This window comes from Rosa rugosa, chromosome 5, assembly GCF_958449725.1.
Source record: "Rosa rugosa chromosome 5, drRosRugo1.1, whole genome shotgun sequence".
NCBI lineage: Eukaryota > Viridiplantae > Streptophyta > Magnoliopsida > Rosales > Rosaceae > Rosa > Rosa rugosa.
The window spans coordinates 35,360,027-35,503,756 of NC_084824.1; the positions used below are offsets into that span (position 1 = coordinate 35,360,027).

Below are 143,730 nucleotides of genomic sequence, written 5' to 3' on the forward strand. Positions count from 1 at the left end.
GTTTACTACAGATGAACCTACGAGCATTTATGAGGATAATGCTACTTGCATTGAGCAAATAAAGTAAGGTTACATCAAGGGCGACAACACCAAGCACATATCTTTTAAATTCTTCTACAATCATCAACAACAAACTCTCCTCAAGATCAGAGTGAACCAAGTTCGATTTGAGGACAATGTGGCAAACTTTATTTACTAAATCATTGCTTAAATCCACATTCGAGAAACATATACAAAGTATTCATCTACAGAAATTATCTGAACTCCCATGATCACCATCATCAGGGGGAGACATTGTATTATTTTTCCCCTTCTACCGAGGTTTATTTTTGTCCTACTCGGTTTTTGTTACTTGGCATGATTTTTAATAAGACAGCGTGAGAAGCACCAATGTTTGGACGGCACAAGGGGGAGTGTTGAAGGAAACCCAATTCGTGTGTGCTTGGCCCAAACATGATTGCTTCTTCTAGTTGTAATAGGGTAGAATATTCAAAGTCTCCTAATCTATTTTTAGTTAGGATACCTTATACTCTAAGGAATTATACATGTAATCTTCTATATAAAGAGGCACATATTATTAATGAAAGTATCTCAATATTCTCCAAAATTCTCTTATTCTCAAACAATCAGCGTTTTCTTTATATTTATAAATATTAACTAATCTAGTCTGGTCTTTTGATGGTATGACACAAGTGGGTCCTAAGGGCAACTCCAACAAGGGGGTTCCATACCAGAATTTGTAGAAATATAGGACTTTTCATCTCCAACAGACATTTTTAGGGGGTCTCAAACCTAGAATTATAAGACTTTGTGCTATCTCAAGTCTCAAATATGAGACTTTTTCAGAACCAGCTCCCAGCTACAGTGGGCCAGGACTATTAATTCTGCTAACCCAGCCCAAGCACGGGTCAAACTCACTTTAGAGAGAAATTGCACACAACGCGCTTGAGGGAGAGAAGAGCAGCCAAGCACGCGCGTATGGCGTGCAGGGAGAAAGAAGAAAGTTGGAAAAGTGTTGCTATGGTGGGGCCCATAGGCTCTGTCCTCCCCTACCGACTGTTGGAACCCCCAATGGTCATATTAATTGACGGTTCAGATTTGTCCATTTTGGATATGGATGGCTCTGATGTCGTCCCTTTTTTTATTTTATTTTTTATGCAATAGATATATTTGCAATCAAACAAATCAGATTTTATTGAAAAATTTAATCAACAGCTCCTATTAAATAGTGGGTTATTAATTTCAATTTTATTCAAAAATAAAATAAAATTACCAAAAAATTGTAGAAAAAATCTACCCTTTGGAACAGTAAATTGTAAGAAATTCTATAAATACCAATCCACTCTTTCCTAATTCCTTACACCAAACATTCTCCATCTCCTTCAAAAAATTTCATTTATTCATGCATCTTCTTGTTCAAGGTTCTAAAAAACGCTAGGCGCTAGTCGGGCGGTGACCCGAGGCCTAGCGCCCAGGGGCCTAGGCGAGGACTAGGCGGTTTTTATTTTTATATTTATAACATATAATTATATAAATAAAAATATAAAATATAGATAATGTTTGAAAATAAAAAGAATGGCATGGACCAAGACATTGCTCATTGACAAGTTCGGGCTGGGCCTCCACCTAGTTTCTTTGTTGACATTTTTCTCCTTAAAAGAAAAAAAGTTTAATAAAATAAAATAAAAAAATCCCACCTTGAGTCTTCGGCTTAATTCCAACCTCCCACCAAACCAATTAACTACTTCCGTTCTCTCTCTCTTCCAGTTCTCTATATATATCTCTCTCTCTTCCATTCTCTGCTTCAAAACCCAAGGCAAGGCACCACAAATCTGAGACCTCCATGATCTCCACCAACCTCAACGTAATTTCCAATCTTTAACATGTAAGCTACTAGCCTACTACTCTCTTTCTCTGTTTCGTTGCCCAGAAAATGTGTTGAAGAAAATTGGGGATTATAGTAAAGATTGAAGCTTTTGCTTTTCTTGAACCAAAGTGCAGAATCCCATGTTTTCTCTGCACCCAAATTGATGATTTTGATTTTGAATTGTGATTTGTGTGCTTAGAAAATGGGTTTTTCAGTTCTGGGTTATCGGCGAACTAATAGAATGAGAGAAGAGAATTCGTCGATTTGACGAATAAGGATAAAAAAAAAAATATTCAAGCCGCCCAGGCCGCCTAACCTCCGCCTAGCTTGCCTAGGCGGGCGCCTATGAGGCCAGCGCCTAATACCTTCACCCAGGCCAAAATCGGGACGATACGCCGGCGCCCAAGCGGCCGCCTAGGCCGTTTTTTAGAACCTTGTTCTTGTTCATACATTTTTTTTCTCTCTCTTGGAAAAAAGGGGTCCAAAAAAGAATTCTTGGAGGCACAATGAAGAAGTTGTTCTTTGCCAAGCTTGGATCACCGTTGGTGGTGATGGTTGTATTGAAATTGAGCAAACATTAGATTTATTGTGGAACCGTATTGCGGAGGAGTACAATGCGCACAAACCGGCAGATTGTGTAACTAGAACATCTTCTTATTGTAAGGCTCATTGGAAAAAAAAAAAAAAAAAAAGTCCAGATGTATGAAGTGGCGGCAAGCTCTTAACAAGGTCGAGACTTTTCAACAAGGAAGTTGCAAAAATATGGAGGACGAGGTAATTATATTGAAATATGTTAAGTAGTAATAATTTTTTTATTTGTCATATAGTTGTGAAGTAAAATGTTGTTATATAGTTTATTAATTGATTTATACTGAGCTGTCTTTTTTCTTAATATTCTATTTACTTAATATTGTATGTAGCACATGAATGTTATGTCGACGTACTACGGAAAAATTTGGTCCTACGCCAACAATGGAAAATACCAACCATAGTGTTTCTACTCCTATCGACTTGGATGATTGTGGAACACCCAGAAATGAGGAGGAGATGACTTCATCAAGGAAGGCACGTCCTCAAGGACAGAAAGCTCAAAAGCTAGCTAAGAAAAAAGGCAATAAGCAGGATGCGGATGGCCTACAACTTCAAATGCAGAAATTTCAAGAACAATGCAAGCGCGAGTACCAACAAAGGTGATATGCTTAAAGCAAGCATCCAACTTAACCCTACAAAATATCATCGTTAGTATACGGTAAATAGGGATCGTTCTAATTCTGGGATTGAGGGTACACTTGTCATTTTAAAATAATTAAAGAATTAATATAAATACAAAGTATAATATTTACAAAAATATCTACAAATAACGAAATAAAGGGGGTTTTTAGAATTTGGTTTCGAAAATTAAAATAAACAAAACAAAGAAAATACAAAAAACACAAGTACAAGAATGAAACATAAGAAACAAAGATCAAAACCAATTCCATAATCAAATTCGATTCAAACCCTACAATTGTTCATCTAAGTCATGAGAAAGAAGTTGATCATGTGAAACATTCAAAGCAACTGATTTCCCATATTTTACTTTCCTTTACTAATTAACCTAAGTGAAAGCACCTAGATCAATCCTATCAAACATGCAATCAAAGTCTAGAAAGTTAGCTAATCAAAACATGTTCAACGCAAGAAGCATAGAGAAAGGCTATCAACTTAAGTGCACAACCTAGTATGAATAAGTTCATCTAATTGCAATTCTTTTCAATTAAATTCGACTTTTGTCCAAAGCCTTTACTACTTTTGATTTAAGTTCACAAAACTATTAGGTGAATCATGTACTTAAATCTAGCATCAATTATATGTAAACCCTAGATGTTTCGAACCACATAAGATAGACACATAAAAGATATCAATCAAGCAAATTTAATTGAACAAACTCACATAAGCAACTTTAGAATCACAATCATAGGAATCGAAAACTTTATTTAATCATAAGAATTGGGCTTAAAACCTTGCCCTAATGTTATTATTAACTAGAATAAATCCAACGAAAATCAAACTAGGAAAACCTAAAAGGTTACAAAGAAAGAGAATGAATTACACCGTGAGTTGGAGATGGAGATGGAGGGCTTGACGTTGGATTCTTGAATCTTGGAAGCAAGTCTTCAAGGTGGCTGATGGAGGATAGGTCACACGGCTTCTTCTTCTCTTCTTCTTCCTTGCTTGAAAACAGTGGAGTTGCACTAGAGAATGGAGAGAGAGAGCTTTGACGTTTTATGTGAATTTTCTGAATGGGAGAAGTCTTCTCAACGTCAAAGAATGGAGAGTATATATAGGGGACATTGGCCTTGGTCTCCAAGCTTCATGAATCTTCTACTATTTTCCCAAAGAATTATTTAATAATTTGACATAGCGTCGACCAATCACGTAGAGCCATGTAAGCCCTGGTGTGCCATCCAACCAATCAAAACTCTCCAAAATAAGTCTATATCCCTTTTAATATATTGTTGCCGAAAATATATAAGGATTTTCTGATTTTCTTCATTATTTTCGGCCAAAATTCCTTTAGGGAATGTAGGGATGAACCTAGACTTGTTTTGAGCATTTTCTTGTTGTCCACACTTCTTCTTTCCTTAAAACTCTCCTTAGAATATCTCCAAACGTCTTTTTACTTGATTTTCATGTTGCTTCCTTGTTTCTCTCTTGGCATTTCACGGCAAAACACATATCATCTTCAAAAATATCTCTTTTGCGTCACAAACCCTAATTTGTTGGGCTTTTATCCATTTTGCCGAAATTCACAATAGTCTAGAAGGATCTTGGGCCTTCATGCATCGTTTTCAAGCCCCAAGGTCTCCTAGTGCTTCCAAGAGTCATTTCCCTTCATTATTTTGATCATGCTTCTTGGTTGGCTTAGGAGTCTTGCTTTGTCAAAGTTTCCTCTTCTGAACAGGATTTCCTGGTTGAAACACGAAAACTTCATTTCTTCATTTAAGCTCATTTATGCAGCCCTTTGTGTCTTGTCTTAACTCCCTTCAACGTTTTCTAGCTCCTCTTTCCACTTTTGAGCTCATTTCAGCTCATTTATTCCAAGGACCTGAAAATAGAAACTATTACTAAAAATAGAAACTTTCTAAAAATAGGAAATAAAAACTTTCCTAAACTAAAAGGATTTATTTAAGGAAATAACTAAGTAAATATGAGGAAATAACACTTAAAACGTCGCATTAAAATGCTCCTATCAAAAGGCTACAACAATTCGAGGAAGGTCAACTGATTGAGCAACGTGCTGAGGATACTCGCATGATGATGGTGGATCTGTTACGTCCCGTATCTCAATTTACCAGTTTACTAGTCAGTTGGGGGGTAAACGACAATTACTTTCACTTTTTTACTTTGTTTCAATACTTTCAGTGGACCAAAAGTTGACTTTTTTTTTTAGGTCAGTTTTTGAGAAAATTTCCTTCACGAAAGTTGTAGAGGACGTTAAACCGAGTTTGTGGACATGTGACACGCTTATATCGGAGTTCGTATGCGAAAGTTATGGTCAAAATACTAAAATTACTGTTTATGTTAATTTTTCTATAAAATGAGGAGTTACTGTGGTAAGTTTCCATTTTCAAAAACTTACCCCGAGAGTTTCTCTCTCTTCTCTCTGTCTCTGTCTCTCTCTCTCTTTCCCCTACCTCATCATCTTCTTCGGGCCATATCTCCTCCGTCCGGCAACGGATTTTAACACCACAAGTACCGTTGGAAAGCACTCGTCGTCCTCTTCAATTATAGGGCAGTTTGGTAGCTTGTCTTGAACCATGGAAGGTGAAGCAAGGAGAAGAAGAACGCAGCATCGCCGTTTTCTCAAGTTTTGGTCGAAACTGGAGTTTCTGGCCACCTCCAGCGACAATACTTAACGGGTCTTGGAGGTCTTGGATCATACATCAATCTCTCAAAGTCTCTTGGTCCAATTTGAAGTGTGGAGCACGAATTGAAGGATTGAAGATCTAGGGTTTTAAATTTTCCCTCTTAGCTTTCGAGGTAAATTCCGGACTTTTGGTTTCAAATTAGACTTTGTTGTAGTTATGAAAATTGTTGGGCTTAATGAGAGGAAGATTTTGGCATAGGTGTTGATACCTGGTTCTAATACACTAAAAGCAAGCGCATAATTTAACCCTGAAAATGTCATCGTTAGTATATAGTAAATAGGGATCGTTCTATTCTGGAGATTGAGGGTACACCTGTCATTGTTGAACAAATAAAGAATTAAAATAAAACAAAGTATAATATTTACAAGAATATACAAAAGATATATACAAAAATAACGAAATAAGGGGGGATTAGATAGATTTTCGAAAATAAAAATAAATAAAAGAAAGAAAATATACAAACACATGTACAAGAATGAAACGTAAGAAACAAAGATCAAAACCAATTCCATGTAATCAAATTCGATTCAAACCCTATAATTGTTCTTCCAAGTCATGAGAAAGAAGTTGATCATGTGAAACATTCAAAGCAAATGATTTCCCATATTTTACTTTCCTTACTAATTAACCTAAGTGAAAGCACTTAGATCAATCCTATCAAACATGCAATCAAAGTCTAGAAAGCTAGTTAATCAAAACATGTTCAACGCAATACACATAGAGAAAGGTTATCAACTTAAGCGAACAACTTAGTATGAAAAAGTCCATCTAATTGCAATCATTTTCAATTAAATTCGATTCTTGTCCAGAACCTTTACTACTTTTGATTCAAGTTTACAAAACTATTAGGTGAATCATAAACTTAAACCGAGCACCAATTATATGCAAACCCTAATAGTTTCGAACCAATTAGAATAACCATATAAGAGATATCAATTAATCAAATTTAATTGAACAAACTCACATAAGCAACTTTAGAATCACAACATAGGAATCGAAATCTTATTCAATCATAGAAACTCGGATTTAAACTTTATTCAATGTTATTGTTAACTCGACATAACCAACGAAATCAAACAAGGAATAACCACAAGTGATTACAAAGAAATTACACCGTGGATGGAAGATAGAGATGAAAGCTTGACGTTTGGACTCTTGAATCTTGAAAGCAAGTCTTCAAGGTGGGTGATGGGTGGTGGTGATCACGGCTCCTTCTTCTTCTTCCTTCCTTGCTTGAAACCGTGGAGATGACTAGAGAATGGAGGAGAGAGACTTGGACGTTATGAGAGTAATTTTCTGAATTGTGGAGTGTGGGCACCCTTGACGTCAAGAATAGGGGAGTTTATATAGGGGACTGCAAGAGTGCTCTCCAAGTTCTTGATTCTTCTTTTATTTTCCAAGGATTTATCAGAAAATTCCACATAGCTTCGACGAATCGTAGAATGTCATGTCACCTTTGTTGTGTCATCCAACCAATCATAAAGCTTCAAAATAAGTCCATAATTTTCTGAATATATCTTTGCTGAAATATCTATGAATTAAATCTGATTTATTTCCTTATTTTCGGCCAAAATTCCTTTAGGGAATGTAGGGATGAACCTAGACTTGTTTTGAGCATTCACCCTTCCTTAAAACTCTCCAAACCTTATTTCCAACGTCATCCTTGATTTCCTCTTGAGATTTTCACGTTAACTTCCTCATCTCCACGGAAAAAATCAGTTTTAATTCTCCAAGAATATCTTTTATTTGTTGCACACACTCCTCCTTTCCTAAAAAATCTCCCTTGAATATCTCTTTGCATAATCTTCCTTGTGTGGCGTCAATCCCCTTGCTTTCTCTCTCTCTTTTCACGGCAATCAATCACAATTAACTCCTCCAAGAATATCTCTTTCCTTAAAAATCTCCCTTGAATCCCTCCAATTGAAATCTCCTTTATATTTTCTGACTTTCACATTGGCTCCTTGTTTCTCTCTCTCTTTTCACGGCAACAACACCCCAAAAATATCTCCTTGCATCTCAAAACCCTAATTTCATGGGCCTTTATCATTCTTGCCGAAATCCATATACTCTTGAGAGTTCTTGGGCCTCCATGTGTCATCTTCAATACATATAGTCTCCTAGTGCTTCCAGGAATCTTCTTTTAACGTCACATCTCTTAATCTTCCACTCATGTTTCCTTTTTGGCTCCTGAGTCTTGCTTTGGCAGAGTTTCCTTTTCTGAGCAGGGTTTCCTGGCTGGAGCAGGAAAAATTCATTTCTTCATTTCAGCTCATTTATGCAGGCCTTGAGCTCCCTCCAACGTTGGCTAGCTCTTCTTTCCACTTTTGAGCTCAATTCAGCTCATTTATTCCAAGGACCTGAAAATAGAAACTTTCTAAAATAAGAAAAGGAAACTTTCCTAAACTAAAATGGAAACTTTCTAAAAATGAGAAATAGAAATTGCAAAATGGAAACTTTCTAGAAATAGACACTTTCTTAAACTAAAAGGATCCAATTAAGGAAATAACGAAGTAAATACGAGGAAATAACACTTAAAACGTCGCATTAAAATGCTCCTATCAGGTTCCGAGGTTGGCCGGCAACGTGTTGGTGTTGTGGCGCCTGGGGGCCGATTATGGCTTCCAAAATTTGCAGGTTGTGTTCCTTGTAACGGGTGGAGCATGTTGATGTGTGTTTTATGAAAATTGAAAAAGTTTTAGTATCGATTATGATAATCTGAAGTGTGGGGTTTCGATTGTCGATTTACAAGAATCCGATTGTCGAATTTCTCTCGGTTCTACTCTAGAATGCTTAAATGTCGAATCGATCGTAGTGGTGAAGTTTGGCTTGAATCCGAAGAGAAATGGAGATGTTGGTTTACAAGGGGTTTTCGAGTTTCATTTTAGAATCTTATTTAATTGTTGAATTGTTATTTACCGAATATAATCTTGTACAAGTCGAGGTACTGACCCATCATTCAACGAGGATCCATACGCTTGGGTGACACGTTAGCTGTATACTGTGAGTGAGCTTTTGTTTTAAATGATGATTGATAGGAGCACAAAGTGTGACGTTTTTAATATGTATTTTCCCTCATTTGGAAAAGTTATTCTCTTAAAATTACTAGTTACAACATAATTTCTGTTTTTAGGTACTTGAAGGACGGAAATGCAGAAAAGAGGTGAAAAATAGCAGAAATGAGCGTAAAATAAGGACAAGTCATTTTAGAAACTTTCCTCTTTCATTATAGGAATTATTTCCTATTTTGTTTTAGGGAACTTTCTTTGAACTTTCCTATTAAAGAGAGAATTTAGGAGTCCATCAAATTAAGAATTCTTGAGTGATGAATTCGAGGAAAACTTAAAGGAAAAATCAGAAAGAATTCGAGGAGATAAAATGGAGTGTTTATAGTCAATATTTATTCCTAATTATCTTATTTTCTATTGATTATAACACTAATTAAATTCTGATTTTTCTTGATTGTAGGAGTTCATTATGTGCACAATTGGAAGAAGAAATTAGTGCAATTCAAATGAGAGGAATAAGGGATGTATCTGGTCACTATTCAAGGCGTATACAATGAGTCATTAAGGGGAAAAGAGATCAGAAAAATCAAGACTTTGTCATGAGGAAATCAAGCAAATTTGGAGGAGAAATTACCTCTAGATAATTGGCCATGATTGCATCATAAGAGATGAGAATTCCACTATAAATAGCAGCCATTCTCTACTCCAAAATCATCACTTCTTCATGCAAAATTCAGTTCATTAGCTTAGCTCTCTTCTCTCCAAAACCCTCTCCAAATATTCAGAAAAAGCCTCTTGGCGTGAAGAGCTTTAGGACTTCTCCAAGGCTGTTCGTGTTCTTGAAGGCCAAGCCCTGTGTTCTCTTGACGTTCTCCAAGCTTCCTTGAAGATCAAAAAGTGTAATTCATGGCCCTTATTTCTGTTTTCATACTCTTTAGTATTGAATTTCAGATTTCGTTTATGAACTTTGTTATTGGAGTTGGATTTTTGTTAAGAACGAGTTTATGTTAGTAATTTTCAGATTCATTTCTTTATGTTCTTGAGTTGTTTATGATATCTTTGCAATCTGATTTTGTGCCATCCTTTTATATCTTTAAGCATATGATTTTGGTTGAACAATGATGTTAATCTACAGGTTAATAAAGCCAAATTTGTGTTCTGATTCACCTAATCGTTTTAGGGCATAAATTGAAGTGGTAAAGGCTATGTACAATGGTCGAGATTATATGCTACATGTTTGTGCGTTTGTAACTTCTTATGGATGCATACATGTTTGGATTCAGAATTCTAATTGCACTTAATGATTCATATTTAATGTTGACAGATGCTCTTCAGTATTAACGTGATGTTTTATATGAAATATTTTAAGTTATGGACTTTTCCTAACTTAGGAGATTAAAAAAAAGAATTAAAGTGGTACTCGATCTCTTCAGACTTGTACTTCGAATTCATTTCTGATATTTAGTGTTGGCACGATTTTAGGTTGTATAGATTGAGACAATTCATTGCATGTTGATATGGTTTGCAAAATTCTGATTTGAGTGTGAAGAAGTCGATCATTGTAGATAGTTTTATTTGTTTTATTTTTATTTGAAATAGATTAGAAATCAAATTTCAAAACCCCCCATTTTATTCTTTTATTTGTTAATTGACCTTTTTGTGTAGGTGTACCCTACAATCCCCGGACTGAACGATCTCTGCTTATCCTATACTGACAACTACATTTTGATGATGCATGCATTTATTTCTCGAATTAGTGCTTTACTTAATTATCATATTATTTGTCGAGCATATTAATTAGTTTCGGATATTATTTGGTTTTGAATATTTATTAGAATATTGATTGGATTTTCCGTCATGATTTTCGAACATGAGTTTTCTATGCTCGGATTTGGACTTATGATTTATAATGATATTCGACAAATTATTTTCTGAGGTGATTTCCGAAATTATATACTATATTTTTATTCGTCGACTTTGAAATTTTTGAAAGATTTTCGAAAATTGGATTTTCGATGGAATTATATTTCTTGATTATTTATCGGCTTTTGGTTTTGGCATTGGGAATGCTTTAGCGATGATTTCTGTTTTGGGTTATTGTTTCTAAATCTACTTTAATTCCTACTATTTGGTTATCGATTTGAGAATGCTTTTGACGTGTGGGACACGTAGTTGATTTACTTTATTTTTCTCTTGAGGTTTACCAAGTACGGTTGAGAATTGTACTCGTGTTTTCTATTGCGAGATTTGGGGAAGCTTTATGGATTTGTGGATTTACTAGTTTTCGAATGTTTCCTTCACCATACTTCGATTGCTTTATTTTTAGTTCTCCTCCTCACGTGAGTTGCAGTTGAGTCTCCTCTTCACTTACTTTGTGTTTGTGGGTCGAAGTCGAGGATAGAGCCTGGGAGGCTCATTCGTTGTATGGTGATTTCTTCTACTCCATACTCTACCGTTACTTAACTAGCGGAGCTAGTCCGTCTTGATCTTAACCAGTGGCATTGGTATGTTTTCACGAGATTCTTGGATTAAAAGATAAATGTTTTATCAACTTTGCATGCATTGAGGTTTTTAAAGGAAGAACACGTGGGAAAGTATTAAAGCTTTGCTTCATTTAAACCACCTTATTTATTTATTTTTGTTCACTCATGCTAACGTGTTTTCAATACTTTTCCCTGGGCCCTTTGGTTTCAAATTCCCAGTTTGCAGGCTAGATTAGTTGAGGTCAGGCGTACATGGAGTTGAGGCATAGTTGTCACTGCTTTCGCATTATAGGATCTATCGATCATTTACCCTCTTTTCTTTTTATTCTTGTATATGTTTTGTTTTAGAATTGCTCTGATAACCTGTGGGATTAATGTTATTAAGTTAAGACTTGTGTATTATGAATTGGGAAATGTTGTAATTTGGGGAGCAGGATGGCTCCAGGAGTTGAGGATGGTGTTTGATAGTAAAAGTGTAAATGTCTTTCTACAGGTTTGGGTAGTTCGCCTTTAGGAGAAGTTTTGCTAAATTTCTGGTAAAATTTCTTCTAAGGTGGGCCCTGCAGGGCCACTTCGGATTTCAAGGTGAAATATGGGGTCAGTCCTGTCAGGATCTATCAACGTTCACCCCAATGATAATTGATAAGGAGGCAGGAACCTCAAGCATCCCGGTTGAATCTCAAGATCCTACACCCCTTCAAGGAGACAACTCAAGCTTGGCCACGTATGATCTACTTCATGAGACATCTTGAATGTAATAAATATTGGTTTATTAGTTTGAATTGTTTGTGTTTTAAGTTATGAAAATAAAAATTATCTTCTTCGTAATAAAGCATTGAACTAGTTGGATTTTCATTATTTAATCATTGTAATTAATAATGGACTAGTTGTACGAATTATGAGTATTAAGCTTGATTCGTATATTGTTTGTGATGTGGAATTATTTTCGGTCGAACAATTATTTGAAAAATGTGGATTTAGGGGGGTACGAAGTTTGACTTTTTATACGTTGAGATTCTCTGAAAACTTCCTTCATGAAAGTCGTAGAGCATGTTGATATGAGTTCGTGGACAGGTGGCACGCGTCAATCGGAGTGTGTATGTGAATGTTATGATCTGCGGAAGTCTCAGATATTTTTGGAAACCACGAAAAATAGAAGTTTCCATTTTTGGAAGGTTACTATTTTCATTTTGGCAAGCTTCCCTTTTCGGAAACTCAGAAACCTCTCTTTTCTCTCCTGAACTTCTACTGACCCGACCCGGATCCGCTTTTTCGACCCAGCCGGCAGTCCGTTTTCCGGCGACCTCTACAGGTGAAACAAGCCTAGATCGACTCGTCTCCACTGTGCGCTCCTCCCTGTGGTATTCTCTAGTAGCGATTCTCCCACACGGTGGCGTTGTAAGGCGACGAACCCGAGTGCAGTCGGACCCAGACGGAACCAGCGACGTCACGGCTTCAGGCTTTCTATTTTGAGTTCGTAAGAGCCTCCTCAATCGATCCATGGTGGTAGGTTTGATCGATTCACGTTGAAATCGGATCAACTCAAGGTGAAGAGTGCATGACAGCTTGCGACGGTGATAGGCGGCGATCTAGGCCAAGTCGGCTTGAACCCCAGGTATTAAAGTTGTTCTATTTGGTGTTCTTGACATTTTGGACGGTTGGATTAAGATGGTTTTGAGTTTTGGCCGGTGGTGGTTATGGTGGTTGTTCCACCGGCTGTGGTGGCGATTTGGCAGCCTTCCAGCCATGTAAGGGACAGTTTCTAGTTTTATATAGGACTAAATACTCGTTACTCCTCATACTTTTGCATGAAAAATAGTTTAGTCCAAAATTTTAAAATTAAACAGTTTAGTCCTTATTCTTTTTAATTCTCACACAACAGGTCCTAAAATGACTATTATACCCCTCACTTTTTTTTTTCTCTCTTTTTTTATTTTATTTTTTTTGCCTCTCTCTCTCTCTCTCTCTCTATACACACACACACACACACACACACACACACACACACACACACACACACACTATATATATATATAGTGTGTGTGTGTGTGTATCAATATCTATACATATATATAGATAGAGAGAGAGAAAAAAAAAAAAAAAGAGAAAAAAATAAAAAGTGAGGGGTATAATAGTCATTTTAGGACCTGTTGTGTGAGAACTAGAAAGAATAAGGACTAAACTGTTTAATTTAAAAAATTTGGACTAAACTGTTTTTCATGCAAAAGTATGAGGAGTAACGAGTATTTAATCCTTTTATATATCATCTACTCGTTGATCCGGCGTTTTGATATATAATACGTAATTTTTGGAGATCATATGAATATGTTGTGATTTTTACGGTTTCGGACCGTTCGATTGTTCGATCCGTGAGGATTCAAGCATTCGATCGACTTGTGGTTTTGACATATCGATCGTAGAGCTATTTCGGAGACATTGGGTGGTCTTGGATGTGGTTTTGCCTCGATTGGCTTCACTTTTGAGGATTTTAGTTCAAAACAGGGGTTTTGGACTTAAATCGCTTGTGATTCGTTACTAAGTTGAGACCGTATGTGATTAGATACTTGACGAAGTATTCTTGGATGGATATTTTGTGGTTGTGCTGCTTTGTTTTGTATTGAAGACGCAGCGGGAATTTTGAGGTGAGTAATCTCACAATGTTCATTTACGAACGGAGTTACCTTTATTGTTTTGAGAGTTATTTATTTAACTGCAAACTATAGTTGGTACTAGTAGGCATTCCTGAGTGAATGACTACGTATATATATATTTACGTGAAATATATATGTATTGTTGGATTTTGTTGATTGATGAAAACAATAAGCATGAATGGTGCTTTTTATTGTTTTATGTTGTGGCTTTTCGGAAAACAAATGATTGTGAAATGATGATTTCTATTGTTTTGAAAAGCATTGAGATTCGTGTAACATTTGAGTCATGTGCGACTTCTTTAATGTTTTATTATGAGGCACAGAGAGGTCCGAGGAATTAAGGTTAGATGGTGACCTTAGGCAGTATATCGAGTAATCACGTCTTTGGCCGGACGAGTGGTTACGATTTCAGTTAGAGCTCTAGTCTGTCTGCCAGTGTAATTCATGAGATAACGGAGTGAGCTTATATCTAACTCATGAGTTTATGTTTTAAGGAATCCAGGAGTAAGTTGCTTTCCTTATATACGATTTATAAAAAATCAAGGCGTGAGTTGCTTTCTTTATTTCATATTAATAGAAACCAAGGAGTGAGTTGCTTTCTTTAGTTGTGTTTATGGAATCAAGGAGTGAGTTGTTTTCCTTATTTACGATTTAGAAGAAATCAAGGTGTGAGTTACTTTCTTTGTTACGTATTGATAGAAATCAAGGAGTGAGTTGCTTTCTTTTGTTACATTTTGATAGGAATCAAAGAGTGAGTTGCTTTCTTTTATTACGTGTTAGTAAGGATATCAAGGTGTGAGTTGTTTAGTGGTTGTTTTGAGTTACTCATACAAGCTTTCATAAGCTTACCGGCTTTGTTGTGTGGCAACCCGGTGCACTATTCAATGGTCACTACAAGAATATTGTTTATTCATAGCACAAATTAATAGCGTTTTTCCCTTAAGTGCTATTATTTGTCACTTTTAAGACCAAAAAAAAAAAAAAACAATGTTGAAACGCTATAGTTTCACTAGAAAAGTTACCGCCAATAGAAAAGTGAGAAAAGTGAGGGCGGGATTAAAAATTTTGGTTTTGCGGTTCGGCTTAGCTTATCGAATGAATAAAAAAAACAACGGGAGTTTATGTGCAGTTCTTCTCTATCCGCTGCCGTCATCGCCATTCTCTCTCCTCCTCCTCATCCTCTCACTCCTCTTCATCTCGCCGCTGCTGTCATCGCCATTCTCTTCAATTCTTGTGAGGTCACCAGAAAAAGTGAGTTTTTACTATTCCTTATGTTTTGCTCTTCTAAGCTTCGTGTTCTGGTGGTTTTCTTTTACAAGTGAGATTGGGTATTTGGACTGAGTTTTAATCTATTTGGGTTTTTGTTTCCCTTGATTTCTTTGATGGGTTTTTCTGTCTCTTGAAGATTGGGTGCTTTGATTTCGTGTTTGTACTGGTTTGTGAAAGTTATTTGTTAATTGTTTTTGCAGATCTGATTGAGCGAGGCGATTTGAGGGGACTCTCTGCTCTTTCTCAAACCAGACAGCAGAGCTGCTTGTTGATGCTTCTTAATTATCCGGACAACCAATATCTCCAACTCTCTTTGGAATTTTCTTCGAGGTTCGTTTCCTTTGGTCATGATCGAATTCTGTTCCAACAGCTTTCTCTTGCTTATTTTTGACTTTTGCTTATTCTGTGTGTCGGTATGTCCTCACTGATTTATTGCTTAATTTTAGTGGAACGTTCACTACTATTTAAATCGTTTATAGGAGTAACATTCACTACACCAATTTTATTATCAGACAACACTTTTTGCACCACGAAAAAAAAAAAAGTGTTGTGTGATGAACAAAAGTGAATCACACAACATGTTTAGTAAACTTACGTTGTATAAGGTGGTTAAAATTCTGAAGTTTTTGTTTAGAAGGTCATTGCACAACGGTTACAAGAATAATCTGTTGTCTGAATCATAAAAAAAAATAGCGGCAGATTTCCCTCCCAGATCGACTCAAATTTGGCTCCAAATTGGTCCCTAGATACCACTAAATTGTATAACAGTTTAGTTACTTGTGTTGTAGGAGTATGCTTGCAAATCATCATACAATGGTTTTTAATGTGCCGTTGTGCAAGTGAGTGGCAAAATTTGGAGAAGTCTCCAAATGACATTCATTCTCCCCCCAAAACGAGCAAATTTGGCTTCAATGGTTTATCATGCTTGCAAGTTCCTACAACGTAATAAACTATTTCTGTTGTGTGATTGAGAAATGCTTAGCCTCAGCGCCAAAACTGAAATTTTGATTGCACAGGCGGGAAATTTCCATCTTTGTTCCCTCATCTTTGCTACACTTCAGACAACATATAGAACTCAATATGTTGTCTGAGTAATTAAAAAAAAAAAAAATTAATGCGTGGTGCCTGATACAACTCGAGGGCACCATTACACACACTTAACCATATTAGCCATTTTTCAAGTCTAAGAGCAAAACCCCGAGCCTTTCTTCACTTCGAGCAAAATCCCAAGCCTTCCATCTCTCACTCCCACTTTGGCCTTAGAGAGTTTTCAGCTAAAGAACTTCCACACTTCCCCTCTCTCATTTCACTTCCCTTTCTGCGATTCTCTGAGTTGCAAACCCTAACCCTCTCTTTTCTTCGATTTCCGAACTTCAAGAGGCGTGTAATTCTCCTTTCTCCACTATCTCGACTTGAGATTAGGGTTCTTCATACTGGAAAAAAAAAAAAAAAAGAGGTTCTTTGATTTGCTAGTTCTGGGTATTGGGAAGAAGAAGTTCATCAAGGAATGTGAAGGCTGGGTCTTCGAAACCTCCAATAGATCTCACAAGTTAGTGGCCAGGGCACCGAAGAGTATCAAACGCCGTCGCTAAAAAAAAAAAAAAAACCATTCGCTTCGGGAAAGAAGCAGAACAGATCTCTCTCCCTCTCGCTTTACCATCTACCCTTCTTTTCATCTCGTCGACGACTAACCAAGTATGTGAAGAATCTCTCGTCATCGGTTGTCGCTTCTGTCCGGTAAACACCTCTCCATCTTCATCTCTTTTCTATTTATGTGACTCGAGTGATTCTAGGACTAAGGTCATGAAGTTACAGACTTATAGTTACAATAGGGAGCTTTGGATAATTGATTTCTGTTGCTTTGATTCAATTATAGGGTTGAGACTTCTGGGTAAGTGGGTATTAAGGCTTTGGAGTCGATTAATTTCTATTTGCTTGATAGATTTATATGGTTAATTAGGTTATTTGGCTATTAGCTAGTCGCGACCGTGTCTCCAAGCAGCGAAGAGAAGTGGCTTTTTGGGCTATGGAGCCTCGCCCTCGGGTAGGGGGATGATTCCGAGTCGGCCGGAAGAACAATAGTAGACCTTTGGAAAGATCTACTTAGGTGCGTTGCTCACTTCTTCTTTTTGCTTTGCTTGCTTTTCATTATTGCTAACTCATGTTCTGTTTTGGTATCTTGATCGATCTGTTTTATTTCAACACCTACACTAGTGAAATTTTATTTCAATAGATGATAAACACAAGCAAGCTTGCAACCCCAAAATTTCTCACTCTCCAAATCACCATCACTATGCTGACATGCGCAATTTCCTTTACCCAATAAATTTCCAATCTTTTTCACTTTGTTACTGTATTTAGACACTTCTTGTTTTAATTCTTCCATCTGGGTTTTTGACAGGAGTGCCCAACACATTGAATGTGATCACCAATTTCCCATTCTTGGTTGTTGGGGTTCTGGGTTTTGTTCTCTGTGTCCAAGGAGGCTTTTTCAATATCAGGTTCAGTAACTGTGCACTATCTATCTCTTTATTCATGTCTTATAGTGATGTAATTGGTTGGTTTTGTTTGGTAATGGGTTTGGTTTAGTTTGCCAGGTGAAGTTTGGGGTTGGGCACTGTTCTATGCAGGAATAGCAGGGCTGACTTTTGGCTCTGCTTATTATCATTTGAAGCCTGATGATAGTAGAGTGACTTGGGATACCTTGCCGGCTAGCATTTCAATCCATCGTTCTTCGGAGGTATGAAATTATATGTCAAGAAAGTTCTCTGTGTTCCAGACAATTTCAGTGCTTTCCTCCCTTGTGCGAGTTTACGTGTTAAAACAATTGAAATATGACTTGTTCTCGTTCTTTGGATGTGTACTTTTGTTTTGGTTGCTTTTTCCTGATGATTTTACAAGGTGTGGGAGAGAGCAGAAGAATTTTCACCAGAGAGATTTGATATGGAAGGTCCTATACCCAATGAAACGAATACAGATTTCAGGTACAATTTGTAGTTATGGATCCTTCACACACGTAGCAGCAAATTATGGTTAAACAAACTTATCTATTGCTTTTAGGTTCATTCCATTCAGTGGAGGGCCACGAAAGTGTGTTGGTGATTAGTTTGCTTTGCTGGAAGCTATTGTTGCTCTGGCATGAAATCTTGGAATCTTTTGGAGGTAGCATGAAATCTTTTGCTAACTGTGGTTCTTACTAGTTGGTTGCAGAGCATGCAATGATATTAGATTGTACATGATGTTCCAATTGATTCCATGTATAGCAATTCCACGAATGACATTTGTGTTCCCACCTAAATATACTCACTCAAGATATTGGCTTTGGGCAGCAAGTAGGTCATTCTCATCATTTTTCTCCTAATATATATATATATATATATATATATATATATATATATATATATAAGAGAGTTGTTTACTAGCTGGTGTGCAATAGAAAATGAATGGGGTTAATCAAACAAGGTGGACTTAATTAAAGAAGTTGAGGCCTATGACATGGATACTTGTGAATGATAAAGTTTTATGAAAATGCACAATCATTCTCAGCTAATGGCACTTTTCTCATCTTCCATAGCCAACTATTCGGTACTTGACCATTAGCCTACTAACATGTTTGGATGCAGGAATCCTCTGTCACACCCCGAATTTTGAATAATAAATTCAAATCCGAAACATGAATTAAACCACATAATCAAATATACATCCTGAATTTTTTTCTCAGAACATACACACCACTCGCCACTCAAATATAAAATCTCGAAGACCTCGAGTTTATTATTACAAATTCACTCTCACAAGTAAAATTGTAAAGCTCTAAATGAGCATAACAAACCTCACAATAGAAAATCAGAATAACACACTTGCAGCTACTCTACGCAGCTCGATCACCTTCCTGATTCTCCTGACCTGTAGTAGTACCCGCTACACCGTTTGAATAGTGTACCGGGATTGCAACAACACAAAACCCGGTAAGCTTTTGACAGCTCGTATGAGTAAACAAGAATGAACTGTTGATTTATTAAAATACCTTTCCTTTAACTCAAGTATAGAAATGTAGAAACATCACAATCACAACGACTACCACAAAACCACTTCACTTTCTCACTCTCATATATATAAATATATATATAGACACTTATGAGTTACTCTCAATTTCCCTCATAAGGTCACTCAACGTTTGGCAGACAGACTAGAGCTCTAACTGATCGCAACCACCAGCCCGGCGCGAGAGCGTGGTTCACGATTTAATGCTATTAGTAACCACCAGCCCGGTACAAGAGCGTGGTTCACTGATAGTATGCCATGGTCACCCCGTGACCTATTGATCTCCACAGATCAATACAATTTATTGTTCCTCAACAATAAGACTCAACACCTCTCTCCATATATTGTTTCTCAACAATAAATTCGATACCTCACTCTATATATTGTTTCACAACAATAAATTCAATACCTCACTCAATATGTTGCTTTTCAACAATAAACTCAACACAACTCCAACAGTACATATTATTTCACAATATCAACAATACATATTATTTCACGTAAATAATATATATACATAGACATTCACACAGGAATGCCTATTAATACCAACTATAGTGTAAGCATAGAAATCGTGAAATTCATTTGTATAGTTAAAATCATTTTACTTACCTATGAACCGTAGTTGATCAAGTCCATATGATTTTTAAAACAAATATTTATTCCATAAATATTTTCACACAATTTCGACAAAATAAATTAATTAAATGTCCTTGGTTCGTAACATGAACCACGTGAGGTTTACTCACCCCAAATTCCCGCTGCGTCTTCTAAAAGCCAAATATCAATCTGAATCGTCCACCAGCTCGATTCGTCAATCACCTAATCAGATACTATCTTGACTTAGTAAATCAATCATAAACCACACATATACAGAAATCCAACGGTTGGATTCTAATTTAATGAGGATCCAACGGTCGGATCGAAATTATACGATGATCCAACGGTCGGATCTTAATTTAATGATGATCCAACGGTCGGATCCTCACGGATCGCCCTTAGGATCATCCTCCAATATTATCACGAAGATCCAACGGTCGGATCTTCCTGAATCGTCCTTACTAACATCTTCACAAATTTATACGAAAATCCGACGGACGGATTCTCACGAATCGCCTCCCTAATCACTGTTTTGCATTTATACGAAGATCCAACGGTCGGATCTTCGCCCATGACCACACAAAGCCACTGGGACAGTCATAAGATCATCATATCAAAACTAAAAGTCCATCTGACGGTCCTAACTTCACAGATCACAAATCTAACGATCGAAATCGATCGAAACTTAAAAATTCATAACTTAATCATACGATATCCAAAAATTGCGTATAATATATCAAAGTGATCGTATTGAAATAGAGAATCTGAAAATGTACAGAAACCATATTTTTGATCCCCGGAGGTGGCCGGAAAGGGCCGCCGGAGTTAGTGGCAGAGCCGCCGCCGACCACCGCCAATGGTGTCGGGGCCGGGCTGCCCTTATTCATCTCAACCAGCTTAACAATTTTCATAACTAGCATGAAGTTTGAAAATGAAAGGAAGTGGTCGGAAATTACCTAAACAGTTGGGTTTGGCCGGAAATTTTCCAGAAACCGGCGAGTGCTCCGATCCACGTAAAAACTTCAACAACTCGTTTCGATCCCTTCTGGAGATTTGTTAAGGACCTTAATGCGAACTCACTGGTTCAAGAATCAATCAAAACGATGCTCTACAGCTCGATATATCTTGATCGAAAGTCTCGGTGGCCGGAAAAATTCCAGAATCCGGCGAGCTTGAGTTTCGGCGTAAAAACTTCAATCTCAGGCCTCGATCCCTTCTGGAAAGTTGTTCAGCTCCTCACTCTGAGTTCACCAGTCCAAGAAACACTCAAAAAGACGTCCTGTAGCTCGAGATATTTTAATCCTTTGCTCCGTTACGATCCGATCGGGGTTGACTTGCAGCCACTGCTACGGGCCACGCCGTCGTGTGAGGCTGCTTCTGGGAGCTTCAGATGGTTGAAGCGAAGCTGTGGACGAAGTTTGAGGAGGTTTCGTGATCTGTAGCTCGAGTTATCACACTTGGAAAGAAATCGGGGCTGGACGTACCCGGTCTCTTCGCCGCCGTTTCCGACTGTGCCGTGACCCAAAACCGCTGCAGGTAGCTTCGCAAGGTTGAGATGATGCCACTGGAGGTTGTCCGGCGTTGAATGATGGCCTGTGGAGGAAGAGAGAGCTTGGAGAAATTTTTGCTTTGTTTCGGTATCTTTCGGACGAGAGAGAGTGAGAGAGAGAGGTCGATAGAGAAACGAAAAAAAGAAACAGAATGATGGCTCTCCGACAAGAGGAGGACCGTTACAGCTAAAGGGAGGGGTGAGAAAACTAAAGGAAGGGTGAAATGTTTGTCTTTGATTCTTTCACGAGGTGGTATTATTCCTCTATCGAGGTTCGTATTATTCCTCCGACGAGTTTCGTACAATTCCTCTAACGAGGTTATTACAATCTACCCCCCTTAAAGGAATTTCGTCCCGAAATTCAAGCACCTAATTCCACAAAGAGCTGTGGATACTTCACTCTCATGTCAGACTCTAACTCCCATGATGCATCACCCTCGTCATGATGACTCCACAGCACCTTCACAAGATCAACCTCCTTCCTACGAAGCTTCTTCGTAGACCTATCTAAGATACGAACAGGTTCGACCACAAAGGTTACATCTGTGTTTACCTCGATCGTACCATGATCAATCACATGGGACTCATCTCAGACATACTTCCTGAGCATAGACACATGAAAGACATTGTGTACACCAGACATGCTAACAGGTAAAGCAAGACGATATGCCAAGTCTCCGACCCTTTCTAGAATCTCAAAAGGTCCAACATATCGTGGTGCCAACTTCCCCTTCTTACCAAATCTCACCACACCTTTCATAGGTGAGACTTTCAAGAACACGTAATCACCCGTCTCGAACTCAACTGGTCTTCTCTTCAAGTCTGCATAACTCTTCTGTCTACTTTGTGCTATTCGAATCCTATCCCGAATAGTAGTGATCTTCTCTGTAGTCTCCAGAACAAGTGCAGGACCAAAGAGTCCTTTCTCTCCTACTTCTGTCCAACAGATAGGAGTTCTACATGGCCTACCATAAAGAGCCTCATACGGGGCCATGCCGATGCTGGCATGATAACTGTTGTTGTAGGCAAACTCTACTAATGGTAGATGATCCGCCCAACTTCCTTTAAAGTCCAACACACAAGCTCTAAGCATATCCTCCATCACTTGATTCACTCTCTCAGTTTGCCCATCTGTCTGTGGATGAAATGCGGTGCTCATAGCTAAAGATGTGCCCAATGCCTTATGGAATCTACGCCAAAATTCTGAAGTGAAACGAGCATCCCGATCAGAAACAATTGTAACAGGAACACCATGCAGCCTTACTATCTCATTCACATACAACTTACACAACGCATCCCCTGAGTAAGTTTTTGCCACAGGAAGGAAGTGTGCAGACTTCGTCAATCGGTCCACAATCACCCAAATCGAGTCATAACCTTGCCTGGACCTAGGCAATCCAGTCACAAAGTCCATGGAGATATCTTCCCATTTCCACACAGGAATCGGTAATGGTTGCAACATCCCTGCAGGCCTCTGATGCTCTGCCTTCACTCGTTGACATGTAAGACACTTTGACACATGTTCCGCCACATCCCTCTTCATCCCATACCACCAAAATTGTCTTCGTAGGTCCATATACATTTTAGTACCCCCTGGATGTATCGTGTATCGAGATCTATGAGCTTCCCGCATGACCTCCTCCTTGAGGTTATCAACACTAGGGACATACAATCTCCCTCGAAATCTCAGCCCTCCATCTGCCCTAATAGCCCACTGAGAAGGGCCTTCCACGTTCGGATTAGCAGTCATCTCTGCAATCCTTGCCTGGGCAAACTCATCAAGTGTCTGACCCTGAATGATCCTGGAAATCAAGGTCGACTGTAAGGTCATACTACCGAGAAAGATTTCATGTCCACCTCCTGCCGGCATAAGATCAAACTCGGATGCAGCTTCCAACATGAGCCACTCCTGCACCATAAGCGAAGCCATGATTACTCGGGGCTTCCTACTCAAAGCATCTGCCACTACGTTGGCCTTTCCGGGATGATATTCCAATGTGAAATCATAGTCTTTGATGAGCTCCATCCATCTCCTCTGTCTCATGTTCAACTCTTTCTGGGAGAATAGGTACTTCAAACTCTTATGATCAGAAAAGAGTTCGAATTTCTCACCATATAGATAGTGTCTCCAAATCTTCAAGGCAAACACTACTGCGGCCAACTCTAGATCATGAGTGGGGTAGTTCCGCTCATGAACCTTCAGTTGTCTAGAACCATAAGCTACAACCCCGCCATTCTGCATCAACACGCACCCCAAACCCTGATGAGATGCATCACTGTAGATAACTAGACCACCACCACTAGTAGGAATAGTCAACACTGGAGCCGTAGTTAACCTAGTCTTCAGCTCATTGAAAGCCTTCTCACACTCATCCGTCCATACAAACTGAGTGTCCTTCCTTGTCAATTTAGTCAAAGCCGAAGCAATACCAGAAAACCCTTCAATGAAACGCCTGTAATACCCTGCCAATCCAAGAAAGCTACGGATTTCTGTAACAGTGGTAGGGCGACTCCAACTCATCACCGCTTCAACCTTCGAAGGATCCACCGAAACTCCATCCTTCGAAACTACATGACCAAGGAACTTGACCTCCTTCTGCCAAAATTCACATTTCTCGAACTTGGCATACAATTTCTTCTCTTTCAATGTTTGCAGTACAATCCGCAAATGCTTCTCATGTTCATCGGACGACTTTGAATAAATCAAGATGTCGTCAACGAATACCACTACAAACTGATCTAAGTAGGGACTGAACGTACGGTTCATTAAGTCCATGAATGCCGCTGGTGCATTAGTTAGACCAAAAGGCATGACAAGGAACTCATAATGCCCATACCTAGTCCTAAATGCTGTTTTTGGGATATCCTCATCCTTCACCCTCAACTGGTGATATCCAGATCTCAAATCAATCTTTGAGAACACAGTAGCCTCTCTAAGCTGATCGAACAAGTCATCAATTCTAGGCAAAGGGTACCTGTTCTTGATGGTCACCTTGTTCAACTGCCGATAATCCACACATAAAGGAAGTGAATTATCCTTCTTCTTTACAAACAGTACTGGTGCACCCCAAGGAGATACACTAGCCTGTATGAACCCTTGAGTTAGTAATCCATCAATCTGAACCTTCAACTCCTGAAGTTCGGCTGGAGCCATCCTATAAGGTGCTTTCGATACAGGGGCAGTACCTGGTATCACGTCAATGGAGAAGTCCATTACCCTTTTTGGAGGCAACCCTGGTATCTCCTTAAACACATCAGCATACTCTGAAACTACAGGAATCTCTGTAATCTCAGAAATACTACTCCCTGACTCAATATGAGCCAAAATCCCTGCCCTCATGATAATGTCGGACTTCAGACAACGGTAATGAAACACTGGTTGTCCCGGAATACGAAATGACACAATCATCCTAAAGCAATCAATCAATGCATGGTTCGGGCTCAACCAATCCATACCCAAAATCACATCATATGTGTGATCTGGTATTACAATCAACGATGCAAAGAACTCTCTACCACCTATCTCAATAGGGCAATCATTACAAAACCTATCAAGCTCAAGAGATACACCGAGAGGTGACGTAACACATAATGACCCAGTAAGAGGCATGGAAATCAAACCCAATACATCTACTACAGAACTAGATATAAAGGAATGGGAGGCTCCCGTATCAAACAGTACTCTAGCAAGATAGTTATAGATAGATAAGGTACCTTCCACCCCTGTGCCTCTCTGACCAATGGCGAAGACTCTAGCCTGACCTTGAGGCTGTTGTCTCTGCTGGTTCCTTAGGCCCCTCTCTTGTTGCTGTGGACAATTCCGAGAAATATGTCCTACCTGGCCACACGTATAGCACACCATTTTCTTCGGTTTCAAGCAGTTCCGTGAAACGTGTCCTAACTCCTGGCAGTTGAAACATTTCAGAGGTGCCACCTGTCTAATAGGCATTACCCTAGCAGGTACTGCAACCATGGCCCTAGTTGGTGCCTGCTGGTTAGTCCTTTGTCTCTTCCAGAAGTTACCTCTTTTGCCTGCTGTATGGCTGCTCTCAGCTACTGCTTTTCCCTTCCTCTGAAAATCTCTCTCAGCGGTCTGCTCTTCCAAGAGGATCTGGTTTTCCTGCTCGATGGTTAATGCCTTAGCCACAACGAGTCTTAGTTCCTTTAGTTCCAAAATGGCTACGTCACGTCGAATCGAAGGGTTTAGCCCCAACTGAAACTTCATGGCCAAACTCTCAGGATCTAATTGTCTCACGAACTGATACAACATGTTGAACTCCGACTCATAATCCCTCACACTCAACTTCCCCTGAGTTAGTGAATGGAACTGTCTCTCCAACTGCTGTCTCACGGTAACTGGGAAGTATTTCTTCCTGAAGAGTTCCACGAACCCATCCCAGGTTAGAGTGGTCACGTCCATCATCCTCTCAGTGCCACTCCACCACAACCTTGCATCCTCCTGAAGCATAAACGATGCTATCTTCCTCTTCTCCAACTCATCACAAATCACCATCTGGAAGTAGCCCTTCATATTTTCGATCCATTGATCTGCCAACATGTAGTCCGTGCCACCCTTAAATGGAACTGCTCCCAGGCTATAAATTTCCTTTGTCAATTTTGACAGACGAGTGGCGTCCACCACATTAATCACTGGTGGAACTGGCAGTTCATACTCTGGTGTCTCCACCTCATCCTCATACATCTCGACTGGAGGGGCCCTGCCCCTACCTCTACCTCTGCCTCTACCTCTGCCTCTGCCTCTACCCCTACCTCGACCCCTACCTCTTCCTCCAACCAAGTCCATTACCTGTGCAGTATGGTAACCTATGATTAATACTTGTATAACTCTCAGAACAAGTATATGTTAATCACGTTAGCCAAAATCACCATTCACTTCAGAGAATTCAATTTCATCTTGACTACCTAATCCGGTTGAATTCAAAGGTTCATTTTCCTTAAATAACTCACTCAAGAAGCAATACGAAGTTTCTATACTTCCGTTATCGAGTCTACACCACTCTCACGACACTAACCCTTCCTACATACCCAATGATTATACCAGTACCGAAGAGTATATGATGGGGATCCGCTGCAGACGGGCCATCACTCGGGGAGTACTGATTATCACCAAATATGTACCTTACGCTCTGATACCAAACTATCACGCCCCGAATTTTGAATAATAAATTCAAATCCGAAACATGAATTAAACCACATAATCAAATATACATCCTGAATTTTTTTCTCAGAACATACACACCACTCGCCACTCAAATATAAAATCTCGAAGACCTCGAGTTTATTATTACAAATTCACTCTCACAAGTAAAATTGTAAAGCTCTAAATGAGCATAACAAACCTCACAATAGAAAATCAGAATAACACACTTGCAGCTACTCTACGCAGCTCGATCACCTTCCTGATTCTCCTGACCTGTAGTAGTACCCGCTACACCGTTTGAATAGTGTACCGGGATTGCAACAACACAAAACCCGGTAAGCTTTTGACAGCTCGTATGAGTAAACAAGAATGAACTGTTGATTTATTAAAATACCTTTCCTTTAACTCAAGTATAGAAATGTAGAAACATCACAATCACAACGACTACCACAAAACCACTTCACTTTCTCACTCTCATATATATAAATATATATATAGACACTTATGAGTTACTCTCAATTTCCCTCATAAGGTCACTCAACGTTTGGCAGACAGACTAGAGCTCTAACTGATCGCAACCACCAGCCCGGCGCGAGAGCGTGGTTCACGATTTAATGCTATTAGTAACCACCAGCCCGGTACAAGAGCGTGGTTCACTGATAGTATGCCATGGTCACCCCGTGACCTATTGATCTCCACAGATCAATACAATTTATTGTTCCTCAACAATAAGACTCAACACCTCTCTCCATATATTGTTTCTCAACAATAAATTCGATACCTCACTCTATATATTGTTTCACAACAATAAATTCAATACCTCACTCAATATGTTGCTTTTCAACAATAAACTCAACACAACTCCAACAGTACATATTATTTCACAATATCAACAATACATATTATTTCACGTAAATAATATATATACATAGACATTCACACAGGAATGCCTATTAATACCAACTATAGTGTAAGCATAGAAATCGTGAAATTCATTTGTATAGTTAAAATCATTTTACTTACCTATGAACCGTAGTTGATCAAGTCCATATGATTTTTAAAACAAATATTTATTCCATAAATATTTTCACACAATTTCGACAAAATAAATTAATTAAATGTCCTTGGTTCGTAACATGAACCACGTGAGGTTTACTCACCCCAAATTCCCGCTGCGTCTTCTAAAAGCCAAATATCAATCTGAATCGTCCACCAGCTCGATTCGTCAATCACCTAATCAGATACTATCTTGACTTAGTAAATCAATCATAAACCACACATATACAGAAATCCAACGGTTGGATTCTAATTTAATGAGGATCCAACGGTCGGATCGAAATTATACGATGATCCAACGGTCGGATCTTAATTTAATGATGATCCAACGGTCGGATCCTCACGGATCGCCCTTAGGATCATCCTCCAATATTATCACGAAGATCCAACGGTCGGATCTTCCTGAATCGTCCTTACTAACATCTTCACAAATTTATACGAAAATCCGACGGACGGATTCTCACGAATCGCCTCCCTAATCACTGTTTTGCATTTATACGAAGATCCAACGGTCGGATCTTCGCCCATGACCACACAAAGCCACTGGGACAGTCATAAGATCATCATATCAAAACTAAAAGTCCATCTGACGGTCCTAACTTCACAGATCACAAATCTAACGATCGAAATCGATCGAAACTTAAAAATTCATAACTTAATCATACGATATCCAAAAATTGCGTATAATATATCAAAGTGATCGTATTGAAATAGAGAATCTGAAAATGTACAGAAACCATATTTTTGATCCCCGGAGGTGGCCGGAAAGGGCCGCCGGAGTTAGTGGCAGAGCCGCCGCCGACCACCGCCAATGGTGTCGGGGCCGGGCTGCCCTTATTCATCTCAACCAGCTTAACAATTTTCATAACTAGCATGAAGTTTGAAAATGAAAGGAAGTGGTCGGAAATTACCTAAACAGTTGGGTTTGGCCGGAAATTTTCCAGAAACCGGCGAGTGCTCCGATCCACGTAAAAACTTCAACAACTCGTTTCGATCCCTTCTGGAGATTTGTTAAGGACCTTAATGCGAACTCACTGGTTCAAGAATCAATCAAAACGATGCTCTACAGCTCGATATATCTTGATCGAAAGTCTCGGTGGCCGGAAAAATTCCAGAATCCGGCGAGCTTGAGTTTCGGCGTAAAAACTTCAATCTCAGGCATCGATCCCTTCTGGAAAGTTGTTCAGCTCCTCACTCTGAGTTCACCAGTCCAAGAAACACTCAAAAAGACGTCCTGTAGCTCGAGATATTTTAATCCTTTGCTCCGTTACGATCCGATCGGGGTTGACTTACAGCCACTGCTACGGGCCACGCCGTCGTGTGAGGCTGCTTCTGGGAGCTTCAGATGGTTGAAGCGAAGCTGTGGACGAAGTTTGAGGAGGTTTCGTGATCTGTAGCTCGAGTTATCACACTTGGAAAGAAATCGGGGCTGGACGTACCCGGTCTCTTCGCCGCCGTTTCCGACTGTGCCGTGACCCAAAACCGCTGCAGGTAGCTTCGCAAGGTTGAGATGATGCCACTGGAGGTTGTCCGGCGTTGAATGATGGCCTGTGGAGGAAGAGAGAGCTTGGAGAAATTTTTGCTTTGTTTCGGTATCTTTCGGACGAGAGAGAGTGAGAGAGAGAGGTCGATAGAGAAACGAAAAAAAGAAACAGAATGATGGCTCTCCGACAAGAGGAGGACCGTTACAGCTAAAGGGAGGGGTGAGAAAACTAAAGGAAGGGTGAAATGTTTGTCTTTGATTCTTTCACGAGGTGGTATTATTCCTCTATCGAGGTTCGTATTATTCCTCCGACGAGTTTCGTACAATTCCTCTAACGAGGTTATTACATCCTCGATGGCTACAGTTTCTCTGAGTCTATCCCTCACACTATAGGATCTTGTTGAAGCATCTATATCTGTAAGGATCTCTAAAGCTGCAATATATTTTTTTATTTATTAAAACTATTTTTATTATAACTAGTTTTGGTTTTAATGATGTTATCTCTGGGCCAAAATATGCACTAAAATCTGGAATTTTCTTCATATTTATATATACTACTGTAGACATTTGAATAACAATAGATTGAGTAGGCAAATTCCGCCTTCAATTGGTAGTCTTTCGAATTTTTTCTATCTGGACCTAATTGGCAACAAACTTCAAGGATACATCCCAGTCTATAGTGAGGCTACACCGAGTCTTGATATGTTACTAGTATGCAGCATTTGTATGTCAACTCTTAGTAGTTTAGAGTTGGTTTGTCAACATTTTCCCATCTGATAAGTTGTTTTCTTTAAATGCAGTCATCTAGGAGACAATGCTCTCAGGCGGAATTCAACTCAACTTTTCAGCTCAAAGATGGTTCTAGTGCACTTGTAAGTTTTGTTAAATCGCCTACTTGCTAGAAGGTATTCGCTTTGCTAATTTGTATGGGGAAGTTTATATCTATATGAACTCCTTAGTACACATTTCTTCTTCAAAAAGTATCGCCTTTTCTGCATCTTTTTGTATGGAATACTGGATGATATATTATTGATGTGTAATTGAGTCATGACTCAAGGTAAAACATTAACTTTCTTCCCAATTGTCTTTGTGCTATTTTAATTGTTCATTTATAAATTAGATAGTTCACAATAGTCTTCTAAGTACACCAGAAACTACCTTCTTGAAACTAACAAAAATCAAAAGCACCTAAGGTGGACAATAGGTACAACAGAAAGAAATACACTAAAGAAGTAAACAAGAAATATCAAAATGGCAACAACTCAAACTGTTTGCGCGTGTAAGACACATTAATTATGGCAACTAAAAGACATTTAGTAATACATGTAATGTTGGTGATGAGTTCCATGGCATCTGAAGTCCCACAACTTCTCAATTTGCTCATCATGAATATATCTTCTTTTTCCCTGCAATAAATATGGCTGTTTTGTTTGAATATTATTTATTGGCATAACTGTTGAAGCATGAGTTACAAGTTGTAATTATTTGGCTCTCTGAACAACCATTCATTTGGCAAGTGTTTATTATGTGTGATTTTATTGCAATCTTTATGTGTTTTGGAATCACAAGGTAAATACACTTTGTTTAATCCATTCAGCAGCTGCACTCAACTAATGGAAAGTGTTTTATATAAGATGCCATTGAGTTTGGGATAGTTACATGAACTCTATTTTCATTGAATAACTGAATAGTGCTGCTTTGTCTGAATTATAGGTTTGGTAATTCATATGGTATTGCTGGTAGAAGTGAGAACAGGAGCAAGGGTAGAAGCTTGGGAACTTTGGAAAGATTATGAAGTCTCTGCTCGGAAGAACAGTTAAGAGCACCAGATGGTTTGGCATTTTCATATGTGGAATGAGGGGGCTAAGTTTGTCGTCAATACATATATCCAGGAGATATTTGATAAAGTTTTTGTGTCTTAATGTGTGGATGATTGGGAAATACATCCTTTGTAGTACATTTGATTGTTTAATGTATGAATTAGAGTACTTCAATTGATGAATTGGATTCAAATTTCTTTTCAATATTGATCAGTACAATTATTTAGGTAATAATGGAGCATAAATTTTACCCAATTATGATCACACAATGATCAGGTAACAATCATACCACACTAGTACTCTACAAGCTGTTGTGTGAGGAGTGATGAAACAACATAATAATTCTAACTCATGTTGTTTGACAAGCAATCAAACAACAGACCAGACTAGAACTCAGTTGTCCTAATCTAAATCAGACAACAGACAAAATAAAAAAATGTTGTCTGACATGATTAACATACAACGGTTGCAAACTGGCACTGTTGTCTGAAGACGCCCCTAAACTGCTGCGCAGCTGCGCGCTTGGCATCTGCCGAGCCATCTGCCGAGCTATCAAACAACAGTTATAACACATACCTGTTGTCTGTGTGTTTATCACACAACTGTGTTCCACCGTTGTCTGATTTTTCATCAGACAACGGCTCACTCTACAACGGTTACACTTCAAATCACACAACGGTTTTCTGCCGTTGTCTGATAACAAAATTGGTGTAGTGATTGTGGTTGCTTGTTCAATGGCCGGTGTATTGATTCTGGATGTATTCAAATGTTTTTCGCAGCAGGAGATTAACCATGCTAGCGCTGGTGGGTTGTGGGCTGAGCTTGTAAGCAACAGAGGTACTTCTCAACGCTCAAAACTCCAGATAATACAAAGTGAAAAAGAATGTTTATTTTACTTGTAACTAAACCTCTTTTTTATTTTTATTTTTAAGATAGAATCAAATAAGTACAGGAGGAGGATGGAGCAAGGGATATACTCGTGAAATTGTTAAGGGACAGTTCCTATAAAGCACTTCCTATAAAGCTCTTCCTATCAATCGTAGATCTATGTTTTTATTTCTTTGTTTTTGTTAATTTCAATTGTAATTGGTTAATATTCATGATACTTTTACATAGTGGTGAGCTGCAATGTAAGAGAGCTAAGGGCAATTGTCCGCCCTCTTCATCTTGAATCCACCCTTGGATGTATATGAGATTATAATAATAGATAGTGATTCTCGCCAGTAGTAATCAGGTCTATGGCCATAATTAGATTTAATTTCATGGCTATCATGGCTCTATTAGGGACCGACTGCAGTGGGTATTGCCTTTTAGCCACAACTAAATTGTCCCGTCTGTCCGACGTTGGATACCTTCAAATTGAAAGATCTTTCTATTGCATTCTGGACAAGTAGATCATTATGTGTAGTTTGGCACATTACATACAAAAGAGTGGGATCGCATGTGGACCTACTTCATACATGCTCATTGAATATTGTTAAACTTAGGAGTTTGGGTTTTACCATCAGATAACTGTTCCGTATCAACTTAGAGATGACTGTGCTTCAATTAGTATGGAAGCTGCAACTTCAAAGGTTGTGCTTTTGTGCGAGTATGTGTGTGTTCATAGCTATTTGAGTATCTTTCTACTGTCTCAGTACATTTTTTGAGTTTGGATCTGGTATGTGTGTGTTCATAGCTATTTGAGTATCTTTCTACTGCCTCATCCTATTCTATAAGAAAAGGTTGTAAGATCAATAAAGATAATTTTTAATGAAGTTTGGTGTGGTATAACCAAGGCATGTGTGCCAGGGTTCTCTTCTATCATATTCCTATTTTGTTGTTCACACACCCCTTGAATGTTTTCTTAGTTAGACCTTTTCTTTTTTCTTTCTTTCTTTCTTTCTATAATGCTACTTCTTTCTCAGTCCGATATACGTTCACACACCTTATAATTTCATAACACTTTAGATTTATTATTTGTTACTTAATTAAATCTCAACATTGCTGCTAGGATATTCAAGGACAATAGGTTCGTGTGGCAGAGCTGGTTTGAAATTGTTTTCTCAACACAAGTGGTAAGTTCCACCACCCCCCCCCCCCCTCCCTCTCTATTCCTTTTACGTATCAAGAAACTATGGTACATTAATTGAAAATACAATGAGAACATCATATTGTCTCACTTGCTTCCAGATTCTATATATGCATGATAAATATGCTTATAGATTTTAATTTATGCATGTACCTCAGATGCTATATGTAATTCCACAATGAATAGTTTGCTTAACTTTCAGAAATTGCTTGTTCAAATTTTATGCACTTCCATAACTCATAAATTGTTTTTGTTTGAATTTTAGAATTTGCTTGCTTACGAATTACATGAATATATGATGCTGGATAAAGGTTGGGTGCGTCTTCACAGGTAAAAACTATTGTACTTGGATAATATAGAATCTGAAAACTTGGATTATAGAACAATAGTTTTTTTTTTTTCTGTTCTATTTGATCATAGAGCTTATCCCGAGTACGAGAAAGGAGCATGGAATTTTGTGAAAACAGTAGAGTGTGAACTCCAAATCAAAGAAAGCGTGCAAGTTGTTGGATGTTAGTGGATCGGGACAAATAGTTGCTGAAGGACGTTGGTCCTCAAGTGATCCAAATAAGCTTGTTCATTTTGTTCCCTTGGGTCCTAATGCTATGAGAGTTTGGGTAGATACACTGAAAGTCCCAACTGCATCCCTTTGGAGGCCATCATCTGAGGTGGAAATTATTGAAGATGTTATTGGTACTATAGTAGCATGGCCAGCAGACAAAGTGGTTATGTTTTAGAGCTCTGGTATGTATTTAAACTCCTATGATTATATTTCTTCCCAAATAATTTGTTAACATTGACAAAATTTCTCTAGCTACTTGGTTCTCAGTAAATTGTTGTGGGAAACTAAGTTAATGAATAATGATTACTTGTTTGATTGCCTTTGCTTTTTATTTCTTATTTTGTGACAGTTCAAAGATGCTAAGAGATATATGAAGGTTAGAAGCTAGTAATGGACTGATGTGGACATGAATGCTAGGAGCTGTGCACAAGTACTTTTTGATTGAGACATTGTAGTACCTGTTTATCTTTTCCTTAGATTAGTTATGCAAACTGATCAACTACTAGTTTTGGAGACAATTTTATTGAATTGTATTTGAAATTCATATATGTAGTTTGAGTATTGATGAGACGATTGACATTTATTTTTGTATCTTCTTCATGCTTTATATGAAATTTTGTACCAGCTAGCGATAAAATTAATGTCCAGACAATGACAACGTTTCTTAAATGCTATGAAACAGGATATGTAAATGTGTTATGAATTTTCATTTGATAGCACTAGATAAGTGCTACAGAAAACTGAACATAGCGTTTACTATCACCAAAAGAGGTCAATTGATAGCACTTGAGAAATGCTGTGGAAACCAAGACAATAGCATTTGTTAAATGCTATGATAGGCCAAACAACAGCGCTTAGAAAATGCTATTATTAACTCGACTGTAGCATTTTTTAAACGCTACTAGAGGTCAAGCAATAGCGCTTTAAAAATGCTATCAATATCAAACGTATTATAGCGTTTCTGAAAACGCTATGACTGACCCTGTACCTATTATAGCTCGGGCAGACATAGCGTTTACTAAAACGCTATTGAATCCTACCATAGCGTTTTTCGAACGCTATAGATGAAAATCTATGGTGTAGTGGGTGTAGGGGTTAATCTTGCAGGTTAGGATAATCGTGACTGAACCTGAGATTGTGATGCCCCGGAAATTCGTAATTATTTTTCGAGGATTTCTGAAATTTAATTAGTGGTTATTGGACGATTTCGTGGCTCATGAATGGAGCGGAAGTGTTTCGGACGATTATTTATTCGAAAAGTATGGTTTTAGGGGGGGGTGCGAAGGTTGACTTTTTATACGTTAGGATTCTATGAAAACTTCCTTCACGAAAATCGTAGAGCACGTCGATACGAGTTCGTGGACATGTGGTACGCGAGAATCGGAGTTCGTATGAGAAAGTTATGAATGATTGAAATTTGGGGAAATTTTTATAAATAGAAAAAAATCTGAGATTAATTCATAAATCCCAAAGTTTTCAGATTTTGCATTTTGGCCCCCAAAACTCTCCGTTCTCTCTCCTCCGTGCAACTCTCAGACTCGACGGGTCTCGTCTGACCTGACTCGGTCGTTCCGGCGCCTTCAGGTAACCTCCAGCGATGACCCGGCCCTCCCCGGACTCGCCGTGCCTCGACCAGCCGCCCTGCGTGGCCTCCTTGCCCCGCCGCTGCCCCCAGTCTTGGATCGAAGACACCCCAACCCCGATCGACCCAACCCGGCAGGAGCTCCTCGACGCCGGCATTGCACGGACCGATCCTTCTCGGTTTTGGGTTGTCCTCCTCCTCTTGATCATCCCCATATAGGCCTTGCATCACGATTTGGGGTGTAGAGCGCTAGATCAAGATTTGACTTTTTCTATGGTCCTGATTCGATCTGGAATCTGATCAGACGCACGAGATTAATCCAACTTCCAAGCTTGATCTAGGGCGATCTATACCGAATCTCACTTTGCTCCAGGTATGAAAGTGGCTCACCTCTTCATTTTGAACATGTTTGTAGTTGGTAACTTTGCCATCAGAGGTGGTTTGCCTGCGTTGACCGCCCACTTCCGACGGCGCGTGGCGGCGCGTCCAGCTTCCTTTTTGTGTTCTGTTTTCAGTTATTCATCTACGCATCGATACGGTCGTTTTGATATATTATAAGGTTATTTTGGAGAAAGTTGATGCATGCTAGGGTTTCGGTTTTACGCATTATCTTCGGTTTGCAATCCGTGAGGATTCAACCGTTGGATCTTCGTATAATTTTGATAGGATGATCCCAAGGGCAATCTGTGGGAATCCAACCGTTGGATTGTCGTTTAAGTGTGTTTTGTGATTCGTTTGCTAAGTTGCGATCTTATTTGATTAGGTGATGGACGGATTTGTTTTGGAGGGACGGTTGTGATTGTGATTTTGTGCTTGTCTTGGTTTGTGTGAAGTCGCAGCAGGATTTGGAGGTGAGTAAATCTCACGGTGTTTCGATTGATAAATTAGTTATGTTTAATTTAGTAGATTTAATTGTTAGCATGCAAAATCATATTTATCAAAATAAATTATTTGTTTTTAAATATATGAACTTGATCGACAACGGTTCATAGGTAGGTTAAAACAATGTTTTGATATAAAATGATTTTCGAGTAGTTAATTTATAAAACTATTGTTGGTATTAGTGGTCATTCCTGCGTGAATGACTACGTGTGTGTGTATATATATATATATATATATATGTGTGTGTGTGTGTGGATGGAGTGGCGTTGTGATATGTATATGTTTGATGGTTATATTGTTGAAAGAGTGAATTGAAAGTTTGATGTGACATTGTGGGTCGTGTGGGATTTCCTTAAAAGGTTTTGTTCTGAGGGCCAAGCGGTCCGAAGTCCGAAGGTTACAGTGGTAAACCTGAGTTATGTTCTGAGGGCCGAAAGGTCTGAAGTCCGAAGGTTACAGTGGTAAACCTGGGTGTAATGATATCAGATGCTTGCAGTTGTACTTCTTGGGGGATAACTTCTGTTATGGCACTCATGTCACACCCCGAATTTTGAATAAGTAAATTCAAATCCGAAACGCGAGAACAAACACAAGAAAACACACATAGAAATTTTTTCATTTAAACTAAGTAACAAACAAACTAAACTCACAATGTCAATACCAACTCGTTCTTTAGAGTCACATATTACATTACAATAGTTTACAAATTAAACTGAATATCAATTCAACGTGTAACCACTATCACCAACTCACTACACAGAGAAAGACTACAAGTATAAGCGCCCTTCTACACCCACCTGACGGAAAGTCCACCTCAGCTTCGATAACAATCACCCAATATTCTAACCTGCACAATAACCCCTACACCATAGAATAGTGCACCGGGAATGTAAACAACAAACCCGGTAAGCTTTTCAGCCCGTATGAGTAAACTCAATTAAAGTGACTCACGTCACTCATGCTTATAATTTCTCAGCTCGTGAGATAATTAAAGCAACAATATTTAATTTCACAAAATACATGCTTTCACCATCTTAGCTGAACAAAACAATATGCAATTATCACAACAAAATATCAAGTTCAAATTAATCAATAACATGCTCAACAATTTCAACCCAACTAAAGACCCACATGCTCTGTCTCTCAATTCATTTTACGTCCCCACAATCTATTAGATCACTATTCCTTTGCCTCAACGGCACAATCAGGAAATCATACTCATTTCCCTCAACATAACGCGGTTGCCAAAATCATGCCACCCCAACTCATTTATCAATCACTACAGATCACAACCCACAACTGTACCCACAATAAGAATTAAGCAAAATCAATAATCCCTGCATGGAAACTTAGTTCAGGAGATCACATTAAAAACAAACAATATAAATCATATAAATCCCTGCATAGAGTTTAGTTCAGGAATTTACATTAAAACAAACAATACAAAAAGCGGTAATCCCTGCATATAACTTAGTTCAGGAGATTACATTAAACCAAACAATTCAAAAGACAGTAATCCCTGCATATAACTTAGTTCAGGAGATTACATAAAATTCAACAATTAAAAGGAAAAGGAAAATAAATGAAGAAGTCAACCAACTCACACTAGAGTCGATGATCACCCATCAACACTAAAGCCGATGATCACCCATCAACTCCAAATAAATCATATTAACACAACTCACCCATAATATGAAAATCAAGTCCCTCTTGGACAATAAAAGAAAGAACCCACCCGAACTCTCTTTTAAAAACACGTGTACTCATGGGCCTCAAGTGACCCAACGCGTCACTCCCATGCAGTACGTACTCATGGGCCTCAAGTAACCCAACGCGTCACTCCCATGCAGTACAAGGCAGACAGACTAGAGCTCTAACTGATCGTAACCACTAACCCGGCCAAAGGCGTGGTTCCCGATATAATTGCCTCAGTCACCACTGTGACACCAGATCCGTAGATCCGAAAACAGTCACCACCGTGACACCAGATCCGTAGATCCGAAAACATTTAAAAGTCCCACACGACTCAAAATGTTACACCAACACTCGATTACTCTTTCAACACAATATAATCAACCATTCCATGATATAATGTATTGCCACGAAGAGTAAATACTTGAAATGACAATCCAATCAACTCTTAATCATTTCTTCACCAATGTCACAACACATTTTCAATTCACTCTTTCAACAATATAACCGTCAAACATATACATATCACAAAGCCACTCCATCCATATATATATATATATATATTCCACGTAAATATATATATACGTAATCATTTACGCAGGAATGACTACTAATACCAACTATAGTTTTATAAATTATACTTCTGGAAAATCATTTTATATCAAAACATTGTTTTCACCTACCCATGAACCGTTGTCGATCAAGTTCATATATTTTAAAACAAATAATTTGTTTCGAAAATGATTTAACAATTAAACAAGTAATTACGAGTAATAAATAAATCCGTTTGTAAATGAACCACGTGACATTTACTCACCTCTAAATCCCTCTGCGTCTTCTCTTACAGCCGAGATAAAGTACAGAACACACTCCATCAATCACCTAAGTAAAATGCATCACAACTTAGTATACGGATCGAAAACGATTAAAGTTCAAACCCCCGTTGAACTAAAATCCCCAAAAGTAATGCCAATCCAGGTGAAACTTCATTCGAGACCACCCGAGGCCTCCGAAATACTTACGATCAATATAACAAAACTACAAGTCAATTGGACGGCCGAATCCTCACGGATCGAAAATTGATCGAACCGAAAACCCTAAAACTTGGAAAATTCATAACATGCTCATACGATTTCCAAAAATTACAAACTATATATCGAAATGCTCGTATCGATGAGTAGATCGCACTGAGGAGCAGAAACTGCCCCAGAGGTGGCCTGAAGCTGCCGGAAACCACCACCACAGTGGCGGCACCGCCACCAAACCAAAGTAAAAATTTGACAAAACTTCCAACATCAAAGTTCTTCATCTCAACTCTAATTGAAACATTCATAACTAGCACAAAGCACAAAGTCAGAATCAAAGCCATTTGGCCGGAATTTACCTCGCAAGTTCAGAAATTCGAAGAACCCTAGATTCCCAATCTTCCAAATTCGAGCTCCATAGGTTGAATCGTTGCAAGCCGCTTGGAGGGAAGCAACTACGTCCTCTGGGCTTCAAAAGCCCCCAAAGAACTTGAGCTATAGTGGCCGGAGCTGGGAGAACCAAGGCCGGCGATTTGAGGCGATTTGTAGCTCCACCGTGCAACTTCTCAGCCTTGTAGCGTCGTGCACAGGTCTACCCACACTGTGAAACTTCATGGAGACGAAGTTGGGACTGAGACGAAGAAATAAGGACAAAAATCATGGCCTATGGGGGCCGGACGGAGGAGAACGAAGCCGCCGAAGTTGGCTGGGCGGAACTGAGGTCGGGGGAGAAACTTTCCCTTCTTGAAAATTTTCAGGTTTTCTGAAAATTTTTGGGATTTTTTTGCTATTTAACCAAAATGGAAACTTTTTCCAAAGGTCATAACTTCTTCATACGAACTCCGATTTCCGTGTTCCATATGTCCACTAACTCGTATCGACACGCTCTACGACTTTCGTGAAGGAAGTTCTCACAGAATCTAAACGTATAAAAAGTCAACCTTTGTGAACCCCCCAAAATGTGCACTTCGAATAATTATTCATCCGAAAATAAATCCACTCCACCCTCGAACCACGAAATCGTACAAACGAACACTTAATTAATCCCAGGAAACATTTAGGAATTAATAACAAATTTCCGAGGTCTTAGAACTCAAGGGTATATGTTGTCTGCAGTTGTACTTCTTGGGGGATAACTTTGTGTTATGGCACTCAAGGGTACATGTTTTTAAATGAGAGTTCGGGTGGATTCTTTCCTTTATTGTCCATTGAGGGACTTGGGTTCTTTCTAGATTGTGGAGTTGATTTCGGTTTTATTTGAATTGTTTGTTTTAATGTAATCTCCTGAACTAAACTATATGCAGGAGATTACTATGATTTCTTTGTTTGATTTTTTAGTAATCTCCTGAACTAAGTTTCTATGCAGGGATTACTATGAATTCTTTTGTTTGTTTTCACGTGATCTCCTGAACTAAGTTTATATGCAGGGATTACAAATTTTGCATAATTCTTATTGTGGGTACAGTTGTGAGTTGTGATCTGTAGTGATTGGAAAATGAGTTGGGATGACATGATTTTGGCAACCGCGTTATGTTGAGGGAAATGAGCATGATATGATATGATATGAACTTGATGTTTGGTTGTATTTTGTGGTTTTAAATATTTTTGCTTTGATTCATCTCACGAATTGAGAAATTATAAGCATGCGTGACGTGAGTCACTTTAATTGAGTTTACTCATACGGGCTGAAAAGCTTACCGGGTTTGTTTTGTTCATTCTCGGTGCACTATTCTATGGTGTAGGGGTTTTTGTGCAGGTTTGATTATCGTGTGATCATTATCAAAGCTGAGGTGTACGTTCGATGGCGTGGACATGGAAGGGTGCTCTTAGTTTTAAGTCTTCCGCTGGGTAGTGAGTTGTGGTGGGTGTGTTTACTTATTGAATTGTCATTCAGTTTGATTTGTAAACTATCTGTAATGTAATATGTGACTCTAAAGAACGAGTCGGTATTGACATTGTGAGTTCAGTTTGTTTGTTGCTTAGTTTATTTGAAAAATTTTCTTTATGTGTTTTCTTGTGTTTGTTCTCGTGTTTCGGATTTGAATTTTCTTTATTCAAAATTCGGGGTGTGACAGAGATAGCGTCTTTGCAGCTTTATAGTAGGAAACCATTTTTGTGACTTTACCGTTGATACAGACTTCCATTGTGACTTTACGTTTCATTTTGTTGTGACAATTTAATTCGTAAACTTATGTAATATATGACTCTATGGAGCGGGTCTATATTGACATAGTGGGTTCAGGGCATCAATATGTACTTGGTTTAAAAGGAAAAAAAAATTTCAAGTATTTTGTATTGATGGCTGAACCATCACGCATGTGTAAAATTAAGGGCGTGGCATGATCACACAAAGTAAAAGAACACCACACAAAGTAAAATCACACCACACAACAATACAACCAAACTAGGTCATGACCACTTATCATGACAACATAACCACTTGTTGAAATCAATAAATTTAAAACTCCTCACTGGTGGTTCTGATCAGCTAGTAGCTTCATGGTCCATAGGTGATCGACTAGATCATCTTGGAGGTTTTTATTTATCACTGGGCATCTAACTTCCTTATAACGACGTAAGAATTGATTTAGTTGTTACGGAGTGCGATGAACATCGGTGTCAATTTCTGGTCTGGCATATATCTCTGCTTTCCTTGGTCTAGTTGGAATATCATTTGGATCAAATGACTCTGTTGCATCTTCAACAATCATATTGTGTAAGATAATGCACGTCATCATGGATGCATTGAAGGTTCTCCTTACTCCAACCACGAGCTGGTCCTCTTATGATTGCCCAATGAGCATGAAGAATACCAAATGTTCTCTCCACGTCTTTTCTGTATGCCTCCTGCATCTTTGTGAAATGTTGTGTCTGTGGCGTCCTCGAGTTTCTAATTACTTGTACAAATGCCGCCCATTTAGGATATATGTCATCAACTAGGTAATAACATTGACCATAACGTATATTACCTACCTGATAGCTCACTTGAGGAGTTTGACCAAGAAATACGTCATTGAACAACGGTGAACATCCAAGGACATTAATATATATCATTCAAGGAACCTAGAAGTCCGAAGAAGGCGTGCGAAATTCAAGTATCGTAAGAGGCTACCACCTACAAAATGATTGTTGGTTTCCCCTTGTAGCCAGTATATTGCCCTGCCTATTCGGTGGGATAATTTTTCCATTGCCAGTGCATACAATCAAGGCTCCCGACAATCTCCGGGAATCCCCTTTTTGCAGTTTTGTCGAGCAGCAATCGCAAATCTATAGATGTTGGTTAGCGGAGGTAAGTCTCATAGTACACATTCCAGATTGCTTTCGTGAAGTGCTCTAAAATCTCAATGGCAGTGGACTTCGCAATATCTAGGTAATCATCTTAGAAGTCAGCTGTGATGCCATACGTGAGCATCCTCATGGTGTATGTCAGCTTTTGTTCAATGGATAAGCTGACCCTCCCACTAGCATCTCTTCTCTGAACAAAATATAGGTCGTAGTTGGCAACATCGCGCATCATCCTGTCAAAGACCCAAGGTTGCATTCTATATCACCTACGAAATATGTTTAGTTCATACCTACATGGATCCGTGAAGTATTGAGCTTTGAGTCGAAGATCCATAAGCTCTTGATCCCTGGCCTTATAGTTACGACATTTGAAGAACCACCCCATTGTGAATCCTCATCTTCTAAAGTTTGGATTTGCAAGGCAGTGACAGACATCATCATGGCTCTTCGACGATTTTTTGTGACTGCCTCTTCTTGATCTTTCTGCAACCATTTCGTCAAACGATTCATTGCAGAAACGGTTTGACAAAATCAAAAGGAAAAAAATATGTGATTTGTAGGATTTGGATATGAGAAGTGTTTGTGAATTTGTGAGAGATGAGGATGACAATGACCCCATATTTATGGACGGTTTGACAAAATCAAAAGGAAAATAATATGGAGATTTGTAGGATTTGGATATGAGAAGTGTTTGTGAATTTGTGAGAGATGAGGCTGACAATGACCCCATATTTATGGATAGTTTGAAATGATATCATCAGATAAGATATGACACATGGCGGACAAAGACCCAGCCATAATTTGGATAGCCAATTAGAGATTGACACATAGAGATGAAATCACATACAAATTCAGTTGTTTGTCATATAGGCCAACACAACACAACAAAATATCTTCTAAATAATTTGATTGTTTGTCATATATGCCGACATAACACGACAAAATTTTTTAATATTAATTAAAAAAAATCATTAAATAATAAGAATAATTTTTAAATATTATGATAAAAATTAAAATTAAAATTTTTTCCTTATTTATAAATTAACATATTTTTAATGGGTAAAGCTATGGTATGTTAACATTTCTCATACGTCAACTATTCTTACCACTTTAGGGACTCATGTTACCACTTTAAGGACTAATATTACTATTTTGAGGACTCATATGGTAAACTAAGAAAATTTACCACTTTAAGGACTCATATTACCACTTTGAGGACTAATATTACTATTTTGAGGACTCATGTGGTAACTAAGAAAATTTACCACTTTAAGGACTCATGTTACCACTTTGAGGACTAATATTACTATTTTGAGGACTCATTTTACCACTTTTAAAGCAATTGTATGCATGTCATACGTTAACACATTGTAGAATTTTCCATTTTTAATATAATATTCATAAACATTATACTCATATTATATTTTAACCAAGAATAGTGAAAATAGCACCCCATATAGCACCTCATTGTAGGAGATGAATATTGAGTCATATATGAATAGTGCAACAAGGGGGTGCTAAAATGAGAATAGCACCCCCAAATAGAACTTATTGTTGGAGTTGCCCTAATAATATAACATTGACACGTCATGTTCAATTAGATCAAGTTTGATATTACCTTGGTGGACATATTTTGAATAACGTGGTATGTGTCCACAAATTTTTTTTTTTTTTGAATTTGTTTTGCTAGAAACTGATGAGGTATGAATAGAATCAAAATGCCATGAAATAGTAATACATGATTTGTATACATATTGAGGAGTTGCTGTGGAGCAAGATTTGGCAAACAATCTTTGTTCCACCTTAACTTTGCATGAAAGTTTCCTAATAATTTATAACATTAACTATCAAGATTTCAAGACTTTGTTCTATAGACTCTAAATTGCATCCATGTGTCTCACCAATTTTTTCTTACAAAAGTTTGCCATATGTGCAGATATTGTTTCCATGTACATCTACATATGGATTTGTTTACAAGATTCTGCTTAATTAGTTACTAGTTTACATCTCATTTCAACTCTATAAATTCAACACCCATGGCACATATGACAATCAGAAGTTGGTCTAGAGTTATTTAACCATAAGATTTTCTCCTTTCTCCCAACTAAAGAAGTATAGAAATTTTATCTGAGATGGCCAACAATTTGTCATTGCAAAGCTTTCTGATCATTCTTGTTCTTCTTGGTTCAGGTAATCTCTTTACGCATCCTTTTAAGCGTTTGGGTATGTCAGTTTAATAGCCATATTTTATGATTGATTGTTTAATAATTCGTTACATGTATGTCGAATTCATGAGAAGTAATTTAAAAATTGCTTGCATATTACCCCCAAAAAATGAATATCCAGATATGTCTCACATTAGATTACTACTACATTATGTTTATGAGCTAATGTGTGACCTACACCTTTAGCCAACTCCCTTGTACAGTTTAGAACTTGTTGGTTTTAATAATATAAATGATTGTAATTGCAAACTGAGCAAGTAATGTATAATATTGTCTAAATAATACTTAAATATATTTTTTTTTGTGGCGACTCATATAATTGCTGTACCACCCTGCACCAAAGTGGTGTTGTATGATGTCCACTGCTACCAATTGGGGGCAGATCTAGAATGCAGAAACCAATGTTGGGAGCAAGTTGAAGTCCAAAGTCTAGCAAATTGTGAACACCCCCCAAATGTGCCCGATGCAATTGTCTGCACGTGCATCCCTCCTTGCTAGAAACTCTTGTCGCAGTTCAATTGTTGATGTCTAAATTCGGTGGCCTTATTATCTCGTCGTGGCTTCATCTACTCTCTCCTTATTATTATAAATGAATTTGAATAAATATAAAATAAAATAAAGATGCTAGCACTCGTAAACAGTTATTTTACATTTAAAGTTCAAATACTCAAAAATAAATAAAATAAAAAACCAATTGAATGTGTTATCATTTTATAAACATATCAATAATCTTGTCTCTTTTTGTATGAGTTAGTGATAGCAAAAATACCTATTAGAGATGAACTAATACATTCCAAGTTATTTAGTACAACAATTTACAATATCCTTAAGTCCCCATCCATTATAAATATTACAAATTGAAATGTGACATACTAGAATATTCAAAGATGTGCGATTTCAAGTACCATACAACTCTCAAAATTAGGACTAGCACTACATCTTGACAAACCTAGAGTCTGTTAACATACTCAAACAAGAGTTTGTGCTTGGTGCACCTCATATGGGTAGATTCAATACAAGTTTAGTATATTAACCAATTAAATTATTATCTACTAATCATGAAATATGTTTCTACTTAGATTGCGGGAGGGGGAGGGAGGGAGGGGGGAGAGAGAGAGAGAGAGAGCAGACGCACGATGTATAGTGCTTCACCTCTCATTTGGGGAGACTACGTCCATTTTAATCTTTGACTATATAGGTTTGGCCTTGCGGCCTAAGTAGATTACAAATGTAGATGTAATAGAATAGCTATCTAAGCGGGAAGAGATCCCTTTTATAAGTAACAGGGTCCCTCTTCCCTTTAAATTTCTTCCATGTGGGATGCAAAGTCCCTGCTTTCTAGCCTACAAATGCTTATCATGAAGCATCTTGTTGAAGTCGGAGGGTGGCCTCTCAGGGTGGTGTTGGTTGGCTTCTACCGTGACGTGTGTTATGCCCTGTACCTAAACGTTACCTATTTACTAGTGATTTTCAGTTTTTTACAGCTGAATTCTAGAAAAATTAAAAAACACTAAAATAAGTTTTATGGGCTCAAAAGTCCAAAATTTTGGGCCCAAAATAAAACGGTATGGTTCCTGTTCTATTCTTGTTGGGAGAAAAACTTGTTTTGGGCTCGAATTGTATATCTTGTTCTGGTCTCAGGCCTGTGTCTAGGCCTATATCATATATCTCTATAGCCGGTTGCTGTCTTTGGTAGATACAGAGGTATGCAAGATCTGACTCAGATGTAGGTAAGTTATAGGTGTTGGCATCCAATTTGACGTTATTAATCATTACTTGATAACTTATCTTCAAACCTAGGCTAAAAACAACATTTATGAGATGATTTTGAGGACATATCTTGCTCCAAAATCTTGATCATCTCAAGGGCATGCGGAATAAAGCCTATGATATTTTTAAATCATTTTCAAGTCTTGATCAAAGAAGTGTGAGTTTTTTCCTCTGAAGACATTTATTTTGGGGCTTTCCCACTTGGTACCTTGTCCTTTGCTGCTATTTCTAGCTTATTCTCTTGTTCAATGGCTTTAGCTATTGTAGCAGTCATTGGCTTCTTCTTAATCATGAAATCTAGCTTCTTTAGAGATTCATCAAGTTTACGCTTCAACTTTTCTGGTGTCAGACCATAAGTGGTTTATGCTCACTGACGTCTATGAAAGACCTATGAAAGTGAAAGTCCTCATTTGAGACTAGAAATTGAGTGTTAAATTTTTTTTTCTTTTGAAATCCCTGGGTTAAGAAAACAGTTTTAAAATCCTTGCCAAATTAGAGCACGATCAACTTCAGGATTGGCTATAATTATTTGAAGAATGTACTACAGACTCCTTGGTAACCCATAGTGATAGGAGCATTTTAATGCGACGTTTTAAATGTTATTTCCTCATATTTACTTAGTTATTTCTTTAAATAAATCCTTTTTTTAGGAAAGTTTCTATTTTTAGGTCCCATGAAGCAAATGGAGCTGAAATGAGCTTAAAGGAGAAAGAGAAGCTAGAAAACTTTGGAAACAATAAAGGCAAGGCACAAGGGCTACAAAAATGAGCTGAAACGAAGAAATGAAGTTTTTCTGGTCCAACTAGGAAATCCTGTTCAAAATAGGAAACTTTGTCAAAGCAAGACTCCTGAGTCAACCAGGAAGCATGGTCGGGAAAATGAAGACAAATGGCGAAAAGAAAGGAGTCCTGAAGGCACTAGGAGACCACATGGCTTGAAGATGACGCAAGAAAGCTCAAGATTCTTCTAGAATAATTGTGATTTTCTGTAAAAAGGAAGAGACCTAAGTATACTAGGGTTTCTTAGATGCAACAGGAGTGAATTTTAAGTAAAATAATTGTTTTTTCCATGAGATATATAAGGGGGTATAAGTGACGTTTTGGGACTAAAAATATGTCCAGATACATTCCTGGAGAATTTCATGGGATTGCAACAAGTAGGGCTGTCACTTGGTTTGGTAATTACCAAACTGACTGAATACCAACCGAAACTCTAGGTTTGGTAAACCAACTTTTTGGTAACCAAGACCGATAAAACCGAAATAGAAAATTACCGAAAAAGTTGGTTTAGTTTTGATAAATACCGAATCTACCGATTATCTAAATTTTAGCTTTATACTATGGTTTTCAATACACATACATGTATATTAAGAAATAAACATAAAAGTTTTCATAATAGTATGAACATTACTCAATATACTACATAATTAATAGTACATGTATTTTGAGTAACCTAGTCCAAGATGGTTAAATAACCTAATTTTATTGAAAATAAATAAAATTTGATGTCATTTATACAAAAGAAAGCTATGATTAGTAGATGAATACGAAGTTTACAGTTAAACCTAATTTTGTTCATTCTAATTTATATTACAAAGAATTAGTTGTTCTAAAATTGGTAATACCGAAAACCAAAATACCGAATTTGGTAGATATGATTAAAAACCGAAAATTTTGGTTGGTAATTGGTAGCTCAATTTTAAAACCGAAAGCTTTGGTTTTGAAGTTGGTAATACCTATAACCGATTTGAACCGACCAAATGACAGTCCTAGCAACAAGAAAAGGTCCAAAACAAGTCCAGATTCATTGTCCAAATTCATTCCTATTTCTTTGGCCGAAAATGAAGAGAAAAATCAGAAAAATCCTTATAAATTCGGCAATAATATATTTTGAAGGATTATGCACTTTATTTTGCTTTTGATTGGTTCGATGACACAGCTTGGCTTATGTGGAATTATTTGATTGGTTGAAGCTATGTGGAGCAACCAGATAATTCCTAGGAAATTAAAAGAAGATTCATGAAGCCTTGGCCGTTCCCTATATATAGCACCACCCCTTTGGACGTTTTACACACCTTTTCCCTTCAGAAAAATTCCAACGTCCAAAAGCTCTCTCTCCATTCTCTAGTTTCAAGTCTTTGCGTTTTCAAGCAAAGAGAAGAAGAGAAGAAGAAGCCGTGAAGCCTCCTAGTCGCCCTCATCCACCTTGAAGCCGTGAAGCCTTGGAACCTTGCTTTCAAGATTCAAGAGTCCAACGTCTCAAGCTCTCCACCATCATCTCCATTCACGGTGTAATTCCATCTTGTTCCTTGTAACTTGTTAGGTTCTCTTTATTTTGAATTCGTATGAACTTGATTCTAGTTAACATAAACGTTTAGGGCAAAGTTTAAAGCCTGTTTATATGTTTTGAAATAAAGTTGTGATTTCTTTATATGTTGATTTCTATGTTGCTTATGTGAGATTGCTTGATTGATTTTGGATTACAGAAAACTTTTATATGTATGTGTTCTTTGGTAGCCAACTTAGGATATATGCATGTAATTGGAGCTAGATTTAGGTAAACAATTCACCTAATAGTTTTGTGAACCTATTTCATAAGTAGTAAAGGCTTTGGACAAAAGTCAAAATAAATTAAGAAGGATTGCAAATAGATGAACTTTTTCATACTAGGTTGTGCACTTTGGTTGACATCATTTCTTTGTTCTTCATGCATTGAATGTGTTCTTGAGTAGCTAGCTTTCTAGACTATGATTGCATGTTTAATAGGATTAATTTAGGTGCTTTCACTTAGATTAATTATTCAAGAAAAGTAAAAAATGGGAAGTAGTTTGCTTTTTAACGTTTCACACAGTCAACTTCTTTCTCATGACATAGAAAATCAACTATAGGAATTGTGATTGGATTTCTTGCATATGGATGTGGTCTTGATCTTTATTCCTTGTGTTTCACCCCTTGTATATGTATTTTACATTTTTATTTTTGTTTCTTTTAACTTTTTTTTAATTTAAAAATCTAAAACCCCCTATTTGTGTTTACTTGTATATATTTTCATTCTTTGTTTTATTTTTGTAAATAATACCTTGTACTTTTATTAATTATTTGTTTATGCAACTACAGGTGTACCCTTAATCCCTGGCTTGAACGATCCCTACTTATTCTATATTGATAACTACATTTTGTAGGGTTAAATTGCGTGCTACTTTTAGCGATGACACATAGATTTGAAGAATTGTATCCTTATTATGGAACTTCTTCATAATTTCCAACTCAGCTAACTTAAATGGAGGATTTGAGATGTTTAAGGACTTTGACTCCTCCAACGGTAAAGCCCAAGTGAGGTAATTTTAGGAAAGTCATAACATTCTCAAAATGATCTTCAATAGTTTCAAGTTTTAGTATATCTCCTGAATCTTGGTGAAAGTCTTCTTTTACTAGCTAGGTTTCTTTCTCATTCACCTTATTTGAGGGTCTAATTTCTTGCCTTTTTATTTCTAATCGTCACCACTTCCCTTTGGTGGCATCGTTTCTTAGTCTTTGTCAGGGGAGAAAATGGTTGATCTCTAGATATTCGACCATACCATCTGTTGTTTGATAAGCTCTTTTCATGCGACTTAACTATCTTATTTTTCTATATTTTCTTTGGATAGTTTATTTATTTTTCAAGTAATTTATTTGTTTTATGTTTGACTTGATACACATTTATGCAAACGTACGTATCATTGTCAAGATAGGGAAGTATTATGCCCAAAGTTATCATACCACGGGGATTAGTGGCTAACCCACAATCCTTGGGTAATCGGAAATAAAGACACTTAGCAAAAAAAAGAAAAATAAAAATAAAAGAAAATAAAAAAATAAAAATGCTACTCTAAAGTACTAAGCCGTAGCAATGCTCGGGTTTGGTTCTCACCAAAGCCTAATAAAAACTAAGAGCCTAGTGGTGGTTATTTACAATGAGTCGAAATTGTCACCGATAATTGTAATTTAAATTTCAAATAACTAACGAGCAAGAATTTAAATGAAAATTTTAACTAATAACTAAATTAAATAAAGGGAAAAAAAAGTAAGAAATAAATATAAATAGGGGATTGGTAGCTAGGGATGAATCCTAACCCTAATTCAATACTCTAGATGCTAATTTGATTTACGTGCAATTTATTAAAGATGGTAGAAGCCGTACCCAAGGCTTTTTAAGGCTCAAGGGCTGAAATTCTCTTTCATGGTATTCCTACTCCGGTTGAAGGGCCGTAGGAACTCACTTGACATGAATTAGAGCCGATTCAAAGGTCACTAATTCACATCAAGAAGCCTAGAGTTCGAGGAATTAGGCAACCAAGCTCACCATAATTGCGATCAAGCTAATCATGTAGTGAACCATGCTTGTACCTCCCACGAATATCAAATCGGGGTTCTAGTTCTAAAATCTAAGGATGTCATCCCCTAAATTTTAATCTAGACTTATTAAAACACATACCCAAGAGTTGACAATTCCTAAGCCTGCATTCTAATCAATTATCACAAAACACAAGCATCCAATAATTAACAAATTCTACATATAAATTAAATTAAGCATCTATTACATCAAATTTGGATTAGTGCACACAACCCTAACCCCCAACAAAGAAATTACTCACAACCCATAATTATAGACATTAAAATTACAAAATTCAAAGAGGAAAAAGTGAAGAGAAGTATGGAGTAACAAGAACAAACCACAAATTGCTATAGAGCAATTATGGCTAGCCTTGATTTACGGCTCCCCACTATTACCCAAATTTGATAATGATGAAGCTCTTAATGCTTGGGCTTCCCCCTTTGAATATTGTGAAATTGATGAGAAGATGGAATTTTGGTGAGGAGGTGTGGATCCTGGTGAGGAGAGGGAATTTTGGTGAGGTGGTGTGGATCTTGGTGAGGAGAGGAAAAGATGAGAAGAAGGAATTTTGGTGAGGTGGAGTGGTTCTTGGCAAGAAGGAAAAAATGGAGAAGGAAAGGAAAGAGAGCGGCCCAAAGGGCTGCCTCTGTTTTGGTGGTCGGCTAGAGTAGGTCGGGCTGTTGATGTTAGGAGGAAAATGGGTGTATGGGGTCCTGGTGCTGGTCGAAGGGTGAGAAGAGAATCTGGTAGACACGTGGGTGGTGGTGATTGCAAGAAAGGAAAATGAATGGATGATTGGCAGGTTGTGTGCGTGAGGTAGAGAGAATGAAGGATAAGGTCACGTGGCTGATAGGTTTTGGAAGTGAATGAAAACGAGTAGTTGCCAAGTGTCAAATGGATAATTTACCAATGGGTAATTATCAAAGCTTGCTGCACGTTTTGTGTTTTTGATTAATTACCCAATTAGGCTTAATCAAGTAATTAAGCTTAATTAAGTAATTAACAAATCCACAATTTTATTCTTTCGTCGAAAACTCAAATTTTCACCACTTTCATCAAAAATAGATTAATTACATATTAATTGACTTAAAGATTAGCTTAATTCTAGTATTTAGAATGCAATTAATGGGTAATAATCAATGTTTAATAGGGTTTTCGGTGCAAAGAAGGGAAAAATATGTAAGATAGAGGTGAGTGTGCAATTTTGGAGTCTTGTTTAATGAGGATTGCAAAGAATCTAGAAATCTTGATGTTCTGACAAAAGAAAGAAACTTTAATGGATATGAGAGAACGTGATTTGTTCTGCGTGCAACAAAAGAAGTTTAACTAAGTATTTTAACTGACGTGGCAAGCTCTTATTGGTTGGATGACATTATTTAAGAGATGGACTGATACGTTCCATGTCGGATTTACCCATTTTACTAAATATAAGGTAATTACTTTAAGTTTTACTTTCCTCGATTTTTGTATCTCAGTAACCTAAGAGTTGATTTTCTATGGATCAATAATTTGAGAAATACTAAATGCCACATATAATCCTGATCCCAACAGGAGAAACATAATCTCAGCAACACGACAGAAAATCCTGGGATTGCAATCCCAGCAGCAGATTTCAGCAGCGGGAATCCTGAAATGGTAATCCCAGCAATAGGATTTGTGGGATTACAATCACAGCTATATGCCAAAGGCGAGGCAGCAAGGTTAACGCTACATCACACATCAACTCTCCTATAAATTGAGAGTTCTTACTATTGTGAAAGGCATTCAGAAACAACCCCAAAAAACCCATATGCAATGCAACCCAAGAAATTCCCCATACTCATCCCAAAAAACCATCCAGACCCAACCTAGAAACACATATGCAAGCCAAGAAACAAAACCAAGAAATTTCCCCAACACCTAACCCAAAAACCCACTTCCAATCCAAAAACTCATCAATCAATCCCAATTCGAGCTTTCATGGTTGCTGCAAATCTCTCATCTTCACTACAAATCATGCTTTTCTAGCTCCCATGCCGCATGCATCTTGCCAAGCCTATTTTGGAATGTTCAATTCACTGCCTTGAATATGTAAGGAGTTGTCAGGAAGAACACAACAGCAAGCTTCCTTGGATTCTCATGTCCTTCGAAGTTTGCTAGGCCTAGTCTTCGCTAACTCATATAAAGGGGACAAGATTTTGGGCTCAGTCATGGTGATTTCACTACCGTACAACTCCGCTCAAAAGTGCCCCTACACCTGTTTAACCTACCAGTTGTTATTTCAGTTTCTTATTTTAGACTGCTTTGATCACCTTGGCATGGGGATGTGATCTAAATTCATAGTATTTTATTCAGGGTTTATGACCCAACTACGAGGAGTTGATGTAATTTAAATTTGTGGATCTTTTTTGTTGAGATATCTATACTCTAGATGCTGTTTTGTTTAACTTTGTTGTGGAGTTGTTGGATTTGGGGAGCAGGGTGGCTTCATGGGAATAAGGTTGATTTGTTAGAAGTGAAATGTGTTTTTTTTTTTTTTTTACAGGTTTTGGGTTGTCCACTTTTAGGGGAGGTTCTGCTGAATTGTCGATAAAATCTTCTTTTACAAGTGGGCCCCGTAGGGCTACCTTGGATTTCAGGGTGAAATTTCAGGGCGGGTTCTGTCATGGACAAGTTGACACTTCATTACCCTTACTATTGCCATATGGTCAGTAGGCTTGTGAAACTTATGCATTTATCTCATAGCTTGCTTTTACAAAAATCACGCCACGTGATGATGCAGCTTGTACGATATGGTTGGCATTCTTCAAGTTGTCACTTTTTAATGAAATTTTTCAAAAATTTTAAACTTACAAAGTTTTATTACGGGACTGTAGGATTTAACGAAGAACAGTCCCTTATTATTACTACTAGCCTCATATCTGTACAATGCACATGTTATTTGTGATGCCCCGGAAATTCGTATCTATTTTCCGAGGATTTTCCGGAATTAAATTAGTAATTATTGGATGGTTTCGTGGCTCGTGGACGGAGCGGAAGTGTTCAGATGAATTTTTGTTCGAAAAATGTGGATTTAGGGGGGGGTTCAAGGTTGACTTTTGATACGTTGAGATTCTCCGAAAACTTCCTTCACGAAAGTTGTAGAGCGCGTTGATACGAGTTCGTGGACATGTGGAACGAGGAAATCGGAGTTCGTATGAGGAAGTTATGGCCAGTGGAAGAAGTTTCCATTTTGGTATAAATAGGGAATTTCCGAAAATAATTTCATAATTCCTCATTTCTGTTTTTGGAAACTTTCTTTCTCCCTCTTTTCTCCAGGCTGCTACCTTCAGAATCGAAGAAAACCGCCTGACCCGACCCGAACCCAGCCGATCCGACCCGGCTTTTCCGGCGAGCTCCGGCGACCTCTTCCGGTGAAACGAACCCAGAACGACTCGTCTCCTCCGTCTGGTCGTCTCTGTGGCATCCTCTTTCGGCGATAGCCACCGTGTACGGCGCAGCAAGGTGGCGCAACTTGGTGTTTTCGGACCCGACCGGAAAACGTAGCTCCGGCGACGGCACGGCTTCAAGCTTCCATCTTTGGGTTCGTGGGAGCTTCCTTGATCGATCTATGGTGTTTGTTTCGATCGGTTTACGTGGAAATCGGTTCAACTCAGTTGGGATTATTGTTCACGACTTGTGAGGTAGTTTTCGATCCCTTATGGTTGTTTCCTGACTTCGAGCTAGTTATGAGATTTCACAAGCATGCTTAGATGAAGCTTTTTGATGTTGGGAGTTTTGTGAAATAATGAGTTTTGGCCGGCGGCTGTGCGCCTCCGTCTGTGGTGGCGTTCCGGCGGTGTTCCGGCCATGTATGGGACTGTTTCTGGTATTATATGTCTTCTACTCGTTGATACGAGCGTTTCGATATATAATATGCAAGTTTTGGAGTTCGAATGAATTTGTTATGATTTTTATCGTTTCATATCGGTGAATTTATTCGATCCGTGAGGATTTGAGTATCCGATCGACTTGTGGTTTGGACACATCGATCGTGGAAGTGTTCTGGAGACCTTGGGAGGTCTTAGATGTGGTTTCGCCTCGATTGGCGCCACTTTGGGGGATTTTAGTTCAAAATAGGGGTTTCGGACTTAAATCGGTTGTGAATCATTTTTTGAGTGGAAACCGTATGTGATTAGGTACTTGACGAAGTATTTTGGACGGTTGTTTTGGGGATTGGCTGCCTTGTTCTTGGCTGAAGACGCAGCGGGAGTTTCGAGGTGAGTAATCTCACAATGTTCATTTACGAACGGGCTTACCTTATCGTTTTGTTAGTTATTTAGTTAACTACAAACTATAGTTGATATTAGTAGGCATTCCTGAGCGGATGACTACGTATATATATATTTACGTGAAATATATATGTGTAGGTGGATTTGTGTGATAAAACAATAATTGTGGGTGCGTTCATTTTATTGTTTTGGGTGTGACTTTTCATGAAACAATATTTGTGAAATGGTTGATTTCTATTGTTTTGAAAAGTGTTGTGTTTTGTGGAACATTTTAGTTCGCGGGTGGTTTATTTAAATATGGGTCTTGTACCGGGAGTAATTGATAGGGATCAATTACGGGGAATCTTTCATTTTAGATTCGTGTAACATTTTGGGTCCTGTGCGACTCCTTTAATGTTTTGGTATTTATACCGTGGATCCATAGACTTACGAGTTGAGGGTCGTGGATTACGAAATGTGATCGTGGGTGGGAAAATCGGGAATCCACGCCTTTGGTCGGGTTAGTGGATACGATCAGTTAGAGCTCTAGTCTGTCCGCCGTGCATTGTTTCTTGATTGAAACGTGATTTGTTTATTGATTTAAACGTGATTCGTGTGGGTTTATCCCGTGATTGTTTATTGATTTAAACGTGATTTGAGTGAGTTTATCTCGTGATTCGTGTGGGTTTATCCCGTGATTTGTTTATTGATTTAAACGTGATTCGTGTAGGTTTATCCCGTGATTGTTTATTGATTTAAACGTGATTTGAGTGAGTTTATCTCATGATTCGTGTGGGTTTATCCCGTAATTTGTTTATTGATTTAAACGTGATTTGAGTGAGTTTATCTCGTGACTTGTGCGGGTTTTTATCCCGTGATTTTGCGTGAGTTGTTTTGAGTTACTCATATGGGCTTGCAAAAGCTTACCGGGTTTGTTGTGTGGCAACCCGGTGCACCATTCAAACGGTGTAGGGGTTAATCCTGCAGGTCAGGGTAATCGTGGCTGAAAACTGAGGTAGCGAGCTAGCAGCTTTACGGTAGGAAGCCAATTTTGTGACTTTACCGTTATTAAGACTTCCGCTTGTAGTGAGCTCTGAGGAGCACTTATGTTTTATTTTGTTGTTGACAATTTAATTCGTAAGTTTATGTAATATATGACTCTACGGAGCGGGTCAATATTGACATAGTGGGTTCAGGGCATCAATACGTGTTTAGTTTAAAGGGAAAAAGATTCCAGGTATTTGTATTGATGGTTGAACGTTCACGCATGTATAATTATGAGATTATATATATATCGATTTTTATTGTGTAAAAAAAAAATAAGGGGCGTGACATTATTATTGAAATGAGGAGAACTTAAGAATTTTTTTCTCATCCATTTCCTCAATTTTATGTTTTGTAGTATTTTAGGGGACAGTGATAAAAGAGGTCATTTTAAAGTACTTTATGATAATCCAAACACCTCAAATGTCCCCCTGATAATTAAGGTCACCTATTAACAACCTACTACTAGAGTTAAACTTAATTACAAAAATTGCCACCGCTGGCTCTCTCTCCCTCCCTTCCATTAATATGTTATCCGTTCAGATTCAACCCTTTACCAAAATCTCTCTCTCTCTCTCTCTCTCTCTCTCTCTCTCTCTCTCTCTCTCTCTCTCTCTCTCTCTCTCTCCACAAACCCTTACCATCCCATCCTCCTTGACTGCGACTCCTTAAGACCTCCCTCGACTTCTCTGACTCGCCGCCCTTCACCATCGATCTCTCCTTCGAGTGGATCCTCAACTCTCGTGACTCCGACGCCGATTAGATCAAGCTCATTGATCGCACCCTGCAGTTGGGATCGGTGCTCCTCGAGGCCGGTAAGAGCTCGGCAAGACAACGAGCCTCCAAGCACAACTCCATCTCCTGGGCTCTCCCTCTCGACCTCACCATCTTGGTAAGCCCAGGTTTTATTGTTGAAGTAAAATTTGAACTGTAATTGTTGCCGGAAACTGGTTTGATCGTGTAGCTTAAACCAATCTCGTATAGCTTAAGCGATTTTGATTTTCGATTCTTACTCGCTTGATTTCTCTAAATGAAATCGAAGTTGATTCTCTCCTTATCGAGCTTTGAATTTGATTGTTTTGGAGTTGAATATATGTTTTGTTTTGAATCCGAGATTGAATTCTATGAACTTCATTGAATATGCTTGGAATTTGAAGTTGATTGGTTTGTTGCCTTTTTCTATGAATCCGAGTTTGAAGCTTGAATTCAAAAATGTGAAAATATGTATGTGGTTCTTTCAAACCCTGTGAACGATTGGTTTGTTGCCTTTTTCTATCTATAAGAATATTGTTCCAAAAGATTTTTCAATGGTTGCCTTTTGGACTTGCATTAGCTATTGATCACCAAGTAGGATCATCTAGGCTAGAAGATATTTAAGTAATATGAAGATAAAGAAACCAACTCCTCTTAGCAAGAAAACTCATAAAGAACGTTTCAAAGTTTCCAGGTTCTTGAACTAATGAACTACTGTTGCTGATTTGAAATTTTTATAATTATGTTATTTGATGTTTCATGCCTTTTTCATAGTTGGAATGTGATATTTAATAGATTATATTGCATTGACATTCTATTGAATTGGTTTTGTGTTTGATCTTATACACCGTAATGCAGTTTTTGTCAAGTGGTTTTGTTGTGATGCTTTTTCAATATGATGGTAACGTTGATGAGTGGAAGCAATTTCAATGGAATGATCTTGTCATTTATGTGTCTGCAGTCAATCAAACAAAATGGTACACAAAACTTCTAGGTATGTGTCCATTGTTCGAAAGGAAGGGCTTGAAATATCACAATCGGCACTTGATTTTTCCAAGATAGAGGTGAACTACATGGAGAAACTTTCGAAAGAGGAGGGGATTCAGAAGAAACTCAACAAGGATATTTTGCAATATAAAGCTCATATAATCAAGATATTTGCAGAACATAGGCATAATTGGATCTCTGCAGATTTAGAGTTTTAGAAATTTGCCTAGGGCTTAGGATGCAAGTCATTGGTGAATTGTAAACTCCAGTTTATTAAATAAATTAGCTTTTTGTATCTTTTTATGATATCACTGTTATGTTTAGTTTTCCTTAATAAAACATTACTTTTATAGATCTTTTACAGCACATTCTAATTTTCGGCATCTTTTGAATTCAACAAGTCAATGTCACTGACCATGTCCAAGGTTGATCACAAGTCAATAGACAAGTCACTAAACATGTCACTGGCAATTGCATATCACTTGCCAAGTTACTGTTATATTCATGTCACTGGTCAGGTCACATTGCATTTCACTGTAATACAAGTCACTGACCAAGTCACATTGCATCATTGACCATGTCACTGTCATACACTTGTCACTGACCAAGTTACTGGCAAAGTCATTTTGCATATATTCATAGTAATCTCCTCAAGGGAAATATGGATGAGGAGATATCCCCTCAAGGAAAATTTGGGTGAGGGGTAAAATAATTCCCTAAAGGCTAATCTGTGTGAGAAGAAATCTTCTCAAGGCTAATATGGGTGAGGAGTAATCTCCTCAAGGGAAATCTGGGTGAGGAGATATCCCCTTAAAGAAAATTTGGGTGAAGAGTTAATATGGGTGAGGAGTAATCTCTTCAAGGGAAATCTAGGTGAGGAGATATCCTCTTAAAGAAAATTTGGGTGAGGAGTAAAGTAATTACCTAAAGACGAATATGTGTGAGAAGAAATCCTCTCAAGGCTAATATGGGTGTGAGGAGAAATCACCTCAAAACCAATATGGGTGAGGAATAATCCTCTCGAGGTGAATCTAGGTGAGTAGAAATCTCCTCGAGAGGAATACGGGTGAGGAGCAAGAATTGAACCAATTTACCTGTGGAAGATTGATCATGGTTAGTTACATTGTAAGTGACATGGTTAGTTACATGATCAGTTACATACATTGTAAGTTACATTATCAGTTACATGATCAGTTACATGTTCAGTTACTTGGTCAGTTACATTGTAAGTGACATGGTCAGTTACATGTTCAGTTACATACATGGTAAGTTACATGGTCAGTTACATACATGATAAGTTACATGGTCAGTTACATGTCATTGATCATGTAACTGTTTCATTGATCATTGATCATGGTTAGTTACATGGTCAGTTGCAAAGTCCCTGACCATGTCACTGTCAATCACTATCAATCCCTGATCAAGTCACTGTTACTCTCAAGTCACCGCAAAGTCACTGACCATGTCACTATCAATCTCTGGTCAAGTCACTGTTAACCTCAAGTCATTGGCCAAGTTATGTCACTGGCCATGTCATAGTCATAAACATGTCATTGGCAATCCATGGCCAAGTCACCGATAAAGTCACTGGCCAAGTTGCGTGTCACTTACTATGTCACTGTAAACCTTTGGCAAAGTCATTGTTAACCTCAAGTCACGGGCAAAATCACTGACCATGTCGCTGTTAATTCTTGATCAAGTTACTGGCCATGTTAATGGTTATGTCATTGGTCAGTTACCTATCCACGACAAAATGTATAATGATCTCAAAGAGAAACTAGTCATAAATCCAAGCTAGGATAAGGGTGAACAAAGAAACTCGAAAAATATTGAAAATCGCAAACCTTGATTCTCCCCATAAAGCATTTTATAGAAAATTAATACATTGACACAGTTTTCAAGCAGCTGAGATAACCAGATGGAGCATAATTAACTTTACAATTACCCCATCTGTTGTTCATATGAAATTCTAAAACTCTATAACATGCCTCCAAATCAAATGAACTAGTGTCAGAGCTTTACAGTCAAAGCTGGGGTTGAGGTAGAATGGATCAACAAAGAAGATGGCGGAAGACAATGTTTTTGTCTAGAACTTCTGCTTCCATAACCGGGTGCACAATTACTTGGATGGCTTCTCGATTTCTTCTTATCTCCATAAGTTCCCCCATCTGATCTTACTTGCCAAACCTTAGTTTCATTCAGGCCAGTCGGAAGAACACAATTGCAGAACAAACCTAAAGTTCATTGAAAAAACATGAGAAGATTGTTAGGATAGTCATTTCTAGTGAGTAAACAACAAGCACACTACTTTTTCCGGAATTGATCTTCTTGCCGCATAGAAATCCCAAAGGATATACATGAGCAAATAACTAACACCACATCTGTATTCAAATGATTCTCCTTTTTATTTTTACTTTTTCAGATTCAGATCTTAGCTACATTATGATGGATTTCTGATTATGTGAGAGATGAGATAACAATGGCAATTCTTGTGGTGGACTACATCATTTTCTATTGAACTGTGCCCTTTACTTCACTTCAACTGTAATTACGTGTCTCCCATCTAAAGAATATAGTGGAGCCAAGCTGCATTAACGGCGTAGTGCCTACAACTTTTATATTCTCAATGGAGCAAGAAAAGAATTACAAGAAATTTCCCTTAGAAGTCCTTCTTTCATCTGGAGCAGGATACAATACCAAGGACCAGTAGAGGCATCAGACACCTCTGCCTGCCCTACATCCTATTCAATACATCTATCAGGAATGCATTGAACAGAAATGGTTGCAGCTAGTTCAAACCTAACAATTAAATGAATTCGACAATAGCTACCCTGTGCTTCTAAGGTTCAATTAAACCAAATGGTCGAGGAAGACAATAGAAAAATCACAACAAAATTATGAACAACTATTCAACCTAGGTTGTGCCTCACATTTTATTACAAGGGTGTCAAGCTGGGAATTGGCATAATAGAATCTAAAGAAAGTGTACTTTGGTCACATATGACAATCTAACCACTTGTTTCATTTCAAAAGAGAGAGACCAAATTAATATGCACTTAAATAGAAAATACACAGCAATGATAAAACTAGCTGCAAATAACAATGTACACACACAGAAGTAGACGAACAAGTATAGACAAATAAAGTAAAGAATATCAGTGCATTAATGGGTAACTATTTCCTGGTAATACGCCAAGTATCACCTTTTCATACATGACCTAAGAGTCAAAATTTCTTGACTCAAGCCATGGTTTATGTGCTCAGTGAACTACTTAAACATCTCTTCCTTAATCTTACTAATATAACCACCTAAATGCTCTCCCTCTAAATAAACCAGCTAAGCATTTATTGCTCCATGTCGCCATACAACATGCAAAAATCAACACTCAAGCCGATTTTTGTTGCCTCATCTAATGCATGGAGATCAGGAGTGAGTAAAGTCTAGTAAGATAATCACTTGAACTAGTAAACACTTGGAAGAACAAAGTTGTCAAGTTCCATGCATGTATCAGAGGACTTCAATTAAGCAGAAATTATACAAAACTAAAAGAGGACTTCAGTTTATGCACACACAAATGCCAAATATATAGCCATAAATTCCTAGACAAGTAGTACAGAGCCACAAATCAAGCCTAGAAAGCCAAACACCAATACAAAGGCATCTAAAACCAAAACCTATACAGCGATCTAGATGTTGAGAACAAAGCAATAGCAACAAAATCAGAGAAGATCGAATTTGATAGAAAACCAATCAGGAATAAACAGATCACGAAAGTAACTAAGTTAATGACCAAGTCAAGAACGAAAATAAAGCCGAACTTGCCTAATGGTTACCGCACGCTTCAAAGTCAGAGCAAGGCACATAAGTGACTCTACTCCCGTTATCCACAATCAGAGTGCACATCTGAGGCGGTGTCCCAATCCACAGCCGCGTCGTGTAGTACCTGATTCCAATTCCAAGTTCCTGAACCTTTAATTCACTACAATTACAAATACCAGGGCTGAAAAAAAACTAGGGAGAATTGAGAAGAGAATCAAACCCGTTGGTAAGGAGATCATCGTAGTGCCTCATGTGCGCGTTTGGCTCCGATCTCTGGAGACGTCGATCGTCGAAGGCTCGCCGGATTGCTGACACCGCTTCAAGAACTCGCCCATTGATACCAAAGACGCGTCGTTCTTAGCCATTGACACTCGAGAGAGGAGGTCTGTGTCTTTGTGGAGGAGAAGAAGAATATAGAGAAGTAGAGAGAGAATTGGCTGGAAGGGCAGAATCGGAATCAAAAAAATTAAAAACTGACCTTTTTTAACATTACCTCATTATTAATAAGGATTAAATTAATATTATTAATAATTCATGATGGACATTTTTATCAAGTGGGAAACTAGGTGATTTTTTTATCATTTCACATGACATTTTCCATCATTTCCCTTTATTTTAGTTTACAATAATAACCATTTTAAATAACTTTAATATAATTTTATATTTTTATTTTAAATGTATAGGCACTAGGCCTCATCAAAAAGCCCGCGGATCAAGTGGGCCGATGGAGGCCCGCCGGCCCGCAGGGCTTTTGGCCCGGCCCGGCCCGTCAAAAAGCCCGCAAAAGCCCGCCTCGGTGGGCCGATGGAGGCCCGCAAAAACCCAGCCCAGCCCATAGGCCCGGCCCGCCAAAAGCCCGCTAGGCCCGGCCCGTAAAAGCCCGTAAACTATTTTATATATATATATATATATATATATATGTGTGTGTGTGTGTGTTTATAAATATAAATATATATAGATATATATGTGTGTGTATGTTTATATATATATATATGTGTGTGTGTGTATCAGTGTATGTTTATATATATATATATAATAGATATGTGTGTGTTCTATACTTCTATATATATAAATATGTGTGTGTATATATAAATATACTTCTATAAATATAAATATATATAGATATATATGTGTGACAGTGTGTGTATGTTTATATATATATATATATATATATATATATATGTGTGTGTGTGTGTATCAGTGTATGTTTATATATATATATATAATAGATATGTGTGTGTTCTATACTTCTATATATATGACTATATGTGTGTGTATTAGACTATTAGTGTATGTTTATATATATATATATATATATATATATATATATATATATATATATATATATATATATAACTGTGACCTGTGTGTGTGTTTATAAGTTTATATATATACATATAACTGTGACCTGTGTGTTTATATATATATACATATATATATATATATATATATACATATATATATATATATACATATATATATATATATATGTGTGTGTGTGTGTTTTTTTTTTTTTATATATATAGATATAGATATAGATGTGTGTATGTGTGTGTTTATATATATATATATATATATATATATATATATATATATGTGTGTGTGTGTGTGTGTGATTATGTGTGTGTGTGTGTGTGTGGAAGTTCTCATACTTTTATAGAAAATATGTGCATATATATTCTAAAAAACAAGTAACAACGGTTGACCAATTCGATCGGATTCTAAAATATGGTGAAATTTGCTAGTTTTTTTACCACACTCATATTTGATTGTAATAATCACATCCAACGGTCAGTTTTTAAATTTTATTTGAATTTATAGAGGTTGCTCTTTGGAATGTATGATATATAAATATAAGTTTATAAGAGTAACTAAGTTTGACCTAGTTGATCGAATTCGAAACGAGAACTAAATTGGCTGGATTTTTTACAGCCACTATAAAACATTACAATCTCTCCATCGAGCGGTTGGTTTCTCCAAATTCATCTTCCACTTCATGGTTGCTTTAGAATGGACATCAATAATTTAAATGCAATGTACAAGACTACAAGTCATATAACTTTAGGTGGCAAATTGATATAGGCCAAAATCTTTGTAATAAAATTGAAATTTTTATCTTATGTACACGCACATCCATCGATAGGATATTTACAGACATGATGTGAAAAAATAAGCATGTTTTGCGTTCGTCAAGTCATCGGTCAACCAAGAAAACATACAAGTTAAGATAGTTGACCAATTCGATCGGATTCGAAAATATGGTGAAATTGGCTAAATTTTTTACCACACTCATAATTTATTGTAATAATCACATCCAACAATCGGTTTTCTCATTTTTTTTTAATTGATAGAGGTTGCTCTCTGTAGTATATAATATATAAATATAGGTTTATAAGAGTAACCAGGTTTGACCTAGTTGATCGAATTTGAAATGAGAACCAAATTAGCTTGATTTTTTACAACCACCATAAAATATTACAATCTCTCCATCAAACGGTTGGTTTCTCCAAATTCATTTTCCACTTCATGGTTGCTTTAGAATGAACCTCAACAATTTAAATGTAATGTATAAGTCATACAACTTTAAAGAGACAAATTGGTATAGGCCAATGTATTTGTAATTAAAATTGAAATTTTGGAAAATTCTAGTATATGTTGACGTATGTCATACATCAAGTTTTTTAAATATTTTAGACCGTTGGATTTAATTAAAAGTTGAATATATCTGACGGTCTAGAATATTCAATAGTGGTAACCTGTATCTACTTTTTTTTTTTTTTTAATATTCCCAATTACATATCAAAAAAAACAAAAATTTAGAAAACCCTAAATTGAAAAAGAGAAGAGAAGACGAAGAAAAGAGGAAGAAACTCAGTCCAGTTTTGTTCTTGTACGTACAAAACGAGAATTGTCCCATTAGCCTGTGTAGCTATCCTCTCCTTTCTGTTTCAAGTAAACACCATAACCAGGTATAGAAATAGAACTGATTGTCTTCTCCTTTCTGTTTCATATAAATTGGATGACGTGGTTCAGGGATTGATATTTTGTGTGATTTGAATTGGATGATGATGTGCAATAACAATTCTGAAAAGATAGTTCATAGTCCTCCTGCTTTCTATATCTATATTGATGGAATTCTCTATGTAACTTCAGATCTACTGCACAACTTCAGTTTTGAAAAGATAGTCCATTGTCCAATATCCTGTTTTGAATGTCTACATCATTCCCCTTTAATTACTGATGGGAAATACAAGAAATAACGTGAGACAAACTTAGTTATTCACTGTTTCTATCTGTTAATCTAATCAGAAAAATAGTTGGTCACAGTCGATGTTGAAATCATGTATGGTCTTGTCAAACATGTTGAGAAGCTGTTACCAATCCAGATATTGGAGCAATGGACTTGTTTTTTTTGGGTGTTTAAGACAACTTTCCTTACATGAGTTCAAACATCAAGGTAGTTGGCTATTCGCATAAGCTTAGGACTAAGATTCTTGGAGAGAAAATCATAATCACATTTCTTTTGTCCATTGTTTAAAAAACTTGAGCACATGTGTTGAGAATTTGAGTTGAAACATCAAGGTAGTCGTATAGTTGCATAAGCTCGGGACTAGAGGGTTTGAAGAATGAATATCATTTCTTTGGCCATTGTTTATCCTGCTTGGAACGTGAGATTGATATATCCTTGATATGGGAGTCCTGTTAGGATCAAGCAGGAGCAAGCATGAACTTTAGTTCACCAAGATGTTAATCAACACTTAATCATTTTATGTGGTGGTTGTTTAACATTTCGAAATAATTATCTTTTGCAAGCAGGGACCCATCTAGACTTGCAGTAAAAAACTGAACTGAGTTTTGAAATTATATTAATTGTTAGAGATGGGTAATATTTTCGTACATATTGCTTTTATTTCATATAGTCTGGACGAAAGAGGAACTTGTAGAAACTTTAGTTACTGCATTACATAATATATGAGATGAAGATCTCTTTTTCTTCTCTGTTCAGGTCAATTTCCTTCTGATCAAGTCTCTGCAAGAAGAAACACAAAATCAAAGTATGAATTTTGAACCGATTCAAGCAAATTACTTAACCATTGACAAAGAATATTGATTAACCAAAAACTAAATCAGCAAGGCTCACACATAAGTGCAATCTATGCTAGAACAGATCGAATTGCAATGCAGAATTGCAATCTATATATCCAAAGAACAATTTCACATCCGAGCCGATAGTTGGGCTGCCGAACCCGAACGAAGACCCTCCTCCTCCAATCTTTCCACCATTGAAAGCCCCAAATTCCAGTCCTCCTCCTCCTCCAGACTTGACATCTCCACATCGCTGACACAAGTCGAGCCTCTGGAAGAAAAAGAAGAAAAACTAGTAGTGAAGTAACCTTGAGACAAAACCAATCCTTATGATGAGGAGAATGTGATGGTGAAGAGAAAAACCAGAAGGGAATATTGGTGAACTAATGAGTCAGGGAGGGAACAAAACCCCAACGGAGTGGACATTACTGGAATTGGAGTTTGAATTAGTCGGCTTCTGCCTCCGAGGATGACTAAGAGAGACTGAAGATTTTAGGGTTTGGGAATTATGATTTAGGGGTTTTGGGGCTTCTTCGATTAGATTTATGTAAATTCAAAGACAAGAGAAACTAAGGATGGAGAGAATTGCGGCGGAGAAGTGATAGAGGAGCGATGTTCAGGTAGCCATGGATCTGACACGCTAGAATTTCAACAATGGACCAAGAAGGAAGAAGGAAGAAGGAAGAAGGACGCTGGAAGATAAAGGCAAATAGAGAACCCCAATCCTCAGTTCTCTCTCGAAAAAAAAAAAAAAAAAACTTGAATAACCATGTTCGATATTCCAACCCGACTTATTGTAAAAAGTGGTAGTCAAGTTGTAATTAGTGTTAATATTTCACTATAATAAGTTTGAGAACCGTTTTACCAATAAAACAATGAATTGTGGTAAAAAGTGGTAATTTAGTTATAATAAGTGTTAACACTTCATTATTACAAGTTTTCATAACCACTTTACTAATAAAACAACGAGTGTGTTGCTATAATAGTAAAACTTCATATATTTAAGTAAATTTGCGGTGAGTCCTTTATGGTGTAATAAGGTTGTCTATCTTGTAACTATTGTCCTTTATGAGTTATTTACTTATTTAATGATGTTTTTTCCTGATTTTACGACAATTGAGGTCCAAAGTAGTAACTAAGGTTGTATTTATGGTAATTCTTTAATATTACAAGTTTGAGAACCATTTGACTGATGAGACAACGAATTGTTGTAGAAGTAGTAATCAAGCTCTTATTTGTGGTAATTTTTTATATTACAAGTCTGAAACCCATTTTACTAATGTGACAACGAATTGTTGTCAAAGTGGTAAAACTTTATGTATATGTTGTAAATGAGGCACGAGTCCTTAATTGTGTATTAAAGTTCTATATTTTGTAATTTAATACTTTTCTTGTGTAAATCTCATCATCCATGAGATAATTACTCGTTTGACAATGCATTTTACTATAAATTACAACAATTGAGGTATAGCGTTGTAATTATGGTTGTTTTTATGATAATTACTTGAAATGCAATTCTATTTACAAAAAAAAACGATCATTTTACCATTGCTGCAACAAATGTTTCACTTATATGGTAAATAATCATATTAGACCTAAAACTTTTCAAGTCCTTATTCTTGTAATCCAGTTGTTCTTTTTGTAACTAGAGTCCTTTCTTTTGTAAATTATATCATCGATGAGACATTTTACAACAAACAACCACATTGGATGTATTTAGTGATAATTATAGTTGTAATCAGAGTAATTACTACATTTACGATCTTCATTACAAGTTTTTGAACGATTTACATATAAAACAATAAATGAGTACTTAGTATGGTAATTTTTTTTTTTTTAGTACACATGTCAAATTATAAGTGGATAACCTGTTGACCTGTACAACAGGTTTCACTAACTAATTTAATTTAATATATATTTATTAAAAAGTTGTTGTATGACAAACATCAACACACCTTAGACTTCCCCTGAAATTTTTATCTTATATTTACGCACATCCATCGATGAAATATTTACAAACGTGATGTAAAAAAATAAGCAAGTTTTGCAGTCATCAAGCCATCGGTCAATCAAGAAAACGTACAAGCGACTATAATTGACCAATCCGATCGGGTTCGAAACTATGGTGAAATTGACTAAATTTTTAACCACACTCATAATTTATTGTAATAATCACATCCAACGACCGATTTTCCTATTTTCTTTGAATTGATAGAGGTTGCTCTTTGGAGTGTGACAGTGTGTGATATATAAATATAGATATATAAATATAGATTTATTCAAAAAAAGGGAAATCCAATCCTATCCTACCGTTGGATTTGGAATCTCTAGATCAGTAGATGTGGAGACCAGCTGTCTCACACCAGCCCAACGGCCCAACCCACTAGCACCAGCTGACCAGCCACTAGGTCACTCTCAAACTCCCAATTGACCTAAAAACTCTCTCACTCCCTATTTTGACATTTCGTAAACCCTTCTCTCTCAGCCGCTGTCTTCATAGCCTCCACTCCCTCCAGATCCGTCTGCTCCGATCTCACCCTCCATCCCTCTGCCGCTAACCAAACAACGACGCCGGCGATCGCCACCTCAAGTCTCGCGGCTACATCCATCTCCAAGCTCCGTCCTCCATCCCTCATCCGCTAACCAAACAACGACGCCGTCGTTCACGACCTCAAGTCCCGCGGCTGCGACGGCCTCTTGTCTCAGATCGAGGTTGCCTTCAGCTCCAAGCTCCGTCCTCCATCCCTCATCCGCTAACCAAACAACGACGCCGTCGTTCACGACCTCAAGTCCCGCGGCTGCGACGGCCTCTTGTCTCAGATCGAGGTTGCCTTTAGCTCCAAGCTCCATCCTCCATCCCTGATCCGCTAACCAAACAACGACGCGCCTCTTCTATCAGATTGAGGTTCGAATCTCACCGGAGTTTCTTCAATTTTTGGTTCGATCACCACCTCGAGCAGGGACTGAAACTACTTCTGGTACTATTTTCTTCTCTTTTTGATTAGTTTATTTTCAGTTTCTGTTTTTAATGGAGCGATCTGAGTCATCTGACGAGTTTGAGTTTTATTTCTTTGTTTGTTCATGCTGCAGAACTCGTACATATATCTGCAATCGAGCAGGGTTTTGAAGACAAGATTGGGTTTTGAAGGAACAAAGGAGATGAGCCTTCAACTTCTGTTTCTTCTCTCTGCTCTCTCTCAATTTCTCAACGTCTCTCACCAGCATTTGTTTTAATCTCGACACCAGCGTTAGTGCCTCTTCTTGCACAGTTTTGTTGGCATGTTTTTAGTTCTTTTTTTCACAATGAAAGAACCCAGCTTTCTTACTAACAATCTAGTTTCTGTATACTAAGTTTTTTTTCCTTGTTTTGATTGTAATCTATAATATTGCAGGACGAGGAAGAGCAAACCAAGGAAGGGACAGTAGCAATTCTGCGAATAAGTTGTATCTCATAGCTGTTTTAGCTTGCTGCCTTGCTCATTCAAAACACTCAAGTAATATCTTAACTTTGTTTATTTCCAGCTAGAAATGGATGATATTAATGATGTTAATGCTGAAAATGTGACTGAAACCGGAGCTTCATCTGTTTCTGCATCTTCTAAGAAATCTAGATTCACTAGTAATGTTTGGGAATTTTTTGAAAGGGTTCAAGTCAATGACCATGGAAATATGGTACCAAAAAATAAATGTGGGGTTTGTAAGGCTTTGCTTAGAGGTGGTCCTAGTGCTGGTACTAGTCATTTAAGAAGACATTTACAAATCCATGAGAAAGGACAGCAAAGATTAGGTCCAGATATTTCTGGAAATATCTTAACTTTTGCTTATGATAAGAATGTTGCACGTAGAGAACTTGTTGATTATGTTATTAGAGCTGAACTGCCTTTTACTTTTGTTGAAAAACATGATTTTAGAGGAATGATTCGTCGAGGATTTTGTCCTCAATATGTAGGAATTTCAGCCTCAACATGTAAAAGAGATGTGATGAAGAAATTTACTAAGGGCAGAAATGAGCTTTTGAGTCTTTTTGAAAAGTTTGAAGGAAAAATTTGTTTGACTTCGGATGTGTGGTCATCGCGTCAAAAAATGGGTTACATGTCACTTACTGCACATTTTATTGATAAAGATTGGTCTTTAAATAAAAGAATAATATGCTTTAAGATGATTGAGTACCCTCACACGGGAGAGTCACTTGCAAATCATATGTTTGAAGAATTGTTGTCTTGGCGCATTCATAAGAAAATATTTTCCCTCTCTTTAGACAATGCTACGAATAATGATGTGGTTGCTGTTATTCTTCCCACTTATCTTATGCTTGAGGCAGCGCCTAAAAGGTTGTTTCATGTTCGTTGTTGTGCTCATATTTTGAATTTGATTGTGCAAGATGGTTTACATATTTTAGGTCCATCTATTGATAAAATAGTCAATGTTGTTCGAAGCATGAATTCTTCTAATAAGAGACATGAATTGTGGATGCGTTGTTGTAATGATTTGCAATTGCCAAAAAAAAATATTGACAATGATGTGCCTCATAGGTGGAATTCCACTTATGAACTTTTAGAAGTAGCTATAAGATATAAAGGGCCTTTGAATAGGTATGCTCTAAAAGTGAATGAATCACGGTCTTGCAATTTAGATGTTCCATCGGAACAAGATTGGTCAATTGCTCAACTAGTTAATGGCTTTTTAGGGATTTTTGCATCCTCAACTAAGATATTTTCAGGTGTCTATTACCCTACATCATGTCGTGTTATTAATTGTTTAATAGATATCCATTTTGCATTTGAGGCATATTCTGGTTTTCATGTCTTTAAGGATGCATTGGCTGCAATGAAGGAGAAATTTGATAAGTATTGGGGTACATTTCCCAAAGCTTTTTGCTTTGCTACAATTAAAGATCCTAGATTTAAGTTATTTGCTATTGGAGAATGGTTAAAATGCATGGGTATTGAACAACTTGATGTTGATAGAAAATTGATAGAGTTAAGAACTGAATTGCAAGCTCTTTATGAAACATATAAGAAGGATATTGTGTCCGATGTAGCACCTAGGCAATCTGAAAATTTAACTTCTTCAACCTCGAGTTTATCTCCGGGTTCTATAGCATTGCCTATTGTTGGTAATTTCTCAATGCAAAGTTTGAAAAGGGCAAAGGTATCATCTTCATATACTTCCTCTGCGACTTCTAATGATTTACAAATGTACTATGATTTACCAACTATTGAAGTTGATGATGATAATCAATTTAGTGTCTTGGCTTGGTGGAAATCAAATGAACCATTATATCCTGTAGTTTCTCGCATGGCTAGAGATTTGCTAACAATTCCAGCTTCTACTGTAGCTTCGGAGTCATGTTTTAGTGCAGGAGGTAGAATTGTATCCGAGAGAAGGGCTAGCTTGAGTCCAAATACAATAGAGGCGTTGATTTGCTTGAAAGATTGGAGTTTAGCAAAATCAAGGATGCAAGAGGCTCAGCGTGAAATGCAGCTAGTTGAAGAAAGGAGGCTCATTAGGGAAGGACGACCAGATTGGATGGAAAATAGTGAAGATGAAGCTGGAATTGAAGCTGGGAATGAATCTGATGATTCTGGAATGGAGTCCGATGAACATGTATATTGTTTTTGGCTCATTGCTTCTATTTTTTTAATTTCAGCAATAACATATTTACTGGTTATTTATTCTTTAATTGGTCTTTGAATGTGTAGGTGAGACAAGTTGAATCCCATGAGCTTTCAACCAATATCCCGCCTTAATCTTGCTGGTAATGCTTTAATCTTACTGTTAAAGCTGCACTTTCAGATTGTTAAAGCTGCAATAAGTAGCTAATTTGGCAACTGAAATCCTCATGAGTCATAACAACTTATAATGAAGTGGTAGATTGGTTTTTTTGAGCTGAAACCTCCCCACTGGTTTCCTTCTCAGCTTCTCTGTAATTTTCCTGATTTGCTTTCTTTGTTTTAATTGCTGCATTGTTGTCTTGGTCATTGAAGTCCCTAATTGTATATTTGATTTTAGTACAAAGTTATTATAGCTTGTAATATAAAAAAGGATTGAGATGTGAGATCCTGTTCAAGGCTTTGTATAGTGATGAGACAATTATATTATTTCATTTTTACAATGCGCTGTTGCTATTAGCGTCATTTTCATTTACGATTGGAAATTTGAAGTACTAGAGTAGCAGCTGTACTGATTTGGATGTCTAACATTGTTTCAATTGTCGACAGGAAATAATGCACTCTTTCATGCATCACAGGCCATTCTAGGTATACAAGCCTTCTCTCTCCTTTGTTTTTACTAGCTGGTTGTCTATGGGCAGAATGGCTGATTTGTTCACAGTTCACATGAGCCTCAATGTTGCCAAGTCAGATGCGAAGAAGAGGAACAACCTTATGGAAGACAACATGCCTAAGTAGATATAGAAGTTGTATTATTAATCTGCTTTTGTTTTAAGTTGTTATTGGGAATGATTTTGCTTATTTCAATTAATTCAATCGGGCGTGGGGATGAGCCTCCTAGTTCGGCTAGGTTCCAAACCCCTTAAAAGGAAAAATAGCATCCGTAAATGTCTTTGTAAATAAAGACTAGGTTCCAAACCCCTTAAAAGGAAAAATAGCATCCGTAAATGTCTTTGTAAATAAAGCCCGGCCCAGCCCGTAAAAAGGTGGGCTACCCGGCCTGGCCCGTAAAAGCCCGCAAGGCCCGCCTTATATGGACGGGCTTGGATCTTAGGATTTATAGGAAAGCCCGGCCCGGCCCGGCCCGCCACTATTTAAAACAGTAATTAGGCCCGGCCCGGCCCGCTCCAAGCCCGCTATAAATGGGCCGGGCTCGGCCCGGCCCGGCCCGTTGACGAGGCCTAGGTATAGCATAGCCAAAGAGGAACAGCCGATTTCTCAAAAAAAAAAAAAAATAAAAATAAAAAATAAAAAATAAAAAGAAGGGCCGTTCCTATTTATTTTAAATTGTTGTTTAACATATTACCACACAAAACCCTAAACCCTTTGCAACCCCAAAGCCCCGAATTGCAAAATGGATCACATGGCAGCGATGGAAGAGCAATTGGTATCAGAGAGGGTTAGACAAAAGCTACAAGACGTGAATGCGGCTGCCCAAAAGTATCTCTCTCCGGTCCAAGACCATGTCAATTTCACCCTACAGGTATATATATCTCTCATGGGTATTGCATATCTGCGATCAATTGGGGTTTTTCTCTTCCTTTTTTCGATTAAATTTGGATAGAGGTTTCTTTTGTTGGTATGGATCGACACTGGTATTCCACTCATTGCTCTCTTTCGTTTCTGAGAAAAATTATTGTAGAGATAAAATCATAGTTGTGGTCTGTTTGGTCAAATACCTGAAATTGAGTTTGTTGATGTGATGATTGATACTAATGAAATTAATTAATTGCATTTTCTTGTTTGGGGATTCTTTCTGATCATTATTATTTTGTAAATTCTGACATTTGTTAAAAACTTTTCTGGACTGTTAGCAAACCATACATATATGTCTATGTTTCATCTGAATATCAGAAAGATGAGTAAATACAGGCATAACTAGATTCTGTATGTTGTAAAAAGTAGTAGTAGTATGTCTTCTGTTTTTCTTCTGTCTCTCAGATTTTCAATGGTTTAATTATTATTTCTATTATTTTTTCTTTTGGCAGCAAGCATACTTTAAATGTGCATACGAGTGTTTTGATAGGAGGAGAAGCGAACAAGAGATTGGCAATTGCGTTGAAAATTGTAGCGTGCCTGTTGTTGGTGCTCAACAGAGAGTTGAGAATGAGATGGCCAAGTTTCAAGTAAGTGCTTCTTTGCTCCTGCATCTCTCAGTGTGAAAATCTGTAGGAAGTTTAGCTTGTGGTGTTGTAAAGTCTTGCATGCTATAGGAGGTTTTTGTTTATACTTTACTGACGTTTAAATTTCAAGGACTTGAGTGTTTGATTACATCCACACAATGTATCAAGGGTTTTTTTTGTCTGCTTTGATTTCCTGCGCAATGAGATATTACCTTGCTTGACCTCCCACCATAGGTTCTCATTGTTTCTGAAGTGTCAGCCCTTTGTCTGTAACAAAACTAGGAACAAAAAGATATCCCCATGACAGTGAATGCACTATTTTTTTCCATCTTCACTTCGCTAAAAGCCTAAACGCTTAAACCTTTAAATATCAACAAATAGCCCTCATGATATTCTTTCACTCCTTTCACTCCATATATAGTTCAAAATGAATTATACTTGGCTGCCTATATGTGGGCAGCACTTCCTAACCATCCCTAACGTGTATAACCCACAGCCCAACACCTGCCCCTTTTCCCTTTGTAACATCTGATATCCCCTTCTCTTCTTCCCCATTGTTCGAATTCTTCACATGTAATCAAACCAACTTTAGAGAGTGAAGGCTCACAGGGGGTCAAAGGCGGGTGATCGGGAATGACCGCGGCGGTGGTCATCGGGGAGGTTACATACTTGGAAGAAGAGAGAGAACAACAAGATGAAGGAGGGAGTGAACGAGAAGAGGTATTGCTGCTAAGATATACTCTGGACTCAGAGCTCAGGCTAGCTACAAGCTTCAAGCACTGTGAGAACAATGAGGTCTTTAGAGCTCTATGTGTTAAAGCTGGTTGGGTCCTTGAAGATGTCACTATTGTGTTAAGAATTGGAATGCAGAACTGATGGGGGAAGAAGAGAAAGGGTTGTGTTAAAAATCCAAAAAGGACAAGTGTTGGGTTGTGGGAGAGACACATGAGGAATTGGTTAAGAGTGGCTTTAGGTGGGCAGCCAAGTATTGTCATTTCAAAACTATATAGAAACTGAACATAATGTGTAATAGAAAGTTGAAAATCATGATGTATAAAAGTTATTGAACTTGGGCAAAGATTCCTGAAAAAAATGTTTCTAGTGTACTGCAGTAGGTTTTCAGTGGTTTATGTTGGACCATTTACATTCATGCCAAATACAAACAGTAAGATGATCCTTTATGTAGTTTTTTGCCGGAGTTAATGCGATTGCTGTAACTGGCTCTTTTTCAAAGACATTCATAGTTGTTGAGGATTAACCTACTCAGTTGCAGTCCTGGTGGTGTGAACAGTGATTGTAGCATAGCTTTGGCTTGATAAATGATGCAGTTGTTAATGACAATGGAGGTTGCCGTGGTAATGGAGTCAGTGATGTATAGGTGACATGTAAATTGTTGTATTCTTTTTGTATATAGAAGCAGTTAGGTTAGGCAACATAAGTTTTCACAATATTTTGTCAGCAAATGATGTGGTAGAGGGCTTTGATACAGATAACTTTGGCCTTGCTACTTCAGTCGTACTTTTCCATTCCATATTGTAGTAATTTTATTCGAAGATAGTAGTAATTAAACAATTTTTCTTGTGTTATTTTAGTTTACTATACTTAAACTGTCCATTAAGACATGACCAGTTAATTGAAGGGATCACAATCTTAATTGTGATTTCATCTGGAATCCACTCATGATCAGAGACTTCTTTTTGGTTGAATGTGTATCAAGTTTGATCTGTGCCACTTTGTATAAAAGGGACTTGTTTATTTCTTATTTTTTTTCAAATTTATTTGTAGTTTATGCTGATTATAGAAGATAAAGTTATGCATTCTGTATTATTTTCCTAGGTTGTATTCTAGCAAACTGACTCCTCAGTCCTCACTCTTGTGTATCTTGTGTGCAGGAAAGGTTGAGTAGGGCACTGATGGTCTGTCAAGACAAGTTTGATGCAGCTAAGCTTCAACAGGTCAAAACTAGTGCACTCAATGATTTGGAGTCATGTGTTCAACAAACGACCGAAGATGGAATAAAGACACTTCCACTTCTTGCTGAAAGATTGAAGTCTTCCTTTTCGATCAACAATTAAGTTAGCCGTTATGTTGGCAGTCTGTTTTTATCTTCCCTATCGGTTTCAGCCCTCATTGATATGATATGCCTATGAGCCCTTTAGGAATTGATAAATGACAACTAAGAACAGTTGTGTACTCTGGTTAGCAATTGTTGTTTATGTTTTTATATATTTTTTTTCCTCTTATTTCTGTCGTGGAATTTCTGGACTGCCACTTCTAAGCAATTGTGCATGCTTGGAAATGGATTACTTGCATCAAATTTCTGATATCATCTTAATCATAAGCATTTCTGATATCATCTTAACATAAGCATTTTATGAAGTTAATTGCATCCATTTTCACTTCTGCATTTTGTATTCATTTTTGAACCCATCCCAGCTCTGTTGGAGCTTCTCTGGTCTTCCTAAAATGTTAAATGCATGCAGTGAGTATTTATACAAACCATGATTGCTCTATAAGTCTATTTAGGAATAACATTCCTTTAGTCATAAAAAGTTCTCGGTCCCAACTTCGGCCGGTTATAATAGCGATAAACTCTACGTTATATTTTTTTTAGATCGTGCTCTACGTTATATTTTTTTCTTTCTGGATTGTGCTTTTTAAAATTTTGCCATGTTCAAGATTATAACTCCTCGCAAACCCTAGCCGTCATGGCTTTGGGTTCAAGACTTGCATACAGCGCCGGCCTCAAGTGGAGCCTTGATCTTTGCATCTCGTTGCTTACTCTCAACTATCCAACGAGTCTGCACCTTGGGGCGACCTTTGACCTTTTGAAACCTACGAGTCTGCACCTCGGGGCGCTCACTATAGATACAAAAAGACATCATCTTGCCGAAACCCGATTCTTGTGTTTGGCGAGATCATTGAGTTGGGATGTGATCATTGAGATCATTGAGTAGGGGACGCCTCAAAGTTTCTGGAGATTGGAAGTTTTGAGAATTTGGCCTTTCGCTGGTGACTTGGTGAGGGATGTGATCGAGTGGATCAAGGCTTTTACATTTGTTAGTGACGAGTTGCACAGGGTTTCTTTCCCGTCTTATGAAGCTCTGACAGGGTTCTTTCCTACCGGAGTAGTTGGATTTCCGTGATTGAGTTGGTTACGTGGGGAGGGTGTAAGCGCTAATTGTTGGTCCATGCTCTGGTTTCTCTTGAGGATTGGCTGAGTTCATGGCGAGTTCGTTCAAAATTTGATCCAGAGGCGGAGGACAATGGTACTATGGTGATGCTTGACGCAGGTGGTCCTGCAATTCACAGCAGTGTGTCAACGAGCACTTGTGTCCAAAGCAATATAGGTGCCCCTAGTTGATTGGGTTGAAGTTTGGGCTTTGGCCCAAATCTAGGTAAGGCGGTCAGACCAATACCTTCTAAAATTTTGTTTTTGGGATTTGGGGGACACGTGGGGACTGGGTCACTGGGAGCTGAAGACACTCCACAAAGGAGAGTTAAAGAACGACCATCTTTGTAGCAGTGACCGTCTTTGTGGTGTGTTCGAGGGCGGGGAATGGTATGTATTTATTTTTTTCTTTTAGGAGTGTCTTCAGCTAGCAAGCTAGTGTAATATTCAAGGAGACGTGTTTCATATTTACTATATACTAAAGCTCCTACACTGTTTCTAAGCACTGTTCATCAATGTTCACATGCGAAATTCCAGTTCTGCCCTCGAGTTCTATACAGAGATAAAAAAGGCGTGAGTTTTGTGGTGTGTTCTGGAAGCCTTCGTCGAGTGCAGTCAAGTGCAAACTATTCATTCTACTTTTGGTTCAAGAGACGCATCGTCAAAGGCAGGTATGAACTGTATTGATCAAGCTGTGAGATATAAAGGTTGGGCTTAAAGCAAACAGGAGGGGTTTGGTTTTCACAGCTTTTGATTTTTGATTTGTTGTAGCGTTTTGGATTGTGAATTTGGGTTTGTTTTGTGAATAGGAGAGATCCAAGATTGTGGTAGCATTTTGTTTTGTGAATTTTGATATGCCTTCTATCAGAACGATTGGCAAGGGTGAAAATTTGGGTTGTGATTTTGTTTTTGAAATTTGTAGTGTTTTTGATTGAATTGTTCATAGGTTGAATTTGCTTTCTTTATTTTTGTAGTGTGCGCTAAGTCTAATGGTTGTACGTATTGAAAGGGTGGTGATTTATCTGGGGACACCTACTGATACTGGCCTATATAGCAGATTATTTACAAGCTCCATTTGCTTTTGATGAAGCTAACAGTTCAGCTAATCTCTACTCTCTAGCTTGGTGCCCACTGCTCCTCAAATAATCTATTTCAGGTATGTATACAAGTGCAATCGGTCACATATGTTTTCATAATTTGATCTACATAGTACATTTAGACATATATGGTTTCATGTTAAACACTCATATAAAAAGTGACATGGTATGCACTGATAGTCATTATCACCTGATACATAACTATATTTTCTCATGATAAAAAGTTGATATGAGATACAAATTAGTTCATATATTAAAATTAAAGTTCACTAGCTGATCAATGAGGATCTCATAGCCTTGTCGATCTCTGAGATAAAATTGTATATGCATAACATGAAACGGATTCTTTTTCTTTTCTTTACTCATACACAAATGATTGATACATTATTCTCTGTTCCTGTTGTTTTTATTAATTGTCAATTTTCATTTTACAGTGGAGTTAAAAAATCAAATGACTCTCTATAGGTTGATTAATACATAATAGAACAAAAGCAGAATACGTAAAACACAAAATAATTTGAATGATTGAAATATAGAGATTAGATCACTATCAACAGGACCAGCATCATTATGACCTTCCATACTGAAGCATAAGCATAGTATCAATTACTATCTACGAATTGATAGCCAACTGAAAATACATCATGGTACATGCTGCGTTCTAGGTATATTAACACTAGCTTTTATGTTGCAGCATTTTAGGTATCTGATGCAACATGTGCCCCCTTCAGTTAATTTGATTATGATGCAGCCCAATTCAAGTTTTTATGACAGTCATCAAAAATATTCTTCAGGTTAATTTAGTTCTCTCCCTTAAATTGTTCACTTTTTTTTTCTGTGTCTGTTTCATGTTGCTTTCCTTATTACAATATATGACACAACTTTTTAAATACATCTCTTTCGGGTTTGTCTTTCAGAGTTTTTGTAGCAACCTGGAATGTAGGGGGAAACCTCCCCATGGTGGCCTTAATCTGGACAATTTTCTTCAGGTTAATAATCCATCAGACATATATGTCTTGGGGTATGGTTTCTCTTCTTATTTTTCGTCTTCTCTTTTGATATTCTTCAGGTTAATAATCCACCTTTTCCTAATTCCTTTTGAATTTTGATTTTTTCTTAGCTAATTTCGATAAGATTACACAAGGTAGTTTTCGGGCTGTTTACTATGCCGAGCTGACAAACGAGGTTTGTTTCTTTTACTATTTTTTATTTTACTTGCTGAGTTTTTTTTCTTATCGTATGTTTCTGGGTTTCGATGGGTACATTTGTTTTCCACCTACTCTTGATATATAATTGTGCATACCTGCTATGAGTGTCAAGAGCAAAATATTTATCTCAAATATATTGCATGTATATCAACAATGGAAACTTGGAGCAGTGACTTCATGCAAGTATTCGTCACCATAGATATCTCACTTTGCCTTTGATGCCAAGGTGTTGTTCTTATTTAACAAGATATACTTTTTGCAGTCTTGCTTAGTTACACAACGCCATTGAACCAAAGTTGATACATCGAGACATTAAGCGGAGGCTTCTTCTTGGCCACTAAGCACTTTGTAAAGTAATATACCATTTAGGGATGAGAGACCAATTACTGACATTGTTTTGCCAAATCAAGTCTGCCTGATAAGAAAATTGAATTCAAGAGGGGAGTTGCCTCCAGGTGAGGTACTGCTAATGCCGCTGGATGCAACTGTTGGATAGCAAAACAAGAAGCTGAGTGTCCAGAGGGATACATATTGGATCATAGAACAATTTGTGGTGATGGACATCAAATCAGATGATATGGAAGTACTTTGTAGCGCAGTTCAATTGCGAACAGTTTTCATCTCTTCACAAAAATACTATTGGTATTTTATCAATTTGATCAATAATAAAGTCATTTTTAATTATATCTTTCATTATTGTAAATTATTACCAACAACAAATCCCGCGGCAAAGCGCGGGTACCATTGCTAGTGGTTTCTATTTTTCTTTTTATTATTTGTTTATTTAAAAACACCCTTAAACCATCACACTCTTACATATGTTAGTGAGAATCGAACCCATAATTTTTACAATGTTGGAATATAACTTTCCAACAGATCACAGCTCACCGGCAATTGCGTTGTGGTTTGATGTCATACATAACTTAAGTCTTCCTTTAGAGGTTTCGTTCATTTACTTAGCCTACAAATTGGTGGAATTTATTCTCCATTATTTCAATGTGTTTTAGTTGGACTATGGTACTGTGAGCACCTCAATTGCGAGCAATGGCAAGCAGCATAGCTGGCTTTTCTGGGACCAAGATAGATTGCAGCAATTTGTAGCTTTATTGTTTTTATATTTCCAAAGAGTGCGCTTCAACTCTGTAATTGGACAACCATTCAGACAACTTATGGTTTGTTCAACATTAATTATGCCTTCTCATTAACCACTCTAGGTTCATTTTAGCTCTTGTTGAAATTCAAGATGCCCATGATAGCGATGGTAATTGTCACCATATGATTACAAGTTAAAGTTCTTATGTAAAAAAAAAAAAAAAGTTGAGCCTAAAAAATCCTTCTATAATACATACTTGTATGTCATACCACACATTTACAAATGTGACAACAAATTTGTTGTCATAGTGGTAACGTAAGTCTATTTTGTATAATCTAGCTCTATTAATAGTAATTACACCACCTACGACCTTATTATAAGCACACTATGAATTGTGGCTAACGATTGTTTATGTATTGATCAATAACTTACAACTTACAAGTACAATTGTATTAGGAGTGTGAGACTACTTATAGGAAAGATAAAGACCGGTATACAGAAACCTATCTATACGTCTAGGAGAAGATATATAAGATAATTACAAATAGAGAAAAGGAATATCACGTAAGAGAAGACAAGTATGCTTGATCAATTAATGATTGGTTTATCATTTGATTGGTCATACTTCAATCTTGTTTACTTTAGCTAACACCATTTTTGCTTTTAGTTATGTTACAGCAGAGTATCTGATATGGGAGATAGTACAATAATGTAAGCCACACACACACACACTTCGATTTCTTCAGTTACATAAACTGATAAAAGTGTTTGCACGCATAAACTGATTAAGTTTCAAGCCACAAGAATATAAGATGTGCTAGCCAGCTAGGGAATCATCTCAGTTTTTATGGGCCAAAATTCAGAAAAGTTTTATATATATTTTACCTACATCTAATTGCATATGCATTGAATGACATCGCCATTCCCTTTCTTTGATCATTTGGTTGCAGTTGCTGGATTAATCACTCTAGCGGTTATTGTTAGCCTCTTAATTAGGTCCACCAGTTCATTCCAAAGATCTAGTATCATTTTGAAGAGGGAAGACCAAAGTTGTAAAACTATTAAGGCCTTTCTTATGAACTACGGGCTACTTCAAGTTAAAAGATACGGCTATTCGGATGTCAAGAAAATGACCAACTCCTTCAAGAAAAAGTTGGGGCAAGAAGGCAATGGCCGGTGGTGTATACAAAGGAGAGTTAAAGAACGACCGTCTTTGTAGCAGTGAAGGTCATAAACAGATCAAAAGGTGATGGAGAAGAATTTATGAACGAGGTCGCAGTCATTAGTAGAACTTTCCATGTCAACGTTGTCAGCTTGTTGGGGTTTTGCTTTGAGGGTTCAAAACGAGCTCTTATTATCTATGAATTCATGCCTAATGGATCTCTTGAGAAGTTCATATTTGATGCAAATAACCCCCAAAAAATCATCATTTCGGATGGGAAGCATTAGAAAGAATCTCACTTGGCATTGCTCGAGGCTGGAGTATTTACGTCGTGGCTGCAAGCCTGCAACACAAGAATTTTGCATTTTGCCATTAAGCCTCGTAACATTCTTCTTGATGAGAACTTCTCACCTAAAATCCTTGATTTTGGCCTTGCCAAAATTTGTGATGGGAAAGAGAGTATTGTGTCAATGTTGTATGCAAGAGGAGGTACTGCTGGATACATTGCACCAGAGGTGGTCTGTAGAAACTTCGGAGGAATCTCGCACAAATCCGTTGTGTATAGTTATGGAATGATGCTTTCGGAGATGGTTGGAGGAAGAAGGAAAATCAAGGTTGAAGTGGAAGATACTAGTGAGATATATTTTCCACACTGGATTTACAAGCGTCTTGAACTGGACGAGGAGCTTGGCCTGCACTGCATCACAAATGAGAAGGACAAAGGAAGTGTAAGGAAGATGATAATAGTGAGCTTGTGGGGCATACAAACTGATCCCTCAAACCGACCAGCAATGAAGGAAGTGATAGAACTGCTGGAAGGAAATGTGGAGTACGTCCTTGAAGATACGACCTAAGCCTTACTAGTCTTCTCCTTCAAAATCCCCTGCAGTGGCAGATTGTTCTACTACGTACAACATTAGTATCAATACATTAATAGAACTCTGTATGTGACTTGTTACTTTATATGTATTTTATTTGTCATGTCTCATTTTGAATCCAACATATGGACTGTGAATGATAAGGGATAAAAATGAAGCTGTGATGAATTTTGAAATGTGATCGAGCATTCGTTCTAGTTCAAAAAAACCTTACTTTTGTTTGGAGTGTCAAAATAAGGAGGATGTTGTGGGAATGAAATGACTCATCAGAGTGATTAGAGTAGTATAACTTCTCTTATCCTTTCATCTACCCTTCCGATGATTGGTCTGCAACATGGAAATCGTCGTTCATGGAGGTGAAGCTCCGGTTGGGGATCTGAGATTCATTGGAGATTGATTCAATGGTTGATTCGGCCGAGTTGGAGAGGAGAGCACCAGACTTCAGAGATTAATAGTTGGGAGTTGTAATCCAAACAGTAAAATTTTTAAATACTCAGATTTCAATTACACATTTACACGTATTTTAAAACATCTGATTTGAAATCAAAATCCAAATCCAAATTCAAATCTTGCTTCCAAACGGGACCTAATATGCTGTTCCTGTTCAGGTAACGTGGCTTCTACGAAACGCAGTCATCTTCGTGGAAACTGTGTTCAACTACTCTCGAATTCCAAATTAAAAATTGGATATTTAATTAGCCTATAGGAGACCAGACCATCTACACCGGCCGACGACTCCAATCGAAGACCAAATAATGTCATTGTTTTTTTTTTTTGTAAAGCTATACTGTCTCTCCAGTCTGAATTGAAGCATATATATTAATTTTCATAGATCATCTTAATTTGTCTGTTTCAATTATTCCCTGTACCACAATTGAATTTCCTGGATCGAAAATGTATCAAATATGTAATCGGTCTTCTCCATTGATAAATATTTGTGTTCTCATTATCCTTTTGCAATTAAAAAAGCTCATCTGCTGTGGACTCACAGTACGAAGCCTGCAGTAGGCCCCAAACTTGTGGTAACCTGACCATCAAGTATCCCTTCTATCTCGAAGAACAACAAGAATCGTATTGCGGCTACCCTGGTTTCAAGCTCTACTGCTATGAAAACAGCCTCAGACTCCCTGGTGGCAATTTCAGGTACGCAACGATTAACGCAATCAATTACGATAACCAAACTCTTCACGTCTCACAATTTGATCAAGAATTAGACGGAGATTGTCTTGGATATCTCGAAAAGTTTACCTTGCTAAATGGTCAGTACGAGCTGACTCCAAATCAAAAGGAATTCGTTTTGCTCTACTATTGCAACTCTTCTTTGGTTGATGAGTCGTTTTCAGAGTACAAGCTTGGCTGCTCTTGGCTATACTCTAACAAAACCCGTACTAGGACAACAGTTCTGGCCCTGACCAAGGATGATCCACAGTACGGAAATGCCCTTGTGAAGTGTGGAAAAGAACGGGAGACGATTGAAGGGGTATATGCCAATGTTACTGTGAGTATTACTGGCACCGCTGCGGGAATAAGAGAGGGGCTGAAAGCAGGGTTTGTGGTAAAATGGTCAGCCAGAAACTGCAGTCACTGTGAGAACAGTGGTGGGAAATGTGGAACTAGTGTTGGTGATCGGTTAACGTGCTTCTGCCCGGGTAAACGTCATCCTTTCTTCTGTCCTGAAGAAGGTTAGTCTGAGTCTTTTTTATCCCCTATATGAATTGATGGTTTTATTTTTCGGTCAATTTTTTTGTCTTTACCTAAGAAGACATAAAAAAAGGTTCTAATTCAGACAGACAGGAACAGCTTAAAATATAAAACATCTCTGTGATCCTACTCTAATTGGAATTGGATGCTTACAACTTACGACTTATGCCTCATATTACTGACTTAATTAGAACACACGTATACATGTCTAGTAAGTTTACATATGCATGATGCATATGCAAATGCAAAAGCATATAGTTGAAGGTGAAAAATGTAGCGTGCATGATAGAGAACTATGACCACCATCAAGACTTATTCGCTTCCAATTTGATTTTTCTGTCTAACAAGCTCATTCTCACATGTGCTGAAGCACATGAGCTACCCCAAGATGTCGTTGAACACATTTGGGAGCTAGAGTTGATTGCATTATTCGCGTCCAAAAATCAATGGGATGCATGCCTTAATCAAAAATACCCTTAAAGTTGCTTTTGCTCTACATTATATTGATCTGATGAGTCATGCGACAGTTGGAAATGTCCATTTTCCTTCCTCTTTAATCCGGTTATGCACTACAGAGTACAGACCATTTTCTTATACAGTGATTATTAATTTTGCAGAACCTGGAAATTTGGCTACTCAGTTGTCAATAGGTAATATACCATTTAGTTCATATATATAACTCCTTTCTTATGTTGACTTTTTTTATTGTAAGCTAGCTCATATTTCCTCACGAATTTTTTTCTATAATCAGTTGGAGCAGTTGCTGGTGTGGCGCTTCTAGTGGTTATTGTTTGGTGCTTATGGGGAAAGTTATCAACTTATAGAATTATTTTCTTTTGGAAAATGCAAAACCAAAAGCGGCGAACTGTTGAGGCCTTTCTATGAAACTATGGGGGACTCCAAGTTAAAAGATACAGCTATTTGGAAGTTAAGAAAATGACCAACTCCTTCAAAAGAAAACTAGGACAAGGGGGCTACGGCGGTGTATACAAAGGAAAACTAAATGACGGCCGTCTTGTAGCAGTGAAGGTCTTGAACAAACCAAAAGGTGATGGAGAAGACTTTATGAATGAGGTTGCAGCCATTAGTACAACTTCCCATGTCAACATTGTCAGCCTGTTGGGGTTTTGTTTTGAGGGTTCGAAAAGAGCTCTTGTCTATGAGTTCATGCCTAATGGATCTCTTGAAAAGTTTATATTTGATGCAAAGACCCCCCCAAAAGGATCATCACTTGGGATGGGACATGTTGGAAACAATTTCACTTGGTATTGCTCAAGGACTAGAGTATTTACATCGCGGTTGCAGCGCAAGAATTTTGCATTTTGACATTAAGCCTCATAACGTTCTTCTTGATGAGAACTTCTGGCCAAAAATATCTGACTTTGGCCTTGCTAAAATATGTGACAGAAAAGAGAGCATTGTGTCAATGTTGGTTACAAGAGGTACTGCTGGATACATTGCTCCAGAAGTGTTCTGTAGAAACTTTGGTGGTGTCTCGCACAAATCTGACGTGTATAGCTATGGGATGATGCTTTCCGAGATGGTCGGGGGAAGAAAGAACATCAATGTTGAAGTTGAAGATACAAGTGAGATATATTTTCCACATTGGATTTACAAACGTCTTGAATTGGATCAAGAACTTGGCCTGCAGAGCATCATGAATGAGGAAGACGAAGTCAGAGCAAGGAAGATGATAATCGTGAGCTTGTGGTGCATACAAACCGACCCTTCAAACCGGCCATCCATGAAACAAGTCATAGAAATGTTGGAAGGGAATGTTGAGTCCTTGCAGATACCACCAAAGCCTTACTTGTCTTCTTCTCCAAAATCCCTTGCACTTTCTTCTCCTACATTGGTATCAATACAATAGAACAACTGAACTCGGCATTTTTACTTTACTTGAATGCATCTGTGTGTTTCAGGGAATCTGTAGTTCTGTACAATGAACAATATTTCCTTAATCTCTATATTTATGAGCATGATTGAAAATAAAGCTATGATCAATTGATCAACATTATTTCATATTCTAACAAGTAAAGCTATATTTACTCGAATGCATCTTGTGTGTTTCAGGCAACCTGTAGTTTTGTACAATGAGCAATATTTCCTTAATCTCTATATTTATGAGCAAATGATTGAAAATAAAGCTATGATCAATTGATCAACATTATTTCATATTCTAACAAGTAAAGCTATATTTACTCGAATGCATCTGTGTGTTTCAGGCAACCTGTAGTTCTGTACAATGAACAATATTTCCTTAATCTCTATATTTATGAGCAAATTATTGAAAATAAAGCAATAATCAACGTTATTTCATATTCTAACAAGATCATTAGGCAAGTATTGTAGATTTATTCCCATTCGATCTTTACCAAGTCAATAGGCTCCAGTGTCAAACCAAACTCATTATTCATTAAATTTGACTTCTCACTAATTCAACCAGTCAAAGCAGACGGCTCTCTACCGCTCAAAGGTTAGAGAGCCAAAGACTTCAATTTGGGCCACCATCAAGTCAAGAGTTAAGACTGTCATGTTTAAGTACAAGCATAAAATAACAGAGAGAGAGAGAGAGTAATGTTGCAGAGAGATTGGAGATTCAAGTGTATTTATTCATTTCCCAAATGAGTGTATTTATAGGGGTACATTTGTAGTGTGAATGCTCAAAGAGAAAATCAATTTTGTGACATTCTTCCCTTGGTTGATTGAGGGCTACAGCTCCACATGGTGGCTGCAATGATCATAATTGCCATGTTTGTTGCCCTTTGGCATAAAGTATGTCACATAAATCTCTATACCTACATTATACACTCAAGTACCTATTACATGATATAGACATTTATTCTATGACTCATACTATGATTCATATATACTACAACACTCCCCCTTGGATATTTCATGTCAATAGTATTGTCTAGGCCTTGCGCTTCTAAGTTGCCTTGTTAAAAACCTTGCCAAGTAATAAAACCCTGTGGGAAAAAACAACCTTGGTCGAAGGAGAAAAAGAGCACAACGCGGGTTGATTGTGGAGAATGTTTCTGGATACTACCCTTGATGTTGATATCTCCCCTTGATTGCTACAATTGTGGGAGTTCGGATAACTTTCTCAGTCCGATGCTCTTCACATGTTTCTCGAAGGTGGATTTAGGTAACGACTTAGTGAATAAGTCTGCTACGTTATCCTCTGATCGGATTTGGTTCACTTCAATATTCAGAAGCGTTTGTTGTTGCTGATTGTAAAAGAACTTAGGCGATATATGCTTGGTGTTGTCGCCCTTGATGAAACCTAACTTCATTTGTTCAATACAAGATGCATTATCCTCATAAATGCATGTAGGTTTATCTGTGGTAAACTTCAAACCACAACTTCCTCGGATATGTCTGATTACAGACCGTAGCCATATGCACTCTCGCACAGCTTCATGTAGAGCAATAATCTCTGCATGATTTGAGGAAGTAGCAACAAGGGTCTGTTTTGTAGATCTCCAAGATATCGTGGTGTTTCCCATGGTAAAGACGTAACCTGTTTGGGAGCAACCTTTGTGAGGGTCAGAGAGATACCCTGTATCAGCAAAGCCCATCAAAACATTATTATTTTGATGGAAAGGAGGAGGAGAACGTTGGCCACCATGGATGGTGTCACCAGCATCTTCTTTACGGAAGGTGGCCTTTTGCCTTTTGGGGTCCGATCCCATGCTTCCGTTTTTTCTTTTATCTCTGTAGGGATAAAACAAGCCCATATCAATCGTACCTCTCAAGTATCGAAAGATTGTCTTTATACCAATCCAATGGCGGCGTGTTGGCGCAGAACAATGTCAGGCTAACAAGTTCACTGCGAATGAGATATCCGGTCTTGTGCATTGAGCTAAATACAATAGTGCACTTATTGCACTTAGATAGGATATTTCAGCCTCTAATAAATCCTCGTCCTCATTCTTTGGAAGAAAAGGATCTTTTCTGGGCTCAAGACTATGGCCGATCATGAGAGTACTCACAGGCTTTGCTTTATCCTCATTAAAGCGCCTTAGTAATTTTTGAGTATATGCTGACTGATGGATCATAATCCCATCACTACGGTGCTCGAGTTCTATTCCAAGACAAAACCGTGTTTTCCCCAGATCTTTCATCTCAAATTCAGATTTCAAATATTTAGCAGTTTCCTTTAACTCATCTAGAGTTCCCATTAGGTTCATGTCATCGACATAAACTGCTATAATTGCAAATCCGGAACTTGTCCTTTTAATGAACACGCATGGGCATATTTCATTGTTAATATATCCCTTCCCAATCAAGTAGTCACTTAGACGGTTATACCACATCCGTCCGGATTGTTTCAATCCATGTAGTGAGCGTTTTAATCTTATTGAAAACGCGCTCCGTGGCTTAGAGCCACTTGATTTGGGTAACTGAAGTCCATCTGGAACCTTCATATATATCTCTGAATCTAGATCCCCATAGAGATATGCTGTAACCACATCCATAAGCTGCATGTCTAGCTTTTCGGAAACTATCAAGCTGACAAGGTAGCGGAATGTTATAACGTCCATTAAGGGAGAATATGTCTCCTTGTAGTCGATTCCAGGGTGTTGTGAGAAATCTTGTGCCACAAGGCGTGCTTTGTATCTAACAACCTCATTTTTATCATTACGCTTTCTAACAAAGACCCATTTATGGCCAACAGGCTTTATATTTTGGGGTGTCAGCGTTATAGACCCAAATACTTGTCTCTTTGTTAGTGAATCCAATTCAGTCTGGATCACATTTTTCCATTTAGGCCAATCTGCTCTTTGTTGACATTTTTCAACAGAGCGAGGTTCGATATCATCGTTTTCTATAATTCCTTTTGCAATATGATATGCAAATGCATCATCAATAGCCATAGAATTTCTATCCATCATCACATGTATACTGTTGTAATTCATGGAGATCTCTCTATTCTCTGGAATTGGTTCTGTCATTGGAGCGTCCCCCAATGATGTCTCTTGGACATAACCATAATCTGGAATATTCTCATGAGATGGATTATTTGTATCGATGATTAATGGATTATTTTGTGCCAAACTCGCTTTCTTTCTTGGGCGAGAATCTATCGAACCTATGGGCCTCCCGCGCTTCCTGGCAGGAGCGTGGGCCTAGCTACTATGTCACCCATATAGGGGACATTGGCGCCATTGGCGTTATGTCCTCTGGTTTTAGGGACATCAATCCTTGCGGGCACATTTGCAGCAGGTATGTGTGATCTCGTCACTTTAGCGATATCAGAAAACGCATCATGCATTGATTCTGCCACGTTCTGAAGATCGAGAATTCTCCGCACTTCAATTTCGGACTCTGCGGTTTTGGGATCAAGATGAGACAAAGTGGGGACAGACCACGACAAATCCTGTCGTTCCGGTTGAACATTAGTGTTCATGTCTCCCCCTAACGACGGGAATACTGTCTCATCAAAGTGACAATCCGCAAATCTTGCGGTAAATAGATCACCCGACAAGGGTTCCATGTAGCGGATAATGGTGGGAGAATCATAGCCAACATAAAGGCCTAATCGTCTTTGAGGACCCATTTTGGTGCATTGTGGCGGCGCAATGGGCACATAGACTGCGCACCCGAATATGCGTAAATGTGAGACATCAGGCTCATACCCAGTCACCATCTGGGACGCAGAAAAGGGTTGGGTGGCAGTGGGCCTTAGACGAATAAGCACAGCTGCGTGCAATATTGCATAACCCCAAGCAGAAATAGGGAGATTGGTGCGCATAACCAATGCTCTAGCAACCATTTGAAGTCTTTTAATGGCAGCTTCTGCGAGACCATTTTGGGTGTGTACATGTGGGACAGGATGTTCAACCTCGATCCCAATGGACATGCAATAATCTTCAAAAGTCTTTGATGTAAACTCTCCAGCATTGTCAAGACGAATTGACTTAATAGGATGATCAGGGTGGTGAGCCCTTAATTTAATGATTTGTGCTAGGAGTTTAGCAAATGCAGCATTTCTTGTGGATAAGAGCATGACATGTGACCAACGTGTCGATGCATCAACCAACACCATAAAATATCTAAATGGTCCGTAAGTTGGTTGGATAGGTCCACAAATATCACCTTGTATTCTTTGCAAGAATGGTATATTGCCTTTAGTGTCCTTTGCATAGGATGGTCTCGATCCTACCTTTGCTAAAGAACAGGCTTTGCAAAATGAATGATATACTTCAGAAGGAACTCTTTGGACCAATCTTTGGTTCATACTTCTTTTCGTTTTGAAGAATGGATGTCCGTGAGAAGTTTTTAATATACGGAGCATCATATCACGACCTGGATGTCCCAAACGGTCGTGCCAAAGCCTGTATGTGTCAGAATCCCATAGATTGTCATTAATGACATGGTTGGATTCAATGACTCTAATAGTGGTTGCATACAATCCACTAGAGCGACACATAAGTTTTTCTAATACTCGTGTATTTCCATAGTTGTTAGAGATGATGCAAAGGAACTCTTGTCCATTCTCACAATGTGTTTTAACATGAAAATCATTGGCTCTAATATCTTTAAAACTCAATAGGGTTCTTCCGGCCCTTGGAGCATATAGAGCTTTCGCAACATTAATATTTGTGCCATTTGGTAACAGAAATTGAGCTGGTCCTCGACCATGAATCAATTTTGATGGTCCTGCCATCGTAGTTACTGAGGATTGACTAGGCGTCATCCATAAGAATAATTGCCTATGTCGCAATATAGTATGTGTGGTGCCACTATCAAGAAGGCATTCCAATTCTCCCGAAAACATACTGAAAAATAAAGTTTGGAATATTAACACATGTCCATGACATTGAATGATGATACTTTATTAATAAGGAAAATAACCAATGATTACATCAAAGTTTTCCAAAGTCTATTCCAGAAATAAAATCAAACCTAGACAAATTGTAGTCACTTAATCTGTTTGGTAACTCCAATAAAATATGACCAGGTAAGTAGAGAGATGTTGGTGGAGCGAAGGCTCACTTAAATACCCCGATCTCAATCACTTTCCTAGACATCATATTTCATTGGGTGCGCCACTGAGAAAGAGTTAATACAATTGTCATTTATTGATTAAGGCACATTTGCCGTTCTTAGAAAATAGAAAGGACTATTTTAATCAAAGTCTGCGGCATCTTTGTGCTCTTCATCTACAGCTTCGAAGTCCTCAATGGTAAGATTGACATCTTCACCATTTTCATCTTCTGCAAGGTAAACTTCTTGCTCTCTCAGGACTTTATATGCTTTGTATTTTGCAACGAGTTGTTCACTTGCTTTGCATAGCTTGAACCAATGCTCAGTTGATCCACAGCGATAACACACATCATTGTGGTTACCTCCCTTTAATTGAGGTGCACGTTGTGCATGTTGTGGATATTCCCTAGGAGGGTTTCGGCTGCTGCTACCATGTCTCATGGTGCGACCTCCACGGCCCATGTTACTACTTCCATGGCTCAGGGTGCTACTTCCACGGCCCAAGGTGTTACCTCCACGGCCTATGGTGTTGCCGTATCCACCTCTCCCACGTGTGGGGTTACCATCACGTGTGCCCGCTCTAAAGTTGCGGTTTCCTCCTTTATTGGAGCGGTTATATGGACCCATTCGTCCTTCATATCCCCTGTTATTAGGGTACCGTTCCTTGCGCCCTCTTTTGGGTGCAATATAATTCGCCTCGCGAACGCTCTTGGTTCCGATGGGCCTTGCATTATAATTCTTTATGAGGATGTTGTCGTGCTTTTCAGCTACAAACAAGACATTTATGAGCTCATTAAACCTCGTAAGTCGTCCAGCATTGAAGTCAGTGCGAAATAGCTTTGACAGTACAATTGCATCGACTGGGAAGGTGGAGTCTTTTCAATCAGCTCTTCCTCCGTGATAGGTTTGTTGCAGAACTTCAACATGGCCTTAAGGCGAAGAGCTTCTGAATTGTATTCAGAAACAGATTTGAAGTCGGAGAAGCGTATATTGTTCCACTGAACCTTCAAGTCAGGGAGGAAGGTATCTTGGATATTACCAAAACGCTCCTCTAGCGCTACCCAGAGCTCTCTTGCATTCTTGATGGACATATACTCCAACCTAAGTGCTTTGTCCATATGACGTCGCATCAGGATAACTGCATGAGCATGCTTTTTTGGTGTTCGAACGAACACAAGATCCGGGTTAGGTCCCTGGATTATGGGCAATATTCCCTGTGAGGTGAGGTGGTTCTCAATGTCGGTTACCCAACTGTGGTATTCCGAGCCTGTTGAGTCAAGCATGGGAAAGTCGAGTCTAGGTTCATTCGACATCCTGAAAATAAGAAGAGAAGATATATTAGTTTCGGAGTTATACTTCCACGAAAACTAAAATAATAAGATTTCCGAGCTATGCTACCAAGAAATCAATTTCCAAGATATTTGGATTAGACCGAAACAACGATGTTTACATGGTCATAAATCGATGCTTACGGACGCTCTTAGTCCGAAGTCTTATGAACACTCTTAGTTCATCGATTACGAACACTCTTAGTTCGTTTAGCGTGAATTTCTATAATTCCGCTTTTTAATTGCAAGTTCCCAAAGAAAGGAAAAAGAGAAAAGGAGTAAAAAAAAAAAAAAAAAAAAAAAACGGGAACTTTTAGTAAAAAAGACCTTGCAATAGTGTTACCCGAAAAGTGTCGGAAAGTTGCCGGAAAGTTGTCGGAAAGTCGCCGGAAAAGTGTCAGGAAAGTCGCCGGAAAAGTGTTGACCGGCGTTGACCGGAGGGTTGACCGGTCGTTGACCGAGGTGCTGACGTGGCACTCTGATGTTGACTGGGCTGCTGACTGTGTGCTGACGTGGCAGTGGGCTGAAGTGGGCCTTCTCTACTTTTGGGCCTGGTTGGGCTGCTTCTTCTTCTGGGCCAAGGCAGCTTCTGGGTCAAGGCAGCTGGGCTTGTTGACTGAGCTAGGGTTTGACTGAGGCAAGGCAGCCGGTTCACCGCTGCAATGGATTCAGGCGGCCGGTTCGGGCATTAAACGGCCGGTTCTGGTGGCTATTTGTCCGGTTCCGGGTATCTGGGATTAGGCTTCAGCTTGTGGTGGAGTATGGTAGCAGGGAGCCGGGAGGAAGGCGTTGAACCGGGCAGAGAGGCTTTAGGTGTTTCCGGTGGCCGGTTCAGTAGGTTTCCGGCCGGTTCTGGCAGTTCTGAAACCGGTTCTGGATTTCTTGGATGAAGGGCTTTGATATGTGATATGGTTTGAAGGTTTTTTGTAAGTTTGGAAAAATGACTTCGATTGGATATAAACTTCCTCTACTCTTTGTTGATTTTCGATCCTAATTCTAGAGCAACGTCGTGCTGATAACGTGTTTAAGTACAAGCATAAAATAACAGAGAGAGAGAGAGAGTAATGTTGCAGAGAGATTAGAGATTCAAGTGTATTTATTCATCTCCCAAATGAGTGTATTTATAGGGGTACATTTGTAGTGTGAAAGCTCAAAGAGAAAACCAATTTTGTGACATTCTTCTCTTGGTTGATTGAGGGTTGCAGCTCCACATGGTGGCTGCAATGACCATAATTGCCATGCTTGTTGCCCTTTGGCGTAAAGTATGTGATGCCCCGGAAATTCGTATTAATTTTCCGAGGATTTTCCGGAATTTAATTAGTGGTTGTTGGAAGGTTTCGTGGCTCGTGGACGGAGCGGAAGTGTTTCGGACGAATTTTTAATTGAAAATGATGACTTTAGGGGGGGGGGGGTTGCAAAGGTTGACTTTTGATACGTTGAGATTCTCCGAAAACTTCCTTCACGAAAGTTGTAGAGCGCGTCGATACGAGTTCATGGACATATGGAACACGGAAATCGGAGTTTGTATGAGAAAGTTATGGCCATTGGAAGAAGTTTCCATTTTAGTATAAATATGGAATTTCAGAAATTATTTTCATAATTCCATTTCCATTTCCAGAAATCAGTTTTCCTCTCTCTCTCTCCTCTCTCGACTGATACCTTCGGTATCAAAGTTTTTCGACTGACCCGACCCGAACCTAGTGTTCCGACCCGGCCGGAACTCTCAACTCCGGCGACCTCTACCGGCGAAACCTGCACAGATCGATTCGCCTCCTTGCTCCGGTAGTCTCTGTGGTGGCCTCGAGCGGTGATTTTCGGTGGAGGAAGCGCAGCAAGGCGGTGCAGTTCATGGTTTTTCAACCCGACCGGAAAACGCAGCTCCGACGACGGCAAGGCTTCGGGCCAAGCTTGGGGAGCTCAGAGTAGCCTCCTTGATCGATCTATGGTGTTTGTTTCGATCGATTTACGTGGAAATTGGTTCAACTCAGATTGGATTACTGTTCACAGTTTGTGAGGTAGTTTTCGATCCCTTATGCTTGTTTTCTGACTTCGAGCTAGTTATGAAAGTTCACAACCATGCTTAGATGAAGCTTTTTGATGTTGGGAGTTTTGTGAAATATTGAGTTTTGGCCGGCGGCAGTGCGCCACCGCCTGTGGCGGCGTTCCTGCGGTGTTCCGGCCATGTAAGGAACTGTTTCTGGTACTATATATCTTCTACTCGTCGATACGAGCGTTTTGATATATAATATGCAGATTTTGGAGTTCGTATGGATTTGTTATGATTTTCTCCGTTTCATATCGGTGAATTTATTCAAATCCTTGAGGATTTAAGCATCGGATCGACTTGTGGCTTGGACACATCGATCGTGGAAGTGTTCCGGAGACTTTGGGAGGTCTCGGATGTGGTTTCGCCTCGATTGGCGTCACCTTGGGAATTTTGGTTCGATTTTAGGGTTTCGAACGTTATTCCTTGTGATTCGTTAATTGAATCAGAGTTGTGTTTCCTTAGGTACTTGACGAAGTATTCTTTGGACAGCTATTGTGATTGGCTGCTTTGTTCTGTATTGAAGACGCAGCGGGAGTTTCGAGGTGAGTAATCTCACAAGTTTCATTTTGAACAGAATTACCATTATTGTTTTGGCGTTAATTATTTAACTGCAAACTATAGTTGGTATTAGTAGGCATTCCTGAGCGAATGACTACGTATATATATATTTACGTGAAATATATATATTCTTATGGATGATGTGTGATGAATAATATGCATGATGGGTTCATATTATTGTTGAATGGGACTTTTCATAGAAACAATATTGTGGAAAAAGATGTTTTCTATTGTTTGAGAAGTATTGAGTTAGTTATTACATTTTGGAGTCAAGCGTGACTCATTTTAAATGTATTGGTCCTTGTACCAAGGGTCACAGATGGTGAGTAGGGATGGAAAAAGCCGGAACTAGATGGTCGTAACGTTTTTAGGTCAGGTGCGACTTACTTAACGTTGACTTGAGACCAGATGAGGTCTGAAAAGCATGGGTCGCAAATGGTGACCAACGGTTAGTTCTAAGGCCAGACGGGGTCCGAAAACCAAGAGTCACAGATAGTGATAGGTTGCAGATGGTGACCAATGATTTATCTGTGTTACGAGCCTAGTTACCATATTGTCTTGGAGTTATGGGATTAACTATGACTATAGATGGTATTAGTGACATTTCTAAGTGTATGACTATGTGTGTACATAAGTATATCATGGGGGGTAGCGGGGAGCTATCTGATGCTCATGAGTACGTGTCTTTAAAAGAGAGTTTTGGGGATTCTTTCTTTTAAATGTCCTGGGAGGACTTGTGAATCATATGCTATTGTTAGGTTAACAATAGGTATGATTGATGTGCTTATGTGTTTTATCCAGGTTGGATCGATTAATCATATTTGAATTGTTAGGTTAACGATTTATATGATTTTGTCACGGTGTGACTTTTGTGATTTCCTTTTTGGGAAAAGAGTATTGTTTTGGGAAGCATGGTATGTTTCCTTATTCTCGAGTCGAAAGATGTTCCTCGTGTTTTGGTGTGAGTTGTACGGGCTTTTATCCCGTGATTTGGTGTGAGTTGTTTTTTAGTTACTCATACGGGCTTGCAAAAGCTTACCGGGTTTGTTGTGTGACAACCCGGTGCACTATTCAAACGGTGTAGGGGTTAATCTTGCAGGTCAAGGAAATCGTGGCTGAAGCTGAGGTATCTTGTTGGCAGCAGAACTGGTAGGAAGCAAATTTGATTGGCTTTGCCATTGTTATGACTTTCGCTTTGTAGTAAACTCTGAGGAGCTTTTACGTTTTATCTTGTTGTTGACAATTTAATTCGTAAGCTTATGTAATATATGACTCTGTGGGCGAGTCAATATTGACATAGTGGGTTCAGGGCATCAACATGTATATTGTATAAAGGGAAAAAGTTTTTCAGGTATTTGGTATTGATGGCTGAACGTTCACGGATGTATAATTATGGGGTTATATATCGATTTTTAATTGTGTTAAAAATCAGGGGCGTGATAAAGTATGTCACATAAGTCTCTATACCTACATTATACACTCAAGTACCTATTACATGATATAGACATTTATTCTATGACTCATACTATGATTCATATATACTACAACATGTCATTCATTACCGCTCAACGCCACTTTATAATTCCCTCTCAACCTGATTTTGTTCATCTTTCACTGTTTGTACCCGATTTTCAAGATCTAAAATGAAGCAAATCATCTTCTTCCCCACATTCATAAATCTCTGCATCCTCATCTTCTTTCTTCAAACAGACACCTCCTTTGCTGTGGACATTAACTACCAGAACTGCAGTGCCCAAGACTTGCAGTAACCAATACATAAGCTTTCCATTCTTCATCTCAGGCCAGCAAGAACCCTATTGTGGCTTTCCGGGATTCCAACTCTCCTGCAACGAAGAAAACGGCTACCCTAGTCTTCAATTGGCCGGCCATGATTACTTAATCCAAAATATCAGTTACCAAGACCGAACTCTCGTGGTCTCAAATGCTGCTCTTTCAAACTCAAGGAAAACTGGTTGTATTCTATTAGTCAAAAACTTAACCTTTCCTACGGATCAGTATGACCTTGTTCCAAATAAAAAAGAACTGCTTTTGTTGTATAACTGCAGCAAAACTTGGTTGATGAGTCATTTTCAATGTACAAGCTTAGCTGCTTTGAGCCAAAAAAAAATGGAAAGTTGACTTCATTCCTACCTACTGTCACAATGGAGAATGCTTGCTACTCCCATCCTACCTGGTGGTTTGAGATTCAACTGTTAAACTATGGAGCTAAGAGGTCATAATAACTAGTTTAGCACTGCTCTTTCAACTCAAATTATATTATTATCAAGCATGTATTTACACCCTTCCCCCAGACCCCTTAACTCCCCCCTATGACTTCTGAAGGAAATTGATCGTACACAATTTATAAATATAAACTAGTCTTTATTGATACATGCAATGCATGTGTGAAACATTTTTGTTTTTTATTTTTACTTGTTGGAGAAAAAAAGTATAATTACATTTTTGTTTTTTATTTTTACTTGTTGGAGAAAAAAAAGTAGGTAATTATACCTGTAGATAGTGAGATTGACAGTTTCTTTCTTTTTCTGAATTTTTATTTTCATTTATTATTTTGCTATTTACCATAATATCCTTCATATTGTTAAAGGATATTTATGTCATTTCACCCATTTTGACTGGGTTCTCTTAATAATAGTATAGATTAACAACTGAAAAAGTCAAGCAAATCCAGGTCTTCAACAACATCCATAATGATCCAAAATTACACCGGGCATGCATATAAGTGCTTCTGCAAAATCCCTCTTTCTGATTGCTTAGACATTCCACGGAGTGGTGGACAAAATCATAAACTATGGCTTAGGTCACAACAAAACTTAAATGTATTACCAAGAAGAAAAATATTGCATATTCATTTGAAAAAAGTAAATAAAGAGCTGCAATGTTGTCTTTCACAGCCTTGGTTACCTAGTCCTCTGCTACATTATTACAAACTGATTTATAAGATCAAACCTTTGACGGCATGCTTCCTTCAGCCTGTTTCTGGACTTTGTCTCCCTCAAACTTATCTATAGCCACTTGTAGTTCATCTGTACCTCCAACAGCTCTCATGGTGTAGAAGTACACGCCAAAGACAAAAGCTGTCAAGCCCCCAGCAACTATAACATTCTTTGTTTTAGGTGCAAGGCTCCTAAATCCCGAAATCCCAGCCATATCTACCAGTAAATGCGGCAGCAATCTCAGTTTGTGCTTTCAATTGAAAGAAACATACAATTCAAGTTAAAGAAGACTCCATGCAATAGGTTTTTTCATTTTTTATACAGAAAGTTTGAGAAAAAGACTCCTGCAAACGAGCAGACTGAAAATATGGTGGCTCTATAGAATCATACACAAGAATAATGAGAAAGCAGTTGCATATCACATACTCCCATTTTAACCAACTGCTATAGGAAGCCCTAAACAAGTGTGATAAAAGCAAAATTTGGAATGGATAAAAAGACCTGTAAGTCTGTAACAGAAATCCTGTCTATGCAGTACTTGAATCGTAACAAAGGGATTTTTATACACAAATGTAAGGTACAATGAATTGTAGGTATGCACTTTCCTGCAATAATAAGAGAGTGAAGAATCTAATTGAGCAATATTTCATGGTTACTACTGTGCATCACAAATCAGAACAGATTCTGGAAAACATGACAAACATCATACACCCATTAAGTATAAGTATGACAAAAGAACAGCGAAACTATTGTTTCATTTATAAATTTGGAATTTTCTCAGAAACACAAAAGAAAGGGCCAGGGATCTATCTGGCTGTGTTGTTCAACAAACAATGCAATACCCATTATCAAAATCAGAACTTGACCTATAGAGAATCAGCAAATACAACTTTCAAGATACTAACTTCGATTTGGTTACTGAGAAATCAAACAGAAAAAAAAGGAAAAAAAGAGAGTATCATCGATATATAAATTATTGGTCTTAAAGTCTTATTCAGTGCTCTAGGCTATCAAACGATGAACAAATCAATCAACTCAACACAGAAGACTGATTATTTCTGTTCAACGAATATCAAGGAAAACGAAACCAAAATCACTTGCAAAGTTTAGGAAACCCAAAGAAATCAAAGAAACAAGAAACAAATATATACCTGAATTGTGAAACGTAACAAAGTCTGAATTCAATCCAAAACCCTTGATAAACCCGATCGCCTCTTCAATAGTTCAATTTGGGGTTCCGAGTAATTTGCAGCTTAAGGGCAAATAGTGCTCGTGCGCGGTGGCTGAAGGGGCACGTCCTCAACCTTTGCCTGGGCCAAGGTTTTAATACAAATTTGGGCCTCATTCGGTTGTCAATTTAGATTGGGATAATGATAATTTAGTCAAAAGCTCGGTTCATATGTTAAAAAGGTCCATTTTTGGTGAGGAAAAGACATTCAAGGCTTTTTTTTTTTTTTTTTTTTTTTTTTTTTTTTTTATAAGAAGAATTGAGTGTCAATCCATTAATATCAAAGGTAGATAACATTACAAAGAAACAGCTCACCCAAAAGAAGGGCTGCGACAAGATTGAGCCATCCTTAGGGAGCCATGTGTTTAAAATCAAATGAACTCATATAACTAGGGCAACCTAACATACAACATTATCCTAATATTAAGCTCAAAGTAACTAATAACCTGACACTATTACGGAAATGACCGGAATGAAACCAAGAACTAACCCTAATATTATTCATATTATTCTAGGACCAACCTACGCAGAGGAGGCACCCCTAAAGAACAATGCAAAAAACTAAGCAAACCTAGAGTAAAAAGCCCTAAACTAACTGAGCCTAAAACAAAGCAAGCCCAGCCCAATCTGACCCAGCAAAATGGAGACCTAAACTGAGACCTAGCACTCACCGTCTGACCACGACCCTACCAAACCCACCTGCACCCACCTAGTTCAATCCAAACCAGAAGGAGTCCCCCTTCGACAGCCGGCCAAGACGAAGATCAGCGACCGCATAACTATGGGTAGACTGCCACGAACCCAGCCGCATCCGGCAACTGATAGGAGCATAAAGTGCGACGATATTATTGAGTATATGCCCCATTTTAGCCTTGTTTCTCCCTTAAGTTTCGTGTTTTGAGTCATCGAGTCATTTTAAGAGTCTTGTAGAGTGTTTGGCGTGAAATAAGCAGAAAAAGATAAATTCATGAAAAATCCTAGCTAGATCAGGATTCCTCGTTTTTGTGGTCTTTACATTTTAATTCCCTTTATTTTCTCTAGAAAATTCTGATATTCTCCTGCTTATTGTAGGAAACCTTGCCTGGTGGAACTCTTGGAAACAGCAATGATGGAGTCATAAAATAAAGCATTTAAGACAGTTGACCAAGCAATGAAGAAGGGAAATAAAGGAGAAAGACGTTTTCAGTTGGGGAATAAAGGAGAAAGATGTTTTTCAGTTGCGGAATAAGGGAGAAAGACGTTTTTCAGTTGCGGAATAAAGGAGAAAGATGTTTCAACTGGAAAATAAATAAAGGAGAAAGATGTTTCAACTGGAAAATAAATAAAGGAGAAAGACGTTTCAGCTGTTAAAAGACCCCATTATGAGAGAAGTTAAGGCCATAAAAGAGACGTTTCAGTTGGAAAATTAAATGAATTATGATGCAATCCCATCCGTCCAATGATGAAGGGTATGATCGACAAAAGCCAACCAATGCTCCCCTATAAATAGGCAACGTCCAGAACAAAATTTCCATCACTTCCCGGCCTATCACTTCTTGGCCTAAAACTTTTTCTGAGACTCTGCCCAATTCACTCCTTAAACTTCCATCACTTACAAGACCGTGACCACCATCCATCCATCATTCTATGAAGTTCTTAGGTGCTGAGTCAAGGACGCTCCACCACCATAGCAGAGACGAGTTCATCACCTTGTTGCCAAGCCGCTGAGGAAAGCTTCAAAGTATAACTATGACTCTATTTACAATTTTTGTTTCGGTTTTGTGTGTTTGGATTTGCGAGTTGTGTAATTGGAGACATGAAATTTTCAGAATATTTATTTTAATATTTTTGAGATTTTCAGTTTATTATTGAGTTAATTTCGAGAATTCTTTTATGATGCATGTTACAATCTTGTGCCCTTTTACGTGTTTAGGTAATTTTCAGAGTTAGGTTCATAAGTTTGCATACAAGAATAATGGTGAGAGTTCTTGTGTGTTTGCTTAATTTGCCAAGGGTAATTGTTATTTGTTAAGGCGCTGAGTTAAACAAGTAGCAATTAGTTCTAAAAAGTGGTAAAAATCATGCTTTAATGATTAAACGATTCTGGAAATTACGTGTTAAATTCTATGTGTAATGGTTAATTTGCACGTATGAGTTGATTCGAGGGTTAGATAATACTACTAGTTAAGAGAATTACGCTGAGTGTTTTTGAAAACTAGTAGTATTAGGCTTGGTAAGGACTTTTCCGATCCAAGCCTACATTAGAACGAATCAGATAAATGGATTGATCCGCTGAGGCTTTTCATTTGGGCTCTTATCTATGCATTCAAGATGGGCACAGTTTTGTAGCATGTTGAAATGAATTTCTGAGTGGTATTGGTCTAGGTTAGGGAAGTCGATCATTGTATATAGTTTTATTTGTTTTGTTTTTATTTTAAGTAGATTAGGAACCAAATCTCAAAATCCCCATTTTGTTCTTTTATTTGTTAATTGACCTTTTTGTGTAGGTGTACCCTACAATCCCCGGACTGAACGATCCCTGCTTATCCTATACTGACAACTACATTTTGCAGGGTTAAATTGTGAGGCCATTTTAGCCGCACCAGCAACCAAACTCTCCAACACGTGACCCTAACGTGCACTATCTCACCAACGCTACCATCTCACGAGCCTCATAAGCCGGAGACGCACTAGATCGGAATCCGATCAAGGCATTAACCCCTAGCGCGAAGGAGCTTATTCGTCTCCATGCTCACCTCCCATCCCAGTAGGGAAGCAGATTAACATGGAGGTCAGGAAGACTCGTTCGACGATGACGTCGGGACGACGTGTAGCCAGAAGGAGCAGAAAATAAACGATGGCGGCTGTTCCTTGAGAGAGAAACCCAAGGTGCTCTTTCTAGTGAAGACGGATACATTACTTTTTCTTAGGAAAACCTGTTCTAAGCCTTGAAATAAAAATAAACTAGCCTTTAACATGCCACAACTTCATCTAACGGCCTCCTGTCTAGTGGTTGCTAAAACGGGCGGAATTACTGTTGCTTGTTTTAAAAACAAATAAAGAAAGGTTTCATTTGAAGTAGAAATTCTAAACTTTTAACTTACGAGATAATAATATAATCTTAAACGAAATAAAGATTAACTAACAAATAATAACTTGACAAAGTGGATGAGCAATCTGAATTTATTCATTTAAACATATTTACAGGCTAAGAATTCATAACCTCATTCTTATATAAACAGCTAAAAGTTGTTTAGCTATTTATGATTATAAACACAAGTACTTATGTGAAATAAAAGCACACCTCTCCACATGAACTCTATAGGAAAGAAGGCACACTACAAACACACTACTCACAAAAGTTAACGACTCACAAGAATCTCATTAGAGATTTTGCGTCTGGAATATAGTCAGGAAATTGATAGATTTTCTTGACTATATGTTCTTGAAGAAAAATCTCTTCATCTTTAACATGAATGCCAAGAAAATCAATTTCTTCTTTAATTAGATGGATCTTCTTTTGCCCAAGGATGATCCTTTTTTGGACAATGAGTTTGTACACCTGTTCTAGGTGCTTCATGTGTTCATTCATAGTTTTAGAGAAGACAAGAATGTCATCTATATAAACTATGCAGAAGTTTGAGCATGGTTTAAACATATTATCCATTTTCCTTTGGAAAACAAACGGAGCATGCTTGAGTCCGAATGGCATGACTAGCCATTCATAATGCCCTTGAGGAGTTCCAAAAACGGTTAAAGCAATGGAGTCAGGATGCATTCTGACTTGCCAGAATCCTGATTGCATCAAATTGAGAGAAATTTTTTGCTCCTCTGAGCCTGTTGATGAGCACGTACTCTTACCTGGGCTTTTGATAACCGTCTGTAATCTATTATGATTCTGGCTTTTCCTCTTAGTTTCTCGGCATGATTCGTACCAAAAATGTTGGAGCATGATGTGGGCTATTGGAAGGCCGAATGAGCTTCTTTTCAAGGAGCTCTTGGATTTGATTTTCCATTTCCTTTTTATCTTCTTCTCTGTAATGAGGAATAGCTTTTACATGGCAAATAGCATTTGCATCATGCATTTTCAGCTGGCAATATATTGGGTCTTTCTCCCAATACAACTGAGGGTCTTAGCTGATTACAAGTTTCAGAAGATTTTCTATTTCCGCGAGAGTTGGTATCTTCTTCTGTTCAATTTTATTTGCATAAACTTTCAAGTTATCTCTATAATGAAGATTACTTAACCATCTAAACTTTCCACTTTGGATTCTATCTTAGATTCTGCCTCAGAGCTTGTTGAGTCTTTCATTCTAATCTCATTGTGATCTTTTAACTGTAAAATTGGCCCGAAAATTGGCTTACAATCACTACTCTTCGTTGGCGATCTCTGATATTGCTGAGTAAAGCCCTTACCAGTGATGCTTACTGCATTAGTAAGTCTTGGTTCCCAGTAATTTTTTTTTCTTCTCAAAACCACTCATTTGTTCGTTTTGAGTTACTATTTGCTGAAGAGGGAAATCATTTCCTATCAACAAATCAGCGTCTTGGATTTTACATAGCCAAATTGTTTTCATGATGAAGTCTCCTCCTCCTATCGAGATCATGACATTTTTAGTCCTTATAGTCATGGATATCTCTTATGCTTCTAGAGCAACTCCAGTGGCTAACTTTTAAGGCCTTTCCCAACATTCTTCAGGAATGGCATATCTTCTTACTAGGCTATATCGATAACCACTATCAACATACGCATGTAAGTGATATTTGTTGTGGTTGGGGAACTTTAGTCTGACTGTTATATAATTACTATACTTGCTTGTCCGGACTTGCCCTACTTGTTTCATGTTTGCCGGATCATCTAGTGATTCTGTAAAAGAATTAGAATCCTTTATAGTCTCATCATTAGAGTCCTATTCTATTATAGGATTCACTACTACATGCTAGTTGATACACATCGGTTAAACACTAATGTTTTTTTCATTGAGCAGCCGATGTCTCGTTAAGTGATGTCTATTATAGCAGTTTTAGACAACAGTGGAAAACTTATGTCCATAAAATACACAGACATCAAAATTTCGAGAGTAACTGATATCGCACACATGCCAAAAAGCTTTACAATAAAAAAACTTCGATGTCTAAACCAAAACTTCTTATGTCTCATGTGGTATCAACATCAGTAAGTAGAGTTTTAATTTCTAGTTAATTCATTTATAGTTATATTTACTATGCAATAGTAATAGTCGCATAATTAATTCTATCTATACTATTTGAGGGTTATTGGCACTATAGCTTAGGAACAGTGCCTATGGCTATATGGCTTGCGCAGATAGATAGAGTGACATATGGTTTCGTTTCTATAGAGAGAGAGAGAGAGAGAGAGAGAGAGAGAGAATGTTATTTGACTTGAGAGGGAGAGAGAGGTTGAGAGGAGGCGACAGACAAGAGAGAGAGGCTCGGGTATGTTTTGGAAAATATGGTGGAAGAATCAACCGATGACGGTCGTTAAAAATTCCATACCCATCTCCAATCAAGTCTTGCATGTTGCATGATCAGCGTCCATCATAGTCGGTCCTCGGCTCTGTCGTGGTTTTTGCTTGCTGGATTCTCAGATAAGGGTCAGTCTCTGTGTAATACCTTAGAAATTTGTTATTAATTTCTGACGATTTTTCAAAAATTATTAAGTTGATTGTTAGGACGATTTCATGGTTCATGGATGGAGTGGAAGTGTTTCGGACGAATAATTACTCGAAACGTTTTATTTTCGAGGGGTCAAGGAGTTGAATTTTTATTCATTGAGTTTGGCCGAAAACTTTCCTTCATGAAAGTCATAGAGCGCGTCGATACTAGTTCGTGGACATGCAGCACGTGTAAAATGGAGATCGTATGAGAAAGTTATCGTCAACGGAAGAACTTTCCATTTTTAGAAATTTTGGTATAAATAGGGGTTTACCGGAAAAATATCATAAATTCCAAAATTTCCAAATTTGGAAACCTTTCTTACCCTTTTTTCTCTCTCGGCTGAAACCCTCACCATTCCAGAAACCCGACTGACCCTAACTGAAGTTTTCGGCTTTTTCCCGTGAAGGAACTAACCTAGAACTACTCGTCGTGGTGTTGTCGTCATCCCTACTAGCATCTCTCGCACTGACTCAGGCCACAGGTGGCCGATCGAAGGCCGACGGTGGGTAGCGGCGGTCCGACAGCGGCCCCGCCAATTCCGGTGATGATAGGGGTTGAAATTACCCACGTTTTGAAGCTCTCCTCCTTCTAATCACAACCATACAAGCCTTGAAGCTCAATTCGAAGTGTGTTGGCCGGAATCACGATTTGAAGTTCAACGGTGGAGATTTTGGAGCTTGATCTAGTTTGAACTAGGCCGAATCCGACTTAGTCCCAGGTATGAAATTTTCTTCCCATGACGTGTTCTACATGTTGGTAGGAGCTGATCCTCCAGTTTCTGGTGTCGGTCCGGCGGCGTGTGGGCTCCACGTGTAGCCTTTTGTGGCAGCGCGTGGTGGCGCGTCAGGCCTCTGTTGGGGCATTTTCTTACTTCATTATCATCTACTCGTCGATATGAGAATTTTCATATATGATTTGTAACATTTGGAAATCGTTTGATTATGTTAGGGTTTTCCGTAATTTCAAATTGTTCGGTTTTCAATCCGTGAGGATCCGACAGTTGGAGCGACTTGTCGTTTGGATATATCGATCGTAGAAGTATTCCGAAGACTTTGGGTGGTCTCAGATGAGGTTCCGCCTCGATTGTTCAAATGGGGGATTCGAACTTTAATCGCTTGTGTTTCGAACTTAGATGCTTTCATACCTCAAGTGGTATTTACCATAAGTGGTATTAAGATGTGTCCTTGATGTGATTAGGTACGTAGAAAGTGTGATGAGCAGATTTGAGGCGATTAGTGCTTATCTCGGTTTGTGTGAAGATGCAGTGGGATTCAAAGGCGAGTAATCTCACAATGTTCATTTACGAATCAAGTTACCTTATAGTTTTGGGAGTTTTTTATTTAACTGCAAACTATAGTTAGTATTAGTGGCATTCCTGAGTAAATGACTTATATATATATATATATATATATATATATATATATATATATATATATATATATATATATTGGTGGTTTTGTTGTGATGCAAACAATATTTGTGTGTGAGTTCATATTATTGTTTTGAGGTATGACTTTTCGGGAAACAATATATTGGGAAAATGATGTTTTCTATTGTTTTGAAAAGTATTGAGATTTGTGTAACATTTTGTGTCTTGTGCGACTTCTTTAAATGTTTTATTATGAGGGACAGAAAGGCCTGAGGATTCAAGGTCACACAGTGACTTTAGGCAATAAATCGAGTGACAATGCCTTTGGCCGAGTTATAGTTACGATTCAGTTAGAGCTCTAGTCTGTCTGCTAGGATATCTCATGGGGTAACAGAGCGATGTTATTTTAAACTCATGAGTACATTTTTGAAAGGAATCAAAGTGTGAGTTATCTTCCTTTACTACATTTTTGAAAGGAATCAGGGTCTGAGTTGCCTTCCTTTACTACGTTTTTGAAAGGAAATCAAAGTGTGAACTGTCTTCCTTACTTCGTTTTCGAAAGGAATCAAAGTGTGAGTTGTCTTCCTTTACTACATTTTTCAAAGAAATCAAAGTGTGAGTTGCTTCTCTCTATTATGTGTTGGAAGGAATCAAATGTGAATTGTTTTCCTTATTATTGAGTGAGTTGCTTCCTTGAGTTGCATTACCATGATTTGGTAAGTTGCTTTTGAGCGTTAATATGATTTCAAACATTACTTGAAGTGGTTTTGTTTTGAACTATGATTGTGAATGTTGAATTGAAATATGAGCATATAGATTTTTTCATGATTGGAATTGTTGATGGATGCTATTAAATGATGAGAAATTGATAGTTGATGCTGTGAAATATTCTTATTGATTCTTAGGTTGAGAGGACTTAAGCATGTGTTCTGTTTTCGGTTGTTGAGTTTACTCATACAAGTTTGCAAAAGCTTACTAGGTTTGTTGTTGCAACCCGATGCACTATGTCATTGTGTAGCGATTTATCCTGTAGGTTAGGGTGAACGTGGTTGAACCCGTAGAATTTCCTTGCCGTTACAGTGGTAGGCTTATTACTAATTGTGTACACACTAGATAGACTTCCGCTGTGTAATGAGTGTAGTGTATGCAGTTATTTATTGAATTGATGTTTTAGTTTAATTTGTAAACTTTGTGTAATATAATATGTGACTCTAAAGAACGAGTCTGTATTCACATTGTAGGTTCGGGACATCGTTGATTGCCTTTGTTAAAGGAAAATTTTCAAAGCTATTAGTATTGATGTCTGAACCATAACGCCCAGAATATTTGTATTTGATTTAATTGTATTATTATTTGTGATTGAAATTTGGGGCGTGATACTCTGTATGAAGCTGGAGTTTAAAATTTGCGTGCAAGACTGCCTGTTTTTAACTGTAGATGACTCCATGATATTTTCGTAATGTTTCATGTGGGAGTTTGAAATTTGCCCCATTCAGCTTTGGTGGTTAGAATTTTTTCTAGGTTTATGTTTGTGTCATTCACCCTATTGACATTGTCCCTTAAGACCCCACTTGCAACATAGAACCAGAAGAATCCCTGGATCTATCAACATCGAGTTTGATATTACCAGGAGAGGCCGGCTTTATCCAACTTAACATCTCATCCTATGGTTATTCTGATCGAATCTTACTTATGGCAGTAGCATCCAACCATTCATTAGTATAATCTTGATATAAAAGTGTAAATTCTCACCAAAAACACTTTTAACATATGAACATAAACATGGCAATCCATTGCATACCTTGAAAGAGAGCTTCTATCGACAATCAGTTAGATTAGCATTAATAAAGCTGCAGTGGGCACTTATAACAGTGATATGGAGCTTTGTTTAGATTTGTAGTTGACATTCAATGATGTCTTAGACGTTGAATAATTGTTGATCTTCGAGTTTGTTTTGGGTTTCTTGATTTCTCAAGTTGCTCAATATGTGTTTGCAGATAATCTACTTGGGGTTAACGTTCTTCATGGCGTTGATAAAGTCATGGCAAGTGGCATATTTGTTTTAACACTCAAAGATCAGAATACTCTAGCTGATGGTGTCATTAATGAATGTAAAGTAGCTTGGCATTACTTTGTGTATAAACTATACTAATATTTTTTTTCTAAGCTACAGTCAAAATCTTGAATATGCAGGATTATAATAAATTTTGTTTTAAATGAATTGCAATGATAAAATTGTACTGCTTGGTCTCATACCCTTGATTTATAATTCTGCAGTGGTATCAAATAAAATGAAGAAAGGCTCCTACAGGATTGTGGAATTTGTTATTTATGTATACTTCTTTGTTCTTTTTTTTTTTTGATAGGGAATGGAAGCAACTATCATTGATGGTAATGGAACAAAAACGAGTCTTATAATTGTTGCAACTATAGGTGGAAGAAATGCCTTCCAAAACAGGTAACTTTTTAATTTTTACTATTCCCATGTTTGATATGTCTTCCATGTCAGAAGAAATAGATATTGGTGATCGGTTTGCATTTTATCACAAGATATTGATGATCAGTCTACAAGATTGTGGAATCTGTTATTTATTTGTGCTTCTTTGTTATGTTTTTCTTTTGACAGGAAATGGAAGCAGCAGTTACCAGTAATAGAGATGAGGTGTATGTTGCAGCAGTGCCTCTAAGAGCCACAAAAGGAGGCCCAACTCCTTTCCTCTACTGCTTACTCTCAATCTATGAGATTTAAAGCATTTCATGGTCATCATTAAACCCTCCTCATCACCACCACATTTTAAGGTACTCCTCCTTCCAATTCCCACCATTTCTATTAAGGTAGCCAATTCCAAAATTTACTTGGACTCCCTTAGTGGGTTCTTTGGTTTAGTTAGGCTATCTCCAGTAGGAGGGAGCTATATTGAGGCCAGGGCTCTATAACTTAGCCCCCAGAAATATTATTCTTTATTCATGAACAAGTAAACCATCTCTGGTAAGGCATGGCTAAATTTTAGCCCTTTAGAGTATTTTATGATTTTACATTATGTTTTTCAATTTTTATGATTTTATTTTATTTTAATAATATTTGAATTTAGACTAAAATTAATTTTTAAGGTATATATTTGGATGAGTGATCTATGTGGTATTGTTGATAACATTTTCGGATAAGATTTTTAAGTGCCACATGCCACTTCGGAAGCAAATCTGTAGATTCTCGATTAAATTTTATGCATACATGGCAGTTCTATCTTCAGCTTCAAACCTTAATAAAAAGGGTGGTTTCAAATGCATATCTCACTATCTCCTCTATCTCATCTCTAATTGTTCGTTCAATTTATAACTTTTCATTACATTTTGCAATGAATTCAAACTAGTTTTCTCAGTGAAATGAGAGGCAACTTGAAGACGAGGAAGATGACGAAGAAGATAAAGAATATGATGCTCAGAGACGAATACATACAACACAAGTTCTGGCGGAAGCATCTAGCTGGTTGGCCACTACTTTAACAACAATCTCAATGGGGTGGTTTTGTTCCAAACCACGCTACCCGTCCTCGATCATGTGAGGCAACTAATAAAATTGTTAAATGATTACTTTGTAGCTGACCTTGTGTACGCTGCCAAAACTTTCTGACGACGTTACAGGATGATGTGTGAAGTGTTCGTTCGCATATTAGAGCATGTCCAAACGGTGAATCCATACTTTAGGCAATCACAAGATTGTGCTAGGTGTCCGGGCTTCATGTATCCCCAGAAATTGACATGCATACTCCGGATGCTAGCCACTGCATGCTCAGCTGATTCCTTAGATGTATCATTTCATATGCCGGAATCAACCTCCATTGAGAATCTTAGTCGATTTTGTTGTACCATTGTCACCATTTATCAAAAACGCTACCTTCGAGCTCCTACAACAGAGGATCTATATATGATCCTATAAAGAGCTGAGTGACGAGGGTTTCCTGGAATGATAAGTTCGCTTGACTACATACATTGGTGATGGAAGAATTGTCTAGTAGGATGGCAGGTAGCTTTAGCAGCAAAACGAAAAAGCCAACCATTGTTCTCGAAGCTGTGGCAGGTCCCGACACCTGGATCTGGCATGCTTTCTTTAGAATCATGGAAGTCCAAAATGACTTCATTGTTCTCGGACTCTCCCATTTGTTTAATGCTGTCACAGTAGGTCTATCACCATAACTTAACTACTATGTCAACGAGGCTCTTTATGAGTTTGGGTACTACTTTGCTGATGGTATCCTAAGTGGACGATGTGGTGCAATCTATCAGACAACTTGAGAATGGATAGGAGGAGCATTTTTTCACAAAACAGGAGGCGTACCGCAAGGATGTTGAAAGGGCATTTGGAATTCTACAAGCACGATTTGCAATAGTTAGGCAACCTGCAAGATGTTGGGATAAGGATTCATTATTGACAATCATGTTGGCTTGCATAATACTTCATAACATGATTGTGGAGGACGAGCGAGATGACTACTATAACGGTATAACGGTGAGTCCGATGATGATGAACCAAACTCAAATAGGTCAAGGAGAGCTCGAGCAAGAATATATGATGGCCTAAACTCACCTCTTAATCCAAGAACCGGGCAAATTACAATGGCCGAATACATGTCTCGTTACCGGAGGGTACGCTCTCATATTAGAAATGGTAATCTACGAAAAGATCTTGTCAAACATATTTGGTCAAGAAGATGACGAGGAGGACAAGGCTATATGACAATTACATTGTCATCCTAATAATTGACAATTCATTGTCATGTCATAGTGCTCGGGTCTTAGTTTTTATTTTTATTTTTTTATGTGTGACTTGTTTTTATTTGCTTTAACTTTTATTGTGTGGCTTGTTTGGTTTCAATTGTAATGAATAAAAGTTTACTTTAATTTCACCATTTATTTCATAAATAAAATATTACATAAACTTCATTAACATGATACAAAATCAATAAATTAATAATGACATACACTTAAATGAAACTAATTTATATTAACTAAAATTCGTCTTCATTGAATGGCATTTGTGGATGATAGTCATTCGATGTTGAGCCGGTATTTAGAAACAACTCCCGTGCGCTTAGCTTTTCAAGTGCTTCCCTCTTTTTCCCATCAAAATAAGCCTTACTCTTTGAAGTAAAATTAACGGTATGCATTATTAAAATAACTTCTTCTCTATCTCTCTCTCATCGATCCTCCTTCATCTTCTCCCTCATTGCTTTTGCCTCTTCCGCCTTTGCATTATCTTCCGCCTTTGCATTATCTTCCGCCATGCAAGCTAATAACTTATCTTCAAAGGCTTTCTTCTCTTTGATTTGCTTTCTTCTTGTGGTATTTCTTCCTATCGGCTTAGGAATCGGATACCTAGATGAAGCTGGTGTTTAATTATTATCGATAGAATCATCATCATCTTCTAAGGACACCGGGAGGTTTCTTTGCACCAAGGGTAGACCAAAATGTTCTTGTGAGGGGTTGTCACATGTCAACCAACCTTTGCACAAATCGTAGCAACTATGTAAATTGAACGATTTTCCGTTCATGTCTTCCCTAAACATATCCTCGGCGAGGTGTTGCTATAGCAATATTTTCAACAACAATAAATAAGAATAATAATTCATGAAATGATATTGAAGTACAAAACATTAAAAAAAAAAAATGAAAGAATTCTCACTTGATCTATGTGATTTGTTGTCCACTATGAAGCTTCCTCTCAGAACGTGTAACGCAAGAATGCTACTTATTCATGTATGGAAAGAGAAATTTTTGCCATCGAGACTTACAACTTTCATCCGATCTTGCATTTGGAGGATTGCCATTGAAGCAGTCAATTAATTTTCGCTCCACTTGTTTTCTAATGCCGTCTCCCTTTTGGCCATTACCATTCGTAGAATTTTCAAAGACTTTTATATATTCAACACAAAGAGCTTCATCTTCTTTTCTTGTCCAATTCACACCTTTGAGAGAAAGAGTGGACATGCTTCAAATAAGTAGAAGTGGTAAAAGAGAAGGTACAAAAGTGCGAGAAATTAGGAAGATAATGTATGTATAGTATAGGTAAAGTGGGAAAAAAATGACCATTTTTTCTTCTTCTTGGTAATACAAATCTTAACATTAGGAATACATATAAAAAAATAAAAATAAACTGAACAACGGCTACTAGCTGCATGCATGTTTTTACGCTCCTTGATTATATACCATTGGATTTGCAACAGTCAAATCTTAGGGGCCTTTGGATTTGTTTTCAAATGCATACAGTCCATGCATTGCATCAGAAGCCATGTCAATTATGCTTAATTGATGTTGGTTTTCTGTGGGTCCCATAAGAGCCAAAGGGCCACTAAGAGCAAGTCCACCCGTTGGGGGTAAATGTCAAGGTCATTGGGTCGACCGGTCAAAAAACTGTCCACTGCCACTGGACATGAGTTTCCACCCGTTCTGTTTCTTGAACAGTCAGTTACTGTTCATTTTTTATTTTTTATTTTTTTGTTTATTGTAAAATTGAAATATATTTGATGTAAATAGATGGTAATAATGGAGATTTATGGATAATTAATGTCAGAATTGTGATTGCTATAGCTTTTTGGAAAGGGAACAATGCTAGGAAGAGAACTCGTCGCTTCACCATGATGTGTGGGATTTTTCGGGCTTTCGGGATCGTTTCAGGCCTCAAACCTACAATTTACTATTTTTCTGATATTTTCGGTGGACAAATTATGAGCCACCTACAGTTACCGACAATTTTTCTTGAAATGAGTGAAGCAACCACCGACAATTTTTTTGAAAAGCTTGAAACAACCACCGACATCTTTGAACAGACCAGATCATTTGCATTCTATTCAATCTAACGGTTATTATCAATGTAATCTTGACAGGACCCGCCCCGAAGTTCACCCTGAAATCCGAGGTGGCCCTGTGGGGCCCACCTTAGGAATAACTCTACCAAAAATTTTGGCAAAGTCACCCCTAAAATGGACTACCCAAAACCTGTATAAACACATTCACACTTCTAATAAAGCATCCATATTCTTCTGGAGCCACCCTGCTCCCCAAATCACAACAACTCCACCATTAACAATTGAAATACGAACCATACAACATAAACCAAATACACAAGTGCAACTCCCAAACTTTACAACATTTGTCCCACAGGTTATCAGAGCAATCTAAAAGAGAAAAAGAACTCATATTACAAGCAGGTTCAACGATTAACCTACAATATGAAAACAACAGCAACAGATGCTATGCCCCGAATCCTACTATGCCGAACCAGCTACTCTGCAGACTGGGCATTTGAAACCGAAGGGCCCAGGGGAAAGTAGATAAAAACGTTAGCGTGAGTGGACAAAAATAAGTAATTGTGAAACAAAAGGAGTTTATACTTTCCCACGTTTATTTCTTTAAAAACCCGATGCATGCAACAATTAAGGAACACAAACCAACTGGTGTTCAGCTCAAGAAAACCAACTAGCCCCGCCAATCACAACAACCAAGTAAAAAGATTAAAACTCCAATACTCAAGAAAATAAGACCAGCCCCGCTGGTTAAACAAAATCAGACTAGCCCCGCTAGTCAAGTAGCAGTAGAGTATGGGGAAGAAGTCATCACCATACGAGTAAGGGAGTCTCCCAGGCTTGGGTCGGAGTGTTCCACACTCTTGAGCATCCCATGCTCTGCTCAACTCACCCATAAACACAGAGTAAGTGGGGTGGAGTACTAATAGGCTAGCTAGCAATAAATATGACGACCCAGGTATGGTGGGTTAAAATCATATGAAAATCGAAAATCAGTAAGGCTTCCCCAATATCCCACGAGAAAATACATATTCCAACGACGTGGCCCCGCACGCCAAAATATTCTTGAATTCATAAATAAATAGGCGAGGAATAATAGACGAGTAAAATTCTCTCGAAAATCCCATTTTTGAAAACTTTTCAGAAATCTTAGAATCGACGAAAGAAAATATAAATAATTCCGGAAATCACCTCGGAAAATACTTCGTCGAAATTCAATATAAATCACAAATTCAAAATCGATCATAACAAACTTCAATTCAAAATTCCAATCGATATGGAAATAAATACTTAAATCCAATTAATATGCTCGATAATCTAAAAGAAATAATTTAAATCGCTAAACCATTTCCCAAATCAAAATCAAGATAAATCAATATCAATTTCCCGAAAGTAAATTATAATAATATGATAATTAATCAAATAAATACTTATTTTGGGAGAAACAATTGCATGCATCATTATTTAGAAACAAAAGTCCACTCACAGTATACGGCTAACGTGGTATCCAAGCGTAAGGATCCTTGTCGAGTGATGAGTCGGTACCTCGTCCTGTACATGATTATATTCCGTAAACAACAATTCGACAAATAAGTACGATTCTATAATGAATCCCGAAAACCCCACGTAAATCAACATCTCCATTTTTTTCCGGATTCAAGCCAAACTTCACTACTAATATCAATCAGTTGATTAAAGCATTCCATAGCGGAATAAGGGAAATCCGAAGGTCGGATTCCCACAAATCGACATCCGAACTCCAAACTTTGAAAATTCCCAATCCATGTCAAACTTCTCCAAAATTCACCCAAATCACTTATTCAACCTCTACAACAAATATTGGATTTAATTAGCTAAAAAAAAATTTGAAATTAAAAAGCTGCCCTACGCACCGCCCCCACCGCCACCAGCTCCAATGGCCACCAAATTTTGGCAGCAGCTTCGTCTTAACCATCCAAACAACTTTCTCAACTACAACAATTTCAGAAAGTGGCCGGAAGTACCTCAACAATTAAGGAGAAGCTTGAACCCGAATCGTGCATAGTGACCCAAAACTTCCCGCCGTCAGTTCTTACTCCATGTCTCTATTCTCTGCACAATCTTTGAGGAGGATAATCTACGTCTCGAGGCGCTCTTAATGGACTTGGTCTGACAGTTTTTGGTGGCCGGAGTTGGGAGATCGACGCTTTGACTCAAAATAGGGCCGTGGAGTTCTCGGCTGTCTCCCGCCGTTTTTCGGCCAAGGCATGGTGTTCCACTGCCACAGACGAGTCGAGGGTGAGGAGAGGAATCGATTGATGGTCGCAGCTCGTCCCCAGGTGGTCGGACGATGGAGTTGCAGGCGAGCTGAAGAGAGAGAGAAAGGTTGGGGAGGAGAGAGAGAGCGCAGGGGGAAGAGAGAGAGAGTTTTACCCTGCCACAGTAAAAAATTCAAATTTATACTATCTACCATGAACAATAAATTTGGTATTTCGCTTATATCTTTCGCATACGAACTCCAATTTTTACGTACTACATATGCACGCGCTCAGTTTAACGTTCTCTACAACTTTCATGGAGAACATTTTCTCAAATTTTGACTTAAACAAAAAGTCAACTTTTAGGGCCACTAAAAGTATCGAAACAAAGTGAAAGTAGTTGTCGTTTACCGTCCAAATGACTAGTAAACGGGTAAATTTAGGTTCGGGACGTTACAAATCTTATCTAAGATTTTGGATTAGATTACTCAAAACTAGGAGTGGACACATGTCCTTATCATCTGATCACGTTTGATGTGAAAATTGTAAATAAATAGAGAAGAGGCAGCACTCCATTCACACACAATCTGACATTGGCAAATCTCCTCCTTTTTCATATCTCTAGATCAACACATTTCCTGTTCTTCCCTCATTTCAATGAAAAGATTGTGGACTAAGTTTTGACAGTCTCGAGATGAAGATTATGAAGAGATGTGTACGACTAATGCCCTTGTGATCGCAGCAGTCGCTGAAGTTGAAACTTCTAATCAAACAGGACAAGGGGGTTCTCGACCGGAGCGTGCACTGAATGAGGAGCGATTTAGGGAATCAAGTGGCAAAAACATGATGGAAGATTACTTTATTCAACGTCCAGTTTTAAGTGATGAGGAATTCCGGACACGGTACAAGACGAGTCACAATTTTTTCAACCGCATCTCCAGTGATCTTTTTCACTATGACCGGTACTTTGTCTAGAAATCAGATGCTGCTAAGAAAGTCGGACTACTTCCCAAGCAGAAGCTCACATGTTCCTTATGAATGCTTGCTTACGGTGCTAGGGCAAACCAATGCGCTGAGTATTGTCGGATCGCGAAATCTACCTCCATCGAAGTTCTTCAATGAATTACAAGAGAAATCGTTAATCTGTACTCAGTAGAATATCTCCGGGCTCCTACTCCGGCCGACCTCAGAAGACTGCTCGCCAAAGCTGAGAGAAGATGTTTTCTTGGAATGATTGGAAGCATCGACTGCATGCACTAGCAATGGAAGAATTGCCCAACAGGTTGGGTTAGAGAATACAGCGGTCGAAAATGTATCCCCACTATCATCCTCAAAGCAGTCGCATCTTACGACACATGGATATGGCATGCCTTCTTTGGAATGCCTGAGTCATGCAACGACCTCAACGTGCTAGCAAAGTCCCCATTGTTTGACGAACTTACTGCTGGTCGAGCCACTCAGATCCAATTTCAAGTGAATAACAGAATTCACAATTTAGGCTACTATCTGAAGGCCTTTACGACCTAAGGATCTGAAGTTTTTCCAGGCTCAAGAGGGGTACAGGAAGGATGTGGAAAGATGTTTCAGACTTTCGGTATTTTACAGTCGCACTTTAGTATTGTTAGAGGAGCAGCTCATGGATGAGATAGAGAAGACCTTTGATACATCATGTTGACTTGTATTATATTACACAACATGATAATGAAGGATAAAAGAGCAGAGGACAGCGATGAGGAATTGAAGTCCGATGAAGAAGAGGATAAAAATATGAGGCCCAGGTTGGCTACGGTTTGGGAATGACCGACCGGTGATGACTTTGATCCTGTTGGTAGAGATGATTATTATTTCAACGGATTCATGGATCGATACGGTGTCATTAGATGTGCAAACACTCATTCAAACCTTCAAGAAGATCTGATAGAGCATTTCTGGAACATTCCAGGCAACTTGGAGATCTAGATCTGGTAGTTGTTTGAATAATTGGCTAATGTCTATGTTTTCTATGTTTTTGTGCTTTTAGTTTGGCTCATATTATGTTTGTGTACTTTTAATTTGGCTTGTATTATGTTTTTTATGTGCTATGTTTTTTAATGTAAGATGTGTGCTTTAATAAATGCAATTTTCAAACACAACTTTTATTTCTTAAAATTTATGCTTATATAAATGAAAAACTATGAATAAGTACAATACAATTACACAACATGCATAATCACCTAATTATTCTCATCGTGATCCTCATCCTCTCTAGGAATCCAATTTTTATTTGAAGGGTCATCATTAGGGTGATGGTTGGTGGAATTTGTCACGCCCCTGATTTTTAATAAAATTAAAAATCGATATATAATCCCATACTTATATATGCGTGATCGTTCAGCCATCAATACAAAATACCTGGAAACTTTTCCCTTTTAACCCAAGTATACATTGATGCCCTGAACCCACAATAATAACATATACTCGCACTCCACAGAGTTATGTAATACAACAGCTTACGAATTAAATTGCCATAACAAAATAAAACGTAAATGCTCCTCAGAGATCACTACAAGCGGAAGTCTTAATAACGGTAAAGTCACATAAATGGCTTCCTACCGTTAAGCTGCAAGCACGCTACCTCAGCATCAGCCATGATTATCCTGACCTGCAGAAATAACCCCTACACAGTTTGAATGGTGCACCGGGTTGCCACACAACAAACCCGATAAGCTTTTGCAAGCCCGTATGAGTAACTCAAAACACACACGCACAACTCACCCAACGAGGAAACCCATCAACTCGTAAAAAGGGACACACACCCTGTTTTCCCAAAACAGCACATTCACCCAAAAGAAACAAATACAAGTCACCTCGTGACAGAATCATATTAATTGAAACTCTGACAATTTAAATATGATACACAAGTCCTCCCCGAACATTTAAAAAAAAGCATCCCCGAAACTCCCTTTTAAAAACACGTACTCATGAGCATCAGATAGCTCCTCGCTACCCCCCATAATGTACCAACAATAAATCAGTCCAACCTAGACACACAACACATCAACACACCCTCAATCATACCTATCGTTAACCTAACAAATAGAATATGATTCACAAGTCCTCCCAGGACATTTAAAAGAAAGAATCCCCAAAACTCTCTTTTAAAAACACGTACTCATGAGCATCAGATAGCTCCTCGCTACCCCCCATAATGTACCAACAATAAATCAGTCCAACCTAGACACACAACACATCAACACACCCTCAATCATACCTATCGTTAACCTAACAAATAGAATATGATTCACAAGTCCTCCCAGGACATTTAAAAGAAAGAATCCCCGAAACTCTCTTTTAAAAACACGTACTCATGAGCATCAGATAGCTCCCCGCTACCCCCATGATGTACCAACAACAATTCAGTCCAAGCTAGACACACAACACATCAACACACCCTCAATCATACCTATCGTTAACCTAACAAATAGAATATGATTCTTAGTCCAACCTGGACAAAATACGTACCCAGGAGTCATAAGTAACCTACTTAGATCCATGAAGTACCATGGCAGACAGACTAGAGCTCTATCTGAAACGTAACCACTCGTCCGGCCAAAGACGTGATTACCTATTTCCTGCCTTGGTCACCATTTGCGACCTGTCACCATCTGTGACATATGATTTCAGACCCCGTCTGGTCATAAAATCAAACATCAAGATCACCATCTGTGACATATGATCTTTAGACCCCGTCTGGTCTCAAAGTCAAACGTTAAGTAAGTCACACCTGACCTAAAAACGTTACAAACATCTAGGTTCGGCTTTCCCCATCCCTGCTCACCATCTGTGACCCTTGACTCACAAATGTAACATCAAACTCAATACTTTTCAAACAATAGAAAACATCTTAATTTTTTCACAATATTGTTTCCTGAAAAGTCACATTCAACAATAATATGAACATCATCATGCATATTATTCCATCACACATCACTCACAAGAATATATATATATTCCACATAAATATATATATACGTAGTCATTCTCTCAGGAATGCCTACTAATACCAACTATAGTTTGCAGTTACTAAATAACTCTCAAAACAATAAAAGTATTCCGTTCATTAATGAACCTTGTGAGATTACTCACCTCGAAACTCCCGCTGCATCTTCAATACAGAACAAGGCAGCCACACCACAAAACAACCGTCCAAGGATACCTCGTCAAGTACCTAATCACATACGGTTTCAACTTAGAAACAATCCACAAACGATTTAAGTCTGAAACCCCTGTTTTGAACTAAAATCCCCAACGTGACGCCAATCGAGGCGAAACCACATCTGAGACCACCCAATGTCTCCGGAATACTTCTACGATCGATATGCCAAAACCACAAGTCGATCGGAAGCTCGAATTCTCACGGATAGAATAAATCGACCAGTATGAAACCGTAAAAATCATAACAATTCCATACGAACTCCAAAATTTACATATTATATATCAAAACGCTCGTATCAACGAATAGAACATATATAATACCAAAAACAGTTCCCTACATGCCCTGAAAGCCATCAGAACACCGCCACAGGCGGTGGCGCACCGCCGCCGGCCAAAACTCAATATTTCACAAAACTCCCAACATCAAAGCTGATCATTTAAGCATGCTTGTGAATTTTCATAACTAGCTCGAAGTTTGAAAACAAGCATAACAGATCGAAAACTACCTCTCAAGCCTTGGATTACTGTTCAATTCGAGTTGAACCACGTTTCACGTGAATCGATCCAAACAACCACCAAGGTCCGATCAAGGAGGCTGTTCTGAGCTCAACCAAGAAGACTTGAAGCCTCCCCAACGTCGTAGATCGGAGAACCGATCGGGTCCGAATACACCAAACTTCGCCTCCTTCTAGCGCCGCCACCACCGAGAATCGCCGCTAGAGGACACCACAGGGAGGAGCGGACGGCAACGACGAACCGATCTGGAAAGTTTCGTCGCCGGATACCGCCGCAGTTCGCCTGAAAATCCGCGTCGGGTCGGCCGGGTTCGGGTCGAGTCAAACGGAAGATTTCGTCTCTGAAGGAGTCGAGAGAGAGAAGAGAGAGGAAGAGAGTTTCCGGAAAAGGAAACCAAATGAAAATAGTAAGTTTCCCACTCGGGAAACTTCTATTTATACCAAAATGGAAACTTCTTCCAATGACCATAACTTCCTCATACAAACTCCAATTGACGCGTTCCACATGTCCACGAACTCGTATCGACATGCTCTACGACTTTCGTGAAGGAAATTTTTGGAGAATCTCAACGTATCGAAAGTCAACCTTGAACCCCCCTTAAATCCACACTTTTCGAATAATTATTCGCCCGAAACACTTCCGCTCCATCCACGAGCCACGAAACCGTCCAATAACCACAAATTAGATTCCGGAAAATCCTCGAAAAATAAATACGAATTTCCGAGGCATCACAGAATCACTCGTAGAGAAATGTGAAAAGTGTGGTTATGTAGGATATCCACTGGGGTAAGGTGGTTGTGGATAGTATCCACCGGGGTAAGGAGGTTGTGGGAATCCACCGATGAAAGGAGGTTGTGAGAATCCATCGGGGGTAAGGTGGTTGTGGGAATTCACCGGGGTAAGGAGATTGTGGGAATCCACCACCAAAATTTGGTTGTGAGAATGCACCACCAAAATTAGGTTGCGGATAGTATGCACCCATAGAAGGTAGCATCTGCTCACCAAGATCTTCACTCTCTGCTATCTTTTTTTGCTTTCTTGACCAATAACGCTTTTTAGTTGGCGTCATCTGACTTATATCCATCTTCATAATTCGCTCTTCCCTCTCCTTAATTCGTTTTTCCATCTCTTGTACTCGGAATGTCTCTTTTCGCATATCCATTTGCAATCGGATACAAGCTTGTTGATTTTTCTCATGGAGGCTTCGAGCAAATTCCTCATTGAGTTTTTTCTCGCCAGCAGTTGCCTCTTTTTTGTTACTCGCTATACTCTCGACAGCGGTTGACAAAGGACTTTGATCCTTCTATGCCTTCTTTCCTTTCCGAATTACTTCTTTTGCAGCCTTACTTCCTTGAGGCCTCACATTAGGATCTGCAGTTTCACCGGCAATTACCTCACCTACATCCATGTCCAAGTTGATGGGAGAATTTTCAGCAATTGGTTGTGTGTGCGTCTGTTGACTTCCTTCATTTGATGTTCCTCCGGATGTATGGCTAGGGATGTCTTTAAATTTTGCAAAGCCCTTCACAACAGCGTAACAATCTAAACTTGGAAAATTGTATCTTTTGGTCTTCCCTTTTCTCTTCATCCCGACATGCCATAATTTCAGGGGCAGACCTGTTATTAGGCCCAACGGGGTCCGGACCCCCCCCCCCCCCCCCCCCCAGCCTTTTTCACTTAGCTCTTAATTATGCTTAAGCTTTATAATGAAAACAGCAAAAAGTCGAGTTTGCTGAGGAAAATCTACTACTGGACCCCCCCACCCCCCTCCCCCAGCTCTTTAAAAACTCAGGTGAGTACTAATAAAATCATAAAAATAATAGTAGTATTTGATTGATTGACCATTGAAGTATTTAGGATTATGATAAATAACATAGCCATAAATAAATATACAGAAATAAAGGATGATTAGTGATTAATTCTTTCTTTTTTTTCCTTATTTGCATGATCGTCAAATTAGTTTTGATATTTGGTTGATTAAAAGTCATCTTATCTTCATTTATTGAGCTGTTCATCCGAGTTATCATTGGTTTAGTTTTAACTATTGGCTTATGAATTATATACTACATAATTTATTAAATTATTGTTATAGTTGTATTTATTTACAAACAAATTTTTTTATAATAAATTATTTCTGATAATTTATACTTCTATCTGGACCCCCCCCCCCCCCCCCCCAAGGTTTAAATCCTGATTCCGCCACTACATAATTTATGTGCTTCCTCAAGCTATGTTATTTAAAAAAAGAATAAAAAATTCAATTAGTACAAATATAAACGCCGTTATGAAGGGTCATCTATTATAAAGAAATAATATCTCACCGTTTTACAATAAAAATTAATTAGTCCAAATATAAACACCGTTATAATTACATCATTATTTATCAAGTAATTATTTTAATTATAATCTATGTCGTATTACAATGAAAAGAAATTACTACAATTATAACGATATTATAATTAAAACATTATTTATCAAGTAATGTTTAACTATAATTTATCAACAAATTAAATGATTTATTAATAAATGCATACCTCATCAACCGCATTCGAACTGCTTTTGTCCAATTACGAGCTTGCCTCAATGCACAATGCCACTCAAAGAGTTCTATCCTGAAAATTTTTCACCTTTCGGACAAAGAGGAAGAAGATAAGCCCTTTCCACTCCAATTTGCAGCAGAGTGTTGCTTCACGCCCCTCCATAGCTCGTTTTTTTTTTTTTTCAATCTTTGCCCAAAGCCGGATTTTGGCTTACATATTACCAAGACTTGCACAATTGAACATCTTCCTCATTCGTCCATCTCCTCCCGGATACGGGCATTTTCATCTTCACTTTGATCTCCCCCTTGTTCAGCCACTGGACGTGCGTTTCCCCTTTGTTCGGCCATATTGGATATAAAAAAATTTGGAAGATGAGAGCTATAGGAAGAGGAGGAAGAACAACTTTGTGTAACTGTGAAATATAATTTTTTGGGTGTGAGATGTAAAATAAAATGTAGGTATTTATAGAGGAATTTTGTGGTTTTTTTTAGAATTTTTTTTTGTTACCATTACCCTTATAATCATACATCTTAATTATATACCGTCAGATCTGGGGAATCAATTGCAACCAACAGCCCAGATGATTTGACCGTTGGTTTCAAAAATTCAAAAAACCCAACAGCTCTCTGCTACGTCTCCTTCTTTGTCACATTTACTATCGCTACGCAACAAAGCTGCGATGCAGCACGCATCCAGCGCTACACGTCAACATGTTGGCCATCACGCGTGTCTTGCTCTCCACTGATTCCGCTTTCATCAACCACGTCCGACTCTGGGCCGAGCTGGTAGACTCCTTCAACTGGGTCAGAATTTCTGTCAAGCCCTTGCCCTTTTTCTACGACTGGGTCAAGAAAAGCCAGATTTTGGCTGGTTAAGGAAGGCCCGATAGAAGGATGATTTTGGTCTCACCAAATCTAGGTGGAGGCCGATCAAGGAAGGCCAGTGGACACGCTCTAATAAGACTATTTTTAGCCCTCTCTAGCCCTTTTCAGACCTATAGTTTGATAGGAGCATTTTAATGCGACGTTTTAACTACATTTCCCTACATTTTCTGCGTTATTTCCTTAATAAAACTCTGTTTAGGAAAGTTTCCATTCTTTGATTGGGAAAGTTCCTATTTGTAGAAAGTTTCTATTTTGTAGTTTCTATTTTTCATTTTTAGAAAGTTTCCTATTTTAGTTTAGGAAAGTTTCCGTTTTTCATTTTAGGAAAGTTTCTATTTTTCATTAACAGTTTTTATTTTCAGGACTTTGGAATAAATGAGCTGAAATGAGCTCATAAATGGAAAGAGGAGCTAGCCAACGTTGGAGGGAGCTGAGACAAGGCACAAGGGCTGCATAAATGAGCTGAAACGAAGATATGAAGTTTTCCTGGTCCAGCCAGGAAATCCTGTTTCAACCAGGAAATCCTGTTCAGAAGAGGAAACTTTGACAAAGCGAGACTCCTAAGGCAACCAGGAAGCATGATCGAAATAATGAAGAAAAATGGCTTTGGGAGAAGACTCCTGGTGGCACTAGGAGACCTTAAGGCTTGAAGATGATGCTTGGAGGCCCAAGAACCTTTTGGATTAATTAGGATTTTCGGCAAAATGAAGAAAGCCCAATTGATTTTGGGTTGTTGGCGTAAAAGAGAGATATTTGTGGAATAAAATCTGATTTTGCCGTGAATTATCTAGAGAATATCAAGGTAGCAACGTGAAAATCAAGAGAAGATAATGAAGAAAACGTTGGAAATATTCTAAGGAGAGTTTCAAGGGATTGTGCAACAAGATAAGGCTCAAAACAAGTCCAGATTCGCTCCTAAATCCCCTCAATATATTTTGGACGAAAATTCAAGAATAAAATCTGATTTTAATGTGAAAATCAAGAGGAAATCAAGGGGAGACGTTAAAGATAAGGCCATGGAGAGTTTTAAGGGAGAAAAAGTCCAAAAGGCGTCCAAATACATTGTCCAAGTGCATCCCTACATATTTGGCCGAATTTTGGAGATAAAATCAGAAATAATTCCTAGATAATTCAGCAAAGGCAAGGGAAGGTTGGAAATGAGTCTAGATACATTGTCTAGATTCATTGTCTTGGTATTTTGGCCGAAATTAAAGAGAGAAAATTCAGAAAAACTCCTTGGCCGTTCCCCTATATAAAGGCTCCTATACTTGACGTTTGAGACACCCCCATAATTCAGAAATTTACTATATACGCGAAAGCTCTCTCCATCCTCTAGAGCAAGCCACGAGTTCAAGCAAGGCCAAGGGAGAAGAAGAATTGCCGTGAGCATCATCATCCACCATCCACCATTGAAGACTTGCTTTCAAGCTTCAAGAGACCACAACGTTTATCATCCATCTTCATCATCATCCACGGTGTAATCCGATTCTCCTTTGTAACCTTTGCTTTGAATTTCGTTGGTTTTGTTCTAGTTGACATATGTGTTTGAATGAATATTAATTTCTGGAATTTTTATGATTAATTGAGAATTTTCAGATTCATATTATTGTTCTTCGAAAGTTGCTTATGTGAGTTTGGTTAATTAAATTTGCGTTATGGATATCTTTTGTATTTTAATCTTATGTGGTTGCAAACACTTAGGGTTTTGATATGAATGTTGCTAGGTTTAAGAACATGAAATCGACTTTTCGTTTTGTGTAAACTTGAATCAAAGTAGTAAAGGTTTTGAACAAAGATCGAGTTTAATTAACGAGGATTGCAATTAGGTGGACTTTTCCATACTAAGTTGTACACTTGAGTTGATAGCCTTTCTATGTGTTTCATGCGTTGAATATGTATGATTGACTAGCTTTCTAGGGCTTGATTACATGTTTGATAGGATTAATTCTAGGTGCTTTCGCTTAGATTAATTAGCATTGAAAAGTAAAAAATGGGAATTCGTTTGCTTTCGAATGGTTCACATGATCAACTCCTTTCTCATGACTTAGATGAACAATGTTAGGGTTTGAATCAATTTTAATCATATGTTTCGGTTTTTGATCTTTGTTCTTTCATTCCATCTTTATTTTTATGTTTTTGCATTTTAATTATTTTGTTTACTTAATTTATTTTCGAAAACCAAAAACAAAATCCCCCCTTTTTGTGTAAAATGTTTATACTTGTAAATGTCTTTGTAATTATTATACTTTGTTTTAATTTTAATTGTTTATTTGTTGACAATGACAGGTGTACCCTCAATCCCCGGAATAGAACGATCCCTACTTACTTTATACTACTAATGACATTTTAGGGTTAAATTATGCGCTTGCTCTAAGCGTATCAATTTTTGGCGCCGTTGCCGGGGAATTGAAAAATCACTTGTTTTTGTTCATAATTGTTGTATATAAACTGTTTGAAATTTAGTTTAAATTAATTAGGTTGTTTTTTTATATTGTTGAACACGAGTTTTAATTGTAAGTTGTAAATTGAATGGAATAGGTGAAGTCTCTTTTGTTAATATTGGCCTAAACCACTTATTGGTACCTAGTTCAAGTCCCTTAAGGTTGAGGGCGGCCTTTATTAACACTTGTTGAACTGTCTTCACACTTATGATCTTTTTCATCCTAGTAAGTATAGCCTATGTGGAATGGTGTCTAGGAAGGGGACAACGTTCATAACGGGTTCTGGATTCAGAAGTGCTTACAAATAGGCGTAAACCACTATGTGGGAGTAGCCTATGCCAAAATGGATCCTACCTCTTGTGTTCGTCCTCCCCTACCTGGCCATTTCAGTAAGGTTGCCCAAAGGATGTAGGAGGGACTTTGTGTCTAGGCGACTATACTTGGGCCGCACGTCCACTTGATTTACCACTTGGAATTAGATTTGATATCAATAATATTTATGACAAAAGAAAATGTAACAAAATGTTGTGATACACTAAAGTAAAAAAAAAAAAAAAAAAAAAAAAAAAAACATTTGTGTAAATATTTTTCATGTTTTTTTTTTTTTTTTACTCACTTGTGTACCTAACTTGTGTCTTGTGTACAATGTACTTGTTAGTTATTTGTAGTTTGTAATTCTTAGTTACTTTTTTTTTTTTTTTTTTTTTTTACATTGTATTTCTTTGTTAATTATAATCACTAACTTTATTTAATGGAGGTATCGTCTGGCTGAAAGACGTTAAATTCAAGCGCTGCTTGGGAGGCAACCCAATTCAGAAATAGCTGTGGAGGAGCCTTCAACGCAGATTTGCTTCTTCCTCCCTATTTCTTTTATCTTTTGTTTTTCTTTTAGTCTTTATTTTCGTAAATTCCATCTCTTTATGCTTAGGTGTTTCATTGCATGCTTATAATTGATTACATTGAGGACAATGCAATATTTAAGTGTGGGGAAAGGGATTTATACTTTTTGAGTCATATATATTGAAAAATACAAAAAAATCAAAAAAATGTCAAAAAAAAAAAAAAAATTCGTTGCTTTTGTTTTTGTTTGAGTCATAGGATGCCCTTCAACTTTTTGTCTCAGCAATCTCTTAGTTTCACAACACCAAGATTAGCACTCAACCAAGAATCAATGTTTAAGCATTCGAGAGTTAATTAAAACATATAATCCACACATACACAAGTAGGACTTGGTTGTAACAATGGTGATGGGTTTAAGCTTAGCATGCTTCAGACAAGTATGATTCAAATCCTCACAAGGTATATCCACTCTTTCTTCTCTCAGATCATGGCAATGCTTAAAAGCTTATTCACTCAAGTATATGTGAAAGATAAACAAAGTGGATCACATATATAGAAACGAAAGCACATATTTTTTTTTCTTTTAAAGATCTCATGAAGGGTATCAATTACTTGCACGAATGGACTGCCATAGGTTCAACTCTTGTAACTCATCTCCACATCAAGGGCTGTCCCATCTTAAGGATCAAGAAGGTCTTCTCAAGGGTTGTAATGGGGCCAAGGCTCAAGGTTTAAAGAAACGAAAGGTAAGGATTAATCAAAGTGTCCTAAAAACCTAGCAGAGCTCATGTAAATGTAGAGACCTCAAGAAATTCCAGCAAGGCATTGCAAAAACGTCACTCCCCATAGAGGTAATATAAAAGGGGCCTAATGTCTTCATGTTGGGCCCAATCTTCAATGTAAACTTCCCTTGACTCTAGTGAAATGGACAAAGGCCAAATTTTTCTGTAGTGGGCCTTCAATTCAAAGTAAACTCCAAGATCACTAAGTATGGGGGACTAAAATCCATATATTTTTCTTTTCTTTTCTAGCCGTACACAAATGTTCTTTTTTTTTTTTTTTTTTTTTCGGCTTTCACATATTTTTTCTTTTCATGGACAAGTATACCCCCACACTTGAACTTTCACCTCTTCTCAATCTTCATTCTTTGCGCCAAAAACCATGTAGTATGTCTCAAAAGATGGCTCCACTAAGTTCTTAGAACAAAGGGTAGGGTTGTAACTATACTAAGGTTCATGGTTAAGGATTTTAAGGGTGATGAACGAAAAGGCTAAATGTAGGCTCAAAGGGGCTTATCTAGGGGGGTCCCACGACGGGCACAAATAGGGACACAAGTTCATTTGGCAATGGTGGTAATTCCTAGGGTGCCTCTATCCCTTCCAGAATCAGGGCCATGTATTGATATCACGTCTCAACAAGCACAAGAGCGAATTCTAGCATTCTCTAGTCCATTAAACTTAATCTATGGCAAGCAGTCAATCAAGATGAAAGAATAATGAGATCATCAAAACATCGCCAAGAAATTAAGAATATATATTTTTCATTTCACTCCAAGAAAAAGGGACATGGCTCAAATATCTCACATGGGTTTTATGAATCAAAACTCGTCCTAACATGCTCATATTCTGTACCAAGGTTATGCAATCCATATCCACTACACATGCATACATTTTTCATATATCTCAATTAACCAAAGAATACCATGTTAAAATCATCTCAATATTGTGATCCTCTTTTAGCCATGATTTCAGAGATATAGAATCATCCTAGACAGTTGAAACAATTAAAGAGTTAATAAAAACACAAAGTATAATATTTACATTATAAACAAATTATATACATTTTACACGAAATTAAAGGGGGGATTTTGTTTTTGGTTTTTGAAAATAAAAATAAGTAATTAAAACAATTAAAATGCAAAAACATAAAAATACAAATGGGATGAGAGAACAAAGATCAAAAACCGAAACATATGATTAAAATCGATTCAAACCCTAATATTGCTCATCTAAGTCATGAGAAAGGAGTTGATCATGTGAACCATTCGAAAGCAAACGAATTCCCATTTTTTACTTTTCAATGACTTTTCGTTTTGTGTAAACTTGAATCAAAGTAGTAAAGGTTTTGAACAAAGATCGAGTTTAATTAACGAGGATTGCAATTAGGTGGACTTTTCCATACTAAGTTGTACACTTGAGTTGATAGCCTTTCTATGTGTTTCATGCGTTGAATATGTATGATTGACTAGCTTTCTAGGGCTTGATTACATGTTTGATAGGATTAATTCTAGGTGCTTTCGCTTAGATTAATTAGCATTGAAAAGTAAAAAATGGGAATTCGTTTGCTTTCGAATGGTTCACATGATCAACTCCTTTCTCATGACTTAGATGAGCAATATTAGGGTTTGAATCGATTTTAATCATATGTTTCGGTTTTTGATCTTTGTTCTCTCATCCCATTTGTATTTTTATGTTTTTGCATTTTAATTGTTTTAATTACTTATGTTTTTTTTTTTTTTTTTTTTTACTCACTTGTGTACCTAACTTGTGTCTTGTGTACAATGTACTTGTTAATTATTTGTAGTTTGTAATTCTTAGTTACTTGTTTTTATACATTGTATTTGTTTGTTAATTATAATCACTAACTTTATTTAATGGAGGTACCGTCTGGCTGAAAGACGTTAAATTCAAGCGCTGCTTGGGAGGCAACCCAATTCAGAAATAGCTGTGAAGGAGTCTACCTACACAGATTTGCTTTCTCTTTCCCTATTTCTTTTTATTTTTCATTTTTTTTTTCTCTTTCGTTTTTCTTTTAGAATTTATTTTCATAAATGCCTTTTATCTATGCTTACTTGTTTCATTGCATGCTTATTCTTAATTACATTGAGGACAATGCAATATTTAAGTGTGGGGGAAGGGATTTACCTTTGAGTCTTTTATTTTGAGTCATATATTGAAAAAATAAAATAAAAATTGAAAAATGTCAAAAAAATTAAAAAAAAAAAAATTCGTTGCTTTTGTTTTGTTTTGAGTCATAGGATGCCCCTTCAACTGTCTAGGATGATTCTATATCTCTGAAATTATGACTAAAAGAGGATCACAATATTGAGATGATTTTAACATGGTATTCTTTGGTTAATTGAGATATATGAAAAAATGTGTGCATGAGTAGTGGATATGAATCTCGTGACCTTGGTACAGAATATGAGCATGTTAAGATGAGTTTTGATTCATAAAAGCCCATGTGAGATATTTGAGCCATGTTCTTTTTCTTGGAGTGAAAATGAAAAATATATATTCTTAATTTCTTGGCGATGTTTTGATGATCTCATTATTCTTTCATTTGATTGATTGCTTGCCATAGATTAAGTTTAATGGACTAGAGAATGCTAGAATTCGCTCTTGTGCTTGTTAAGACGTTATATCAATACATGGCCCTGATTTTGGAAGGGATAGAGGCACCCTAGGAATTTCCACCATTGCCATATTAACTTGTGTCCCTATTTGTGCCCGTCGTGGGACCCCCCTAGATAAGCCCCTTTGAGCCTACATTTAGCCTTTTCGTTCATCACCCTTAAAATCTTTAACCTAAGCCTTAGTATAGCTATAGCCCTACCCTTTGTCCTAAGGACTTAGTGGAGCTAAATTGAGACTTTACTTGAAGATTTTTGGCGTCAATATTGAAGAATAAGAAGAGGTGAAAGTTCAAGTGTGGGGGTAGACTTGTCCATAAAGAAAAAAATTATGTGAAAGCCGTGAAAAATGAAAAGAAAAGAAAAAAAAAATTGTGTACGGCTAGAAAAGAAAAAAAAAAAAAAAAATATGTTTATGGATTTTAGTCCCCCATACTTAGTGATCTTGGAGTTTGTTTTGAATTGAAGGCCCACTACAGGAAAATTTGGCCTTTGTCCATTTCACTAGAGTTCAAGGGAAGTTTACATTGAAGATTGAGCCCAACATGAAGACATTAGGCCCCTTTTATGCTACCTCTAGGGGAAGTGACGTTTTTGCAATGCTTTGGTGGATTTCTTGAGGTCTCTACATTTACATGAGCTCTGCTAGGTTTTTAGGACACTTTGATAAATCCTTACCTTTCGTTTCTTTAAACCTTGAGCCTTGGCCACATTACAACCCTTGAGAAGACCTTCTTGATCCTTAAGATGGGACAGCCCTTGATGTGGAGATGAGTTACAAGAGTTGAACCTATGGCTTGAGTCCATTCGTGCAAGTAATTGATATCCTTCATGAGATCTTTTTAAAAAAATAAAAATAAAAAATTATAGTCACAAAGTGCTTTTCGTTTCTTATATATGTGAGTTATTTGATTGTCTCAAAATACTTTCTCTCACATATAACTGAGTGATTATAAGCTTTTAAGCATTGCCATGATCAGAGAGAAGAAAGAGTGAATATACCTTGTGAGGATTTGAATCATACTTGTCTGAAACATGCTAAGCTTAACCCCATCACCTTTGTTACAACCAAGTCCTACTTGTGTATGTGTGGATTATATGTTTCAATTAACTCTCGAATGCCTAAATATTGATTCTTTGTTGAGTGCTAATCTTGGTGTTGTGAAAGTAAGAGATTGCTGAGACAAAAAGTTGAAGGGCAATAGAGTCTTTATATTTGTTTGAGTCTTTGAAATTTTCGTTGAGTCTTAGTGTGTGTCTTAGTGTGATTTTACTAAGGGACTAGCAAAAGCTAAGTGTGGGGGAATTTGATAGGAGCATTTTAATGCGACGTTTTAACTGCATTTCCCTACATTTTCTGCGTTATTTCCTTAATAAAACTCTGTTTAGGAAAGTTTCCATTCTTTGATTGGGAAAGTTCCTATTTGTAGAAAGTTTCTATTTTGTAGTTTCTATTTTTCATTTTTAGAAAGTTTCCTATTTTAGTTTAGGAAAGTTTCCGTTTTTCATTTTAGGAAAGTTTCTATTTTTCATTAACAGTTTTTATTTTCAGGACTTTGGAATAAATGAGCTGAAATGAGCTCATAAATGGAAAGAGGAGCTAGCCAACGTTGGAGGGAGCTGAGACAAGGCACAAGGGCTGCATAAATGAGCTGAAACGAAGATATGAAGTTTTCCTGGTCCAGCCAGGAAATCCTGTTTCAACCAGGAAATCCTGTTCAGAAGAGGAAACTTTGACAAAGCGAGACTCCTAAGGCAACCAGGAAGCATGATCGAAATAATGAAGAAAAATGGCTTTGGGAGAAGACTCCTGGTGGCACTAGGAGACCTTAAGGCTTGAAGATGATGCTTGGAGGCCCAAGAACCTTTTGGATTAATTAGGATTTTCGGCAAAATGAAGAAAGCCCAATTGATTTTGGGTTGTTGGCGTAAAAGAGAGATATTTGTGGAATAAAATCTGATTTTGCCGTGAATTATCTAGAGAATATCAAGGTAGCAACGTGAAAATCAAGAGAAGATAATGAAGAAAACGTTGGAAATATTCTAAGGAGAGTTTCAAGGGATTGTGCAACAAGATAAGGCTCAAAACAAGTCCAGATTCGCTCCTAAATCCCCTCAATATATTTTGGACGAAAATTCAAGAATAAAATCTGATTTTAATGTGAAAATCAAGAGGAAATCAAGGGGAGACGTTAAAGATAAGGCCATGGAGAGTTTTAAGGGAGAAAAAGTCCAAAAGGCGTCCAAATACATTGTCCAAGTGCATCCCTACATATTTGGCCGAATTTTGGAGATAAAATCAGAAATAATTCCTAGATAATTCAGCAAAGGCAAGGGAAGGTTGGAAATGAGTCTAGATACATTGTCTAGATTCATTGTCTTGGTATTTTGGCCGAAATTAAAGAGAGAAAATTCAGAAAAACTCCTTGGCCGTTCCCCTATATAAAGGCTCCTATACTTGACGTTTGAGACACCCCCATAATTCAGAAATTTACTATATACGCGAAAGCTCTCTCCATCCTCTAGAGCAAGCCACGAGTTCAAGCAAGGCCAAGGGAGAAGAAGAATTGCCGTGAGCATCATCATCCACCATCCACCATTGAAGACTTGCTTTCAAGCTTCAAGAGACCACAACGTTTATCATCCATCTTCATCATCATCCACGGTGTAATCCGATTCTCCTTTGTAACCTTTGCTTTGAATTTTGTTGGTTTTGTTCTAGTTGACATATGTGTTTGAATGAATATTAATTTCTGGAATTTTTATGATTAATTGAGAATTTTCAGATTCATATTATTGTTCTTCGAAAGTTGCTTATGTGAGTTTGGTTAATTAAATTTGCGTTATGGATATCTTTTGTATTTTAATCTTATGTGGTTGCAAACACTTAGGGTTTTGATATGAATGTTGCTAGGTTTAAGAACATGAAATCGACTTTTCGTTTTGTGTAAACTTGAATCAAAGTAGTAAAGGTTTTGAACAAAGATCGAGTTTAATTAACGAGGATTGCAATTAGGTGGACTTTTCCATACTAAGTTGTACACTTGAGTTGATAGCCTTTCTATGTGTTTCATGCGTTGAATATGTATGATTGACTAGCTTTCTAGGGCTTGATTACATGTTTGATAGGATTAATTCTAGGTGCTTTCGCTTAGATTAATTAGCATTGAAAAGTAAAAAATGGGAATTCGTTTGCTTTCGAATGGTTCACATGATCAACTCCTTTCTCATGACTTAGATGAACAATGTTAGGGTTTGAATCAATTTTAATCATATGTTTCGGTTTTTGATCTTTGTTCTTTCATTCCATCTTTATTTTTATGTTTTTGCATTTTAATTATTTTGTTTACTTAATTTATTTTCGAAAACCAAAAACAAAATCCCCCCTTTTTGTGTAAAATGTTTATACTTGTAAATGTCTTTGTAATTATTATACTTTGTTTTAATTTTAATTGTTTATTTGTTGACAATGACAGGTGTACCCTCAATCCCCGGAATAGAACGATCCCTACTTACTTTATACTACTAATGACATTTTAGGGTTAAATTATGCGCTTGCTTTGAGCGTATCATAGTTCTTTGGACCTTTTGTTATTATAGCCCATAATTTAGAAAAAATGGCTAGAGATCTCAATATGATCCTCTTATTGAAGATGGCCTTACTACAATTTTGTTTTGCTTTGTTGGTTTATATTAAAAAAAATTTATGGTGCATGATTATAGTTGCTACTGCTCGAACATGGGCATTTGTAAGATTCTTAAAGTCAATTTTGTTTGGTTTCATATATCTTCTTCTTTATATCAAAATAAGCTTTTGGGCTGTTATCTCATTTTGGTCCTTGAATCTCTGAGGTCCTTAATCAAAGACATTTTTCTTTTATCAATTTTATTGACTATATGGAATCACAGACTAGAATCAAGTACCAAGCTTTGTAATTCAAAGTTTGAGACTTTAGTTTTGGACATTCACTGTAACATGATTGCAATATGTGAGATTGTGTTTCCTTCAATAAAAAAGTTTAAACTTCAATTTTATTGAAACTCTTTTTGTAGGGTTTGGTTTTCGATTTTCAGCCTAAAATAACTTGGATCAAGCAATAGCTCGGTATATCATTATGTACATACCATTACTCATGAATAACTAATCGGAAGGTCTAAAGGAATTTTACGTTAAATGAAACTAAAAACCCTAATTCGTCAACCATTCGAAACCTAAAGCTCCAGTTCTCCTCGTAATCAACCCAAATTTCACCAATACCATCATTTTCACAATTCTAATGTTCTTCAATAGAAATGAAGAAAGCCCAACGGTCGAATTTCCATAAAAAATCGACATCTGAGAACCTGAAGTTTGAACTTCTTTGATTAATATCAAACCTTCATCAAAATCTTCCAAATTTCACCAACACATTCAAGATGTCGAGCCCTAGCTAACGAGCCAAAGCAAAAGGCCTGAAGCGGCCCAATGCACCCTAACGTGCTGCCAATTCTGACCACTCATTTGGGCTGCGAAACCTACATCAAAATATTCATGGCAACAAGCCCAGCAATTCCTTAAGTACTACAAAGTCTAAAAACAACTATAGAAGTCAGAAATTACCCATAAAGTTTGAATTTCCTGAAATCTTTAGATCTTCGATTCTTCCTCCTCACATTGAATCAATGGATGGGGCTTGGGGGGTTTGAACTGCGGTGAAGAGAGCTTCCAAACTTGTTTGATGGCGCCACCTGAAACAGCCAAAGCACGGTGATCGAATCGGGTCAAGGCGACGATCTACCGTGAGCTTCAATGCCTCGATTCCCTTTCTTCGCTGCAAATCGAGGCTAGGGAAGGTGACATGTGTGGTCAGCGTGGAGAGAAAGTTCCAACGCGACTGATGCAGCGACAACGATGGTCGGACAGCGGAAAACCCCCCGAGTCAACATTTTAGGTCGAGTCGTGAAATCTGGGTTGCGCTAAGAGAGTTTCCAAAATTTGGGTTTGACTGAAAATGGAAACTTACCATGGTGAGATTTCCTATTTATAGTAAGTTTCCCGAAACCGTAGTTTTTGATTTTTAGACCATAACTTCTACATATAAACTCCGATTATGCGTGCCACGAATCCACAAACTCAGTTTAACGTCCTCTACGACTTTCGTGAATGACGTTTTATCTACATGTGAACGGAATAAAAAGTTAACTTTTAGGTCCACTAAAAGTTCAGGACGTAACATCAGAGTCTATTACTCGAGCTGGGGAGGCTCATCATTGTATGGTGATCATTCTTCCCTGTTTTGATTTCCCCTTTTTGACCAGTGCGCTAAAATGGACCCGAATAACAAACTTTTGAGTTTTTTGTTTTAAAGGAACTTTATAAATTGTTGCATGCATTGGTTTTGAAGAAAGAACTAAATGGGAAAGTATTAAAATTTTCTTCCTTTATTTTTATTTAAGATTATTATTTTTATCCAATCACGCTAATGTTTTCTAAATACTTTTTCCTAGGACCTTCTATTTCAAATGCCTAGTCTGTAGATTAGCTGGTTCGGCATAGCAGGAGTTGAGGCATAGCATTCTTCTGTTGCTACAGTTTTGTTGTAGGTTACCTCTTTAACCTACTTGTAAAATAATTCATTTTCGATCTCTAGATTGTTTTGATAACTTGTGGGATTATTGTCTTAATTTGGAAGTTGTATTTGTGTATTTAAGAAACTGTTGGATCTTGGATATTCAGAAGTGTTAGATTGATGTTGTATTTGTGATTGTGGGGGAGTCTGGTTGCTGTATTTATGGGGAGCATGTAAACTCCAGTAGTTGAGGTTGGATTTGTGAATTTAGAAGTGAAAATTCAAAGTCTACAAGTTTTTGGTAGTCCATTTTTAGGAGTGATTCCACGGAATTTTCGGTAGAGTTATTCCTAAGGTGGACCACACAGGGCCACTTCAAATTTCTCAGTGAAATCCGGGTGGGTCCTGTCAGCAGGACAGGTGCCCAAGTCAAATGATCAGACGCTTCACTAAAATTGAGTGTCCACCCAAAATGAAATGAGTCATTGTGCCTCCTACCAAAAAATGGAAGGAAGTCAATCGACAAAAGTCTACTTCAAATCCTGAACCCAAAATAAAATATTTGACTCATCAAAAATAGAGTGTGACTCACCATAAAAGCTCGACTCTTCATAATGGGTGTCCAAATCAACTTTACACTTACTTTAAGTTTCAGGCTCAATCAAGCAACGTGAGGCCCATTTCAAGTCTGTTGCCCAATTACAAGCTCGGCATGACGGGTGTCCAATGAAAACGTGCAATTGACAAATCCACTAAAAAATTTCGCCATTCAATCGACACAAAACCGGAATTCAAATTGAATGAACTACGGTCAGTTTGATCCCACAAAGGATACATATGCAATCTAGCGATCTACTAGATGCAACCACAAAGCCAAACAAAGTCCCTGACTCCGCCAGTCAAATTCAGCATGTCCTGAATTGAATCACTAACTCTAGTCAAATTCTTCGAACACTAGAAGATCAAATCATTCCCAAATTACACCAAAATTCCAAGGGCTCTAAACCCTCTAAAATCTCCCAAACACCAAGTTCAAAAAATAAATGGGTCATCTACCCATTTGAATCCTAGATACCAGAACTACATAAGGTTTGATTTCGAAAAGGGTATGTACGCAATCTAGAACCAAATTAATCTAAATGTAACTGTGTCTCAGACACAAAATTGAATCCCTGGTTTACTTCGACCAAATTCGCCCCAAAGACGTCTATTCTCATTCCAAAATCAAAAGCCTTCCAATCGGTCTTTTACTCATTGGAACTCTTGAACTGTGAGTGGCTTGATCCCTCTCAAAGGGTACATGGGCAACCCATTCAAATATCGGGGTGCAGCCGCAAAAATAAACAAACATACATCCTCTCAATTGGTTTCTCCATAAATGAAATCAAATGGTGTTTCCCTGTAATAAGGGATTTTAATTAAGACACATATTCTGTCTTAAATGGGTCGAATTTGAAATAATTAAAACTCAATTCACTAAATGAATATAAGTTAAAATTATGTTTGGTGACATTTTCGCTCACTGTGTGCAATTTTTACTCAACATTCATTCAGCACCTTAGAGACACACGGTTGAATAACCTCAACCGCTACTTTCATAGCCTCATAATCTATATCCGAAGCAGTAAACATCTTCGTGAAATAAGAAGACACCACCCATTCCATGCCTTCATCATCTTCACACTACTTTCCTATTTCATCAAACAAACCTTTTAACATATTCTTCTATTTTCTATTGGCAGCTTTCCTATGAAAGTAGCCTGTATTCCTATCCCCTTCTTTTAACCAGGTTACTTTGGAACGCTGTTTCCAGAAGGTTTCCTCCTGAGACAATAACATTTGTAGTCACTCCATCAACTGCTTTTTCTCTACATAAACTACCGCAGTAATGGAAATTTTTAACATCCATAAGCTCCTCCGTTGATGGCATCACCATCCATTGTCGTCATCCTCCTCCTTGTATAGCCACCTTGAAGCTGCCTTGCATCCTTGGAAGCTTGAAGAGACATCATCAAGGGCTGCCATCAACTTTCATCATCTCTTTTCACGATTTTTCCATCCTTTTGTAATAGATATGTTTTCTTTTGTGATTTTCGAAACTATGTGAAACTAATCTTATGTTAGGGGAAATTTTGAAGCCCCATATTATGTGATAATCATGTTTATGTGTTCTTAATATTCTTTACTCTGCATTTTTGTGGGATGATTAATTGATTTCGGTTTCTTGATATCTTTTACATGTTATTGTTCTTCAGTTGCAAACTTAGGATTATATGGATGTAATTAGAGCTAGAATTAGGTTAATATTTTGTGACCCTAATTTGAAAGTAGTAAAGGCTATGAACAATAGTTAAAATTAATTAATTTGTGTTCTTGACTAGACATGCTTTGTGTACTAGGATGAATATAATTATCAACTAAACTTTCACATGCTCTTAATGATTTGAATATGTTGTTAATAGGATTGCTTTGATATCTTGCTTGCATGTTTTGAAATATGTTAGTTTAGTGCTTTGCTAAATTAATTGTGTAAAGGAAAGTAAAATAAGGGATATTGTTTGCTTTTAACTTTGTTTCGTGGTTGATAGCTTCTCACGCCATTAGTAAATGATATTAGGATTCATAACTTGATTTGATCATATTTGGCGGTGGATATATTGTTTCTAACATTCTCATTCATTGATTTCTAAAATTATTCTTTGTTTTCTTTACTTTACGTTTTCAAAACCCCAAATCCTAAAACGTTATCATTTTATGTTTCTTTTAGTTTTCTTAATTTTATTCTTCTCCTCCCCTAATTATGTTTTCGTAAATTGTTTTTAGGTTTCTAGTTTATATTGTTTCAATTTCATAACTTAGTTGATTTGTTAGATAGTAATTATGAACAATCCTTGCTTGCTCTATATTATGATTTTATCAGAACTGATGGCTTAGAATATGGTGATAATTTTATTCTTCTCCATGAGGAATATATACTGATACATCCCTATACATTAAGGTAAGTAATAAACAAGATATTAGACTCCTATAAGATATCTGATTACAATAGGAAACATGATCCTAATTAAACACAGAATATTCACAGCTCATTCCAACACTCCCCCTCAAGTTGGTGCATAGATGTCAATCATGCCCAACTTGTCAAGTGAGCTGTTGAATACTTTTCCGGATACTGCCTTGGTAAGGACATCCACCAACTGGTCCTCTGATTGAACGAAAGGAAACTGAATTATTTTCCTGTCCAAATTCTCCTTGATGAAATGTCGATCTACCTCTACATGCTTTGTACAATCATGTTGAATAGGATTGTGCGCAATCTCAATTGCTGCTTGGTTGTCACAGTGCAAACTCATTGAACTCTTACTCCTGAAGCCCAAATCTTTTAATAGTTGTCTAATCCATAACAGCTCACAAACACCATGAGCCATGTCTCTAAATTCAGCCTCAGCACTGGACCTAGCAACGACCTTTTGTTTCTTACTCCGCCATGTCACAAGATTTCCTCCAACAAAAGTGAAATATCTTGAAGTAGACCTTCTATCTACCTTTGAACCTGTCTAATTAGAGTCTGTATAACCTTCAATTGTCAATTCTCCTTTCTTGGTAAACAACCCCTTACCTGGGGCAGCCTTTAAATACCTTAGAATTCGATAAACTGCATTCATGTGTTCTTCACTAGGTGCATGCATAAACTGACTCACCACACTTACTGCATAGGCAATATCTGGCCTAGTATGTGATAAATATATTAATCGACCAACAAGACATTGATACCTGGATTTATTTGTGGGGACTTGATCTTTGTACTCAGCAAGTTTATGATTCATCTCCATAGGTGTTTCAGCTGGTTGACAATCAAGCATTCCAGTCTCTGTTAATAAATCAAGGACAAACTTTCGCTGTGACAATGAGATCCCCTTCTTTGACCTTGCTACCTCAATTCCCAAAAAATACTTCAACTGCCCAAGATCTTTCATCTCAAACTCTGTAGCTAAATGTTCTTGTAATGCTTTTCTTTCTACTGGATCATCACCAATGACCACCATATCATCTACATATACTATGAGTGCTGTTAACTTCCCTGATTTGCGTTTGATGAAAAGAGTATGATCTGAGTTACTCTGTCGATACCCAAATGACTTCATAGCTTTTGTGAACCTTCCAAACCATGCCCTTGGTGACTGCTTTAGACCATACAATGACTTCTTCAATTTACACACCTTACCCACATAAATAGGTTTGCACTGGCTCCCTGGTGGCACATCCATGTAGACTTCCTCTTCTAGATCTCCATGTAGAAATGCATTCTTAACATCAAACTGTTGTAATGGCTAATCATAAGTGGCAGCCAAGGACATGAGCACTCGAATGGTATTGATCTTTGCCACAGGGGCAAATGTCTCTTGATAGTCCACTCCATACTTCTGTGTATATCCCTTTGCCACGAGCAGTACCTTATACCGATCTATGCTCCCATATGCTTTTAGCTTCACTGTAAATATCCATCTACACCCGACAGTCTTCTTCCCTTGAGGCAAGGGCACAATCTCCCAAGTAGCATTCTTTTGTAGTGCCTCCATCTCTTCACTCATTGTTTTTCGCCACTTTGGATCATCTAATGCTTCCTGCATTTTTCTAGGAATAGCCACAGTGGATAATTGATTTATAGTTAGTGCATATGACTCGGACAACCTATGGGTAGACACATAATTAGCTATTGGATATTTGGCTTTTGCTCTAGGGTCCGGATCATATTGTTTTCTTGGGATTCCCTTATTAGGCCTCTGGGAATATCTAGGTTCAATAGATTTTGTAGGAACAGATGACTGAATGGACTCACTAGGATTATAAAGAACAATTTCTTGGCAAGGATTTACCTGTGGAAGGGACTCCCGAGAAGTATCCTCATGCAATGGTGTCAAAGGAGAAACAGAAGGGGGGAAATTAGTACTGGACTTCGACTGGTCAACGTTGTCATGAAGCTGGTTTGACTGGTCGAGCTCATCATTCAATTGGTCGAAAATCTGCGTTTCTAGAGGAGTTTCTGGAGGGGTACTCGACTGGTCGAACCCCTCGTTCGACTCTTCAAAAAAATGTTGCCGCGTCTGCTGCGTCAATTGCTCTTCAATGTATTCAAGTTCAGAGAAGATCTTTTGAGGATTCTCTTCCATACACCCATTCTTCCCCTAAAGAGAAGAATCAGAGCCATTCTTTTTAAAATATGCTTCATCTTCATGAAAAGAGACATCCAAAGAAACATGAAGGATCTTTGTCTGAGGATCATAACAACGGTACCCCTTCTGGAATTCGGCATAACCAACAAAGATACACTTCTTGGCGCAGGGATCAAGTTTGCTCCTTTGATGTTTGGGTATGTGTACATAGGCCACACACCCAAAAATTCAAGGTTCCAGATTAGGTAGTATCGGGGCAGAGACCAATCTACCCAACTTCTGCTGAGGAGTTTCGAAATCAATCACACTAGATGGAGTGCGATTGATGAGATAAGCTGCAGACTTCAAGGCTTCACCCCAATACTCACGGGCTACATTCATACCAAAGAGAGAGGCACGAAGGACTTCCAGCAACTGACGATTCTTTCGTTCCGCTAGCCCATTTTGCTGTGGTGTATATGAACATGAGGTTTGGTGACGAATTCCTTGACTGCGGCAAAAATCAGCCATTGCATTACTCATGTATTCGCCGCCATTATCAGTTTGAAAAACTTGGATATTCTTTTGATATTGAGAAGAGACCATTGTATGGAATTCCTGAAAGGTTTTAAAGACTTCTCCCCTATGCTTCAATAACACGACCCAAGTCATTCGAGTACACTCATCAATAAATGTAACAAAATAAGTAGCACTCGAGAAAGTAGAATACTTCGCCGGGCCCCAAACATCGGAGTCTCATAAAGGGAATTGAACTTTTATTAAAACTTGGAGCATAATAAATCCGGTGGCTTTTGGCCAGTTCACAAACTTCACACTTAAAATCATAATCACTAACCACTGAAAACAAATGTGGTTGTAGTTTCCTAAGATATCCAAAAAAAAAGATGGCCTAAACATCGATGCCATAACCAAACTGATGCTCTTGCTTCTTCTACTCCCCCTGTCTTGTGTGCTTGTCCCAATTTCTGATTGCCTTTATCTGTCAAGTCCAGGTAGTACAAGTTTCCCCTTCTAACACCATAGCCAAGAATCTTTCGGGTTAGGATATCCAGAAATATACAAAAGGAAGGCCACAAAATTACTAGACAGGATAGGGCCATAGTGATTTGGCCAACAGATAAGAGACTATAAGTTAATGATGGGACAATAAGAACAGTATCTAAAGTAAGAGAGGGTGAAAGAGTGATAGAACCTTCCCCAGAAACTGGAGAAGGACTACCATCAGCAGTAGAGATAATGGCCTGAGATGAAAGTTTGATTGAATGAAGTATAGTTGGGTCATTCGTTATATGATCTGATGCACCTATGTTAATTATCCAAGTAGTATTACTAGAAATAGCAGTAACATTCAAAGTCTTACCGGGATTACCTGTCTGAGTCACATTAGCGGTTGCTTGTGCGTTTCCTTGATCTGGAGATGTTTCTGAAGTATTTATTGCAGCTTTGCCTCCAAGATTCTTCCGAGGCTTCTTGGTGAAATCCCACCATTCTAGATAGCCAATAATCTCATAGCACTTCCATTTAGAATGACCTGATTCCCCACAATGCTGACAAACTAAACCTCCAGGCCGAGATAGGGAAGAATTGTACCGAGGCTGAGGATTTTGTGGGGAAGCACTGGGTTTGGCTGAAGATGATCCAGAAGGCAGGCCTTGTCTAGGACGAGTAACTGCTAATACCGAGCCTTTAGAACTGCTGGAGAGCTACCCATAGTCTTCTTTTGTTGATCCACCATGCGGACATAAGCATAGCTGCTCTCAAGATCTAATTTGGGCTCTTTGCGCAAAATTTCTCCACGCACCTGATCAAAATCAGAGTCCAGACCACTCAAGAAAAATATGGACCCGGAGTCGGGCCATTGCAGCGCTGAGTTGAGTCACTCCCGCTACCGTGTCTTCTTGAGTTGTGCTCCTGTGATCAATCTCTTGAAAAATAGCAATCAATTCATTGTAATATGTAGAGAGAGGTCTCCCATTTTGCAGAGTAGTGAAGGACTTCCGATTCAATTCGAAAATCCGAGTTTCATCAGACCCCTTCATAGAAAGTTTTGGAAACGGCATCCCAGATTTCCCGAGCTATACCAAGTCGAATGAACCTCTGCATAAGTGTTGGAATCATTGAATCAATCAGCCAACTCTTGACTTTGTGGTTGGTAGTGATCCACGTATCATAGTTGGGATCTCCAAGCGGTGGCTTGGTTACTGCTCCAGTAAGATAGCCCGCTTTATTGCGAGCACCAATACGCATCTCCATAACCTAAGACCAAAGAGAATAGTTGGTCTCATCGAGGATGACTCCTGTAGGGAATGGGGAAGAATCATTGTGGTATTGAACATGAACAACTGGTGGAACTGGTGAGGCAGAATCAGATGAGGATGGAAGTACTTTGGTGGTTTCGTCAATGGCCATGATTCAGAATTTGGATTTCTTTTCGGGTTTCTGTACTTGCAGCAGGATGTGATGAGCACTTCGAAATTCGGGACAAATTCGGATTTGGAATTCGGGATTCAAAGGTAGGAGATGTTGTCCTAAGAGTTAGGATCGAACATGCTTTGATACCATATCAAAACTGATGGTTTAGAATATGGTGATAATTTTATTCTTCTCCATAAGGAGGAATATATACTAATACATCCCTATACATTAAGGTAAGTAATAAACAAGATATTAGGCTCCTATAAGATATCTGATTACAATAGGAAACATGATCCTAATTAAACACAGAATATTCACAGCTCATTCCAACAGATTTGACAATTTTCGTAGAGTTAAGTTGTGTGCTAGGTTTTGGCATACCAGAACCCTAATGGAGATTTTTTTATTTTAATTGATATTTCGAAAACTAATGAGTTGTCAATGAGGTAAATGTTACATGAAAAATAGAATGTATAAGAAATATGTAGGTAGTACTGGCTTACTCGGTAGATTGACCTGATCCTTGTCAGCCTAATTCGGAAGGCCTTCCAAATGATTTGATTCATTTTAGTCTATTTCATGTGTATGATTTCTCAATGTGGTAGCACAACTAAATTGTTTAAATAAGAGTCACGATGACCAATCAAAATATATATTATGAGTTGAAGGGGGTGAAGAAGTTCATGAGGTCAATGTATCTGGGAGCAGTGAAAGACAATACCCAAGAGGTTGCGATGCGATGGTTATAGTTAGGGAGGTCAGGCTAGCTGGAGACATCATCATATATAGAAATTGTCAAATTCATTGGTGATGCGTATTTTGGTCGGTACTTTTGGCTTGAATCGCTTGATTCGTTTGTTAGCGTAGCTGTTGTAAAATACTTTTTTTTTTCTTAAGAGTTGACCGAGTCGATCGATCACCTCCAATTCTACCAAATACACACTACTCGATTGAGATTCGATCCAATTAATTATTAAATTTTACACACCAAAAATAAGTATTACGTACCCAGAACCTTTCACATGCGAAAGATGCCTACATATATTCTTAATCTCAGTTCTTCATTAATCATGATCGAATTTCTGAGTTATAACTTGGAGGATACCACCACATTATTATTACTGGTACTACTGCTACTACCCCATAGAAAAAATTTTCCACTCTGTATCTTGTCCGGAGGAAGCAAGGCCAGCCTAGC

At 37.8% G+C, this 143,730-nt stretch overlaps 3 protein-coding genes, 4 long non-coding RNA genes and 2 pseudogenes across 11 annotated transcripts in view; 7 read left to right on the top strand and 2 right to left on the bottom strand.

Moving 5' to 3' along the window:
- The first annotated feature begins 17,578 nt into the window (after positions 1-17,578).
- Positions 17,579-18,444, top strand: LOC133708782 (uncharacterized). Of its 2 annotated transcripts, none has more exons than XR_009846048.1 (4): positions 17,579-17,687; positions 17,776-17,926; positions 18,088-18,170; positions 18,247-18,444. It is a non-coding gene; the product is annotated as an uncharacterized LOC133708782 (long non-coding RNA). The 2 variants fall into 2 exon arrangements; XR_009846047.1 differs by having other exon boundaries at positions 17,784-17,926.
- A 10,994-nt stretch (positions 18,445-29,438) lies between these two features.
- Positions 29,439-31,086, top strand: LOC133708479 (uncharacterized). The gene is made up of 3 exons (XR_009845845.1): positions 29,439-29,496; positions 29,880-29,951; positions 30,793-31,086. It is a non-coding gene; the product is annotated as an uncharacterized LOC133708479 (long non-coding RNA).
- Positions 31,087-48,085: 16,999 nt separating this feature from the next.
- On the top strand, positions 48,086-53,077 carry LOC133712418 (uncharacterized). The gene is made up of 3 exons (XR_009847388.1): positions 48,086-48,281; positions 49,175-51,799; positions 51,919-53,077. It is a non-coding gene; the product is annotated as an uncharacterized LOC133712418 (long non-coding RNA).
- Positions 53,078-72,263: 19,186 nt separating this feature from the next.
- LOC133710426 (uncharacterized) lies at positions 72,264-75,432 on the top strand. The gene is made up of 3 exons (XM_062136492.1): positions 72,264-72,441; positions 72,947-73,084; positions 74,974-75,432. Exons 1-3 carry the CDS (start codon positions 72,313-72,315, stop codon positions 75,154-75,156), a joined length of 450 nt encoding a protein of 149 aa, XP_061992476.1. The 5' UTR covers positions 72,264-72,312; the 3' UTR covers positions 75,157-75,432.
- Positions 75,433-77,231: 1,799 nt separating this feature from the next.
- Positions 77,232-79,257, top strand: LOC133707823 (uncharacterized). 2 transcript variants are annotated; one of them, XR_009845313.1, is made up of 5 exons: positions 77,232-77,409; positions 78,045-78,144; positions 78,268-78,371; positions 78,471-78,741; positions 78,821-79,257. It is a non-coding gene; the product is annotated as an uncharacterized LOC133707823 (long non-coding RNA). The 2 variants fall into 2 exon arrangements; XR_009845312.1 differs by having other exon boundaries at positions 78,471-79,257.
- A 1,469-nt stretch (positions 79,258-80,726) lies between these two features.
- LOC133711578 (probable LRR receptor-like serine/threonine-protein kinase At4g29180) lies at positions 80,727-84,427 on the top strand (annotated as a pseudogene).
- LOC133711580 (LEAF RUST 10 DISEASE-RESISTANCE LOCUS RECEPTOR-LIKE PROTEIN KINASE-like 2.4) lies at positions 84,281-85,447 on the top strand (annotated as a pseudogene).
- An 11,549-nt stretch (positions 85,448-96,996) lies between these two features.
- Positions 96,997-98,597, bottom strand: LOC133709959 (uncharacterized). 2 transcript variants are annotated; one of them, XM_062135923.1, is made up of 2 exons: positions 98,427-98,597; positions 96,997-97,525 (listed from the first exon to the last, which is right to left on the bottom strand). In XM_062135923.1, the coding sequence occupies exon 2, from the start codon at positions 97,487-97,489 to the stop codon at positions 97,283-97,285; it is 207 nt and encodes a 68-aa protein (XP_061991907.1). In that variant the 5' UTR covers positions 97,490-97,525; positions 98,427-98,597; the 3' UTR covers positions 96,997-97,282. The 2 variants fall into 2 exon arrangements, with proteins under 2 accessions (XP_061991907.1, XP_061991906.1); XM_062135922.1 differs by having other exon boundaries at positions 96,997-97,491; positions 98,427-98,589.
- A 44,977-nt stretch (positions 98,598-143,574) lies between these two features.
- LOC133712542 ((+)-neomenthol dehydrogenase) overlaps positions 143,575-143,730 on the bottom strand; it is a 3,228-nt gene continuing 3,072 nt past the window's right edge. For both annotated transcript variants that reach the window (XM_062138637.1, XM_062138638.1), the window contains exon 4: positions 143,575-143,730. This exon is cut by the window's right edge and continues 303 nt beyond it. In XM_062138637.1, the coding sequence (XP_061994621.1) occupies positions 143,620-143,730 (111 nt within the window). In that variant the 3' untranslated portion in view covers positions 143,575-143,619.

What these genes read in the sequence shown, in the direction of transcription:
- LOC133710426 (XM_062136492.1), top strand. Translation starts at nt 72,313, where the DNA reads ATGGATCACATGGCAGCGATGGAAGAGCAATTGGTATCAGAGAGGGTT. An exon ending in ATGTCAATTTCACCCTACAG is followed by an intron (nt 72,442 to 72,946) that starts GTATATATATCT and finishes TTCTTTTGGCAG; the next exon opens with CAAGCATACTTTAAATGTGC. An exon ending in ATGAGATGGCCAAGTTTCAA is followed by an intron (nt 73,085 to 74,973) that starts GTAAGTGCTTCT and finishes TCTTGTGTGCAG; the next exon opens with GAAAGGTTGAGTAGGGCACT.
- LOC133709959 (XM_062135923.1), bottom strand. Translation starts at nt 97,489, where the DNA reads ATGGCTGGGATTTCGGGATTTAGGAGCCTTGCACCTAAAACAAAGAAT.